This window comes from Lycium barbarum, chromosome 11 (genome assembly GCF_019175385.1).
Source record: "Lycium barbarum isolate Lr01 chromosome 11, ASM1917538v2, whole genome shotgun sequence".
Classification (NCBI taxonomy): Eukaryota; Viridiplantae; Streptophyta; class Magnoliopsida; order Solanales; family Solanaceae; genus Lycium; species Lycium barbarum.
The window spans coordinates 106,516,952-106,661,130 of NC_083347.1; the positions used below are offsets into that span (position 1 = coordinate 106,516,952).

The window sequence follows — 144,179 nt, forward strand, 5'->3', positions numbered from 1 at the left end:
AATCTAGTATATACTGTTGAATCATGAGATTTCCTACATGAGTTCTATTGGCACATAACTAGCTTAAAGATAAAAAGGGGGAAATCTGCCTACTGTCATTGCTTGAATCATTTGTGTTTGGGCTTAATCTCTAACACTCTATCTAGATATTCTAGTTACCATCATTTACTTGACTGCCTCATACTCATTTTCTATGACTTGGCCAGATGAAGTTGGTAATATGACATGACCTTGTTAAATGCCTAGACTGATCTAAGATGGTTCTGTGAAATAGGTTAAAAAACTTGTTGATGACACCTTGACTTATGCTGTGATTCTGTATGGATTTTGCTAGCTTCTAGTGGTGAAAATGATCCCAATCCTAGCCTAAATGACCCTGTCCATTTATATGTACATGCATTTAAACTGGTTAGGGCACTTAGTTGTAAGTGACTCCTGGTAGCAACGCTCTATATGATTAGAGAAAGATTGAAGGTAAGCTAAAAGCCACATGGCCAGGAAGAGTCTTTTCAAAAGGTGCCTTGAGAGGGGATCTAGGGGGATGATCATAGCACTGTTTGATTCACCACACTTCCCTTTATATAAAAGGCACCGTGTCACTTTCATAAGCCCATGGTGGTGCATGCTGACTGTATAAATCTTTCAAAAATCATGTGAATTTTGTTGCTAGAACCTAGAAGACTTGGCTAAAATCATACATGCATTGATAAGTGGCTTAGTAAAACTTAGTAGTGAACCCAGGAGCATCTGTACATGACTGAATTAGAATACAAAGGAAAGAGTTTAAAGGAAAATAGGAAATTTGAATAGGTGAGGCATTGAAACTTAAACTGAGTTATTAAAGACTGATAAGATCACGCAGGTCTTTCCTCTTTTCAAGAAATTCCACCAAAGAGACATAAATGATTTTATGCATCCTTTCTATGCTATGTGTGTAGCTTGCATACTTTTACTTGATGTCTTCATCTTGTTAAGTCTAACTAGGACCTAAAAATCCACCTACCTGCTATGTTTATGTATTTAGCTTGACTGAAATTAGTTTCCTTTCTCATGTTATATCTGTCTGCTCAGTCTACACTTGACCTTTGCAAATGTGACTTGGAATATACTTTTCTTTTACTAGGGCATGTTTGGTTATATGTGCAGTGTGTGACTGTGATTGAACTCTATATTGGAATCTACCTATGGTTGTACATCTTCATAAAGAGATTGATAAGCTTATTTTGCATAGATCACTCTGGTTTAAAATGATGCATAGCTTTAATGAATATATTCCTGTCCTTTATAGTAATTAAGTAGTAGTAATGATGTACAGTGAAATATTATCCTTTGTTGCTTGGTTGTTGTGTTTATGCCTATTCCTCTGTGTCTTTGTTTGAAGGACAGACCATCCAATGATATTGGACTCTAAGTGTACACTTGTGCTTGATTGTGGTAGTGTTGAGGATCATTTGGGGTTGGTCTAACCTTCCCCCAGTGCCAACCATGTCTGGGGTTCGATGAAACCCCTTGAATCTTGTACGACATTGGGAATAAGGATGGTGACAACCACCCCAATCTCATTCCAAAATACTCAGTCCACACATCACAAAAATACACTATGGAAAAACTATCATGTTAGGACAGTTTGGCTACCTTTATTATTCTTATTACTATACGTGTATATCTTCTATATATTATGTGAATTTTATAGGATCCTGTCTAACCAAATTACTTTTCTTTCCCCCCCCCCCCCCTCCCCCCCCCTCCCTTTCTTACTCTTCGCATGGCCACTTGGGTCGAGGACACAGTCTCCTTATTGGGCCAAAGGCCCAATAGGACAATTCTTCCAGATTTTTGTCGAGTACGAGAAAGGGAAGCTAAGGAGCTTGGTACACCCCAAGTTATTTCATTACTATTGTATGATACGTTTACATTCATACTTCTATCTGTAAACTCGTACTACTATTGGAAACCAAATGGTTGGAGCTAGATGTTTTAGGCAAACGGTACTTAAGCAGTTTAGTTGGACTTTAGGCTCCTTCGCGAATTTTCAAAACCCATCTTATCTTGCTTACTTTTAAAGAGGATTTCTAAAGAGGCAAATCATATGGTTTTCTCATAAAAAATAAATTATATTTAGAGAAATTCGGGTAGGTGTTAGCATATAAGCGTTTTACCAAAATTATTTGTCAAATAGTCCTCATTTCAGAATTGAAAGGAACACACTGCTTTTTTCATAATAAGACCAGTTGTAAAAGAAATGAGAGATTTTGTATCACGGTGAATTCAAAAAATCAAGAAAAAATATACTACACTTTGCTTTAAAAATCGGCATGGTTTTGGATAAAACCCAACAAACAAAAACCGAGTTTTGGGCCAAGGCCCACCAAATTGCCATAAACCCAGATTTAAATTCAAAACCAGTCTTGGACGTTTTTCAGAAATAAAACCAACAAAAATACGTTTTGGGCTAGAGCCCATTACACTTTCTTATCCAAAAGATCACAACTCTTTTCCCTTTAAACAAACATAAACTTATATGATTTTAGAAAACCCCCTTACTTCCAAAACATGTGGTCGCCTATTGTTCATTACAAATTGAACTTATTCTTTTGCGGCCCAATGCCGAACCAAGATGATTTTTTAAATGTGCTAAAAAACATTCTTTTGAATGGAATAACAAGTGAAGAGTTCTTAGCGTACATGTGCGATTAACCCGAACCAAGTGTGGATTAAGGCTTGAATTGGAAATACATGTATACTTTATCATAAAACAATCTCCCTCCTTACAAAAATTATTTATCCTCATATACAAGAGGAAATATATTTATTGGTATATGATAGATCCAACCTAAAAAAAATAAAGCCCATAATAAGGGAACTACACTCAATTCTTTAAAAAAAAAAATTGATATGCAATAAAATGACAGATTTTTACGGGAATTTTACACTAAATAAACAGTTCATGCAAATACCCACACATTGGAATTCGAAGGTCAACCGTATAGTAAGGATTCTTAATACTAGGGTGCCTAACACCTTCCCTAGGGGATCACCAGAACCCTTACCTAGAACTTTGGATTAAGAAGGATTTTTTCACCGTATATGAATAAACCCTTCAAAACTGGTTTTCCTAATTTCCTAAAAATTAGGTGGCGACTATTTTAAAACAAAGTCCGAAAGAGCACCAACGATTTTGAAGTAGCTTTTTCCAAGCGCTAACCCCGCCCGCGAAAATGCGAACAGTTACAATGCTTACCACAGAGTATGAACTTTTAAAGATGAAGGATGGTGAGTCCATTCATGATATGCATACCAGGTTCATCTCCATAATAAATGAACTCCACTCTCTTGGTGAAATCATTCCAACCAACAAACTGGTTCGTAAGTTACCTAGTGTTTTGCCTAGTTCTTGGGAAAGCAAAGTAATGCTATTTATGAAGCCAAGGACTTGAAAACACTCACTATTGATGAGCTCATTGGAAACCTCAAAACCTCTAAGTTGAAAAGAAAATAAGATCTGGAAAGAAGAGAGCCAAAGAAAGAGAAATAACCTGCTCCTCAAGGCTGCTGCTAAAAGTGACTCAAGTGATGATGAGTTAGATATGGTGTATCTCACTAGAAGATTTCAAACTATGATCTGCAAAAATGGTGGACTCAAAAAGAAAAGAAGCTCCAGCAAAAACCCCAAAGGATATGACTGCTGTCACAAGTGTGGGAAACCTGGGCATTTCATCAAGGAATTTCCTCTCCACAAGAAAGACTATTACAAAAACAACTTTGACAAAGCAGCAAAGAGGAACCAGGTTCCCAACAAAAAATTTAAAAGAAGAGAAGTAACTGACAACTTCGTGAAACGGGCTCTAGCTGCCTGGGGAGATTCCTCCAGTGAAACTGAAGATGAAGATGATCATGGAGATGCTTCTATGATGACTGTTGATGATGGAAGCTCTAAATATGATTCAATCTTTGCACTCATGGCGAAATCTGACGATGGTGGTGACAGTGAACATGAGGTAAATTTTCTTGAAGTTCAGAAAAACTTGAAAAATTATTCTCAGAAAAAATTGATATGATTAGCCAACGTACTAATTGATGCATATCACAATCTCATAAAAGAAAAAGATGTTCTAATTGAATAATTTGGTGAAATAGAGCAGGAAAGAGATGAAATGGTAGCCACTACTGTAGATTTATAGAACAGGTTGATGAAGTGTCTAGAGAAAACTCTTTGTTGAAAGTTCAATTTTAAAAATGGATGAACACTCCCTCTAGAGGAAAGGAAGAAACTAGCAAGATTCAGCTTGAGCTTGAAAAAGAACTTACCAAAACCAAGATGAATCTTACTGCTGCACTTGAAAGGAACATACAGCTTCAAGAAAATTTAAAGGGAGTAAAAAATGATCTGGATAAGTCACTTCGATGGACCTGGTCCTCCAATGTGATTACCTCTATGTACAAGAGCAACACAGGAGGAAGGGAAGGTATCGATTTTCAAAAGGCTAAATCAACCTATAATCCTCACAGCAAGTACGTCACCACCTCTGAAAACTAGTTGTGGACACACTGTAGTGAAACAGGCCATTATAAAAATGCTTGCAAAGATAAATGTCTAGCAACTCAGAAAAATAAGAATTTCATTGAGAAGAAATCTAGAACAGAGGGACCTGGTCCTCGACAAAGAAAATCCGGATTTCCTGCATGGACTAAAAGAAGTTTGATTCATCCTTTTATCATTTAGAGGGACCTAAGATGATCTGGGTCCCCAAATATGATCAATGACTTTATTTTCAAGCTGGAGTTAGAGGAAGCAGTCAAAAATGGTACATGGATAGTGGCTTCTCAAAACACATGACTGGAAATATGAAGGATTTTCTCTCACTCAAGGCCTTTCAAGGAGGGAGTGTGTCTTTTGGGAATGGCAAGAAGGATTATATTCTTGGCGTTGGCAAAATTGGCAAAACACTTTCTCATGCTATTGAAAATTTATACTATGTAGATGGATTGAAATACAACTTGCTAAGTGTTTCTCAAATATGTGATAGAGGAAATGAAGTTAAGTTCACATCTGATTCCCTCACTATCACCAACATCAAATATGTAGAAGTGGTTCTGATAGCTAGAAGACACAAGAACATCTATTTGACTGATTTTGATTCTCTAAATGGGAGTTATTTGACATGTCTCAGTGCTCTTCATGATGATATTGATCTATGTTATAGGCGGTTGGGACATGCAAGTTTCTCATTATTGGATAAGTTGGTTGCAAAGGACTTGGTTCGTGGACTGCCAAGAACTAAGTTCAATGATCACAAGGTGTGTGATGTCTGTATAAAAAGGAAGCAGGTCAGATCCTCCTTCACGCCAAATAAAGTGGTCAGTACTAGCAGACCACTTGAACTTCTTCATATGGATCTGTGTGGACCAATGAGAATTCCAAGTAGAGGAGGAAAGAGGTACATTTTTTTGTTATTGTTGATGACTACTCTAGATTCACTTGGACGTTGTTTCTAAGAACCAAATATGAAACTTTTGGTGGCTTTGTAAAACAAATTCAAGTGAAACTGGGGAATCAGATTGCTAGTATCAGATCTTATCATGGCACTGAGTTTGAAAATGCCAAGTTTGATAAATTCTATGCTAAAAACGGCATCTTAAGTCATAACTTCTCTGCACCAAGGACACCTCAGCAAAATGGTGTTGTTGAAAGGAAAAACAGAACTTTTGAGGACATGGCTCGAACAATGTTAATAGTCAGTAGTGTGCCTAAAAATTTTGGGGCTGAAACTGTTAACACTACTTGTCACTTGATAAACAGGTGCATGATTAGGTCCCTGCTTGAGAAAACTCCATATGAATTTCTAAATGGGAGAAAACCCAAGCTGACTTACCTAAGAGCTTTTGTTTGCAAATGCTTTGTCTTCAACAATGGTAAGGAAGCTTTGGGAAAGGTTGATGCTAAAAGTGATGAGGGAATTTTTCTTGGCTACTTTTCACACAGTAATGCTTACAAGGTGTACAACAAAAGAACTCAGTGTATTGAAGAAAGTATGCATGTGATCTTTGATGAATCAAACAATTTGGGTGATAAAGGCACACGTGATGATAGGGGTGGGCATAAATACCGAAAACTGAAAAACCAGACCGAAACGAATTTTAAGAAACCGAACCGAACCTAATTAGTTTTGTGCAGTGTTTGGTGTCTACTTTCAAAAAACCTAAATTTAAAAAATCGAACCGAAATTTGAGAAAACCGAAGAACCGAATGTCCACCCCTACTTAAAGGCTATTGCTGCCTGTTATATAAATATTTCATGTTTCATAAGTATTCATTATCATCAAACATTACTAACAGAATTGTAAGTGTGATGTTCCAGAAATTTCATTTTAATCTTAGTTGTCTGCAACTTCATTTTGTAAAATGATTTTCAAGAAGTTTATGAAACTGATGCATTAAATTTCCATGCCATGGCTGTATGGAATAGAAACTATTGTGCAATTCAGGGGCATCTTATTAAAGCAAAGTTACTATTTCTCATCTTTGAAACTCATAATTCAACACTGATATGTGACATGAACTTCATGCACGCTAAAATCTATGAACAGACGTATATGTTTTTATGCAGTGTCTTGTTGGTGCTTAAGCTAGAAAAACCGAAACCGAACCGAACTTTAAAAACCGAACCGAACCGAATTAGTTTAGTGCGGTGTTCGGTGTCCACTTTCAAAAAACCGAAATTAAAAAACTGAACCGAAGTTTGAGAAAACCGAAGTGAAGAACCGAACGCCCACCCCTACATGACGATGAAGCAGAAGATGGGGAATTTTCAAAAGTTTCTAATGAGGCCATTGAAATTCCAAATGGAAAGTGATATGTCATGACATGTTTTGATGATTTGACAAACCTTACTCAAAGAACCAGAATACTACTATGTATCTCGAGGTTTGAGTCTCAAGTGGAACAAATGAGGTATCTGGGTAAGGGATCTGGTCTTTATGGGGAATACAATGGGATGCAGCTTTGTCATCATCAAAAAGGAGGAAATTGATAAGAACTGATATGTTTTGATGACATCACAAACCCTAAGGAACCAGATACAATTAGGTTCACTTGTCTGAGCTTGGTTAATCTTATGATATCTCATATGCTGCTATTCTAACATGCTCCTTGAAAGATCAGATGCCTACAGGATTTGCTCATATATGAGAGACCAGATATGTTGATTTAGAAGGACCATATACGATTAAGTCTCTAGCCTACTCAACAAACAATGCAGTTGTTGAGTCACTGACAGTATATCCAGTACTTAGAATATGTTCGAAGAACAGATGAGGAACCAGATTCCTCCAGATAAAGGTTCTGGTCACTGAAACTGAAAGTCCAAATCCATAGCAGTAAAGTGTGCTGCTGAAAAGTATAATGCAGCTGTACAGCAGTATCTTAGCAAGGCTGATTAATGAACGGTCCAGATTTCAGGAGTGGTCATCTCTACACACTCTCTCTGTGTGCATATAAAAACATCATCTTCCAAGAGAAGACTCATTCTTACACGATTCAAAAATTGGTCCATCCAAAGTGCAAGTCTCCACCTTTCAAGGCGTTCCTCAAGAACAGAGCCACAGTAACCCGAAGGACTAGATCTAGAACTGAAGATGTCTTAGGTCCTTAGGTTGTTGAGTCTTTGTTATTTTGTGCTTAAACTGTAAACCTACTCTTCCACAAAAAGAAGTTGTTTGTAGGTGTTCTAAATTCTCAAGGTTGCTTTCAGAAGCTTTTGAGTGGTACACTAGGCTAGAGTTAGCTTAGTTGTATTAGTGTGTGGCAAGAGTTAGTCACTGTGGTGCCTTTGAGTGGTACACTAGGCTGGAGTGAGTCTAGGCGTATTAGTGTGCTTGGCTAGGGGTAGTCAAGTGCAAGGGTTGCATAAGCGCTATTGTAGAGTTGTTATCTTAGTTTCTTGGTTAGTGGAGTTGAAATTCTACTGCGGTAGGTCGAGATTTTTAATCCCTTGAGCAAGGAGTTTTTCACGTAAAAATGTTATGTTGATTCTTATACTGCACTGCATAAGGGAACTGGTACACAACCAGGTCCCTCATATACTATTTGGTAGACGCATAGACTGCATCAATTGGTATCAGAGCAGGCTCTTTCTAAACGGTTAACACCTAGATAGGATCTCCATCATGGCTAGTTCATCAAACAGAGAATCTATCACAAGACCACCAAGATCTAACAAAGAATATCATGGATAGTGGATGGGGAAAGCGCATAACTTTTCATGGCTGAGGATCTAAGCAGTGGGACATCATTTGTGATGGCCCTTGTGTTCATATAAAGAGTGGTGAGAATGGTTTTGTGGCAGGTCCAAAGGTTAAGAAGAAACCCCGAGTTGAGCGACGTGGTCCCCGAAAAAGGAAGAAGGCTGGAGTGAGAGGAGGCTATCAAAAATTATTTTAATAATGTTTACTTGGATAGTGACTGCTCAAGGCATATAACTAAAAAAGTGGATGATTTTCTCTCACTCAAGGCCTACCAAGGAGGGAGTGTGTCTTTTGAAAATGGCAAGAAAGGTCACATTCTTGGCCATGGAAAAAAATTGGTAAGACATGCTCCCATGAACTGAAAATGTGGCACAGAGGAACCTGCTCCCTGTAATAACAGAAGAAGCAGTCGAATCTCCAGAAAGCATAGAGGAACTGGTCCCTCTATCACTCTACTCGCTGAAAGCTGATTCTGCAAGACAGAGGACCAGGTAGCAGACATCTTCACCAAGGCACTAAACAGGGAGAAATCTATAGGAGATGGGTTTGATCGAGCTCAAATTGTTACCTTTGCTCAAACTTCTTCAGGCTTGGCTATGTTAATAAGAAAGGTAAAATGTTAAAAGGTGTTTTTTCGGTGGCATCTAACTCACTCTTGTACCGTTACAGGAACACACATGTAGCAGGTATAGGACAGCACAAGCATAAATGACATTACACATCTCAGAGCTTTTGCCTCGTCTTCAAAATTGTCAAGGGACATGGTGTCTATGACTCAGGTTAGTAGTCTTTTCAGTGCTTAATATATCTCAAACTGTCTAGAATTCCATATCATTAAGACTCTTCTGCGTCTTATTCCAATTTAAGCACTTTAAATGCCTGTCTATCCTGAACCTCTTCGTACTTCAAAAGAAAATTGTTCCTTCTTCAGATCTTGCCAATTTTTTTATCCATATCTTAAATCTCAATTGTCCTTCCTCACTCGCTATAATCTAAACCCCACCATATCACTACCATATCCCAAAGATAGCCTGACTCTGGTAAGCCCAACTTCCATCGATCATTCTAGAATAGATAAAGGACTCTATGAGCCCTGTGTAGACCTTCTCCTCGATGACTCTAAATGAGAGGGAGAGACATAGATCTATTGTCATGAAAAGTGGAACTAAAATTGTCAAGGTGTTTGAAGAGGCCTTGAAGGCAAAATAAAGCGGTGAAGGAACTCAGACGGATCTGATGACTAAACTGATGAAGGTGACGGAAACTATTAGGGAAGAAATGGATACAATCCGCAAGGCATGCAATCCATTGGAAGAAAGGTATTTGTGACAAGTAATCCTTGTGGTAGTGCAGAAGAGACATCATACACATCTGCTCCCTGCAAATCACAATGATTCTAACATGACCGACAAGGATGGAAACTCCTTGCCATGTACTTTGATAGATACCAAGATGTGCCACATTATGGAGCCTGATATTTACTAGCATAGCCACACTAAAATTCGAGGTACTAGTTGTCCAGCTCATTACCATGCACTGGTTGATGAGAACGGATCCAGCGCAGCTACACATTGGCTATGCTACATATGCAAGGTGCACACGTTTAGTCTCCATGGTTCCACCAGCCTATTACGCACATTTGGTTGCCCGCTGTGCATGATATTACATTGAGGATGATATGGTAATCATGGAGATATGAAAATGCTCAAGAAGGAAAGAGAAACTAGGTCTTAGTGGTGCTAAAAGGAAGCCAACACTTAGCTAAGAGATAGCAAAATTCCTTGTCTAGCCCCACTCTTCTTTAGTTCTTGAGCCCCTCCTAGTCCCCTTGAATATATGTCCTTTTATATTCCATTGCTTAATGAGTATGGCACTCCTGGCAGTTTAAGCATCATATTTTGTACTGACTAAGACTACTATGTTTTTGTTATACTTAATCTAATCTGGGCAATTACTCTGATTTGTGCAATGATGTTAAAACTTGATGTTACTATTGTTGCTTATGTTGTGTTGCCCAAGTGGCCATGAGTTAATGCTACTGAACTTCTTTTGGCTTGTGCTACTTTTATTACTCTTTTCGATGATGCTAAAAGGGGGAAGAAAATAAAAGGGTGGAAAAGGGAGAGTATAAAAAGGGAGGAAGGATGAGGGAGAGAGCAGTATATCAATAGAATCTCTAAGTTTGTCATCATCAAAAAGGGGGAAAATGACTATATGTTATATGTTTTGATGATTGTCAAACCTGATGAAACTAGAAAGCGGGACCCAATCCTCAATATGGCCTCTCTATACATCTCACAGACTCAAGAATATAATCAATATATGTGGGAGAGACATGTGTGGAAGATAGGGGATACAGTAATAAAGGGAAAGAAGACTGCAAACTGGGCAAGTGAAGGTCTGATCCGCAGGGGGAACAGGTGGGAATCTGGTTCTCAAGGGGAACTTTGTCTATGAGTTTATCATCATCAAAAAGGGGAAAATTGATATGTCATGACATATTTTGATAAGTTGAAAAACCTTACTCAAAGAACCAGAATACTATTATGTATCTCGAGGTTTGAGTCTCAAGGGGAACAAATGAGTTATCTGGGTAAGGGATTTGGTCCTTAGGGGGAATACAAAGGATATAGCTTTGTCATCATCAAAAAAGGGGAAAATTGATAAAAAAACCTATATGTTTTGATGACATGACAAACTCTAAGGAACCAGATACAATTAGGTTCATTTGTCTGAGCTTGGTTAACCTTATGATATCTCATATGCTGCAATTCTAACATGCTCCTTGAAAGATTAGATAGCTGCAGCATTTGCTTATATATGAGAGACCAAATATGTTGATTCAGAAGGACCATATAGGATCAGGCCTCCAGCCTACTCAGCCAACAATGCAGCAGTAGAGCCACTGACGGTGTATTCAGTACTTCCAACATGTTCGAAGAATAGATGAGGAACCAGGTTCCTCCAGATAAAGGTTTTGTTAACTGAAGATGAAAGTCCAAATCCATAGTTGTAAAGTATGCTACTGAAAAATACAATGCAGTTGTACAGCAGTACCTCAGCAAGGCCAATTGATGAACGGTCCAGATTTTAGGAGTGGTCATTGTTGACACCCAATTTTGTCCCTCTATTGTTTCAATTTATTTCCCGAAGCTTCTAATTTTTTGACGAGCTAAACATTTTTTACTATTAATATCGTTATTTGAAATTTTTACTATTACTAGCATCACTTTATCACAAATTTCAAAGGGGTTCGTCATCACTTTATTTTCGGATTTTGTACTCGTTAAATTAATTTTACTTTAATAAATCCTTTACTTTCTACATACTAATTATTATTTGTCTTCACATAATATATATTGTACTAGTTGTTAAATTAGAAGCCCAAAAAATAATTTAAATAAAGGAAGAAGAACCCATATTTTCGGACCAACATTTGATCCCAATAACCAGCCCATATATTAAATCCAACAACCCATTACCCCCTACCCGTCCAGCCCATTATCTATTGAAACAAATCAGCCCACCAGCCCATTTCCCGAACTAACCAGCCCAAAGCCTACCCGACCCGATCCGGCCCAACCTTTCATTTTTATCTTCTAAACCAAGACAAAACCTAGCCGCACAGCTCCTATCTCTCTCTTCGCTCCTCTCTCTCTCTCTCTCGCCTATTTCCTCTTCCAAACAAGAACATTTTAGCTTTCAGCCATGGCAGATTTGGTCTTGCCATTTCTATACAAGTTCTCTCTCTCTCTTGTCTTCAACGATCGAGTCAACACGAGATGACAAAAAATACTTTTGCTTTATCTGAAAATCTATGGATACAAACAGAGGGGTTCAAATTCAAATGGATATCGCTCCCAAATCCCGCCCAAATCGAACCTCAATAAACCCTAAAACTTTCCTATAAAAACTCGTTTCTTGATTCATTAGGGGGGTCTTTTTTCTGAGCCGTCGGGATCCCTGAAAATATCTACCTTCTTCAATCTAATATCTTTTGGTATTTACTCTAAATACTAAATTCCTGTTCTCTTGTTTGTCTCTGTCGATACTTCGGGTTTGAACACATTCAAGTTCGAAACTGTTAGCGTTCGAGTGTAGATCCGCGACCCCAGCACCCGGATTCACTACGCTCGATAAAGGTAAACAACTTTTCTTAATTAGCTTAATTTCAGTTAGCAGTTTAATAAGTATTTATGTGTTCGTGTATGTCGTTGTTTTAGGTGGTTTAATTCTAGTTTAGCATCTTAGTAGTATTATGCATGTTCATGTTTTATTTAATCTAGTTTCGATTTAGTAATTAATAATGTTTATATGTCCGTGTCTTAGTTCGTTTTAGCTTCAGTTTAGTAGTTAACAGCATCGGTATGTTTATGTCTTATTTTAGTTTAGTGTAGTTTTCAGTTTTACTTAGCTATATGGTACTTTGGTTTAGAATACATGTCGGTTAATAGTTACGCCTCTTCGACCCGATCTCATGTTAGCCTTAGTGTAGTTTCTTAATATAAGCTGGCCTAGTTAATCTGTGTGTATGTAAGTGTTGATTGGTTATGATAAATGTATACAAGTCTTGTTCATGTGAAAAGAGTATTGACTGATTTTAAGTATGTTTTGGACTGTTGTGTGCTATGATTGATATACCTAGATGTTTTAAAAGCCTAATCATACTTGTTTAGACTACATCTGCGCGTATAAACACATGTGACAGATCTGTTAATCCATGCTTATGTGTGTATGGAACCTAGTTGAACTTTTCCTTGTGTGCTAAAGTGTCCTACAATGTGATCTTGATTGCCACCCAAAGCGCTATTTGATTTCTTTCTTTCCCTATCACCTTGGTTGAAATCTGAAAGGAAAACATTAATACTAAAAAAAAACAGGATCTGCCATCTTTGGGGATATTAAAGAAGAACTTAAGATTCTGGAAATAGAGTATGCTTTGTCGAAGCGCAATATGTCCTCATCTATCTTTAATGATGTTAGAAAACCTGTACTGTTAATCAAAATATGACTCTGCCCTTTTGTCCCAAACAAAGGTCTTACTTATTAAAGTTTCATCGTTGCTGTAATTCAGTTCTATTAAAAGCTCAGTTTTAGCAACTTTAAGCTTATACAAGTGACTTACTGAGTCTGGTGATGATGCTTAAATTTTCTCCATTGATGAAACGTGCTAGTTGTGTGCTATTTGATCATTTCTTAATAAGTTGGATCTGTTTGTACTCACCTGAGGACATTGTATAAATTGGACGAATATACGCTTTTTATGAAATACTTGTTGGATCTGTACGAAGGGAGGGATTACTGCAGTTTCCTAATATGCCTAAAAGAGACGTCATAGTCCTGTTTTGTTCGATCGAATGCTGACTGTTTTCCGCCTAAATTTGTTCGTGGCTATTGGTTAAAATACTGTCTATTTGCACCCTCATTCTGCCTAACTGTTACAAGGGATCCGAAATGAATGAGAAGTATATAGAAAGATTATCATCTCCCTTATTTCTGATTTGTCTCATAAAATGTGGTAGTGAAATAAAGGGGTCAGATCTGAAGGCATCTCATGTTTCTGCCTGACCATTTTTTTTACGTCCTTACATTGTAAGTGTATCGTTGTTTGATTATGTGCACGTACGTATATGACCAGTCACTTGTTGTTTGGAATATTAGAATTGATGTTATATTGGTTGACAATTATAAAATCTCGAATCACGCCATCGCTCTAATCCTACTTTTCTTTTCCTTTTTATTTGCATGAACACTGGAGCCGAAGAGTCTCACTTTGAGACTCAACGACACCGCTACCACATGGAATCCACAACAATATATTAAATTCGCTGGGCCGAAGCCTATCAGCCCATCCGCAGCAATCTGCTAAACAATTTTGTTGGGCCGAAGCCCAACAGCAAACAGTCGCAGTAGTCCCATAAAATGGGCTGAGCCCATTTAATTTATTTGTTTCTTTGTTTTATTTTGTGCATCTTAATTTGTATTGTGCAACTAGTACTTTATTTGGTTTGTTTGCCTCTATTTGCTTGTGTGATATTTGTTGAACAAAAAGACTTGTGATTGGTTTTATTTTAGTCATACTAATTTCATCTATAACTAGTAATATTAGGGAGCCCAAGTTTAATGGGATATGAGCAAAGAGGATGCAGAAGTGTTAAAAATAGACGCTGCCAGTTTTAAAACAAAAGAAGAAGAGATTGTTAAAAGATAAAAGAAACTGGAAGTTAAGTCCAACCTCGGTAGGATGTATTAAAGGGATTTAACGTTTGGTTATTTAATTGAGAGAAATTAGAAGGATTTTCATACCTAATGAAATTTTGTCAACAAAGAGCTAAAACACCATAAGACATTTTAGTCCCTGCTTTTCACTTTTAAACACTAATTCCCACTCCTCTTAGTTTAACTACCTTATAGGTTAATACATAATTTTTATACTTACACTTAGCCTAGTAAATTGTAAGTCCGGTCGGTTAACCATTATTAATGAAATTTAGAGGATGCCTAATACCTTCCCTCTAGATTAGTTGAATCCTTACCTAGATTTTGGTTTCGTAGACTTTAAAATAAAATCGACTTTAGATAATTACTTTAATTAACTTTAGGTGTCCTAATTCACCATAAATAATTAGGTGGTGACTCCTTAACTTTAATTAACCCCGAAATTACCGGAATGTTATAAACTATTTTGACTCCGGTTAAAATAGGGTATAACAGTCATCTCTACACACTCTCTCTCTCCGTGCATATAAAGACATCATCTTCCAAGAGAAGACTCATTCTTGCACAATCTGAAAATTGCTCCATCCAAAGTGCAAGTCTCCACCTTTCAAGGTGTTCCTCAAGAACAAAGCCACAGTAACCTGAAGGACCAGATCTAGAACTGAAGATGTCTTAGGTCCTTAGGTTGTTGAGTCTTTGTTATTTTGTGCTTAAACTGTAAACCTACTCTTCCACAAAAAGAAGTTGTTTGTAGGTGTTCTAAATTCTCAAGGTTGCTTTCACAAGCTTTTGAGTGGTACACTAGGCTAGAGTTAGCTTAGTTGTATTAGTGTGTGGAAAGAGTTAGTCACTGTGGTGAATTCTCAAAAGGTACCTTTGAGTGGTACACTAGGCTGGAGTGAGTCTAGGTGTATTAGTGTGCTTGGCTAGGGGTAGTCAAGTGTGAGGGTTGCATAAGCATTATTGTAAGGGTGAAGGGTTGTGGGAGTTAACTTCTAGCTTGCAATAGAGTTGTAACATGAGTTGCACGGTTAGTGGAGTTGAAATCCTTCTGCGGTAGGTCGTGGTTTTTAATACCTTGAGCAAGGAGTTTTCAACGTAAAATTCTTGTGTTGATTCTTATACTGCACTGCATAAGGGAACTGGTACACAACCAGGTTCCTCATATACTGTTTGGTGGACGCATAGCCTGCATCAGAAAGGCTGATCTAATGAGTTAAGTTAAGCAAGATGAAGATGGTGCAGAATCCACAAGAAGCAGACATGAACTTGGTCCCTCCATTACTCCACACTAAGCTGAGCATCAGGTAGCTGATGTTGTATCAGGTACCCCGGAGGCTGGACAAACCAATCATGAAAGTCAAGCCTCTAATAAAGATAATGACGGATCCAACACGGAGGAACCTGGTCCCTCAAATCCTGAGGTACAAGTATCTAACTGGAAACGTGGGGGTTCTCATCCACTTCATAACGTGATTACCCCATTGGATTCTGGTATTCAAACTAGATCTAGGGTGAGAAACATGTTTGCCTTTTCAGCTTCCCTATCAAAATTGAGCCCAATAACATTAAGGAAGCATTGAAAGATGTTGACAGGATAACCACTATGCATGAAGAGTTTCACCAATTTGAGAGCAACAAACTGTGGCACTTGGTCCCCAGACCTTCAAACAGAACAGTGATAGGAACCAGGTGGGTGTTTCGCAACAAGCTTGATGAATTTGGAAATACAACAAAGAACAAGGCTAGGTTGGTAGTTTAAGGTTAAAATCAAGAAGAAGGGATAGATTATGAGGAAACTTTTGCTCCTGTTGCAAGAATGGAAGAAATCAAAATTCTTATTGCTTTTGCATCATATATGGAATTCAAATTGTTCCAAATTGATGTTAAAAGTGCCTTCTTAAATGGTTATTTGAAAGAAAAAATTTTTGTCAAGCAACCCCCTAGTTTTGAAAGTCATGAGCATTCAGAGCATGTCTACAAGCTTGACAAGGCCTTGTATGGTTTAAAGCAAGCCTCTCGGGCTTGGTATGAGAGATTGTCAAAATTCCTTCTTGAAAATGGTTTCACAAGGGGGGAAATTGACAACACCTTATTCCTGAAGAAAAGGGGCAGAAATATGTTGAGTGCTCAAGTGTATGTCGATAAGATCATTTTTTGGGCCACCAATGATTCTCTATGTGAAGAGTTTGAAAAGGTCATGGGAAGTGAGTTTGAAATGAGCATGATGGCTGAGCAAAACTTCTTTCTTGGGCTACAAATCAAGCAAACTTCAAAAGGCACCATGTTTAGTCAACAAAAGTACATCAAAGAACTTTTGAAAAGGTTTGAAATAGAAAATGCTAAGACCATTGATACTCCTATATCCACTGCTACCAGGCTGGATATGGATGAACCTGGTTCTCCTATGAATGAAACTATGTATAGAGGCATTATTGGGTCTTTAATCTATCTGACTGCAAGCAAACCTGACATTGTTTTTAGTGTTGGTCTGAGTGCAAGATTTCAATGAAATCCAAAAGAATCTCATTTGAAGGCTTCAAAAAGAATTCTGAGGTATCTTAAGCAGACTCCAGAGCTGGTCCTCTTCTATCCTTCGGGATATAATTTCGACTTGGTTGGATATGCTGATTATGCTGGATATTTAGTGGATAGAAAGAGCACTTTTGGAATGGCTCATTTTCTTGGATCATGCTTGATCTCATGGGGTACGAAGAAACAAAATTTGTGGTTCTTTCTACTGCTGAGGCTGAATATATAGCTGATGCCTCTTGCAGTGCTCAATTCCTTTGAATCAAACAACAACCAGAGGATTTTGGTGTGTTCACTGACTGTGTGCCCTTGTTATGTGACAATACAAGTGCATTCAATATGGCAAAAAATCCAGTGCACTGCAAGAGAACCAAGCACATTGATGTTCACTTCTTGAGAGACAATGTTGAAAAAGGGTTGATTTGTATGAAGTTTTGTAAAACGGAGGACCAGGTAGCAGACATTTTCACCAAAGCACTGGCACCACTTCCTGAGGTACATGTTGAAAAGGGGTTGATTTTTATGAAGTTTTGTAAAACGGAAGGCCAGGTAGCAGACATTTTCACCAAAGCGCTGACCAGGGAACACTTTGAAAGAAATCGCTTGGAGCTAGGGTTGATCAAGATCAACTAACTGTTCCCCTATAAGCTCCCTCAATGAATGGCTATGTTAAGAGGATAGGTACATGCTGAAAGTGTTTTTTTGGTGACATCTAACTCAGTTCTATACTGTTACAAGTATGCACATATGGCAATTTCAAGACAATACAAGGATAAGTGACATTGCATTCTTCAGAGACTTGCCCTTCATTTTCAAAAATTTGTCAAGGAACCTGGTTCCTGTGACTCAGGTTAGTAGTCTCATCAGTACTTATGTATTTTTTTGAACTGCCTAGAGTGCCACGTCATTAAAATATTTTCCCGCTTAAACTCTTCTCAATTGTTACAATGCTTCTGAGCCAGTCCGATAAACAAGTACCAGGTGTAACGTTCAACTTTTTCATTACCAACCAATCAGAATCGGTTCCTTCTCCTCTCCTTATATCCAACTCTTTACACACCCTCTCTCTTCACTCTAAAATACAAAATCATCTCTCCCCCTAAAAAACCTCAAACACTGTTCTATTCCCTCTGCTCTGCTTTACTTGCTAAGATCATCATCCTCATTCACATTTCCATCTGAAATTACAACATGTCTCACATGGAATCAACATCTACTAACTCACCCAAATCAAACCCCACTATCTTTTCTCCAAAATCCCCAACCTCTCCTACAACAAATCCGTCTATCTTATCCCCAAAATCCCTAAAGTTTTTCGACCAAACTTCTAAAATGTCACCCCCAAAGTCTTAATTTCCTTCTGACCCCACACCACCACCCTCACCCACAAAACCTACTTCGTCTGTTCCTTCACGTAACCAAAAAAAACCCAACCCCCAAGAAGTTTGTGTCTGAACCCGTATTCACCACTCCTGAGGAACACACATTGTCGCATGACAGTAACAAGTTGGTTTCAACATCAAAACCTCCGAGTAATACCGACGAACTTGAGGAAAATGATGAAGACACTAAAGTATCTAGTCACAGTAAAATCCGATCGATACAGGGGTACAAATATCAAATATGGGTGAAGAATGTGTACAACTTAGTCTCTCTGACACTGTTGTAAAGGAACAAGATAAAAGTGAGGAAACTGCTCAGGAACCAGGTAATACTACTATTGACACCTAATTTTGGCCCTCCAATAATTTTATTTAATTATCCGGAGTTCTTGAATCATAGACTGAGTGAATTATGTATTTTATAAAACCAAAATGACTTTTACAAAATTATTTCGATAATATTTTGTCATTTCATTTGGATAAATAATTTTAAATATGTATTGTAGGTCATTTAAAATATTTTGCATATTTTCCCTTAAGTATTTTTCAAAATAGTTTAAAACAATTATTCAACTAATTGTTAAATATATTAAATATAAAATTTACAAGTATTTCACTCCATTAATTTAATAAAATTGGTTAATAAAAATGAGATAATCAATTGCATCTCAATTTTATAATTTATTTGGCCGCAATCACATTTATTCTCAAAATTTATTACAATTGCTTGTTATGTGTTAATTGTAGCTATAATTGAAATAGCAAAAAACTTGATTAAGGGTCAACTAAGGTTATAATAGAAATAATTGGTCCTTTTATGCATATGGCCTTTTTAAAAAAGGATTAATTGATTAATTAGTCTTAATACGGCCATGATTTGAATATTCATTAACTATCATTCTTTTAATTTTGGCCATTTGTTAGACTGCGTACTTTTCCCCTCCACATATACATATGTATACACAAATATACATGAATAAACATGTATACCATGTATACATGTGAAAATCCGAGCCTCCTTCCCCTTTCTTTTAAAATTAGGACCGAGTCCAACCTAATAAGGCCAGACCCGGCCCAACCCCTAGTTCAATACAAGCATATACACACACTCAAATGCACAAATAGATCCTTAGAGGTCTTGTGCGTATGAACGAGGGTTTGTTGGGTTGAAACCCTGCCGCTAAGAGGCAGTCTTCTCTCTCCTCGTGTAACCAAGCCGAAAACGGTATGGTTTCAGAAGTACGAATGCCTTATGGCATAGCTGCTCCACCGATTGGGGTAAAGCATTAATTGCTTGCCTTCTTTCCAACGTAGCTCAACCCAAACGAGGTATAACCCTTCTTTTTTTTTTCTTTGCTTTTTTGCATTCTAAGGTCAAACGAGCACGCATTCTTAATGGGTTTTGTCCATATCCGATTTTGAATACTTGAATCTTATTTGTTGGTTGTTAGTTTGAGAGGGAATATAAGAGAATTCCCCCCAAATCCCATTGTCCCATATCAAAATTCAGGATGAGGATTTTCAGATTTGGGGTTCTATATAAAGAACCCCATATTTCACTTCAACACACGAATTCATCAATACACACACAAAAGCTTATTTTTCACAAGCAAAAAGCTCGAAACTTAGGGTTTTACAAGGTGACCGAATTGAATTGGACACCTTGAATATTTTTCCTAAACTTTGAGCATTAGTTTTAATATTTTTTTCATTTTGTTGCTAAGCGAGAATTGGCAAGGAGTAAGAAGTCTCCAATTTCAATCTCGATTAGGCTGCACTTGAAAAAGTTTCTTGCCTCCATTTAAACAGTCTATGCCATGTTGAAGTATAGTTTCTGCCTTGCATCTTTCATTTAGCCCATAATCCTGTTTCATTTAGTGGAAGTATAGGGAGTAAATGGTGTCTGAAACTGTACAAGTAAGGGTGAAGGGGTTCAGTAGATGATTTAAAATTTAGCCTTCACCCTTGTTGTTTTGTCTTGTGAAACTGCATAAAAAGGAATATATACAGAGGTATACCGCTATATACAGTCTTTATACACCCTTGTGGCCTGGTGTATATTGTTCTGTATACCAAGTATATTCCTTGTATATCACACGCGGGATCTTTGAAATATAGACATTACTGTTCAATTGGCTTTAATTCCTGAATATTACTTTTGGTGACCTTATTGGGCCTCTCTTTATGATTAATGCTTATTTGGCCTGGGCCTGACTTTACTGTCTTTTCTTTAGTTTGGGCCTGCTAGTTTTCTTTTGTCTTTCATTTCTCTAATCTGGGTTTGCTTTCCCTGTACACTTAACTGTTCACTTATGAATGAACTGAAATAGTGATATATATACATGTACGTATATGCGACTGTTGTATATATTTCTTTTTAGTTTATATTAGATAAACTAATAAGTCTAGGTGCTCTCTAACCGGTTTTCTTCCTTTTCCCCTCTTTGTTTTTGTATGAAATCACTTGGGCCATGCGGGCAATTGCTGCATGAAATCACTGTTGGGCCAAAGGCCTAAAAATATTCTCTTCCATCGAGTCCACATAATAAAAATGATTGAAGGCCCGATCATGGGTGAAAATGACAACTGGTGAGCTTCGGTAGGCCCACTAGCCTAAACCCTCCTCTTTTCATTTTTTTTTTCTAGTTGTATTTTGTATATGTATCGTATATATAAGCAAATGTATATATGATTATTGAAACTCTAACAGTTAGAATTTAGGAAATTCGCATAAGAAATTTAGAATTTTCCTCAAATTACACACGGTGCTTGAAGCAAATGCATAAAATTGGAAATAGACTTTGTAAAATCCTTTTGAAACACTGAAAATGGCATGTGTGATATACGTGACATACGGAATATATGTAGGGAAATTTACATGCCATAACTACTGCGAAGAGCTATTTATGGATTATAAATACCTTTTGCAATAATTACATTTCGTAGCTACTATACATGAGGCCCGCTGTAGATGGAGTGTTCATTGGGCATGTGCTTTGCCCTAGCGTGCTCAGGTTCGAATCCCACTAGCCACATTCTTTTTATGAGAAATTGCAATTTCGGCTGTATTTCCATGTATTTCTTTGTATTTATATACTGATAATCCTTTTGTTTTGGTTGTGTTTAAATGTACAAGTTTATAATGTATATAAATACAATCAACTACACATGTATCTGACTGTATTAACAAAATTGGTTGCATCACATTCAAGTCATATGTATTTGATGTATTGAGGTGTATTTCGAATAGCAACCTAACATTTTGCTGTATTGGAATGTATTTCAGGGTATTTGGTCAGATATATGTCACATGTATTTGGTGTATTCAGCTGTCTTTCGGATAGCAATCTTAGAGTTGTATTTAAAAACACATAACTACACGGAAATACAACCGAAATTGCAAAGGTAGCTACGGTTTGTAAATTGCAAAGTTGTAGCTATATATTGTTAGGAGCTTATAAAAAGTAGTTGTTTATGTAAGTTACCCATATATGTATATACCAGTTTTAAAAAGTAAAAACTGTTTTGGGTCCTTAGGCCCTAAAGTTAAAAATAGGATTGTTTTTAGCCTTCAATGCTTTGGGCCAAATCGAAAAATCTAGGGCAATTTGTAGGATTGCCCTTCGTTGGGAGTGGTCTTTAATTTTTGCCCCTCAAATTGGTGGTCTTTAATTTTTTTCTCTTCGCTAAAAATCCCTTGGTTTCGGGTTCGAACCCCCGCTCAGTCAAAAATTTTAAAAAAAATCGCAAGGTAGAGTTTGGATTCGCAAAGCAGAGTAAAACTCTGCCTTGCGAATTCAAACATCCATCTTGCGGATTTTTATTTTTTTTACAGAGCTGGGGTTTGAACCCAGAATCTCGGGGTATTAGGCGATGGGAAAAAAATAAAGACCACTAATTTAAAGGGAAAAAATCAAAGACCACCCCAAATGAAGGGCAATCCGCACAAAAAAAAAATCTGAATTTTGGATAATGAATAAGAGACTGATTTTCCTGAAAATGCATAGTGTTGCAAAAAACTAATTTCCTAAACTTTCCAAAAACTTAAGGTCATTCAAATCTTTTTGGGCTCAAGCCCAAACCTTAAGTTTAAAAACAACAGGAAATATACTTGGACCTTATTTTGGGAGGTTTTGAAGTTAAGATATGGTTGACCTAAAACTTGGAAAAAAGATAAATAAAAATGCAAAAACCTTTTCATACTTGTATAAACCCATGGCATATTTACAAAGGAAATACACTCAACTTTTTTTCCTTAATAAAGATTAAATTGGACATAACACTTGGGACTAAATTAAGTTGAACTCTACCCAAGAAAAACCTTGAGTGTGTTTTTAGTTCGGAAAGTAACATGACTATTTAAAACTTTATGTATATTTTTCCAAAAAGAGATAAACCTCTTCAAACAAATGAAATTTTTCCAAAAACGAGTTGTGATATGCCATGACAAGTTATACAAGGAAATAAACCATTTTTAGCAAATAATTACAATATCACACATTGAAGCTCGTAGGTCAACTGTATTCTAAGGATCCTTAATACTAGGGTGCTTAAAGGGATTACCAGAACCCTTACCTCGAACTCTGATTTGAAAAGATTTTTCTCTTGTTTGATAAATCCTTTTAACTTGGTTTCCTAATTTTCCTTATAAATTAGGTGGCAACTCTAAAAAACATAAAATCCAATAGAGCCCACAACCTCGAAGTAGCTTTTATGCCTCGCGTAAAAGTGAACCATAACAGATGGCGACCCCTGTTAATAAATCGCTTGAAGTGTCAGACAAAGGATATTTTGAGTCCTCTGTCGACTATCTGTTTGATGGAAGCCTCAATGAGGGTGCAAAAGGGGTCTACCATTCTAGATAGTGAAGCTGCTGAGGTTGTGTCTGGGTTTTTGTAAACAATTGGTAAATTGAGAAAGGGGAAATTGCTGTGGGACCATGTCCCTCTGCTCAGGGGTATCTGTTGATGAACTGAGTAAAGGGGAAACTAGTGAGGGAACGGGTACCTCCACTCAGGGGGAACCTGATTTCCCTATGTTTAAGGCAACCCCTATATGGGATGGAACACCAGGTTCCTCACAACCTAACTTGGACACAAATCCCCAATATCTAACAAACATAACTGTACCCTTAGTGTGTTTTCCTACAAGAAAGAAACCTGGTGCTGATGGTTTCTAAGACAGCTGATGATGATGATGGAGTGACTTTAGACCTTGTGTTCAAAAGGAAGCCTGAGCCCTCTAAAAAGGTTAGCACGAGGGAAAGGAAGCATACTGCTCAGAAAAAACCAACCACCAGACAAACACGAAAAGCCCTGTTGGACTCTGCACTACAAGCCAACAAGGAGAAAAGATCCTCAAGGAAGAAAAGGTTTCTAGTTCAAAGGTCTTTAATAGATGAAGAGGAAGTAGCACCATCTGATATGGTGGCCGTTGATGATGAAGGAAATGAAGTGGATGAAGCTCCACTAGAGAGAAAGAACTCAAAGAAAGGTCCAGCTGAGAAAGATAAGTCAGAAACAGTTGCTACACATGAACCTAGTGCAGAAAATAAAAGGACAGAGGAGAAGAAAGATAAGACCCATTCTCAAAAGAGGAAGATCAATATGGATGAGGAACCAGGTTCCTCCTGAAAGAAACAAAAAACAAAGATCACTGAATGGGAAAGGAAAGAAAACCTGAAAAATCAAAAGGTATTGAATGATAGAGTGTTCGATCCCGAGATAGCAAAAAAAGATGGGATAAGGGATCTCTTGGACATGGTAGAGGTTAAAAAATGGAGCCATATCTTCGAACCTCTATTCCCTCGTGTTTTAAAAATGAAGTGGTAGAATTCTATACCAACTTGTCTGTCATGGATGACTCTCTATCAGTGAATGTGCATGGTACAAATTTTGTTTTGAATGAAGAGAATCTTGATGAAATCCTTGAGGTCCCCTCTGACGGTATCTCAACTGTTCTAGGACAATCAGCCACAGTATAGTTTTTGAACCTAATTGTGAAATATGAAGGGACCGTGTCGGGGGAACAGGTGTATAAGAAGCAACTCAAGCCTGTCTATCAGCTTCTCTTTAAACTGGTCAACAAAGTGTTATTGCCTCGGGCTGAAAGAAGGTCACTGGCAGCTATCCAGATCTGTTTCTCATTGAAGCCTTAGCCACTTATACTCCCATCAACCTACCTGCTCTCATAATCCAGCATGTGAAGAAAGTGGTAATGGTCAAGGATGGCAGGCATGGGCTTGCTTACGGCTTTTTCTTAACCAAGGTATTTGAGTTTTTCGGGGTCAAAATTGAAAAAGCGACTGTAAGGACTAGGTAGAAAATGTTCAATTTGGAAACACTTGAGGAGTGTGAATGTGTGCCCAAGAATGGAAGATTTGGCAGCAGTTCAATCATTTCTAGCTTGATTGATGCACAGGAGGCGGCAAATGAAGAAATTGGCCGGTTGAAAGTTGAGAATACAATTCTGAAGACTAAAATTCATAAATGTGCCATGGGAGATTGGGAACTTGTTGCAATTGAGTCGCTGAAAGCGGAAATGCAAAGCTAAAGGCACAAGGGGAAGAACTGAACAGGCAACTGGTCCATAACTAGCGTGCTGTGAATGAGAGGATTGATAAGCTCCTCAAACTGATCCATTGACCCAGTTCATCCTCTTCAGTAGCCCATTTCCTTCCTTCATATGTCCTCTCCCCTACAACCCCATGCTTCTTAATCTAATGTTCCCTACCCTTGAATCCTTTTGTTTACTAATTGTGGCACTAGTTATTTGATTATCACTTTTTGTACTTTTGGAACTGCTAAGTTATTTTGTTGATATCATACTGGGCTTTTCCTCTGTTTTATGCAATGATATTTCCCTTGTTTTGTTATTTATTGGTGCTTATGTCGTGTGGCCCAGTGGCCATGAGTTAATGTTGCTGAACTTCTTTTTGCGTATGCCACTTTTTTTACTATTTTCAATGATGACAAAAGGGGAAAGTAATTCAGGGAGGTTCATTAAAGCTAATGCTAGGCTGTTGATATTTGTGCTGAATGCGATGCTATTGCTGTCTTGTGCTGATAATGTGATATTATGATTGAAAGATAGGTCTGATTCTCAGGGGGAACAAGTGGGGATCTGGTTCTTAGGGGGACTATCAAGTTATGGGTTTGTCATCATCAAAAAGGGAGAAATTGATAAGTTATGCTATTTCATGTTTTGATGAATTGACAAACATATTTTAGGAACCAGATAGGGACCAGATGAGATCAGGTTCTAGCTGTTGCTCGGTCAACTCTACAGTTGTAAAGTTGCTGACATTATGCCAACTGGCGATAACACAGCTACAGGTTGCGAGAGGACAATACAAATGAATTGTCTCTTTCATATCAACATTTGCTCCACCTATATAAACACATGTTACATAGGAAAACCTAACATTTGAAAATTTGAAAATTACTCTCATCTCAAGTATAGCCACCCCCTCAAAGTACTCTCAAGAACAAAGTTGCAACAAACAGAAAGACCAGATCCCAACCACTGAAGATGTCTTAAGTCCTTAGGTTTGTTGAGTCTTTGTCTTTTGTTCTTAACTTGTATTCCTACTCTACTTTCAAGAAGTGTCCAGTAGGTCTATGTCTCAAAGATTCCGAGTTGTTCACTTGGCTAGAGTTAGTCAAGGTGTGTCTTTGCAATAGAGTTATTGTAAAGGTCTTGCAATAGAGTTATTGTAAGGAGGAGAGATTAAGAGTTTAATTTCTAGGTTACAATAGGTTGTATCTAAAGTTGTTCAGTTTAGTGAAGTTTGAGGAAATCCTACTCTGGTAGGTCATGGTTTTTAATCTTTTGAGCAAAGAGTTTTCCACATAAATATCTGGTGTTATTTATTTTCTGTCTTACTTAAGGGAACAGATAGAGAACCTGATTCTCTATACTGTTTGGTGGACTCGTATGTTCTATCAAACACTATGAATCCTATTTAACCATCAACTCTTATCATCTACATGTTCTTGAACCAAATATATCTTGCATACGTACAGGCCAAGAATATTATGAGCAACTCTAGCGGATATGGAAACCACCAAATTTAGGTTTGCTTTTGAATCCTTTTCATTCTTAATTACATCTAAACCACATACATAGACCCTCAAAACAAACAATAAGCATGTCATTCGTAACCACCTTAATCAATAAACATTCTACAGATGTATTCATTAGTGGTCCAGAAAATAACTATTTGTGCATTTCTCCACAAAGTTTTGAATGGGACGCCATGTTTGTTAAATCTATTCAGAAAATTTCACCGAGTGTCTCTTTTGTAAACTAATGGTTAAATTTTGTTCTCGTTTGTAATAAGCCACACATATAGTCCATTAAATCAATCTGTTCTTACTCTTCTAGCCTTAACTTCATCTTGATGCAACCTAAGGTAGTGTAGGATAACTTTATGCACATCACCTCATATTCGTTTATGTAGTCAAGTGAAGTTGTATTGAGAATGCACGACAACACTACTATTATGCCTCAGTCCCAGGCAAATTTAGATCAACTATTCGCATCTTTACTATCCATGTCGTTCCAACTAAGCCCTTCTCAATCTAATATTATAAAATTTTAGTTTTCTAATACTAGAAAATCTCTTAATTTTCAACTCACATATAAGTCTCTAAATTAACCATTTACAGAAAATACATTGGGAAAAGTGATAACGTGGTGGACCGGTGGCAGTGGAACAACACCACCAAATCGCAAACAAAGGCCAAAGCTAAGCTAGCGTTTGGCCATAGATTTAGGATCAAATTTTAAAGATAAATAAGTATCGGTTTGATCATGAAATTTGATCAGATTTTGAAAATTTATCTTTAAAATATTTTCAAATTTTTGGAAGAAATTTCACTTCCACTCACAAAAGTTCAAAATATTTTCAAATAAAATGCATGTAAACACAATTTCAAGTTCTAAATCACAACTTCAAAAACTCAAATTTTCATGTTTCAAGTTTCAACTTTGAAATCTATGGCCAAATGGGATTAAAGTTCCACTCGAAAAAGAAAAAAAAAAGTGATTCTTCTAGCTCAAGAAATTACAATGTATATATTACAAAGAATGAATATTGGGTCCAGCAGCTCAAACTCTAAAAATTTACACCAATGATGATCTTTTTCACAAATCAACATTAATAACTACAACACATGCTGTGAAAGAATACTCGAAAAAACAACAAAGAGAACATATTTTACAAAAATATCAGAGTTTAAACACCTATTTACATTTTCACTGCTACCTATAAGGAAGTCTCCATTTCTTATGCCAATATATAGACACTCTAGACCACAAAGGGAACCCGAAATTGTACTCTGGCGGACGGTCTAAAGGCCTGCCAACTATTAACGGTAGCCACACATACCTAGAATCCTTCAAGTCAGCAGGATTCCACCTATCTGCCATAAAAATAAAGAGACCAGGTAGCCCGGACAAAGGAATCACAAATGTACTCTGAGCAAAGAAAGTAGTTAGTCGAAAAACTTTGTTCCCGCCTATGCATGGGTTTCCAATAGTCTCCCATGGCCCCATAATTGATTCGGATGCATGAGCAAGGGCTTCATTTGGAGACCAACTAGTGCAGCCAGATGTGATCATGTAATATGTCCCCTGGTGTTTAAATAGAGCAGGTGCTTCCCTGTGTTGTGCGATAAGAATCTTTTTCACGCTCTGCATCACATCTATATATTCTTCGTTAAGTGGACCAATATGAAGGTCTTTGTTGTGTTCCGATGAGTAAATCAAATATGCTACACCATCATCATCTTTGAATAGTGTCATGTCTCTGCTATCATATCCATGAGGCCGTTTGCTATACAAATAATGAAAGGGGCCAGTGGGCAAGTCACTAATGGCAACACCCACAGAAGCTTTGGTATAGTTCGCATCGTCTATGTGCATCCACATTACGTATTTACCTGTCTTCTCATTGTGAATTACTTTTGGCCGCTCTAGCACATTCGATTTGTATAAATCATGCGTCTCATTTTTTCCTTCGGCTGCTAAAACAATGCCTTCATTTTTCCAAGTCCATAAATCTTTTGATGAATAGCAACCGACACCAATGACATCAACCTGCAAGGACAAAAGCATGGAGATAACATTTTAGCATGAAAAATGACCCAGCAACCAGACACTAAGAACGAAGCTTATACGCGTTTCTTCTTTCTGACTATAAAGTGCTGTATCCCTATCAAGTTACACCTCAAGAATTCATGGGATAAATAAATCAATGAGGAAAAGAGGCAATAAAATTCATCTTCCAAATTCAAATGTTAATCTCCACATCTCTTAAATTTCAGCAGTTAAAAGGGAATGGAACAATGTTAAATTTAATATTTTAGAGACCAAGACAGCAAATAATCTCCATTTGTCTGATGATTTATTTGATCAAGAAACTGAAACTGTACACAATCGGATCCTACTCACTCCATCCGTCATTTTTTCCATGGTCTCTTCATCTCTTCAAGCTCGTACCATCTATCATTCTATCTGATCGGAATACTAAAATCGTAGACCACAGATCCTAGATGCATTAATGTCTCTTCATACTCGCAATGTTTACCATTTTTTTTTCCCATCCTTTTTCCTTCCTATTTAGTTTATCCTGTCAATTTTGGTGTGACAAATGGTTTTTTTTTTTTCACAGAGCACTATCATTGCTTTATAGCACCCCCACATTGAGCATAAGGCCATCATGCTGCTGATATTTAAAAGATAAAAAACACGCTCGACAACCTAAAAAGTAACTTGGCGTGTAAAATGAGCAGCTTTCATGAGCGTAAGTTCATCAACGGATGGAATCAACTGAAGCAGTGTTGTGCTGGCAAATAGAATTGCAGAATTGAGGGAACGGTGATGATTTCATCCAAAAAAAAATATAATATTCACTTCTGCATAATTGTCTTAATTTCACAAAGTACGCAAATGGATGTCAACTTATAGACCGGAGAAAGATAGTCACAAAGAATTCAGAAGCATAACCAATGGAATGGAGAAAAGGAGAGCTCTAGCACAGACAAGGCTTCACGGGTGACTAAATACTGTTCTTTTACTGTCTGAAGTAGAACACGAGCAAGACAAGGCCATGCAAAAAAAAATTTAAAGAATGTTCTTGGAGGGGCTGAAAGTCTCTTTTCATTTTCCCATTTTCAGCATCGTTTACTCAAGCCCATAGCACTCCGTATATAACAGAAGAGAGGGAAGAGAATTGCCTAGGCAACAAGATGTAGAGTAGCAGTTCTAGAAAATACAGCAATGACATTAAATAATACTCCCTCTGTCCCAAATCATGTGAAACTCTTCCCTTTTTATTCTGTCCTTAAAAAGATGACACGTTTCTATATTTAGTAACAATTTAACTTCAAAATTTCCACTTTACCCTTACTGAAATGATTTATAACCACACAAATATCTCTGTCTTGTTTTAGACCACAAGTTTCAAAAGGTTTCCTCTCATTTTTTAACTATGTGCACAGTCAAACACCTTCACATAAATTGAGACGGAGGGAGTAGAAGTTATTAACTTATAACCAAATGCACCAAGTCTGAAACTTACTCTTGCTGCTCCTTTTTTGTGAGTATGGTAAGTGGGGCCATCTTTATACTCTCCATACCAATAATACATTTTTTTCCTCGCATCATAAAGAACGCCTCCCCCATGAGCTTGTATAGGGTTTCCCTCTGTATCCAACCACATTCTTCCTGGCTGGTAATAATTGATATCGTTCCCGTAATCCTTCCTAGGATCCACAGTGGTCCTCTGATCAGGGAAAAACATATGCCTTAGCTGCGAAGACTCGTCAAGGAATTCATCGATCAAGGTGGCTGCTCGTTTAGGTTTTGTCCGTTTGGAAGCACGTGGGGACCGCTTCCTGGGTTGTGGAAGCTGTATATTCTCCTCCTCAACCTTTCCAAGTACATGAAACTGTGTGCGCTGGCTTGTACTTAAGTGTGTCTCCCAACTTCGCGCATTTCTTTGATGAGTAAAGGAGAAAAAAAGAAGGCACCCTACAACAAGTGGAAACAATCTCCCCCCTGCATTACAATGTAAAATGATTGATTTCCCGAATTTGTTCTTGACCCTCATTTTGTACCCTTTTTATCTTCAAGAGCATTTAAGCTAAAATCACAAATACAAAAGATATATGTGGAGCATAATTGAGATAAGAGGCATATGCATGGGCACATTTGTATACAAACATATACAGTCAGAAGACCTCGCCATAATACCCGTCCTTTATAACAACATTTCACTATAACAACCATATTTTCTGTAGAACGGATCTTCCATGCTATGTTATATTATATGTTCGCTATAGAAGATAAAAATAAATAAATTGACAAACGATGCTGTTATAGGGAGGTTTTTCTGTATCTCGTGACTAGTTTATCAATATATGAAAGTGCATAACTTATATGAACAAGAAAGATAACAGGAAAAACAAAAGAGAAAAGTGAATCGAGTATCCTAAAGTCTAAGAAGTCATATTATGGGACATTTATAACACTATTTACAAATGTAATCAACGAGGACCCGAATGGTCCCTTTAAGTTTAGGATAGTAGGTCTATCTGACACTGAGCAAGTGAGTATAAATAGCCTCCAAGTTTATATATTTTGATCAGTTTTGGCCCAAGCAAACGACAACTAGATGAGAATATTACCAAAATCAACCCCAAATTCTACGGATTGGACTAAGTTCATCTCTCAAACATTACACTAACCAATTCTTCTCTTTTCTGGCTAAATATTACACTAACGAAGAATATCATCTAAAATATGCAATTTTGATCCCTATAGGAGTAGCCTATGTTGCGTGAACTCTCCAAAAATGTTGTCACACCCGTGTCGGATCCTCCAAAAATGCACTACTTTTGGGGATCCAACACACACCCAATGACATTTTCGGAGAGTCCCGAGCAACACAGGGAATAACTATAACAACTATCCTTAATGTGAAAACAATTCTTCAGCAAAAAACATCCAAAAACCAAACGGGTCAGCTCAAGATCCACAATAAACATCATTGGTAAACCAAACTCTACAAAAAATAAGGCAAACAAACACCAATAAAATGATTAAGACATATAAAACAAATTATTTGGTCACTTAAAAAAATAAAAAAAAAAAGCTTACCAGAACACAGCCTTGAAGTGGATTGAACAAAATCTCTCGACATATGTTTCTGTCAGTAATTGTTTTCGTGTCAGCTCAAAAAGCAAAGCCAACCAATAGCTAAACTATTCATCAAATTCTATGTATACAAATTTTCACACAATCAGCTAAGATTTCAAGAACCAAATTATGGGGTCTTCAGAAAAACAACTGTTGAACTAGTTTTCAAGAACCTGTTTTGGATATTTCATTTCTGTATATAAATTGTCATTAAATCAGCTCAAAAGAAGTCATTTTTTTGGGTGCTTAATTCAAGTGAATTCTTTCAACAACATACAGAGAAAGAGAAGTAAAATGACGACGTTAATAGCGAGGAAAAGAGAAAGAGAGAGAGAGAGATAGAGTAGAAGTTGTTTGTTAGATCTTGGATTAAACGGTACTTGAACGATGAAACTTCAGACCAAAGTTCCTTTGTCGGCCACTCGGCCCCACTTATGGTCTGTAGTCACTCTCTACAATACTCCCGTTCACTTCTATTTATCCATTATTTTAAAAATAAATTTTTATTTTTACTTATTTACTTACGTATACGAAAAGAAAAGAAATTTATTTTTTCTATTTTATTTTTAGTATTAATTATTTATTTCAAATCTATTGAGGAGATATATATCAATTAATAAAGATATCATCATAAAATATATATTTTATTTATTAAAATTTAAAAATTGTGTAAAATTCATAATGAATAAGTAAAAATACATAGAGGAGTACTACTTTCTCGAAAGTCTCGAAACTTTACAGAGACAAAAAGTTCCCCAATAGTACAGCATCCGTTGTGCCTTGTTAGTGTATTGACCTTGCTGCAACCGGGAACTAGTGCAAATCGGCTTGGGTAGCCTAGTCTAAACGAGCCTAGTTCGTTATTGAACTTGTTACCCTTCATAGTTCATACCACTAACACTAATTATGTAAGATATTTTTTATTTTACTAAAATTTTAATTTGATACTTTTGAGTCTACACAATTTTTTAATCCGTTCTTTTGTGAGATAAATGGCTAGTGGCAACAGAGGCAAACCTACATTGAAGGGTGGGAGTGCACGAAAAAAATTATATATATACTTTGAGAAATTAGTATATATTTAATTGTGCACTCTAACAAATAAAAGTGACTTTGGAACACGTTGGTTGCAACTGGTGCTTCCCTTACATGTCACCCCAGATCAAACCCGAATGTCATTTTTAATTATTTTTTTGAGCTTATTTTTAGGAAAACAATAAGTGTTAAATGAGCTCGCTCAGATTCGAACCTGCACTATCACCACATGTTGCACAGCCTTAGCCACTGAGCTATCTCTTTCATTTGCTTCACTATGTTAAACTTTATTTATTAAACATATTTGACCTATATACTTATATTTTCGCCACTGCTACGCTATTAGTGACCGGTCCGACACATTATTATCCTTCAGTCGTCATTAAAAAAAATTATTGGCGTTTATGTTAAGATAATAGTGTCTCCATCATCTTAAAATCCTGAATCCGCCTCTAAATGGCAATATGTCTTTTGGCGATACAGAGAAACATGCAAAGAATCAGAATACTAAGGCTCATTTCTTGTTCAATCAAATTAGTGTAAAATAAATTAGAATAGTTTGTTATCTTTAATAGCGAAGGGTTCCCATGGGCGAGTAGTTTTCAAGAATGGATAGAGGCGGAGCCAGGATTCGAAGCTCGTGGGTTCGGGGTTCTGATTCTTTAAAATTACTGGATTTTTAATTAATAATCTAAACATATTTGACAAAAAATTTAATACAAATATGTGGCTTGGACAAAACTACTGGTTCGGCCGAACCCACACTTGAAGGGCTAGCTCCGCCCCTGAGTATGGATGGTACATGAGGCAGCTAGCTTCCTTGTAATATTGATTATCCTCTCAGATCAGCTACTGATCATCGTCTTGGTAAGCTATTGCCTCACTAACTAACTAATTAGTAACTAAAATATACTCCCTCTGTTTCAATTTATGTGAACTCATTTCCTTATTAGTCCATACAAAAAAGAATTATCTCTTTCTATATTTGGAAACAATTTACCTTTATACAATGATTTATAACCACACAAAATATATGTGACTCATTTTACACCATAAATTTAAAAGTCTTCTCTATTTTTTTTAAATTCTGTGTCCGATCAAATGGGTTCACATAAATTAAAACGGATGGAGTAATAACTATACCACATTTCACATCAAAAAATAATATTTGGAATCCAATCAAAATAATAGTGGGACAGCCCAATAATTGGGGGTGAGTATATCGATTTAAAACTTCAATTCACGTGAACTACACGCACACTTCCTCGCGGGTGTGGTTATGTTATCTCGTCTAATTAGCCAATGGGCAGTTGGATTGTCGGACATCATTATTGCCTAATTGGCATACAGCGAAATGCACTTGACAATCCCAATGGCTATTCAGTAAATCCATGTTATTCTAAGGGTAAATTAAATCCTTCGCTCTCGCTTTATCTCCCACCACAATCAATTAATACTCCCCTCCGTCTCAATTTATATAATATAATTTGACTGGACATAAAATTTTAAAAAGAAAGAAAACTTATGAAACTTATGATCTGAACTAGCTATAGATATTTATATTTATTAAATATAAAAATGTGTCATTCTTATTATGAACAGATCAAAAAGAAAAATATATCATATAAATTGAGACAGAGTAAGCAACACTTTTGGTTTTTCAATTATCGATAAATTCTATTTTGGTCTTCATGTCATCTGGCTAGGCATATTTAACCTTCAATTAATTGAAGAGTACATTTTTTATCTCTTTGCTTGTAAATATTCATAAATTTTTCATAATTATTAGTTATTTCATCACTTAATTATCTATTTATTATGTTAAATTTGTATTACTACTCTATATTTGACGGTAATATAGTTCTAAAAGCAATTTAAATACAACATACTTCATACATAAAGGACTAAAATCGCATATTTTAATTAATTGAAGATAAAATGTGGTTCATTAAATATTCGTACAAGATTCACAATCATAATTTATTAATTACTGTGGGACCAAAATTGCTATTATCTCATCAATTAATCATCTGGTTCCATGTGGCTATATACGATTCTCCTACTTTTGGCAAATACGATAAATGAAATTTCCCTAAAGTTCAAAATTAGAAGGAAAACAAATTAAATTAAGAGAGACATTATTTGAGAGATAAGAGAGATCGATATTTGGTATACTGACATTTTTTGCAGATCTCTCTCTCGCTATGGGTCTTTGGGAAGCTTTGCTTAATTGGTTACGAAGGTATATATTTCCCGATCTAATTCTGTTTTTTTTTTTCCGTTATATTTTAATATGTATCTCTTAATACGTGCTTACAATATAAAAAAATTGCGAGCTTTCTATTGTTATTAATTTTTTTCCTTTGGAGGAATTGTAATTATTTGGAATTTTATCAATTGAATGTTGATTTATGATTGCTGCTACTTGTATTTGTCCATTTGTTACGGGAACTTAAATGAGTTGATATGTGTAACTCTATGCTGTTACCAGTAATAGTTATTGACTCTACTAAGACATAATAATATTCCCTCCGTCCCAATTTAAGTGTACCTAGTTTGACGGAGAACAAAATATAAGAAATAAAAGAATGCTTCTGAATCTTGTGGTCCTAAATTAAATATGTGTGTAATGTATGAAAATGTCTTTTGAATCTTGTTGTTTTAAACTTATTATGTAGGATGTTTGAATTGTCAACTTACTAATTATAGAAAGAGACACTCTTTTTGGGACAAACCAAAAAGAAAAGTAATACACTTAAATTGACGGAGAGAGACGTTTGAATCTGAAGGATTAAGATGTTGTTTCTAAATCTGAATACTGAATGATTAAGATTGTTTGTTTTTATACATTTGAATGTGCATAATGTATTCATTTAAACATAATAACTATACAATTCATATAAAAAATTAACTAAATATTAGAAAATAAATATAAATTTAATAAAATAAAAGTATTATTTGTTAAAAAAAAACATTTATGTTCGCTAGTGATGGTGGAGATGCTTCGTAGTGGTAGTGGTGGTGATGGTTGGTGCTAGTCGCTAGTAATGGTGGTGGTGATAGTTGTGATTGTGGAGGTGGTTAGTGTTGTAGTCACTGGCGCGATGATGGCGGTTGGTATTGGTTGTGATGGTGGAGTTGGTTGATGCTATTAATTGGTGGTGTTGATAGTGGTGGCTGAAGAATGTGTGGTAGCTGACGATGTGTTGGTTGTAGTTGGCGGTGGGTGGGTGGTTAAAAAATATGAAGAAGTAAATACACAAGAAGCCTAGAGGCTTTAACATCTACTATATATACCTAAAAAATAATTTTAATCTTGTATATACAGTGTAATTTTCTGTCGAAGGGGGTCCCTGGCCCTTACCTAGCTCCGCCCTTGGGTGGTGGTTGTGGGGTGGGGTTGGGAGGGTGGGGGTGGAGCTGGTAGTTGTGGTAAAATTATTCATATAAAAATATATTTTAATGATATTAAGACTTTGTTCAAGATAAGACCTACTCAGACCTAAGAAGTGCTTAGATCTTAATGTAAACAAATGCACATAATGTCTTAAGGTCTGAACCATTTAGATTCAAACCTTCATTAAGTGCAAACAAATGAGGTCTAGGTAATTAAAAGTTTGTTCTTTATGTGGCTTAAGTTTTTAGCTGAGATTGTCATACACTTAAAGAGATTTAATTTTTAGGTGGTAAGAGTCATTGATTTACTGAGGCTCTATTATGACTTTTATCACGAGACTTGGATTGCAGTGTTGATCAAATGGCCTTGCATTTAGAAATTTATATTGCTTAGCTTAATGGCATGCAATACACGGAGATGGAGCTGAGCCTGTGGAAAAGGAGATCAAGAGAAAATTTTAGTCAACTTCCCCAATGTACTTCACTCGTTATCCAGACTCCTCCCCTCCACACAGAGAATACAGAAGAAATGTCATTTTGTTCTATAAAAAAAGGGCAGCCAAGTGCACGAAGCATCCTGTGTTTACACAGAGTCCGGAAAAGGTCCCCAAGGGAGGGTCAATTATTTCTATGACAAGAATTTTTTATTTGTGGTTCAACCTAGTACTATTTAACCTTTCAGACCTAAGCAGACGCTAACAGTAGTTGCAGTATTCATTCAGATTTCTCGTAGTGGACTATTGAAAATTTGTTAATTTGTTTGTTCTAATCAATCTTGGGGGCACTTCCATGTCTTTCACACACCAAAGATTTTGGATAAGTTGCCAGTAGCATTTTCTTCTGCCTAAGTTCTCGTGTTCTTGTAACTTTAGGCTTTCTTTGCTAAATTCATGGGTCTTCTTGGAGGTTTATTGCTGCAGACAGATTGGTTGTCTGGTTCTGAGGCCTCCTCTCTCACAAGAAGCATAATTTATCTGTGTGGGTGATGGAAGCATAATTTATCTGTCTGTGTCACCTGATCCCCTATGGTTAGACACCGTTCCTCTTATTTCAAAGGACTAGATGATGAAAGGTGAAAATGTGAAATCAAATCTCCCTCCTTTTATACATTTTTGGCAGTTGAAGGTGCAGTATGTGCCTCCATGTTATGCTAAACTTTTACCAGCCGTCAAAAAAGTTGTTTTGGGAGATGAACTGAATGTCTGAATCAACAGACTAGTGTGTTTTACATATCTCATCAGCAACCTGCTCAGTCAGAGCTCGTCGCATCAGGCTTACCTAGTGCGGTTTACATCTGCTGTGTGGTTTGCGAGCTATTGCACAGTGAGCAGGTTACCCAGTGCGCACCCAAACGGTAGCGGTTGCAGGCTTCCCTGAGAGTTCCAAAAAAAAGACTAATTATTGGTAGATCTGTGATTATTTTCTGCCCATCCTGTGTTAGTAGTTTCACGATGTGTTGTGCAACTTGGACCTCTTACTTGCTATTTGTTTTCGGTCCCTCAACTTAGCCTTTGTGTGTAATTATTACTTCTGCTTTGTTTCTTTAAGTTTGGGAACCAGAAGTTATTTGTATCTTTATCTTTAGAGGGCTTATAACACACATGGATGTTTCCAATGATTGCTTTGGTTCTCCTTCTCATCTGAAAGGACTCCTCATATCAGCTCATTAAACATGTTTTTCCTTCAGCCTCTTCTTTCAGCAGGAAATGGAGCTTTCTTTGATAGGGCTGCAGAATGCAGGAAAAACATCACTTGTAAATGTCATTGCTGTGCGTAGATAACTCTTCTATGTTTATTTTTTTCGTATCCTTTTACTTCCATGTACTCTGATGGAATCTGATGCCTTAATAATATTTGTTCAATCTGTCTTTCTTAGACTGGTGGATACAGCGAAGACATGATACCAACAGTAAGTTTCCATCTTCCTAGCTCTTAATCATAAGCTAATTCAATTTTCACTACATCATTTTGATATGTGATAATAATACAAAATCTATTGTATGTTTAGGTGGGATTTAACATGCGGAAAGTTACAAAAGGAAATGTGACTATAAAATTGTGGGACCTCGGAGGTCAACCCAGATTCCGCAGTATGTGGGAAAGATACTGTCGTGCAGTTTCTGCTATAGTGTATGCATCATCTTCAGCTTATTTGATTACATTTTGTGGATGTATTCCTTCCTTACTGGTCTTTTGTAGATCGAAGTAAATGAATCGAGTTAGATGCTCACTTATACAAGCAATTTACTGCTTAATGCCTATTTTTAAGTGTTTCACGGCTATGCATAATCATATTACTTCTGGAAGTAATGGAAGACTGCACATAGTAGATCAGTGGTCTTCTTGTTGTTTGGTTGCATTTTGTTTTCTCCAACCATGGTTTGTTAAAGAACAGCCGCTAGTTCAAATTACCTGATCAGGTTTTCGATAGTTCAATTCTAATACCCCTTAGGGGTGGTAGTGGTAGAATTCCTTACTTTTAGCTGGGTTTTTTTGTTTGTTGAAATTCTGAAGGAATTCTACTAATGATCCTGGTAGCCACTGTAATATCTTGTTTTTGAGCTGTTTTAATGTCCTTCCCTGCAGTTATGTTGTTGATGCTGCTGATCATGATAATGTTAGTATTTCAAGAAGTGAAATCCATGACCTGCTGAGCAAGCCATCATTGAGTGGTATCCCATTGCTGGTATTGGGTAACAAGATTGACAAGCCTGGAGCCCTTTCCAAGCAGGCTTTGACTGATCAGATGTAAGCATATAAAATTGCACACACATTGGTGTCACTCCTCTTCGTTTACTAGCTTGTTTTTGCTAAGCTTCCAAAATCTGCTTATTTTCAAAAGTACCTTTTTTCAGAAGTGCTTTTCGAAAAAATACTTTTGGAGAGTAGTAGTTTGTGTCGCTAATCAATTTGAAAAACACTTGTGCTAATATTATAGAAGCAATTTGTGCTTGGCTAAGGTTCCAAAAGTATTCAAGGGGAAAAATAACTTTTTTCTTCAGCTGTTGCTACTACTCAAAAACACGTATTTTTCGATTAAGTTTGCCAAACGCCTCAACTCTCTGTAATAGACACTTCCCTTAAAAATATAAGCACTTTTGCCTTCCTAGAAGCTCAGCCAAACAGGCTAGTTTGCACTTTGCACTACGGTTGACTAGGGAAACGGCATGTTATTTACTTCCCTTTTTTTAGCCTTATCCTTGCCTTAGGTTGGTAAAATTGAGAAGTTAAAAAAGATTTACTTCTTTCATTTTGGCTAGTGGGTCAAAAAGCCTTGTGATAGGAAGCAAATTCCCTTGCATTTCCTTCTGTTCCTGTTCAAAACTGTTCTTGTTTTGAACAGGATGAGTCTCTTATACTTCATGCTACCCCTCTGTTTGTTACTTCCTTTTTTTTTTTAACCCTCAATTGAACATTGCATTACATGTTTTCTTTATTTGGATTCTTTTTTGAAAGATCTGCTAATTTGCAGGGACTTGAAATCTATAACAGATAGGGAGGTATGTTGCTATATGATATCATGCAAAAATTCCACCAATATCGACTCAGTCATTGAGTGGCTTGTTAAGCACTCAAAATCAAAGAGTTAAGAGGATGACACCCTTTCTTGTACTACTGATCTATTAAAGTTGTCAGGCTATTTATTCCTTCTGCTGGTTTCCTTAGAGTTTTCCTGTATGTAAAGTAAATTCATTTGCCAATTGAAAGAGTTGGTACATGTATTCATATGTGATTATCCCAGCCTGCGAATTGTGTACACCTCTTTCCTTCTATGGAGATATGTTCACGAATGTGTTTTTTTATTTTTTTATGAAAAGACAACTTCTTTGATTTATTTGAAGAAACTAATTGATCTATTTATACAGCAGTCTCAGTTGTTGAGGCCAAATTATGACTTATGAGTGTGTCTGGTATAATCAAATGATTTTTTCCAGGAGTTTGAACACCATATTATAAATGTAGCTAGGTCAGTCTCTGTTGTTGATGCCAAATTATGAGTGTTTTGGTACGGTAAAATGAATTTTTCTTAGAGTTTTAACTGCACATTTCAAACTCCGAATTTTTTTTGAAGCTCAGCACACCCTTCCAGAATTTTACATGTAAAAGTTTCGAGCTAACATAATTCTTTTGTGCATTTTAGTTAGAAGTGTTTTGTCTAAATTTTATTTATATATTTAATAAGTTGCTAAATTTTGAATAGCGTTCAAACGCTAGCTGAAGCTTATTAGCGGTCCAAAAGACGGCTAGTTTCCAATTTTGTTGGAGTTTGAACTGTCTCCAAGAATTCCAGGATAGTGCCGTGGAATTATACCAGTATCAATTTGAACTTCTTTTTTGTTTCTCATCCGGTGTCTGATACCCGCATTGGAGTCCGACTAATTCTATTCGCGCCGCCTAGGACCCATTCGGGGAAAGCGCTTCCAACCAAGGATATTTCCATACCCATGTCTCGAACCTGAGACCTCTGGCTATGGGAGGAGCAGCCTCATCCGTTGCACCACTTTTGGGTTTCAGACATTATGCTGAAGTTACGACTTGCACACTAAAATTCCGACACAGTGTGTAGAGTCTCGCTTGGCGAGAAAAAGCCCTGAAACTTTAAATCAGTCTTGCTTGGTGCGCCAAAGGCGAGAAGTTGAATTCAGTTGCATAATTGAACTTGTCATAAGTCAAAAGCGTTTATTCTAGGGGTATTGCTTACTTAGCCTCTCTATCTCTATGAGGTAGAGTTAAGGTTTGCATATACTCTACCCTCCCCAGACTCCATCTGTGAGATTATATTGGGTATGTTATTATTATATTGCTTTGCTTACTTGTAATGAAAAGAAAACACTGATAGCAAGTAGTAGCCAAATATAAAAGAGCAAGAGGTTTTTGAGTAATGGGAGTTGATATTTCTGTTTCCAAGCTGATTTTTGGAACTTCTACAAGTGACTCGATAGTTGCAAAAACCGAACTCCAAAACAGTATCATGGAAATTTCATTTGTATAAGTTGAGACTCTAGGACAACATCATAAAAGTGAAAGATGAAGAAGTCTGCTTTCAAATGAAGAAGAGCAACGAAAGTCTTAGTAACTGAACATTGACTATTATTCAATTTCATTTCAAACGGCAACTATCTTTCAACAACCGGTCCTAAGACTTGGCTATTTGGATAATTTTTCCAACTTTCTTACATTGAAGTGGAACTTAAAATTTCACTCTGAACTTTTGATTCTTTTCCACTTTTAAATGAGTTGAGAACAAATTGAAGATACTGAAAGAAACACTTAAGAAAGATGTCAAGGCTGTCTCTGTATATCTCGTTAGCAGAAACTAATTGAATTCCGTTTGATCTCCCAAAAGCGAAAGCTGAATCAGTTGCAGATTATAACATAGATTATGCGGGGATGCGATCCTTGAAAGTTCACTGTTGGCAGAAGCCAATGTCCTGGGGTTTCCGTACTGAAATAAGGTACGGGTCTTTACCAACTTCCAAATATTCTATTTTAAGGAAGCCATCTTTTACGTTTATATAGAACACACAAAATGATAAAGTCATAGTCTTCCTTGTTTCCTAACAATAGTCCCATTTTGGAGACATCCAGAGTTGAAGTCACTGAATCTGCAAATTGTCAATCCTAGACCATATGATATACTTTATCCGGTGAGTTACAAGCATGTAAAAGGATTACCATACACATAAATATTATATGTAGATAAAAAAAATAACAAATGTGTAAATGAAGAATGTCAATTCCTGTGATGTACAGTAGCTTATACTTGGGATGATTAATGTACCAGTAGATCAACTTAGCTAGAGGCTCAATTCAAATACACTCAAAATGTACAAGAAATCAAACGATCATCTATGGATCACAGAACCTTCTTCAACTTTCGTTACCTCAACATAAACTCCATTACTTCAACACCCCCCCCCCCCCCCCCCCCCAAACAAACAAACAAAAAAAGACTACACTACTTCAAGTATTGTGTACTGTAGCAATAACACTATTCCAAGTATTGAGGCATTATATGTAGCCTGAAAGTTGATATGTAAAGATATCCCAAAAATAGTAAAAGAAAAGAAATAAGACTACTGCTCGCTTCTCTCACTCTTCGTGCCTTTATTGCTTCTTAATTCTAGCACTCATTTTATTTTATGACAGATGAATATTAGCAACCAAATCAAGTATAGGCCACCTTATGAAGCAGACAATATTACAAACCTGAAATTTTATATTTGTACTTACTATACAGGCACATCTTTTTATACTTCTTTGCTATGATTACACTTATCCGATACAGGATAACAAGGATTGTCCATTTAATCCAAGCTTATTGCAGAGCCGCTATAGAGATAAGAAACTCCTTTTTGTTCTTATGAAAAGGGGCTGTCAAAGCGTATACCACTTCTATCAGGTAGCAGCTTCTTCATGTAATACTTCGACCTACGAGAGAGATTAATCCTTTTCCTTCTTTGAGCTGGTATGCGTTCTATGGAACATTCAGAAAAACCGCGCCTCACAAACCTGAAACATCATATCAACATTTAACCAAAAAACACATATATTAATGATATTTTTCTTGTTCAAGGACCAAATTCAGTCTCAAAATTGAACACTTTATGAATCAAACTTCAATAAAAAAGCTTAATGGTGAGTTTCTCGAAAAAAGAAAAAAGAAAAAAAAAAGAGCTTTATGGTGAGAATTCTTTTATATATAAAGGAGTGGGACTGTCAAAAATTCAAAAGGAGGTCTATTAAGGATTTGGAATTGTAGAATAGTTTAAAGATTTAGAGGAGTGTTTCTGCACTTATATAAGCTGGCTGCATATAAGGTCAACAAAACCCAGCCAATGCACAGGTCTTAAATAAAGATGGACAAACAGATGGAGATTTGATCAATGACATAGACGGCAAAAGAGAAGAAAAAGAAAAGAAAAATGGATTGAGGGGATTAGCACGGCTTTATTATGAAACAACTTGATTCTAACAAGGTAAAGCTGATACACTCTTAACATAAGTAATGGCATTAGGAACCCCAGATCACCCAAAAACTATGGGAAGTATTTCACCCCTTGATGAATAAAGAATGAAGTTCCCCCATGAGATTGATTGGGTTTATCCAAAGCCTCTGTCATAATGAAAACAATCACTTCATGGAGCCACGCTAACTCTAAGATAAACCTTTGTTGTAAGAAAGAATCATTTGAAAGAGAATAAACTGTCCGATAGAGTAGATATGTAGTTTCTCTTTTTGGATCGGAAAGGATAGATGAATCGTTTTTCATTATTATTAATTGACAGGTCAAATTCTATCACTCTACTCAAAACAATACAAACTACACGTTCTTTTATCTTCTCTGAAATTCCAATTTTGGATTCTCTTTATAAAATGCATAATCAATAAATGTGACTTTGAACCATAATTTAACAGGTGGTCAACAAGTTCCATAAAGGAGCCGCTATATTCTATTTTAGCATCTATTTCTGGGCAAGTGTTGCAGGTAATTCAGATGTGCGTAAGATTTGTTTTTTCCTTTATTCACCCTTTTCCCCAATTCTCATGTCATGGTAATTAAATTCTAGGCAACTACTCAGAAAGCTCATGAGTTGCTGCCACTATATTACCTTCTGTTTCTTGATATTTTCCTTTTATGAGACAGTTTTTTCTTTAATTGATTTAACTAAATAGGATCAACATCTATCATTTCAAAGAGCTTATACTTTTTAAATTCTATTTTATAACTCAAACACATTGTTTAATACATATTTATGTGATTTTTAAAATTTTATACTCATTGATATGGACTACACGCACAAGTGCGCATACCCATAAAACAAGTAACAATAATATATTAGTCAACCAATAGAAACTCTTCTTTTTCCATTATAACCTTGATAGCATCTTAGGTTTATCTCCTTGTTGAAGTGACTAAGGACCTACATTCTCAAATTCAGTTTAAATATTGCAACAAGTTTGATGACACACTATTAGCTGCCATTGTCCGTTGCATTTTAGTTCAGCAATCATTGGCCAGGGTACAGGAAAGTGGAAACGAACGTACCAATCAGCTGTGCGAGTTGTAAGCAGGAACAGCATTTGCAATCCAAGGGAGGATGCCTTCTTCTCAATGTAATCTGCAATTTTATTTTTGGAATAGAAAGTTATTGGCCATTGCAATAATAAACTCAAAATTATAATTCAGACCAAAAAGTTCAAGGATACCAACTGCATTAAGGTAGATAGAAGAGAAGTAAACACATAACAGTTTGTCTCAACTTTTAAGAGCACAACATTCTTCATTAAAGTGAAGACCAACAAAGCACGACTATGAGAAATTAGTCGATAAGATTCTGGATAGCCAGATAGTATGGAGCCTATTCCGAACAATTTCCAGATGTTTATTGGACCGTGACTCGTGCCAAGACTAGGAGAGTTCAAGCAATACCTTGTTTGGAGCTTGGGAATTGCTACAGACAAGTTGAGAAGAACATTATACGAGTTGATCACGATAAATACGATATGTATAATTGGATCATTTTAATGCTTAAGCTTCCTAGAAAAGTTAAGAGGATGTGTTTGGTATGGAGAAAAATGTTTTTCTAGACAATTTGTTCTTAGCAAATAAGTGATCTTTTATTGGTTAGTGGAAACCTTAAGGTATTATTGCACGTAATAAACTTGGAAACCTTAAGGTATTATTGCCGGTAATAAACTAACTCCTAAAACTTATGTTGGTGACATTGTTATTTTGTATAATGATGTTTTGATATATAACAAGTCATTGTTGGTAATGTCTAGATTCATCATGTCTTTATTTAATGCTTTGCGCTGTTTGATTTATCATCTAACCGAGACTGGCCCTTTTTGCCCAAAAGGGATGCTCTGACCACTGCGCTATACCTCGTCTCACCACCTCGATGAATATAGATTCACCAGATCGATGAACACTCAAATCGGAGATATCAAGAAGAAATTATCTTATTATTTTGAACTATGAAGTAGTTTAGGCTGAAAGATAAATCCCAAAGTGAAAGTCATCAAAGGTTCAAAAGAACTCTCAAAGTAATATCATTCATCTATTCAAAGGTGTTGTACAATGAAAGAAAGAACTCCTATTTGTAGGAATAAAAGGTGGCTGCCACCCCTAATAAAAAACCTAAAATATTAATCTAAAACTAAAAATAACAAAAAGTGGGCGGCTTCAAATTTCTAGGTAGGGTGGCTCCAAGTTCCTAGGTAGGGCTGGTTTTGAGCCCAAATTGAGCTGCTGGTATTGTGATAGCATCCATGGAAGCTCAACTCCATTAATGGATAAGAATGAAGCTCCAAGAAGGCCAATGACAAAATCCCAAAATAAGAAACTTCAAGCCCAACTCATTGGGCTGCAAACAAAAATTAAAAGGTGTCTTATTTGGGAAGAAGAGTTCAAGTCCAAAGGTGGTGAATTAACCACGCCTTACACTTATTTTGTGGTCCAAGTTGAAGTCCAAGAGGAAGATAAATCAGCCTTTGAAGAGGACCAAAGGGCCGCCGAAAGGAGTTGAAAATTAGCTCAAAAGGGGCCAAAAGGAGCACCTAAGAGGAGCCCATAACCAACAGCCCAATCTGGCCCAAAATGAGCTCAAACCAGCCCTACCGAAGAACTTGGAGCCCGCCCAATCTAGGAACTTGGAGCCACCCTTTTAGGGTTTCTTATTCGGGTTAACAACCACTTTTTACAAGAACAGCAACATACCCGGTGCAATCCCACAAGTGGGGTCTGGAAAAGGTAGAGTGTACGCAGACCTTACCCTAACTCGAGAGGTAGAAAGGTTATTTCCGATAGACCCTCAGCTCAAGTAAAAGCACATCAAAGAAGTACGAAAAAAACAATGGGAAAGCAGAAGCTTAGAAGCCACCTTTTATTCCTATAAATAGGAGTACTCTCTTTCAGTGTAGAACAACTTTGAATAGATTAATGCTATTACTTTGAGAATTCTTTTGGACCTTTGATGACTTTTACTTTGGATTTTATTTTTCAACCTAAACTAGTTTCATAGCTCAAGGTAAGTAAGATAATTTCTTCTTAGATATCTCTGATTATTTCTTGGTATTCTTAAAAGGCGATTAGTATCCGTTGCAAATTGTTGTCTCATGTTACTTACGAAGAGGTTAAGATCCGAATCTAAGTTTTGATTCGCTTCTCAAGTAAAGGCATTTGATTGCTTTAATAATCAATATGTTGTTACTTGAATCTGGCCAAATCTAGATTAACTATTATCTTGGTATTCTTGGATCTTTTTCCTTGAATGTACTCATGTCCTTTTCATTTCTCATTTTCTTGTTATCTTAAATCTAGTATTTCATTGCTTCCGCATTTCTTTTGAATATTTCCTCAAGTTCTTGGATCTTCCCATCCTTTGTATTATAATTTTGGACTCCTTTTGGCCCCTTTTCAAGCCAAGTTTCAGCTCCTTTAGGCGCCCCTTTGGTCCTCTTCAAGGACTGATTTTGGGGGCCCAATCAGGAGGAGGGAGACTCCCTCCTCCTGGACTTCAACTTGGGCCACATATTAATTGTAAGACAGTTAATTCATCTCCTTTGGACTTGAACTTTTCTTCCAGAAAAAGACACCTTTTAATTTGTGTTTGCAGGCCAATGAGTTGGTCTTGAAGTTTCTTGGTCTGGGATCTTGTCATTGGCCACTTGGAGCTGCCAAAGCTTCATTCTTATCCTAATGGGATTGAGCTTCCATGGATGCTATCAACAGCCCACCATCCTTTTGGGCACAAGGATGCGAGAACCAATCCAAATCATCCTTTTTTAGAGTAAGAGGACGGACTATGGGGATTATTTCAACCAAGGAAATCTTGCGCGACTTCGGTTGTAATTTGCTTTATATTTGTGTCTATGGCAGATCGAGGACAAATCTCATCAAGAGGGAGAATTTGACAGAATCTTGGATAGTCCAGATAGAGCTCATTTCGGACGTTAGGACCGTGATCTCGCAGCAAGACCAAGATTACTCAAGGAATACCACATCTGGAGGCTTAGGAATTGCTACAAACAACTGAGATAAAACTGTTGCAGAATACGAGTCAGCAGGGCACACTGGCTACCCCGGGAGCATCTAAATGTCAAATTTTGGGTTAAAGGTACTCCAGATCAATAATCTGATTCCAATTAAAGTCAGTGATTTAGGAGTGGCAGAGAAAAGAATCCCGATCAGTTATATGGTTCCAAGCCATTCACCTGGGAGTGCCAGAAAAGCAACCAGATCATCTGAAGTACTTTAACCCAAAACTTGACATTTATATACTCCTTGGGTAGCCAATACGGCGCACTGACCGGTATTGTGCAATGATATTCTCCTCAACTATTTTGTAGAATCCCAAATCTCCAAACATGGTATTCCTTGAACACTCTTGGTCTTGGCACGAGTCAATCGTCCACTTGATATATCAGATATATCAGAACCATCCGCTGTAGACTCCGTACTATCTAGGATCATATTATTAGTTAACATCTTACTGTGTAAACCAATTAATAGGCACAAGCAGACTGTCACGGGCCGCCTCCTTCATAGTGTCAGCGGTACTAATGGCCCGTGCGGCACCCGTAGTCCAGGCGGACTACGAGCCAGCCTAATGATAGTCCCAGGACTCATGGCATGATCTTATGTCCATGGCTTTGGAGGCTTAGCTTCAACGATGCTGCTGGGTCGATGTCAAGGCCTGGGCCTTGCCTTGCTAGAATGCCCCTGTGGCAGGTTTCATATGTTGGGTCTTTGCCTGCACTCCCACTTGGGGCTGGCTATGGACATGACAGTCTCTCGCCTGGTGCTGAGCGACGCTGGCGCGCGCACAGTCTAGTCCTCGGGCTTGACACCGGTCTGGTGCCTATCCACCTGAGCGGTGCGACGCCTGAGTAGGGAAACTCTTGAATCCTTGGCTTGTGTCATGTGTGTCCTTTGCGGCGCACCTACGATGAGGCTTTGCTAAATGTAGCCCTTGCGACACACTTCCGTCTTGCATGGTGCAGCGTCGCCCCACGACTGCACCTCTAGGCCAACGGACCCTTGCTTGCTAGGCTGAACCTGAGCCAAGCTCACAAGTCAACACACCAGGGTCTTAGGAGAGGTACCTCGAGTGTTCAATCGGCACGGAGGGCTTTCTTAATCTCAAGGATAGCCCGCAGGGCATAGTCGGTCCATATGTCAAGCCTCCGGCCCTCGTTGGGCGCCCAACGCTGGCCTGGGGCCGAGCGCCGCCCATAGAGTTGCGTAACTCGTATGGGTACCTAGGATCCATTGGGGATGCCTAGGCAGGCCCTTGAGGTTGTCCCCCAAGGTTGCTCACTTAGTACGGCTTGATGGTGGCACGCACGGGGGAGGCTGGCTGAGCTGAGACACCTCTGCCCCCCTTATATATGCTTTAAAAATAAAAGCCCAAGTTTTAGCACTGGACATGATTCTGCCCGAGAATCATACTTGGCCTTTCTCAATGATCCGAACTCCAAATGAGGCGCCGTCTGTTCCTAACTCTTTCTCTTGACTTCCTTCACTCCTCCATGAAGTTTCATCTCATCCCCATGCTCGTGGAACGAGATATGGCCTTAGGGAGCTTTGACACTGACACTGCTCCTTGGCTAAGTCAAGCCCTTAGGTAAATGATGTTCAAATGACGCCAAACTTGGTAAGCACATTCAATAACATCCTAGGAAGGGTGTGTTCACCCGAAATCCCAAGATTCCATCCATGGTTCGGAAATGCTCGGGACTGACACTCAGGCTCGCACGGGGTCGCTCGCACGGGGTCGCTCGTGCGTCGACGACCCGTGGGCTCATCTCAGATCCTTGCTACACTTCCTTGCTGCTCCTAGGATATGCAATGGAGCATATCTATGATGATTGTGGACTCTCGTCCTTCGGCACCCATGTTGGTGCACGTCGCCCGCACGGCTGACACTGCCTGCGGGGCTGACACTGCCTGTGGGCTGGCAGTGCCTGTGCGACTGACACTGCCTGTGGGCTGGCACTGCCTGTGCGACTGACACTGCCTGTGCGGCTGACACTCGTTTGGTCCGCTCGGGCGCGCAAGGTTGCGGGCGCCGAGGCACAATGAAGGCAGCCCGTGACATTCTCCCCCACTCAAGCTAGGCATCGTCCCCGATGCCTCATAACGCCAACGACAACCCGGAGTTTGACCCCTCGGGGTTTTACATCGTGGCCCCAAATCTCGCGGGTTCGCAACCCTTGTGTGTTCTTCTTAAAAATAGAGTCGTGCCCGTGCACTGCTCCCCCAAGTTTCTCCCAAGCGTGCCTCTGCACTTCACCTCCCGGTGTTCACTTGGAAAGCGCCTCCGCGCTTGCACCCTCTGGTGGCTAACTTCGTGGTGACCTTGCTGTCAACCACGCCATGATCCTCACGGCAACTGATGCATCCTCTGGTGGCTTAACTTGAGTGGTGGCACTCTTGCTAGCCACATGATGATTGTAGCAAAATGGCAAATCCGTTTTGAAGTCTGCTTCCGACTGGTAGTTTACATCTGAGACCTTTTCCTGACTGAGGCACTTAGTTTACAGCTAGTGGATTTACTGCTCCCTTTGTATCTTTAGCCCGGTTTAGGATTGGCACACCTTGATGTGGCACATGCAACCCCCACTATGTTTGGTGCGGTCTCTTTGCTTGGCTTGTGGAAGATTTTTCTCCAATTGGAAATGCATGGACCCAATGTTGTTGCAATGGACAAATACTCCCCCCATATGGATGGTGGTAGTACTGAAATACTGATGCCGATGTTCCAAGATGTCCTCATCTCTTGGTGATACATTGGCGATAGAGCCCTTGGCGAGCAATGGCGCTCCAGGAGAGCAATGTCTGAGCCCTTGGCGGGCGATAGTTGAGCCCTTGGTGGGCGATGCAGCCCTCGGCATATGCTGGATGAGCCCTTGGCGAGCAATGGCGCTTAATGCGAGCAATGTCCGAGCCCTTGGCGGGCGATAGCTGACCCCTTGGCGGGCGATGCAGCCCTCAGCGTATGCTAGATGAGCCCTTGGCGGGCGATGACGCTCTAGGAGAGCGATGACCGAGTCCTTGGCGGCAATGGTTGATCCCTCGGTGGGCGATGCAGCTCTCGGAGGATGATGGCTGAGCCTTTTGGTGAGCACTGGCACTCTAGGCTAGCAATGGCAATGCCCTTGGCGGGCGATAGCTGAGACCTTGTTGGCCACTGCAGCTCTCAGCGGATGGTGGCTACACCCTTGGCGGGCGGTAGCTGAGCCCTTGGCGGGCGATGTTTGCGGCCAACCTGTTGGCCGATGATGTGATGACAGTCTGGCTGTCGATGATCTAATGACCCTATGTCTGCTGACGGTCTGATAGACATTGTGGGCATTCTTTGTCGTGGTACCCTCGCAAACCATGCTGTTAGGGACCCCTTTTCTCTTGTGGGCAACTCACCTTGTCGGGTGTATAAGCAAAGTCAAGTGCCGATCTCATGACTCGGTGTGACTTGCAATTTGAGCCAATGTTCTGTGGACAAATTGTGACTGACGCAACAACTTGCTCATTCCCTGGCCTTGGTGGTTGCTTGAAGCTCAACTCTAACCAAACTGCATATAAGATGACCTGTGTAAGGACCATGCTGCACCATGGCATCTTCGGCGACTCATATGTTTGGTACCCTGTGGTACTGGGAAGAACTCCTGGACCGTACTCTTGGCGAGTACTTGATTTTACACTGTTCGAGGGGAAGTAGCTTCACGCCTACGTGACCAGAGGTCTTTATTCTCACATTGATCCTCCTAGGCTTGATGCCCGATTCTCCAGTGAGGTACCTGTGTAGCCGTCCTAGTTGTTCGGTATCCCTTGGTTATCCTTTGGATAAATCCCATTCTCACTTAAAGCATAGCTATTCCCCACTTTTATGTTGTTCCATGATCTTTGCCTCCTCATCTTGGTGATTCAGCATGATGAAATGACTAACCCGCACGACGTGGATCGGTGACTTTCCGCAATGTCTCCCACCATGCGGTCAGCCTGATTCTGACGTGGTTTCGTGTGCTTGGTTTAACAGCACAATGTGCGGCATGCGCCTCCCCACGCTCAGTGCACAACTCTTTAATGACACTGCCTCCCTACATGGTAGTTTGGCTTTTTCCCTGGCTATGCCTCCCCATTCAACTGGTTTGGCACTCCATTACCGATGTGGTGGGTCGTTCCACCTGTTGATTGTGACGTATGAACCCCCCGCAAAGAAGCCTGCTCGCAGGTCCTTCCCTACGTTGTCGCAGCTCGCTGGCGCGCCCCGCCCTAGCTCGGTATCACCCGATGTCTAGAGCTCAAAATTGGAGATTGTTCTCCCTCCATGATGATAGGTATGGTGATAGGTTATTGGCGATAGCACACGCCTCCCGTAACACGCAACCCTGATGATCACAAGTTGAGGCTTGCCCCTTGCTTTGGGCGTATGAGCCCACTGGGTATTGACATGGTTGTTGATGGACTCGCCTCCCATTACTTGCAACCTTTATAATGGCTAGGCGTTTAATGCTGTGATTCCCACAACTGTGCTCCTTGTGTGGAAGCCATCCTTCACGGTACGCCGATGAGATTCGGATGCCTCGACATGATTCTGCAAAATGTGGTTCATGGTTGATGAAAATTTTTTATTTTTTTTTCAACGTAAACTGAATACAACCAATCTCCTCTAGTCAGTGGCATCTGGTTCGCTAACTTGTTTGGCACTAAGAACATCGCTTCCTGCCTTGATAGGGACTACGCACTGACATTCAATAATGCGCTAATGATGTGAGCTCTGTGCTCTGATACCAACTGTCACGGGCCGCCTCCTTCATAGTGTCAGCGGTACACTAATGGCCCGTGCGGCACCCGTAGTCCAGGCGGACTACGAGCCAGCCTAATGATAGTCCCAGGACTCATGGCATGATCTTATGTCCATGGCTTTGGAGGCTAAGCTTCAACGATGCTGCTGGGTCGATGTCAAGGCCTGGGCCTTGCCTTGCTAGAATGCCCCTGTGGCAGGTTTCATATGTTGGGTCTTTGCCTGCACTCCCACTTGGGGCTGGCTATGGACATGACAGTCCCTCGCCTGGTGCTGAGCGACGCTGGCGCGCGCACAGTCTATTCCTCGGGCTTGACACCGGTCTGGTGCCTATCCACCTGAGCGGTGCGACGCCTGAGTAGGGCAACTCTTGAATCCTTGGCCTGTGTCATGTGTGTCCTTTGCGGCGCACCTACGATGAGGTTTTGCTAAATGTAGCCCTTGCGACACACTTCCGTCTTGCATGGTGCAGCGTCGCCCCACGACTGCACCTCTAGGCCAACGGACCCTTGCTTGCTAGGATGAACCTGAGCCAAGCTCACAAGTCAACACACGAGGCTCTTAGGAGAGGTACCTCGAGTGTTCAATCGGCACGGAGGGCTTTCTTAATCTCAAGGATAGCCCGCAGGGCATAGTCGGTCCATATGTCAAGCCTCCGGCCCTCGTTGGGCGCCCAACGCTGGCCTGGGGCCGAGCGCCGCCCATAGAGTTGCGTAACTCGTATGGGTACCTAGGATCCATTGGGGATGCCTAGGCAGGCCCTTGAGGTTGTCCCCCAAGGTTGCTCACTTAGTACGGCTTGATGGTGGTACGCACGGGGGAGGCTGGCTGAGCTGAGACACCTCTGCCCCCTTTATATATGCTTTAAAAATAAAAGCCCAAGTTTTAGCACTGGACATGATTCTGCCCGAGAATCATACTTGGCCTTTCTCAATGATCCGAACTCCAAATGAGGCGCCGTCTGTTCCTAACTCTTTCTCTTGACTTCCTTCACTCCTCCATGAAGTTTCATCTCATCCCCATGCTCGTGGAACGAGATATGGCCTTAGGGAGCTTTGATACTGACACTGCTCCTTGGCTAAGTCAAGCCCTTAGGTAAATGATGTTCAAATGACGCCAAACTTGGTAAGCACATTCAATAACATCCTAGGAAGGGTGTGTTCACCCGAAATCCCAAGATTCCATCCATGGTTCGGAAATGCTCGGGACTGACACTTAGGCTCGCACGGGGTCGCTCGTGCGTCGACAACCCGTGGGCTCATCTCAGATCCTTGCTACACTTCCTTGCTGCTCCTAGGATATGCAATGGAGCATATCTATGATGATTGTGGACTCTCATTCTTCGGCACCCATGTTGGTGCACGTCGCCCGCACGGCTGACACTGCCTGCGGGGCTGACACTGCCTGTGGGCTGGCAGTGCCTGTGCGACTGACACTGCCTGTGGGCTGGCACTGCCTGTGCGACTGACACTGCCTGTGCAGCTGACACTCGTTTGGCCCGCTCGGGCGCTCAAGGTTGCGGGCGCTGAGGCACAATGAAGGCAGCCCGTGACAAGACACATGCAACATATAGATATTGGTAGTATGACTACCAGCATAACCATATGTAAATTTGTCCTCCGCACAAGATTCTTAAGCTCCCTCATTTTCTTCTTACAATTCGGACCAATTTTATAGAAGTAACAAAACTTTTACTTTAAACTTGGACCGAAATAAGGATAATGGATCGGAAGGGCAAGCGGTGTCTATCTTTGGACAGATTGCTATGTTTCTCCATAACTGAAAAACGAAAATGCTTAGACCAGCCAGGCAGTTACTTCTGCTAGTGCTTATTCCAAGCGTATAGCTGCTCCTCAATAGAGAAAAAACCAAAAAGTACACAAAATTAAAGTGACTTGTTTCTATTATGTGCTTATCCAAGTGATTAAAGGCTTAAGGAAATATCTTAAATTTTAGATTGTCCTCTTGTTAATGTGTTTGCAACTTCATAAAACAAATGCAAATAATCACAACATCCTGAAATTGCTTACATGCATTATATGCCACGAAGAATAAATGGTTTTACTATGAGGAAAAAGTCACTATACCAAGTAATTTGTCTCCTTGTCCTTGGCCACGACAATCAGGAGAAACAGCAATAGCAGCAACCTCTCCACATTTTTCTTCAAAGTAAGGAAAGAGAGCAGCACAAGCTATAACGTGCCCTTCTCTCTCCACAACAATGAATGAATGCAGCGCCTCCACAAGCTAGAACATGTTAAAATCACATAATTATGAAAAAGAAAAATGATATACAAACATTAACCAAGTAAAAGCCGATTTAAAAACTATTCGAGCATAATAAAAAGCATCAAGAGTAACCTCTTCCTCACTCCTTCTGATCAATGTTCCAGACTCTTCTAGAGGTTGTAATAATTGTTTGATCCCAGAAATATCTGACAGCCTAGCCACTCGTGTTCCTTCGTAAAGATCACTGAGGAAGAGAGATTCATGCACATCTTAGTTGAAGTATAGTCATAAAAAGGATTAGCAAAAATCAACTAGCTATGTCCTAACATAATTATCCGATTGAGAGTACCACTGTTGATACAGAGCAATCATGAACTACTATCGTGAGAAATATAATGTCAAATTGGGAGGGATCAGACAACCAGAGACAGCAGGTTCTCAGTGCCTGTGAAGTTCTATATATCAATGTAAAAGAAGGCTAAGTTTATTTTGGCAACATACGTAGTTGGTTAAACATCTCAAGAAATTCTGGATATTACTTCTAATAATCATATACCAAATGTGTCCTAGAGGATTGAATCTTTTAAGTTGCACCATGGATTTCTCCAGTAAGAAAAGGAAATGTCTAATTTGGATAGAAATAATAGGACAGTAATTTCCTGCTATTCTTCTCCACCTTTGGTGGTGTTTTAATCATGATGGTGAAAGGAGGCTCGCTTTAGCCCAATTTGTTACTCTTAACCTACTGAGCTCGTTAATTGTAGATTATATTCATGACTTGCTTTGACTGTGAGCTACTTTTACCATGGATCTGTTGAAAAACACAGAGAAAAGTGAATATCATTGATCAAGTTACAGAGGAAAAGATGAAAATGTGGAAAACTGAATATCAACATGCATTGACTGAATTACAATCAATATTTCATCAAGATTTGCATACCTAGCTACCATTGTCCCAACTCCATCTCTTTGGAACAATTCCTTTAGTAAAACTCCACCAATAGTACCATCCAGCAGGTGAACTCTTTGAACACCTCCCTGATGGCAAATGGAGTACATAATTGGCAAAATTTTTAACCAATAAGCCAAAGAGACATCATATTGATAAATGAGGTGTCAATTTATTAGAGATATGAGAATTTCCTCAAGTGAAGCAGTGAGATGATAGATCACTGTGAAAGCTGATATTTACTAGACACGGCAAACCATATAGCCATAGTATTCTGTAAATATACATATCTCTACTGCACAAGCTATAATAAAAGAAGTTTAACAACAAAGAGAAGATGTGTTCCAAAATCTACCCCTTTTGCCATCAAAAGTCAAGTTTAGGTAATATGCAATTTTCTGTTGTATATTTAGGGTTTGGGTAAATAAGATGACAATTATTGTCTAGTTTAGACAATTTTATGAATCTGCAGATATAAGGAGTAGACAGCAAGGATCTTACTCTGCACACAAAAGCAGCTGCAGCTAACTCTGAAAGATAACCATTTAGTCGACTTAGCCTCTCTTGTCCTCCAATGGCAAAACCCTGCTCACTGGACCAAAGCCCATTCCCATTGTCAAAACCAACACCATTCTGAAATGTGACACTGTATCGTTGGCTAAAACCATTCATATTGTAGGAAGAGACTGATCCATTGGAACCATTTTGACCTAAACAATGGAAGTCCTCTTGACTAACAGCTTTCACATAATTAGCTGCTGTCTCACTTTGTTCTGCTCGTTTGCGAACCAGCATGTCAGCATCTTGAAGAGTTAAGAAACGAATAAGGCGCCCGGACTCGTCAAGAATTGGACCATCTATAATACAAATCAGTTTCTCTGCTCCTAGAGCCAAGGCACAAGCTGTGGCAACTTCATATGTGCTTCAATAAAATAGAACACTATCAATCAAAATCTCAAGGCAAAATAAAGAAGGAAAGAGGAAAGAGAAAACATATCCACAAAAGACTGAGTCATGATTGAAGAGTCGGGAATGCTGTGTGCTGAGCATCTAGCTTAATTAATTAGAAATTGTTTTGTAGGAAAATGGTAAACCAGTACACATTAGGAAATGAAGTAATCTCCGCAAACACATGAACACTGTGTAAAACAAGCTAAGTTCCCGAGAAAAGCAGATTGATCTAAAGAAAATAGCATTCCCACAGAGGGCTCAGACACCCATAAAATCATGAAATTACTGGCTTCTACCCATAGCGAGGGATAATGATGTGTTCAAAGTCCAATGTTAAGCTAATTTTAACTCAACAAAGTCCATCTATATCACCCCTCCAATAGATGGGGGTCATTTTTGTCCCATACATGTGTGTGTTTGTGTGCACACGCGCACAATATGTTTTATAAGAAAAGAGTACTATCTTGTAAGAAAAAGAAGTAAGAGCAGAGAAAGTTATTGGTGTACTTCCTTATCACCCTGTTGAGAGTCTTTGAATTGTGTCCTAAGTTACATGTATCGTGAAGAAATTGATTGATGCGTAAAATAAACATTATGATAAGAAACCACCCAAGTTGAGTGTAACCTATTCAATCAAGTATACATAAATCCAAAAGTGTGAACCCAAATGAGATCAACCTGAAGTGACATTTCTTTTACAGTAGTTAATTTTACACTTCGTCTGATAATAGTTGACGTGCACCCTAGGCATAAATCACATTATTGCTAGTTATTTCCCCCTTTCGAAAAAAAAAATGGTAACAAGTTATTTCCCATTTTTTATGTGTTAAGATTTCACCAGAAGACTTCCCTTTGATTGACTTCTGGATTTTGATCCTATCACTGAGACTTAAGTATTGCAATCTTCCAAGTTCACGAGTTTCACGAAAACAAAAAAAAAGGAAAAGGAACATTTGTTCCTGTCAAACAGTCGAAGAGTAAAACTAGGAGAATGTCCCATAAGTTAAGAGTAAAATGAAATTGGCAATTTACCAATTTGATTAAAAGAGAGGGTAGAACAGAATTGACCACTATTAAGCTTAAGTCTTATGTATCACTACGCTTTAGTGTATAGCTTCCTGAAAATTCTGTTTATTCACTGATTTTAAAAACTTAAGTAGAACAAGATGCAGGACTAATGATGCATAACATCAACAAAGGTACCTATCAAAAGAGATAAAGCATACTTGCAGTTCAAAACTTCTCCAGAGCTGGAATAACCAAGATTGCTTAATAATACGATGCTATCCTGATCAAGCCTCTCACGAATTCGAGAAACATCTATCTTCTTTACTTCACCAGTCGCTGCATAATCGATTCCTTCTACAACACCTCTTCTCTACAGGAAAATAATAATGAAAATTCCAAGTCAACCTCATTGTCATTGAAATGGCATTTACTGCAGAAAATTTAAAGAGATAATTACAGTCCAATGCCTTTCTGTGATCTAATTTACAAAATAGCCAGCAAATGTATAGGTTTTGTATATTTAAATATAGAAATACATATAATATACATATTGTATACATAAATATAAATATAATATACATATAATATACACAATCAGTGTCTATCGGAAACAGCCTCTCTACCCCACAAAGAGGCTCTACCCCACAAAGGTAGAGATAAGGTTTACGTACATCCTAGCCTCCCCAGACCCCACTTGTGGGATGGGATTACACTGGGTATGTTGTTGTTGTTGTTGTTGGGCCAAAAACAAAAAAAAAGGCCAAACTTAAAATCCCAAAAAGAATGAAAAATACATTTCATAATTATGTTACATTAAGCAATGAGGTCATATTCTCACCTTCATTGCTAGAAAATTACCACTAGCAACACTAACACCATCATGCCAGCGACTATTTTCTCCATGCCGGCGGACACCAGTCAATGATGGCCCAGGAGACAACTTTGCTTCTATCATAAGACGAGTCCTCCCAGCTGCATCCATTGCAGCCATCAGTGAATCGGTGTCTGTAACTCTGTAGCGGCCTACATATTTGGGCTCACTTCCTGTAAGAAAGAGTCACCAAATCACTTGGTTCTGAGAAATTTTTTCTTAGAATATACTGTTCAAAAAAAATATTTTTCTTAGAATATAGAAAACAATTGTAGTTTAGGGAAAAGAAAAATAATATAATGGTGATAATCAAAAAGAAAAGATAAGAAGATTTTGAATAGAAAAGACTGTTAAACTCCTCTGCGTGCAATTAGTCAAGGCTATTGATGTTATTGATTTCTCTTTCTATGAATGAAAACGGATACCAGAGCTTTGAGTTTCTCCATGTTAATAGTAGTACTTTTTGGAAATGTAATAGGAAATAGGATCTTGCATCTAAACTATTTACTAGGTTATGAGCTCCAGCTCATCATTAGCATGTTGATCAAGCTTTAACCTGAATTCTTCATTGTTTAGAGCAGACCCAGGCAGCTTCCCCCAAGAAATTGCCAAACCAAACTAGATAAAGAATAGCATTTAAGACTTTCCTGAGTTTTAATAGCTTAATGTCTTCAGAGTTTGTTAGTAAAACATGGCTAGAGTAACATCATGACAAGGAAAATCAAAATTCTTAAGCAAAATAAACATTTTAGTTAAGACAAAGTCATCAATATTCCATCTGAGATAACTAATCAATTAATTTACTCTGCATCAACCACAAACTAGTCAAAGGCAGCTATATGAATCAACAGAATCACATTCAGGTCCATTTTACTCCAATACAAGTACTCCAAAGTTTTTTAAAAATTACATTAGGAGTTCCAAAACAAGAGGTTCTCTAAATCTCACACTTACCTATATGAAGACTCCACGTAAATACTGACCTGATTTTGTAAGTGGAGACTAAGTTGAAAATGTTGTCTATCATTAAGAATAATAAACAATAACAAAAAGAGGAAATAACAAATAATCTTTAGTTAGTTATTAGTATAAGAAATAGTGAAGAAAACATAGGTAGCGGCGACAAACTAAGCAATATCAAAATGAACAAGAAAAGAAAATAACAGCAGTTCTCACCTCTTTCAGCCAGAAACCTGTCAATTTGGACATGAGTTCCGGGTACAAGAACAAATTTGATTCCCAGGCCATGAAGGAGAGAGATATCCTGCAAAAGTTTGCGAGTAAATTAAGCGTCATACATTACTGAAAGTAGGATAAATCAACAAACTATGAACTTACTATTACCAAAAACCAATCAATGACTACTCAATCACAAACTAGTCCAACTCAGACTACATGAATCTTCTATACAGTCAGATCTCTCGGTAACAGTCATTCTCTATAGCATCATTTCACTATAACATCCAAGTTTTCTTTGAAACCAATTTCAATGTTATGTTATATCATAAGTTCCCTATGACAACATTTCGCTGTAGCGTTAAAAAAAAAAAAAAAAAAAAAAAAAAAAAAAAAAAAAAAACTGGACATATGGCACTATTATAGAGAGGTTTGACTGTATCCCTTTCGCTTTATACAAACCCATTAAAAATCTTAAATTTTTGGTCAGTTAGAGTTCTTTAAGAAGTTAAACTTCTCTAAATCACACACTAATCCATGTAGTTATAAAAATCTCTAACCAAATTTTAAGAAAATTCCAAAATTTTACTTGCCACTACTAGAAAAGGAAAAACGAACAAGAAATAGAATATCGCTGAGTAGATAACTAGCCCTCTATTCCAAATTAGTTCTCGTGTTTCACTTTTGAGAGTCAATTTCACTAATCTTCGACGCTAAATTGGATTAAATCAACTCAATATTTTACAATTAAAATTCAGATATTCAGAAACTATACAAAAAGTACTATAAGTATGCAAATAAAATTAGCAACTTTTCCCGCATCAATTTGATATGAAAAAATGTACTCCATCCGTCCTAATTTAAGTGTCTTACTTTTCTTTTCTGGTATATCCAAAAAGAGTGTCTCTTTCTATATTTAGTAAATAGACAATTCTAACATCATACATGGCAAGTTTAAAATTACAGGATTCAAAAGATATTTTTAGTACATTACACACATCTTTAATTCATAACCACAAGATTCAGAATTTTTTTTTTTTATTCCTTAAACTTTATGCTCCGCCAAACTAAGACACTTAAATTGGAATAGAGGGAGCACATTTTAAAATATTGAAAAAGCAAAAAAACATAACAACTAATTTGGGAGAGAGAGAGAGAAAAACACAAAGTTAAAAGTAGGAACGTGCCATTAGAAGATGATCCAAATGATTGCTATCAACAATTTCAGCTGAGATTAAAACAACAAAAGTACTTCCTCTATGCGCTAGAAAATAAGGCCAAGCTTCTCGAAAAAACCCTACAAATAAATCATCCTTTATAGCATTGCTCACATCAAACCCAGCTGCACTACCACTACTATCCGTTTCCTCATAAACACCACACTTAATTGATAATCTCTTCGCTAAATTAACTCCAAAAGATAACAATTTTCGTCTCCCTTTGAGATTATTTCTAATTGGAGGTGTCCAAACAGAAAAAATTGGGAGTTCACATTGTTTTACAATTGGAGTACAAGGGCTTGGTGCTGAAGCTGACATTGCGAATTTGGTTAATGCCACTTCAATTGGAAAAAAAAAATAAACTGATTTGAACGGTAACTGAATCGGGTTCATTGACATGAACCGGTAAGAACCGGTATGGCTATTGGTTAACTGTCCACTCCGGTTCGACCGGTATTATATTAGTACTCCCTCCGTCCCATAATTAGTCAAAAACGCGCATATTAAAAAATTAATAATGCAATGTAAAGTTTATCAAATTACCTCTATATAATAAAATAAATTACTTTTACCTTTTGATTAGAGCATGCACAACAAGTAAACCTTTTGACATTAAAAATTTAACAATACTAAGCTATTATGTGGCTTTTTCAATCATCATTCAGATATTACTTTATTATCCAAAGGTAGAATTGGATAAAATTAACCAATTTATGTCTTGATTTTCTAAGATGATATTTATTATGAGATAAAAAAATTTAGCTAAAATGACACTTATTATGGGACGGAGGGAGTATTATTTTAGGTAGGCAAGATATTGTTCAGTGGTGCGCGGCGAGAAGACACTCTCAGCCATGAATATCCTACTGCAATATTAGGATTTTTTTTAGTTTGTTTCAAAAAAAAAAAAAATATATATATATATATATATATAATTAATTTTAAAACTTTAAATTTAATTTAATAAAATTAATTTATTTAAAGATATTGGTGAAATAATTTGATGATAAATTTTATAATTTTTTAATCTTATTTGAAAAGATGTCTTTCTATGTTTAAAGATCCTTCGTAATATATATTCTTACAGTTTATAAAACGTGATCCCGTATGTATCTTTTATTCACAGTTTTTAAAATTTTGTGCTTAATTAAGATACCATCATATAAATAAACGTTATGAGGATATAACTAGATGTGTTTTGATTTGGCACGAAAACTAAGAAAGAAGCGAAGATTTTTTAAACGTGTGATTTAAAATAAGCAGTAAAGAAATATGTGGGTGAAAATGAGAAGTTTATATTAGCTAGCTGACATTCTTTTGTGAACGGACAAAAGAAGAAAAAATGTTACATAGATTGGGAAGTATTATTTTTTTATTTAAAAAAAGTGTCACTAGTTGAGGAGGAATGAGCATGAAATTTAAATTGCTATTGTTTATTTATTTGCTCCATTAAATAAAAGATGTGTCACCAATCGAGCAACCTACCTCATGCAAAGGCCACGTTTAATTCATGAGCACCAACGACACGCCAAATGTCAATTGCCATTGTCTAAGGAAAAAGGTCTTAGGAGAATCTTTATTTCGTGTTCAGTCAAAAATGGTATGACACGTGAATCACATCCACGCACCTATAGGTGTTAGGTAGAATTATAAAATTGTCCTCCTTGCGAATTGTTTTTATCGTACGGAAACGAAAAAATATGAGTTACTACTATTTTTATTGAAATTTTTCAAAGACGAGTCGTTTCATTTGAAAGAAACCTATGGTCCGGTCCTTCTGGTGTGCCTTAGAGATATCAGTTAGAATTAAGAAGCAAATTTGAGATTTGAAGTTTATGGTTATAACAATCTCAAGTTAAGATTATAATAAGAGGGTATTTGGATTGATTTTTTAAAAATAGTTTATACGTTAAAAGTCATAAGTTGGAATAATTAACTTTTGGCTTTTAATTTATTTTTGCACTTTTTTAATTAAAAGTAACTTTTATCTTTCTCATACATCACAAAAAAATAAAAAAAAGCTTAAAAGTCAAAAAACACTTAAAATAAGTCAATCCGAACGGCCTCTAATACAAAAATTACGATCACATATTTATAAATATTTTTTTAAATTTCAATATATATACAAATCATAACAAAAATTATTGAGTTCACGTGAATTCATAATCGAACCTTTAAATTCCCTTTGGCTAAAATGAGTAAGACACGTTAAAGAGATTAGCGCTTCTGCAATAAAAGTTTTTCATAATTAATTTTCTAACTTGAGACCTTCACTAAGATTTGGGGGGGGGGGGGGGGGGGGGTCTTACTCATCTTATCATAACCTTTAGTGATAGCACTCATTATTTATATTTATATTGGATTCAAACTCAAAAAACGTGAATACGCGGTAGAATTGACTATGTTTCTTTTAAAGATTTGATGTTGAAAATCTACCCAATTAATTATTTTTCTTCCTTTTTTTAAAGATTTGATATCCAAAATGTACCAACTCGATTAAATCGAATTCGCAAATAACCTCAAAATAAAAGGGTAAAATGCTACTTATCCACCAAAAATATAAAACAAACAATAAAGATGGTGAGAAGAGCAGCTTACTTTGAGTATGGAAGATAAGTAAGGGCTGTCAATAATCTCAGCAGATAAAACGACGACGAATGTGCGGCCTCTGTGCGCAAGAAAATACGGCTGAGCTTCCCTCATCATCTGCACAAATTCCTCCCCCTCAGCATTGTCGTCCGCCGCAGAATCGGCTACTGATGCTACTGACGAATTATAATATTCCTTCTGTTCAATTTATGCGTCAGAATTTGATTAGCCAAGTAGTTTAACAAAATAAGGAAACTTTTGAATATCTTAAGTTATAATCTTAAACTAAAGATATGTATAATATACAAATTGTTCTTTAATTTTGTAATCTTACTCTAAATAAAAGAGTTGTTAAATAAAAAAGAGATGTTCTTTTTTTAATAAACTAACGACCCATTTGGCAATAAAAATGGAGTATTCACTTTTCCTGAATAATTTTCTCTTTATTTGAAAATTAATATTTGGACATAAAAAATTTCAAATTCAACTTGAAATTGAATTTTAAATTTGAAAAATAGCTTATAATCAACTAATCAATTTTCATGTTTGAAGTAGAATTTAAAGTTCATTCAAGTTTACCAACATTATTTCAAATTCTTTCAAAACGTATAACCAAACACAACTTTAACTTTGACTCCATTAATTCCAAATAAAGAGAAAAGTATTTGAAATCTACGGTTAAATCAGTGGCGAAGCCAAAATTTTGCGATAAGAGAATTCAAAATATGAAGAAGTAAAAACACGAAGAAATCCAAGGGTTCAACTTCTACTATCTATACATAAAAAATAATTTAAATCATGTATAAACAATGTAATTTTCTACTGAAAGGGGATCGGATGAACACCCTTAGCCTTAGCCGTTTGTGGCTCCGCCCCTGAGCTAAACGCCTACTAAAAATGAAAAATAAGACAAATAATTTGAAAAGAAATACTCAGTATAACTCACAGTAATCACTCTGCCTTTTTCAATGCCGCTGCAGCAGCCCAAACGAGTCCACTGTTTCTCATCTCTTCTCATTTCTTCAAATCTCAAAAATTTGTCTCTGATAGATAAATCAAACTTCTTGCTCATTCCCAAATTCAATCCACAATTTAATTTCAACATTGCCATGACTTCGAAAAAATCGAGGAACAATTGAGAAAATTGACTAGCTAATAACAAGAAAAATAAGCAATTGGATTTTATTTTTTCTCGCTAAGAGCTACTTATATTTCTTGTAGTGTATAAACTGATGTGTCACCAAAAAACGCGGCGACAAGGGTGGGAGAATACAGTTGAGTCATAATCAGTTATATGTAGATAAAAGAAAAACAAACATTTGAGTATATCAAACGGTAGAAGTAAAGAGAAGGCAACTTAGTTGACAAATCTTGACAACGTGTTTATGTTTACGAATGGCAGCTAACTCCATATCTTCACCACTTATAAATCAGTAGCTTCTTTCTTTTTCTGGAAAAAATAATTACGTATAGAATTGAAGTTGGGGTGATGCTAAAGAGACATATTCTTGATTATTATATCTAATCACGTGAGAACATATATGGATATGGAGATCAAATCAATGGCTTAGAACAAGAGAAATGAGATTTGCATTGGTCTTTGAGGTTGGGGAAATGACTGGTAAAAGCAGAAGGGAAGAAAATGTGGCGTTTGGTGGAAGTTTATTGATCGTCAAAGCATCATGTCAGACAAACTAGATTCTTTTAGGGTAGGTATATTAATAGTTTTTCGGGTCATGTGGTTGTTGGGAATTAATTACAATAAAACTTATTGTAGTGTAGTGGTTTGGCTAAATTTCTCATTTTTTACTCTCAATGAAATTATTTTTAGCCATAAAAATTTCTTTGACATAGTTTAGATCACAAGATTCAAAAGTCTTCATTTCTTTCTTAAATTTCGTATTCAGTCAAAAACCCTCATATAAATTGAGACAAAGAAATTATTAAAATTAGCATATAATAATAGTATATTTGGTATTTTTTAAGTTACTATATACTATAAAATTCAACATGCCAAATATAGTGTTTGATTATTCATTTACCTTAGATTTGAATGGTCAAGGCGAAATCTATATGAAGATTTACTGCGTTTGCGTGTCATTCTATACTAAGGTATTTGGATAATGCAGAATCTAAAATATTGATTTGATTTATATATGCTAATTAATGATTGAAAGTTTAATTTCGCAAAGAGAAAAAATCACATTGAACTTGAAATTTGATATGTTGCCACATATACATTTTTTTTGTTTGTTTGTTTGAAAGAGGCTTTTTTATCATGTATTATTCAAATCAAACGCGAGTACATCGGTAATGAGAGACGAGGGATAATATCCCATTTCATCGAACCAGACATATAAGCAGATGCTCTAGCAAGACAATGAGCAACCTGATTCGCTGAGTTTTTAACAGACGACAAAGAGAAAAACGGTAACTCTTTGAGAAGAGTTTTACAATCAAAGACTAAAGCATCAAAATAAGAGTAATTCACCAAATTCTCTTTCAGAGCTTGCTTAACGAGTAGATTATCAGTTTCCACAACAAGTCTCGTTGTAGTGAATCGCTCCTTTAGCCAAGTAAGATCCTCACGCATCCTTATGATCTCGGCCAACAAGGGGCTAGCAACACGGCCGAGGAATATAATTTTCCAGCAATAAATTGACCCAAGCTAAGTGATCACGTAACACCACGCCTACCCCTGCTAAACTTGTACGAATATCGTGAGAGGCATCGGTGTTACATTTGATTGTGTCAAGCGGAGGCAGTTCTCATTTAGTATTCATTGAATTCACTGCACCAATAGCCATCTCGTCCACCAAATTAGCATTCCTCCATCTCCAGCTCCTTCTTCGCATGGTACAAAGTGGTAGCGGGCGGACTTTGCTTATTATTCCAACATAGATTAGTTCTGGCTTCCCAGAAGCTCCACAAAATCATGACTGCTTCCTCCATTCTTGTTTTCACGTTCCTCTTTCTCTGCTCTTCAAACCACTCCATAAAATTTCCTGTTAAACCATGCCAACCAAAATTTGTTTGAATCAAACACTGCTTTGCAAAATGACATTTTACCAAGCAATGTTTCTCAGTCTCTGGCAGGGGTGTACATGGACCGGATTTATTCGTGTTTTATAAATACCAAACCAAACCAATTGCATCGGGTTTTTAAATCTATAAATCAAACCAAACCAACAAAAGTCAGGTTTTTCAACCTCGGGTTTTCTCGGTTTTTTCTGGTTTTTCAAGTTTTTTTTTTTTTTGGTAAAGTCTTCATACAAAACATATAACTTGTACTTCAAATATTTCTTTGGTCTCCTAGTAAGATACGGCTATATAATTATGATACTTTTTAAGAAAATAACACAAAATGTGAGATGCGAGACATTGTACTAAAATATTCAACCAAAAAAAAAAAAAGTAATTATATCGCATAAAATAAAATGATCATAACCTAAAAGTACAGTTCATGTTATAATAAGTCCGGCTAATTTATAAGGCATATAGAAAAAAATCATAATCTAAAAGTACTAAGTCATGCTAAAATAAGTACAGCTAATACGTATTAATTACATGACTACATATTAAAGAAAAAAATATTATTAAGTTATATATTTTCACAGTCTAAAGCAATATAAAACTAAAGAATAGATATCCAACATTATTGTCATTCTCAGTGTTATAGAATTGAATTTCTTTTGTTAGCATTAGTATTGATTTGATTTTTATTGAATTTTTATTTGAGCTCCTAACATTTATGGGCTATAAATCTTATTGGACCATTCAAAATTCTAAATCCAAGCTTCAAATAATATGTTGATATAAAACTATGAAAAAATTTATGAAATATTTATAAATTACATTATAAATAAATATTTTTATGTATAAACTATTTTGAAACTTTATACATGTAATGTCGGGTTGGTTTGGTTCGGTTTGACTTTTTTTAGTTAAAACCAAACCAAATCAATGGTGATCGGGTTTTTCTTTTTTAAAACCAAACCAAGTCAAACCAAACCATTAGTCGAGTTTTTTTTCCGGTTTGATTCGGATGGTCGGTTTGGTGCGATTTGTCAATTTACTTTGTACACCCCTAATCTCCGGCACTTACAAGCATCAAGGGCAAACTGAACTAGCTATACATTTCTTCTTCGAAAGGCTCTCATAAATAGGTAAAACATTTCTCAAGGCTCTCCAAATAAAGTCAAGCACCCAGGGACAACTTTTGAGAAAGAAGTTGGGAAATTTTGTTGTGCACAAGTTTAAGGTGTTAGGATTGTAAGCAGTACAGTACAAATTTTTCTTAGAAGATCAGGAAGTGTATTATGCTTGGAAGATATAGCTTCTTCTCGAAGAACACCTTTGAATTACTTCTTCGTCAGATGTCTAACTTTCATTGCATGTTTTTTCCAAAAACTTTTCCAAGATATATCTAAAATCACAAACAAACCCAATAATAAATTCTTGAAAGTTGCATAATAAGTTCGATAAACGTAAAGTGTTATCTATTTGATGTTTGGAAACCATAAAAATAGTGCTATAAATTGAGTTGAGCATAATATATTCTATATGTACTAGATTATTAAATTATATATTTTGTCAACAAAAAGAAATGGTAGAGTGACGTGAAAGGATGGTCGTTGCTATATAAGTTCTCTATGTGACTATGTTTATAATTTATTCTTTAGCATGTTATAATTTGAACGAGATAATATCTCAGATGGTCACTCAACTATGGGTGTTTCACTCAGAAAGTCACTCAATTTTGTTTTCTAACCAGAAAGTCACTCAACTATTGGTGTTTTACTTAGAAAGTCACTCAACTTTATTTTCTAACAAGAAAATCACTCTAACTATTGATGTTTCACTCAAAAAGTCACTCAACTATTGGTGTTTCACCTACAAAGTCACTCGATCTATTTAAGTGATTTTTAATTACATTTGCTTATTTTATTTAAAGTCAAAATTGTAAGAAATAAACAAGTACCCATTTTAATCCTTTTATTGACCCGACCCACTAAAAATTAAATAGCCAAGACTTTTTATTTTACCCTCATTCCCACTAAATATAGTATTAGGTAGTAGTATTAATATTTTATTTACTAGTTATGTCGTTAGTTTTAAATTATTTTGTCATTTATCTTTGTTATTTCTTATTAACAAAAGAATTTATCTAGAAAGATGAGTCTACCGAGATTTGATTTTATAAATTAATTTACATTTATGATCCAATCTAGTAGTTTATTTACCAATTGTGTTGTTACTTTTAAATAATTGAAAGCCATTGAGCTTTGTTATTTCTTATAAATACATGTATTTGATAATCAGAATTTTATAAATTGATCTAAGATTATAATCGAGGTCGGTATTTTATTTACCATATAAATTATTTAAAACTAACGACATACCTAGTAAATAAAATACTACTAGTACTACCTAATACTATATTTAGTGAGAATTACGGTAAAATAAAAGGTCTTAGGCAATATATTTTTAGTGGATCGGGTCAATATATAAAATGATTAAAATGGGTACTTGTTTATTTCTTACAATTTTGGCGTTAAATAAAAATCAACAAAATGTAATTAAAAAATCACTTAAATAGGTTGAGTGACTTTGTAGGCAAAACACCAATAGTTGAGTGACTTTATAGGTGAAACACCAATAGTTGTGACTTTCTGGTTAGAAAACAAAATTGAGTGACTTTTTGAGTGCAACATCAATAGTTGAGTGACTTTCTGAGTGAAACATCAATGTTTGAGTGACTTTTTAGTTATAAAACAAAGTTGAGTGACTTTCTGAGTGAAACACCCATAGTTGAGTGACCATCTGAGATATTATCTCTAATTTAAACGGTCCGGGAAGTTATGCTATTCTGAATGGGAGGGGATCGTAAGGGAAGGGGGGGGGGGGGGGGGGGGGAATACACCATAAAATATAAGTTTTATATATATATACTACTTTAATGATCATCAATTTATGATTATTATAAAAGTTCACTTTTAACTATCTTGGAGGTGTCTTAATTGCATAAATATTTGTACACTGTGGATCAATAAATACAGAATTCAAAACTGATACACCATTATTAGGGACTCAATCATTTGGTTGTCACGATATTCCAAAAATTCTGCTCAATAAACTAAAACTGCACAGTGATTACTATCATGCACCGTTATACGAAAAACATCGGATCTGCTGGTGTTGCTGGCTATCCCTTTTTTTGTAAAAAAAAATTTCTCACTCAATATTTACTATCCGCATGAAGCTCCAATTAATCTGAATTCACGTCGCATAAAGTTCATTTAAGAAAAAAATGCTCCCTAAAAAAAATCATGTTCAGAGGACTCAAAACTAAACATCTGATTCAGAATTAAGAAATAATATCCATCCCACAACCTTTAGTGGTCCCTTGTTCCCTTTATTACTCATTCTTTACAATTAACGACCTGCGCATTTGCTTTGTTTCTTTCCCTCATCACCTATAAAATAAACTATTTCATCACTCGGCAATTATTGTTCAGACCTTTATTGCTTATAAAATATCATATTAAAAAAAAAATGATCTGCAATAGTTCCAAACCAATCTATGGCCCCATTTGAACATGGTTTGAAACCATATTTGGACATGCAATTTGGATATTTTAAGGAGTATTTTCTCTTATAGACATAAAAATCCCACAAGTTGTGAAAACTATCAAAACATTCTCAATTCTTATACAATCTTACCAAATAAGCAAGTCATAGTTCAATAAAAAAGAAAATTTAACATGAATAGTAATGTAACTACTCTTTAATATAATCCTCCCACATGGTACGAACAATTTCTTCACGCCGAGCATGCATTTCTAGATCAGATGATCGAGAAGACGAACCAACATTGTTACTTTGAGATTGGTAAATGATTGATGGGGGCAATTGTGAAAAATATCTACCAATTTATGAGTTTTTTTTTTACAAAATATAAATTTATAGGTTAAATTTTATATTTAAAAAAGTTGAAACTATGATTTCAAACCCCAAATCATGCCTTTTTGGATGATTTGAGGTTTGAACCATGATTTTAAATCATGAGTAAAAATGCATGTCCAAACACTGATTTGAAATTATGGTTTGAAAACGTATGGCCAAACGCTTACTATATTTGGGGCTCAAGACAATAAAGAATAGAGGGGGAGAGAAACTGATCAAAATTCTGTAATAAAGCATTTGATGATGTGGCAAACTTAATTAATTTTAAAATGCAAAGGATTTTTTCAAGATTTTAAAATGCAAATGCAAACTTGACCATTATTATTTGTCCGCATCATATTATAGTATTTATTAGTGCTTCTTTGTGGGACTTTGCTAATCTGATGTGGATCCCGGATTTTCTCTATGTTAGCGGATTCAACAACGCACATGTTCATGATTTTATTATAGTATGTCCTTTTTGTCTTGTGTAATCAATGTAGAATATTTGAAACTGATTTTAAATATAAATTATTTCGTATTTGAATCAATTACAATTAAGAAAGTTTGGAATAATCAATTTATTTATCGTAATAACAGGTTTAAAGATATTTCAGTATTCTTTTAAAAAAAAAAAAGTATACTTATGAATAAAAAAGTTAATAATTTTTTTCAGTTTCAGCACTTCAATTCAAAAGTGTGATTGCGTATTTATAAATGCAATCAATCTAAACGGGCTCTAAACCAGTAGGTTGCAGGCTGCAGCATTTGACTGCATATGAAACACGAGCAAAGTTTGGTATACCAAACTCCAGTCAATTAAGACAAGTTTAACCAAAAAAAAAAAAAAAATAGAAGAGTAAAGAATACAAAAGGTTTGGTATATACAAAGGATTCAATCATGTGGCATTACACGTCGCACGAGGTTCGAGAAATATGCTGAACAACATAAGAAATTGCGTGGCTATCAACATCATACAAAAAATATCAAATTTAGATTTTACTTCCTCTGATTTTTTACACTCCCTCTAGTTTTTTTTACGTTTATTAAGAAAAAAGCAAAATATAAGATATAATTTATTAAATTACTCTTATATTATAAAATAGATTAATTTTTTCTCTTAAATATTGTGCAATTAAGAATATAGTTGAAAATAACTGTCAACTTTAAGCTTAAATTTCTAAAGTGACAATTATTTTGAAATAATTTTTTAAGCTAAAGTAATCTATTAATTTGGGACGGAGAGAGTACTATTAACTTGGATTTGTTTTCTCCAGCATATCTTTTCATTTACAAATTTAAAACTTATTGGTTTGTTTTTATCATCATTTATAAAGTATGATATGTTTATCTTCACCTAAATATTGTATATTGTAAATTAACCTCTGATAACTTTGTCCACACTTTGTCATTATTTAAAAATCATATCTAGGACATGATTTGCAATTGTCAGATGACTGTATCATGGAGCTAGCTAAGGGAATACAATTGTCATTCTCTAATCCTTACAGTGCTTTTTTTTGGAACTTAATTATTGGCATATCATCTGATGTGAAAATGATAAATAATGGCAGAATATATAAAAATCCTTGAATTTGTCAACAACTTTTATTTAGACCTCAACTAAGAGTATAATATGTTGAACACTTGACATATATGCAAAATGTGCCATTCTTTTTGTTGGGATTAACTATTTGGAATTTAAAATTCATTTGCCCCATTAACCTAAATTTACATTGCATAAATTTATTAAGGGGTATACCACTCTCTACTAATATGTTTTCCATTTTAAGACTCAAATCCTAAAACTCCAGTTAAAGATAAAAGAATTTCTATGATTCCATCACACGTCATTGATCATTCCCCATTTTGAACGGGAGTTCTCATGAATGTTGAACTAACTACTAGTCGTTAGTACTTGTTAAGAGTGAATAATTGTTACCCGCAAGACAGACAAAAACAAAATTTAAATATAACGGCCTTAATATTTTTGTTCTATCAATGAATTTATTGTTTTAAAATTATTGGTCCAAAATGTAATATTAACTGAATTTTGGATAATTTGTTTCATATATATCTAAATATCGTGTCCAAAATAATGGTTTAGACTGAATTAGAATCCGTACGTTACTATCTCTTATCACCCACTGCTGCGAGGTATATTCAAGGTCAAATTTCAAGTATGCGAGTTTTTCTTTATAATCTGATTAATTAAAGTGGAGGTGTATTTATTCCTAGCGAAGATGTTTAAATTTCTTTCTCCAAATTAGTGAAGGGAAATCTGTATATCCATCTATATCACTGATTTTTACCCATTCGATTTGCATGATTAAATGCTTAAACCATGGGGGGCTTTGATTTTCTGGGGTCAAGTCAATTAGACAACTAAAATACATCAACCAGTTGCCATTTGGCTTAGAAGTCGGAAAGTATTACTCTATGATGTACATTTTGAACGCTAAAGATGAATAAGATATAGCGCCTGTTTGGATGGAATTATGCCTATAAGCTGTTTCCAGCTTATAAGCTAAAAAAAATAAGTTGGTAGTCTAACTTATTTTTTTTGGCTTATAAGTTGTTTTCAGCTTATAAGCTGCTTTAGATAAGCTAAGTCAAATGGGTCCAATTATTTTTTTGAGCTTATTTTAAGCACAAAATGACTTTAAGCTGACCAGCCAAACACTCAAAAAAACTGAAAACAGCTTATAAGTAACTTATAAGTCAATCCAAACGGGCTCATAGTACTAGTTATTTGGAGATAAAACAATATAAAAGTAAAAATTAAGATAGGTATCACGAAAATAACTTCAATTCATAAATGAGAAAAGTCATAAAAAAATTTGGTAACAAACACCAAAAAATAACTTTCTTACAAGAAATAAATTTTTAAAAATGATTTGATTATACTTAACACATCCATCAACTAGTATCTATCCAAATTTTCAAAAGCCATGGTACGTCTGCTTTAATTGTTCAAAGGCCTTCAAAGATTTGTCCCCTAGTAATTGAAGGGGGAGGCAAACTAGCATGCCTCTAATTTGGTACCAGTCACATTGTTAAGGACTCACGTCAGTATGCTTGGGAACACTCATTATTAAGGACTGACATGTATATTCCACTATCAACGGTTATTGGGGTGGGCACGGTACGATATATATCGATTATCATTCTGAAATTAAAAATTTTGATACCGCAGTTTTAATATTATGATATTTAGTACGGTATTTGATATACATTTTTGAAAAGCTTGGTATTTGGTACGGTATTCGATATTGATAAAGAAATACCGAAATACCGAATATCATACCAAAGTATTCCATATAGTTATATATACAATTCATATATATATATATATATATATATATATATATATATATATATATAATACTAACAAATATATAATTAGTATTAGTACAAACTAATTGTTTAGACGTTGGAATTGTTTGTAGTTTCTTTTAAATATTTTCACATGTATAAGATGTTAGTATGATATAATTGATTGAAATCTTTTTTTTGTACCGAAGTATATACATCTTGGTTGAAATGCCCTTTTTGTGCAATTGATTAACGAAGGGCATTGCTTGTACTTTCTTTTGAATATTTTTATACGTGTAAGGTGTTAGTATAATATAATTGAGACGTTTCTTGAATAGCCGAAGTCTTAATTCTTTATTATAAATTCTTTATTATATGTATATATGTAAGTCGTAGTCGAACAAACTATGGTTATCTAATTACCGTACCGCAAAATACCGAAACCGAACTTAAAAATACTGAACTTTACCGAATTAATTTGGTATGGTAAAAGTATAGTATTTTTAAATACCGAAATTACCGAACCAAAATTTCAAATACCGTACCATACCGTACCATGCCCACCCCTAATTCAACACTTTCTACATTCAGAGTGTTAAGAATAGAAAATATACTATTAAGGAACATTTTTCATTTTAATGGACCTTACAGCGCATATTAAATTAGTTGAAACTCCAGTAAATCCATAATACCAAATGAGAAAGAAAAAAAAAAAAAAAAAGGACTTGGATATTCCACAAAATGTGCTTAAAACAAAAACGCTTTCTCCTCAAAATTCCAGTACCGCTATAGTTAACAATAAAATATTGATTCTTGTTCAGTTTTTTGCCTTAGACGTATACATGTTGAACATGTGTGATGTTATGTTGATATTTCGTGCGAACTAAATATTAATTTTTTTAAAAATGCACATAGATGTAATTTGGATACTAACACGCATCATGAATTCATGATTGAGTTCATATAACATAGTGGAATTTGAATTGACGCCATAGAATATATGAGAAAATTATGCACAAAACTAAGAAGTTGAAGCAACCATTGCCAGAACGAACTGGATATATGGAAGTGAAGTAGAGGGCATTTAGTTGTTTTTCTGACGATTCATTATCCAAGCGGAGACAAAATGGCATGTTTTTGGAGCTAATATCCCAAAATAGGATGTCTTTTTTTTTTATACCAAAATGGGTATTTCGTTGGTTATCCAACGAAATACCCACGAGCAACACTGTTCCGGTCCGGATTATTTGTTGCATTTCGCTACAAGTGTAGCGAAATGTAACAATTTTTTTTTTTTTTTGCATTTCGTTGGTATATGAACGAAATAAGATTTTTTTTTTGTATTTCGTTTATTAAAAAACGAAATATGATTTTTTTTTTTTTGTATTTCGTTTATTAAAAAACGAAATAGGAATTTTTTTTTTGTATTTCGTTTATTAATGAACAAAATAGGATAAAATTTTTTTTCGTATTTCATTTATAAAAAAACGAAATATGATTTTTTTTTATTTCGTTTATATAAAAACGAAATAGGAATATATATATATATATATATATATATATTTGTATTTCGTTTATATGAAAACGAAATAAGAAAATAATTTTTTTTTCGTTTATATAAAAACGAAATAGGAATATATATATATATATATTTGTATTTCATTCATATACCAGTGAAATAGGATAATTTTTTTTTTTTGTATTTCATTTATATAAAAACGAAAAAGGAAAATAATTTATTTTTTTTGTTTATATACCAACGAAATGTTTTGTTCCATTTCGCAGGTATATAACGAAAAACCCCCCTTTTTTTACCATTTTTCTGCTCTCTATATCACTATGGTTTTAATTTTAATTTTTTGTTCATTTCTGTTGGTTCAATCAGTTTCAGACGAGCATTGAATAGTTGTCAAAATAAAATCTTTTACATTTCGTGACTTAATTTGCGAAATTTTTTACTTTTCTCCGTTTATAAATATTATCCTATCTTTACCTATGTTATATCCTTCGTCTTTCAATTTTCTTTTATCCATCTCATATCTTTGAGAAAAGGCCATAAATAGTCCCTTATCTATGGGAGTAGGTCTAAAATGGTCCCTTAACTATATACTTACCAGTTTTAGTCCTTTAACTATCCAAAAACTTATCAAATTTGGTCTCCATCTATTGTTTTATACAAACAGCGTACAAACTCATAAACCTTTGTGAGATTAATCGTTAAACTATTCCTCAGACCTATATTTCTCTCTCCCTGCTTTTTTTCCCTCAAGTTCATTCTTTAACCTCAACTTTTTTCCTTAAGTTCTCTCTCGTGTTTCGTAACTGACGGACTGCGTCGGTTAAAACTGACCCAGTCCGTCAGTTTTGTTAAAAAAAATATATAAAAAAAAACTGATGGTCTCACGTTTTTTTTTTTTTTGGAAAATTAAAGAATGAAATGTAGGAACTTGGAGTCAAACCAGGGTATGTTCCTTGGCATTAAAGGGCTTTACTAATAGACCACTGATATTTTTTGTTCATATACTTACATTAATTTAATTTATACTGTTTTTTCGCTCTAAAAACCGACGGACTCCGTCTCCGTCGATATTTTAATAAAAAATAAAAATAAAAAACCGACGGACTCCATCGGTTTATTTTAGAAAATAATATAACAAATAATTATATTTTTTCGTGCATTTTTGTGCAAAAAATAATCGACGCAGTCCGTCGGTTTTCTTAAACAAAAAAGATTTTAAAAAATTATTGAAAAAATCGACAGAATCTGTTGGTCTTTCCGTCGGTTGTTTCCATCGGTTTTTACCATTTTTTTAGTAGTGTTTGAGAAGAATGGTTACAAAAATTTTGTGCCTGAGTTTGTCTTTTTGAATTTTAGAGACTCGATAGCGACAGCAGTGCCAGAATGCTTTTTTTTTTTTTTTTTAACAAGATGAACTTGAGGAAAAAGAAGCAGGGAGAGAGAAATATAGGTCTGAGGAATGGTTTAATGATTAATCTCACAAAGGTTTATGAGTTTGTACGCTGTTTGTATAAAAATATAGACGGAGACCAAATTTGATAAGTTTTTGGATAGTTAAAGGACTAAAACCGATAAGTGTATAGTTAAGGGATCATTTTAGACCTATTCTCATAGATAAGAGACTATTTATGGCCTTTTCTCTCATATCTTTCATCTATTGTTTTTCTCTTATCCGTTTCATATCCTTCAACTTTTATTTTTTTTCTCATATATTTCATAAAAGATGACGGAAACTCATGTTAAAGTGTATTTATTTTGGGGTGGTGAAGTTGTGTATGAAGCAGGTTCGGTTAGATACAGCCGTGGTCCTGAAATAGGGCAAAGGTTTCCAATTTCCCTAAAATATGATCGTCTGCAACGCGTCTTAAGGAGTAAAATGTTCGTAAATGATCCTGAACTATCGGTGGTTATAATCAGACGATGTCCAAGTTCATTTACAGCCGATGGTTCAACAAAAAAAAATTATAATTTCCTATTTCGTTGGAATATAAACGAAATGCAAAAAAAAAAAAAATCCTATTTAGTTTTTATATAAACGAAATAAAAAAAAATTTATAATTTTCTATTTCGTTGGAATATAAATGAAATGCAAAAATAAAAATAAAAAATTATCCTATTTCGTTCATATACCAACGAAATACCAAAAAAAAAAAAATTATATTTTCCTATTTCGTTTTTATATAAACGAAATAAAAAAAATATTTTCTTATTTCGTTTTTTTATAAACGAAATACAAAAAAAAATAAAAAATTTATCCTATTTCGTTCGTTAATAAACTTAATACAAAAAAAAAATCCTATTTCGTTTTTTAATAAACGAAATACAAAAAACAAAATCCTATTTCGTTCATATACCAACGAAATGCAATATATATATTTGTTACATTTCGCTACACTTGTAGCGAAATGCAACAAATAATCCGGACCGGAACAGTGTTGCTCGTGGGTATTTCATTGGATAACCAACGAAATACCCATTTTGGTATATATATAAAAAAAGACATCCTATTTTGGGGTATTAGCTCCAAAAGCATGCCATTTTGGCTCCGGACTCTATTTGGATTGCGCTTGCAAGTTTCCATTTGGAAAATTGACGTTTTGCTACAAGTACTACATAATATTGGCATATTTTAACCCAAAACGTGGTAGCATATTTTAGGCCTAAAAAAAATTAACACTAAGTAGCCAATTAAGTAAAGAGGCATCTTAATAATTGGGATGCAATTGTTGTTTTCCTTATCTAACGTGTACTTATATATCTAAAGAATAGTATCTAATTTTAAATCAGTAAATTCGGAGAGTTGCGTTTGTGGCACAATATCAAATCCTTCATATTCTCTAAACTCTATGCAACGAAATTTGTGGGTCCGTAGAAAAGTGAAGCGCAAAGTTCTTCATCTCATTCAATGCTCATCAGTCAATGTGCAAAACACTGAAGATCAAAAGAAAAATATGGCATCATTATCTATTTTGATTCAGCATAGCAGAGAATGGGATAGTAACAACGGGTTTGTGGATTATACCATGGAAGTCGTTGCTATTATTACAGATATTGATTTTAATGGTTTGTTCATATAATTTCTACTCATCAAGATGTGAATACCGCCGTCAATTCCCTAATAATCCGGTATAAAATTGATGAGAGTTTAATGCCTCTGTTGATACGCAATAATATGGGATTGCACTATACATCAAGTTGAAGAAAGAAATGACAATTTCAAATATTATCCTTTGTGTATAACTTGGCGGGCTAGTGATGTATATTGTATTCTTCCGATTAATCATGTGGGGACTGGGGCTGATAGTATCCGAATTGATGGTAGTCATGGAATAAGTAGTGTCACTCTCCCTTCGCTTGAACTATGTTAGCAACACATATTGCAACATCTGGATTGACATTGGAACAACACTTGTATATCCAGATCTTTAGAGCCAGGAGTAACCCACCAAATCTATGAAAAGTTTTGACATGAAACATTTTTTCCCTAATAGATTTCATCAACTCTCTGAAAACAAATTCTCCCCTTGGAAAAGTCTTATATTCTCCGCTCTCAACTAAGTAAAATTATCTATCGCTTATGAAAATTCTTTTGCTGACTGCAGATAATAGGAAGGTGTAAGTAAAGTAGAGAAGGACAATCTTTACAGCATCTTCATATGAATCTTACCTTTTCTTGGAAAAACATATTACAGGGTCTTTCTTATCTACTTTGATTTTGCCGGGAAAATATGTGTGCTTTAGCCTATTTGAATCCTTTGAAAAATCTTCACCATCAACCTCTCCAGTACATTGCAAGCCAGTTATTAGGCAATTTTTTTTTTTATCCAAAACACAATTCGTTTCCATGTATTTCGCCATACAAAATGTCATTCCAGTCGTGAAGCAGTTTCCTTCTCATTAGGTAAGTTATCAATTGGTTCTGGACTTGGACTTATGGCATATGAAGAAACTACCCAAAAAATATTTGACCAACATGTTAAGATGAACGTCATTAAGTGTTGATTTTGATGAATTCACAACCCTACATTTACGTTGGAGCTAGAGCGAGAACTTGAGAATTTTTCATTCTTTGGGACATAATAACCCCACTCCTGCATAATGAAATCCAAATTCAGCTTCAATAGAGATTTTTATGTAAACAATCAATTCTATCTAAATCATAAGATGTATACAATATGTCTATGCAAACCCAATTAAAATCAAACAAAAAAAACAACTGAATTCAACAAACGAACATGTGTATACAAAACACAGATGCTATAAAATCCAACATGTGTATACAATACGTCTATACAACTAGATGATTTGTATACAATATATGTATACAAAACACAGATGCAATAAAAATTAACAAACCAAACATATGTATACATTAGGTGACTATAATAAACTGAATAAACCAAAAGGTGTAATACAACTGCAATAAAAACAACAAACCAAACATGTGTATACATTAGGTGTATGCAACTCAAATTACATACATGATCCAACACACAAAGTTGACAAATAAAAGGTATACTAAATAAATAAATACCTCCAATTGGCGATTTGCTAGTTCATCTCCCCTTTTCTGTTTAGCCTTTCCCTTCACAGGTTTTAAACCCTCATTTTCGTCCTTGTCACTTCCTCGACACTTCCTCTTTTTTCGAATTAACAGTGTATACGGCAATTTGTTTACCCTTTTCTTGTACTTTGGAAATGTCAATCCTATTTTTACGTTCATGTTCATACCTTGATGAACTTGCATGTGTATAATTCGAAACCTGTTGACACCTAACTTTTGACCTCCCATAATTTATTTTAATCACTCAGAGTCCTTGAAATAAAATGAGATATGCACTTTGAAGGGTTTAAATGATTTTTATACAAATTGTTCAAGTCCATATTTTACCCCTTTAAATTGGTAAAAAGATTTTTATGACATAATAAAATTATTTAGAAATTAATTGGGTATTTGTTGGATTTAATCAAAAGAAAAAAAGGGCATTTTGTTGAAAAAATAATAATCACTTATTTGATTGTATAAATTGTCAAAAATCAAAATTAGCAAATACTTTATTCCCTTTAATCCAAGGAGTTTGAGTAATTTAAACAATTAACCATTTCACTCCTCAATCTTTAATTTTTTATAATTGTGTAATTTGTCAAAACTATTTATAAATGTTTTAATTAGTCAATTAAGTGGTCCTTATTGCAAATTGATGTTTAATTATTTTAATTATTTTGGTTATGGCCACAATTAATTCAACCAATTCATGGTTTAGGGAAATTGGGGTCATTTTTGCAAAATTAGCCTCTTAATGGCCTTAATTGAAATAACCGGATTCATTGGTCCAAATTAATTAAGGTCATTAATGCAATTTAATTTTAAAATTTGCTAATTAGGCCAAATATGGCCATAATTGAAATAATCAGTGGGATTAGAATCAGTTAGGACCATATTCACAAAAATTAAGCCCATTAACACAGTTGGCCACTTTTAAATTATTTAAATAGAATAACTACGTCCTAATTTGCTTATAATTAAAATATTATGACCAATAATCAATATTTTAATTTTTGTTCGTTTATTAAATTACCTACTTTACTCTATACGCGTAAATACAACTGGTATACATAAATATACACACATGATATACATAGGGGAAAAGGGCCATATTCATTTTATTTAAAATCGGACTAGGCCCAGTCCACCTAATGGACCAGACCCGGCCCAAAACGCGCAGATAAGGAAGGGAGTAATACTCCCTCATCCCATTTTCATTTTTTTTATTAGCCACGGGTGTCCGAGTCTCTTTGAGCCCCAACTAATCCCGTGGGTGCACAGGCCCTCGGCAAGGAGTTTCCCGCAAGTGCACCACGGTTAATTCAGGGTTTCCCCAGTCCGATGGCCCTCAGAAATTGTTTGCACCCAGTGGGTTTCGAACTTGAGACCTTGAAAGGGAGCACCCCAAGGCTCAAGTCAATTGCCACCAGGCCAACCCCTGAGGGTTCCCTCATCCCATTTTCATTTTTTCTCACACAAACGCAGCCTTATACTCCCTCTCTCTCATCCTTTTCCCTTTTTCTCTAAAACCCTAAGGCGCCGCCCCTTGTCTTTCTCTCTCTCATGTCAGATATGACAAAAATGCAGACCCCTCAGACTTTTGACAGTCTTTACATGATCAAAAGAGTGAAACAATTAATGTTTCAACATGATTTCACTCAAAAATCGTCCCAAACACGATAATAGATCCCTCATTTTACTCTTTTCTTTAGATTTTGAGTCAACCCTGCGATTTTCTGTTGCTTTAAGGTTGTATTGTTTTATTGTTTTCGCGATTTCTTATTGGCCCTTAGATGTTGGCTCAGATCGACCCAAGATGGATCAGATCTGACCGCATACATTGGTTGTCTTTAGATCAGGATCGTTAATTTCATGTATTGAATGTTTAGTTCAGAAAATAAGGTTTGTACCACATCGGTAATTTTAGTCTTTGGATGAATTTTGGGGTTCTATAAAATAGAACCCCACCCTCACCATGAAAGGGGAAAAAAAGTTGAGTCAAGAAGCTAGAAAATTCAATTTTTAAAGCTTCTCAGTAAAATTTTAAGACTTTGACCTTAAGAGTTGGAGTTTTTCTCAGTTCAAAAATTATTTTCTTTGCTTGTATTATATTTTGTGTGGCTGAGTTTCGAGATTTGAAGCATAAGGGTCCAAGGTCCATTATTTTCTTGGCTGCACGTATAAAAGGTAATTCCTAATTCATTTTGTTTCCTTTACTTAGATTTTGCCTAGTCTAATGGTGTTGTATTAGTTAATCTGCTTGGGTCTTAATGTTTGCTAATGCTGGTTCATGTTATTAAGAGCTGTCCCATCTAGTTGTGTGTTTAGTTTATGATTCACATTAAGAAAAATGGTGTAGCTAGCTTGAATACCAGGTTGAAACCTACTTAACATAGGCTGATTAGTCTTCATAGTGGTTTGTTTACTTATGTGATTTCAATGCTTCTATTTTAGCTGAGAAATAGTGTGGTTAATATATCTTGAACATGTTTTTCCATCTTAATGACCTCACTCTCACAGAATAAGATAAAAATCAGGACTAGTTAATAGTTTTTTTCTCAACTAATATACAATTGGAAATGGGATCTGGTTCAGTTTGGCTTTTGGGTTGGTAAACTAATAATTGAAACATCTGTGATCATGGTTTCACCTAGTCCAAGCCAGAATGTGTGCCAAACTGCTTATGTCTTTAGCAAATCTTAAAACTAATTTGATTAAAGACCTGAATATGAACCTGTTTTGATTTGATTAAGTGCTTCAATCTCTTGTCTGAACTTGTGTGACTTAAACATGTGGTGTTTACAAACTTGTCTTGGTGTAACTCACATTACAAGTCTTATATATTGAAACTAGTCTATCTCTAAGTCCTAAAGGGTTTGGTGGAACTGGAAAAGAAAAAGGGTAAACCTTTAAGACCAAGTCATATTTGAAGTTGATTAAGATAAATCTAATTAGTTTTGCCAGCTAGCAAGGTGGTTGTTAGTTCTTAACCTGATTAGTGGCTGCTTTGGGGAGTGAAAGATGTAAAAAAAATGGGAGAAAAAGTAGTTGTCAAGAATCTGAAAATTTGTTCTGTTGCCTTTAATCTCTTTGTTTTTTCCCCCAGCCCCATTATGTGTCCTATCTAATTGGTGAAGCAATTTGTGTTATGAAAGTAAGCTGGTGTGCTATAAGTTCTTGCATCTGCATTCATATTTCTTCATGGATTGACCCTGGTTTAATAGGTGACCTTAAGTGTCCAATTTAACAAATTTAAAGTAGTATGAGAATGGTGAAATGAAGTAGGTTTGGTCATGTTTTGTTAAGTCCTGAATAGCTTAGGGATTGAGGTTTGCATTTAAAACATGAGACCTGTTTTTTTCTTTGTACATGGATGAGGAACATGATCTGATAATAACTGTTGATCACACTGTCTGCTTAGGCCTAAAAATGAGGATAAACATCTAGGATCCTGTAAGTAGTGTTAGAGTAAAAAGAAGAAGGTAAAACAGGATTGTAGTTGAAACCTTGAGGAAATTGGCTTTATAATCTAAGCTATCCAGCCCCTTTAGCATTGCTTAAGGATGAGAGAAGAGGACCATGAGTGTAGATATGTAAGTTAAAACCACTTGACAAATGGGGAAGTCTTTTTAAAGACACCTTAGGAGAAGATTGAGAAAGGGTTAGGTCTCACTTGATCCACAGTATCTTTCTTCCCAAATAAAAGATTGTCATGGCATATCTCACAAGTCTATGGGCTGTAACTTGCTATGTTTGCACACTTGGTGGACTTTTTCCATTTTGTTGAGTTAAATGGGTCCTAAAAAATGAACTTCCTTTGCACTAATGGTTGTTTACTTAGATCACTAAACCTGGTCATAATGTTTGATGTTTGGATTCAAATGAACTTGCTGACCTACTCAAGGATGCTTTAGGGATTAGTTGACTAGACTAGATAATACACAATAGTTTGAAGATTGCAGGTATTGCTTAAAATTGAAAAGAGAAAAAGACTTCAAGTAGGTATATGTTTATTGATTGCTGAAAAATAAGTCAAAAATGTTTTATTTGGACAATATAATAAGGCGTGAGGACCCTGTAATATCTAGTTGGACTTGGTTTAGAGTTAAAATCTACATGGGATTCTGTGCATTGGGTTGGTTTCATCTGTGTTTGAAAAATGGTTTTTCTTAAAACACTAGAATATTAAAAAGGGAAAAGAGGAGTAGCTTATATTAATTTAGGTTGGCAGCATGATGACATGGGAATACACTTGACTCTTTCTTTATGGTACTCCAGATAATGTATCATGTCTTAAACTTCTGAGATGTATTCTTGAGCTTGCTAGTCCAAACCCAGTTAGAGGATAATAAATGAACTTGGCCCTGTTTGAATAAGTGTACTGTCCCTTAGTGCAACATTAAACACCAGCCAAGGGTATAATAACAACAAGTGAACTTTGAAATGATCCCCGATGAATTATGAATACTGTTCAGCTAAAAAATGAGAAAGTTAAGAGTAGACCACTAATTGTGAATATGTTTAAATCATGTGCATCTTCTTATGGGATTAACCTGTTTCTTTCTACAATGGAATAGGATTAGGGGAGAAGGTCTAAAAGGGATTTCCAAAATTCTGAACTTTAAAAATATTGAATCTTCTGTGTATCCTTGGGGCTGTTGGTCTTTCTATTTGCTTAAAGTGTGTGTGAAAATGCAGTTGCTATACTTAAAACTGCATACCTTACATAGAATCACTAGGACTCAAAATCTCTTGGTATTGCGTACAACTGACCTTGCATGTATTGTAGTTGTTTTGTCTTGACCTTTAACTAAATGATCTTGAGGGCAATGCAGCATCCCACTTGTGCTCATTAAGCTAGCAAAGCCATGACCCTTCCTATATTTCCTTGGCATAATCAGATCTGCCTGTGCTCCGTGTCTGTTGATGTCATAGTAATTAGAGATCAGTTGCTTACTTTGTGTGCTGCTTATTGGCAAATGATTGTTTCAATTAGAGGACTTTGATTCACCTGCTTAAGTTTGTCCATATCATGTCTACTAGAGTTACAGACCTTGTTCTCTTGTACATTTCCTGCATCATGTGTGAGAATCATCCAGGCTTAAAATAGGACATATAAAGGTTGTGTGAAAACTTGCTTTGGCTGTGCCTAGGACACTTTTCCTTGTTGGGGGCTTCATATGAATAACTCTATATGCCTTCTGTGAATGTCAAATCTGTTGCTCATCTCTGTTATATTGTACCAGCGCTAAGGCTTGCTTACCCTGTGCGAGTATGAGTGTGGGGACCACTATAATCTTGTCCATGACATCATCATTTTAGGGGTATGAAAAATGCCCTTAAAGTACTTAAATTTACAAAAATGTGTGAACATTTACAAGTTATAAAACTTAAATTAGGGGTAAAAAGAGACATAATAAAATCATGTGAGGACTACAAAAATGGGATTCTCCCTTATATATAGTAGTAAATTGATGTTGAGCCACTTGAATCTCCCAGAGGGCCAAGCAACTAAAGCGGGGGCTTTAGGCCCCAGAATTTTGGGGGGACCATTTTTTTTCATCCGGTGTTTGATACATGTATTGAATTTTCCAATTAATTCGATTTCGAGACACACAAGGCTGGTTAAAGAGGGAAGCACTCCCGAGCAAGATTTTTTTTGTTACGTGGCTCGAACCCAAAGCCTCTAGTTAAGGGAGGATGAGGCCTAATTTTTACCTACAATAGACTTATAGGTTTGAAAAATATTGAGCAGAGAAATAAGGCCTTCCGTTAAAGCTGGCTTTAGGCTCCCGATCTTATTGAGCCGCTCCTGAGATTCTCCCATCACCTTTGAGTATGGTGAACATATAGAATTCAGTTTACAATAAACAAAATGTTACATTAGCCAAAACAATAAACAAACGCTACTTAATTTATAAATATGGAGAGATAAAAGATACATGAGAACTAAATTACCAAATGAAACCAGCAAAATGATGCATAAGAAAGCCAAATTGATTGATATCTTGGCCATTCGTGATTGCTTTGAACTTCAGCTTTGCAACTTAATTAGGAGCTTGTGTTTGCTAGAGATAAATCATTTGAGTATATATAATGTGAGGACTTGATATTCTCAATTTAAATACAAGGTATATAATCACATTAATTGTTTCATTAGTGTTGGCAAGTTCTTAACTATGGTAGATTTGCATTTTTTGGTAACGAACTAAATAAACACAATACATTAAAAAATACGGTCCTAATAATAAAGGTTATATATCTTGAAAAAATATTCATGGATGTGTCATATTACATTTATAATGATCCATAATTAGATTATTAATCGGGAGGAAATGCGATGTTCGTCATCAATACGCTCTGATTGATGTATTTTAACTAACAGATACTAACAACTTAAATGACATTATTATGAAATCAATAGGAGTATCAAATGACTTTATACTAATATAATATAATGATAATAATAACACTGATTTTACTCTTGATCAGCAACTTGGCATATATTTTTTTTTTTAATTAAAGTCCACTAGGCTTTTGGCCTAGGGCTAATTTTATAAATTTTATCAAAAAATACAGAAGTCTGTACAACTGTAGCTCAAAAAGCTAATGCAAAAATACAAAATTTAAACTAATGATCAAATTAAGACTTATAACTTGTCTTAATTTGATATTACAAATTGTTAAAAAATTACTAATATAATGAAATTTGAAATAATTGCTCCATAAAGAACTTCTGTTTCTATATCTCACATGCTCTATATTTGGCCCTCTATATGCACCAAGGCAGTACATTTTCTAACTAGCGATCAGTTCTCAGTAGGATGAGCATCCCGGGGTGCTAATACCACCAACTAAGAAACAACCACTAAATAGAAACTGTATGCCCATGTATACTCAAGAGGTCTGTTGTGTTCCATGTGCTCAATCATTAAGACCAGTAATTCCACTTCATGTCATTTGTCAAAAGTGCCTCCAACCAGTTGCAATTTATGCTGGTAAAACTTCTCAACATCCTGATTACACTGTGTTTCGCTGCTTGTTGGTATTCCTTCGATGTGGTTGTTCTGTGGTACCTGTTGAATTAAAAATTCTCCATTTATGTTAGTTTGTGTACTTGCAACCATTAGCAAACAGTTAGTGTAAAACAAATCCTTCACATTCTCCTCCCAAAGGATTTGAGTGTGAGGACCTCTTTTTCTCCCACCTTCCCCCTATCTTCAGTCTCCTTAACATGATCTAATTCTTAGATAGGGCAGCTGTAATTTGTCACTGTTCACAATTCTTTTACAGTGGCTCTCCATGTCATGAAAGGAATTGAATTGTATGTCCCCTGTGTCCAAAGCTAAATTAGCCAAGTGATCTGCTAATTTGTTTCCTTCCCTATAAATATGCTCTATCACCACCATTTTTTCCTCACTTATTCTCCAAATTTCTTCCACCATAGTAATGATTTGCCAGGGAATTTCCCATGTCCTTTGAATAGAGTTCTTCAACAAAAGTGAATATGTCTCTATCCTTATTTGATCCCATTGACTGTCTTTTAAATACCTGAGAGCCTGTAAAATGGCTAGGGCCTCTGCCTCAGTGTTAGTGCTTTGAAGATCCTCTATTTCTCTGGCCTGTGCTTGTATCACATCTCCCCTTTCATCCCTTACACAAAAGGCCCATGAACTCCTACCCGGGTTTCCTCTTGAGGCTCCATCAGTATTGACTTTTATCCATCCAATATCTAGAGTTCTCCAAGTCACTGGTGTTACTCTAATCTTTGGAGAATATCTCTGTAATGCCTCAACAATCACACTCCAATTATATGGTGCATACCTAAAATTTCTCCTTCTCACCTTCATGAATTGAATCAAAGTATGCATCACCTGGTAAATGAGTTTTGTGATTGACACCTTCCCTTCATGTCTCATAGTGTTTCTCCTCTTCCAGAGTTCCCAAATAATAATAGCAGGGACAGCTTGGTTGATGCATTTGACATGTAGTCTACTAGGCATATCCCACCATCTGTTAATTATTTGGGTAACTTGCAGATTCTCAATATTTATTCCCACTGGTCCACAAAAATACTTCCAGATGGCTTGAGCTGTTGGTGAGTGTAAAACGACATGGGAGGTATCTTCCACTTCTGGATGTTGACAACAGTAGCATCTGGAAGGGAATTGGTGTCCCCATTTCTTCAACTTATCATCCAGTGGTAGCTTGAACTTCCAAAATCTCCAAATAAAAAAAGATATCTTTATTGGTAGTCCTTTAATCCACATCTGCTTATACAAATTACTGGGGTCTTTTCTTTGTCTGAGCAATTGAAATGCAGACCCAACTGTGAATTTCCCCCTCGAATCTAATTTCCAGAAAGCCTTATCTGTTTGGCCATTTTCATTTGGTGGATTAATGTGCTGCACAATATGGTCTGCTAGATCCTCAGGAAGGATTCTTCTTAGAAATTGTTCATCCCATTGCCCCACTTCTGCAGTTTCTTTTACAAGGATGATTGTGGGATCACACTCAAAATCTGGTGGAGTAATATAGTATAGGGCTCCCAGTCCTGTCCAATTATCAAACCAAAAATAAGAATTACCTTGTTGAAGCTTCCACCATATCTCATGTTCCATCTCATCTCGGTATTTAATCATCTTCTTCCACACATAAGTACTTGATCCGCTAGGGGCTATCACAGCATGAAACTTCTTTAAGTACTTATTACTAATGAAAGTTCTCCATAAGGATTGTTTGGTTCTCATGTTCCACCACAGTTTAGCAAAGAGGGCTTTAGATATATCTTGTAGGCTTCTGAATCCCATGCCACCTTCTTCTTGTGGGTGACATAAGGTTGTCCAAGTTGCCCAGTGATTACTTGAATTTCCCACAGAGTTGCTCCAAAAGAACTTACCAAACAATCTATGAATCTGAGCGAGTATAGCACTAGGAGGGTCACAAGCGGATAGTAGGTGTATAGGCATGCTCTGTAAAACATGTTTAATCAGTTTTGTCCTTCCTTCAATAGATAGCAGCTTACCAGTCCATGAGCTCAGTCTATTCTGAATCTTTTCTATTATCTCCTTGTAGTGAATGTTCCTTCTTCTCCCATAGTAAATTGGTACACCCAAATATGTGAATGGAAAATCTTTTTTAGGAATCTGAGTGACAGAAAATACCAGCTCCTTAATGTTATGAGATGTCAAATGATGCATATAAACAACACTTTTCTGCTTGTTGATCTTCTGACCACTCGCCTTCTCATAATTACTCAAAGTCTTCATCACTAATCTCATAGACTGTTCATTAGCAGAGGTGAAAATGATAGTATCATCTGCATATGCCAAATGATTGACATATGGACTCCATTTTGGCATCCCATATTCCTTGTACTCATCCTCAGTATGCAGTGCATTGAGAGCCCTAGACAAACATTCTGCAGCCAAAATGAATAAAGTAGGGGACAGTGGATCTCCTTGCTTTACTCCTCTAGATGATTTGAAAAATCCATGAGGTTGCCCATTAATCAAAATGGAATACCAATTATTTGAGATAACTCTAAACATCAGATCAATAGTAAATTCACCGAACCCCATTCTCCTCAGGACTTTAGTTAGAAATAACCATGATACCCTGTCATAAGCCTTTTCCATGTCAAGCTTAATGACAATATTTGCAGGCTTTTTTCTAATCCTAATATCATGTACAATTTCCTGAGCCAACAGAATGTTTTCTACAATACTCCTGCCTTTAACAAATCCTGATTGCTGAGGTGAAATGATTTCAGGCAGTAGATATATCAGTCTTTCATGAATGATTGTTGAGATAACTTTGCTAGTGATGTTACTCAAGCTGATTGACCTCATATTAGAAAATGTATTAATTTCTTTCTTCTTTGGTATCAAAACCAAATTGGTACAAGTTACATACCTTGGGAGTTCATGCCCACAGAAGAATGATCTCACCATGGTCACCAAGTCCTTTGCAATAATTTCCCAACAAGCTTGGAAAAATCTCCCTGTGAAACCATCAGGACCCCCTGCACTGTCTCCATTTAAACCAAAAACTGCTCTTTTCACCTCTGCTTCATCTGGCATTTCATAGAGTTGTTGATTTTGTTCTTCTGTAACCATTTTAGGAATCTTATCAAGCATAGAGAATCTGTAGGGATATTTTCCTCTTTGAATTGGTCTGAGAAAAATCTGATTGCTTCCTCCGCAATCTCCTCTTCAGTGTCATGCCATGTACCTGTATGATCTTGAATTCTCTGTAACTGTAGCTTTCTTCTCTTTCCATTGACATGAGCATGAAAGAATTTTTTGTTCCTATCTCCATCTTGAAACCACTGCATCCCTGCTTTTTGTCTCCAAAATTTTTCTTCAATAGCATAAAACCTGATCAGATTAGCTTGTACCCTTTGTAGCCTTTCCCTGTTAAGCCTTGTAGGATTCTGTTCAAATTCCTGCTCATGCACCTGCATCACTTCCTCCAGAGTTGCAATTTGCTTGAAGATATCACCATAAGTGTCCCTACTCCACTTAGAGAGAGCCCTTCCCACCTTTTTTAACTTATTATGAAAGTTAAAGAAGGGGTCTGAGCCATAAGATTCCACCTAATTTTCTTTGATTACATCTAGAAAAGATTCATGCTCCACCCAAAAATTAAGAAACCTGAAAGATTTCCTAATTGGTCTACTATCTGCTCTCATATTTACCAGCAAAGGGGAGTGGTCAGAACCTTGTTTAATGAGATGCTCTACCTCCAAATTAGGAAAACAATTCTGCAGAGCCTGATTTCCCAAACATCTGTCCAGTCTTTTAAATATACAAGCCTCATCAGATCTCCCATTCCACCATGTGAACATACTTCCAGTAAAACCAAGATCCATCAGTTGGCAAATGTCTATACATTGTCTAAAATCCTCTGTTTCTGCAAACTGTACAGGAAGACCCCCAAATTTTTCAATGTCATCTGTAATGACATTAAAATCCCCACCCACAAGCCATGGGATGGTGATGTGTGAAGACATGTCATATAGATCCTCCCATAGAGTTATTCTCCCACTTCAATCAGTACTTGCATAAACAACTGTAAGCACCAACTCTTGCCCATCACCCAAATGAGTGAATCTACAGGATAACAGTTGTTCTGTATCTCTTATTATTTCTACTTGAATTTCTGCATCCACAAAAATCCAAATCTTCCCATTCACATTATGCCATGATGTCCCCATATTTAACCACAATTTGTACATGTCAATATGTCTAACATGCTGGAAAGGCTCTAGTAAGGCAACATAATTAAAATGTTTCTGTCTATGCAATAGTACTACCCTCTCAAAGGCCTGTTGAGTGTTTACAGACCTTATATTCCATATTAATGAGCTATTCATTGAGAAATTCCTTTAGAACATGCCATCCTTGTTTGTACTCCTCCCATTGTCTTGGGAGGAACACTTTTATCTCTTGCCTTGTGACCCTTTTTAGTTTTTGTCAAGTGTTTAGGGGAAATATCTCCTTTATTGTTGCCCTCCATTAAATCAGAACTAATGGTTTCACCTGCTTCCTCCTCTCCAATATCTATTTTATTCTGATTCACTTCTTCTTGTGCTGTGTTTTCATGATCTTTGGCTACCAGTTGATACTTATGATTTCCTGAAATTGCCTGCTTTTCTATGTCTGTATCTTTGTTGTTTTGATCTCTCTGATCCCTTGCTTGTGTTTCCCTTTCATTATTTTGTGTCCTGACTTCATTATTTTGTTTCTTATTTGCAGATGATGTTGTATCTCCTTCACCCATATTGTTTGTATCAGGAGGCTCTTCCGGTAAGTCCTTCATTTGATCCACTTGTTGTCTAGCTGATTCCACTTGCTGATATGAGCTTGAATTAACACTGTCATGTACTTCTATGGGTTGAAGTACGTTTTGGCCTTCAGTAATCTGTTTGTTATCATCTTATTTTTTGTTATCATTTTCCATGATATCTGTAATTGTTCTTTCTGAATCTTGTATGGCTATTTCCTTTGACTGATTATCCCCTACCCCTTTCTCCTTCTTATTATCTTGCTCTTGTCTGCTATCTATCTTTTCGTGCTCCTTCATATCTTTGTTATTTTCTGTTTGTTTCCCAAAGGCAGCATCCACCCATGGCCTAGCCGTCTCTTTAAGAGGATTGCTACTATGTGTGCTTCCTTCTTATGTTTCATTTTGATTTTCTTGTTCCTCCTCCAAGTCCACCAAAGTGTTAAATTTGTTGCATGTAGCAGTGACTGTTGTCTCTTTCTGTTTGCTATGATTTGCACTTCCCTTCTCAGCATTGAAGTTTCTGTTGTCTTTGATGGGATTCCAATTTCCCGAATTTCCTAGCACTCTTCCACCTGCCAACACTCTAGCAGAATAATTGTACAAATTATTGTATCCTCTATAATTGTATTTTCCATAATTCTTTTTCTCTTCATATCCTTGTTGGTTTCTATCCTCTTGCTTTTGTTTGCCTTTGTCATTAGCCTGTTTTTTATTATGTTGTTCCTCTGCTTGTAATCTCTTGGCCTTTTTTGCTTCAGTTTCTTTATCCTCTTGGAGATCTTTATTGCTTTCCTTACTATTGTGCACTTCATCAGAGCTTTTATGAGGTTTTGTCTTGCCATTCTCCTTTGGCATTTCCTCCCTTTCATTGTCATACTGAACAAGCTCTGGATTTATAATTCTACAATCATATTCATCATGTCCCTGTAATTTACATTCCTTGCAATACTTAGGAAGGTAATCATAATGAATCTGAACATTAACAGTCCTTATTGCTCCTGTTTTTTTCATTTTCAATATCCATCCTCACTGTTTTGGGTAAATCCGCTAACAAATCTACTAAAACCTTGACCCTAGCACAACTAGGTCTAGTCTTGTTGATCGTAGCCATATCCAATTGTATAGGAATACCCACTGCAGATGCAATTGAAAAAAGAGTTTCCTTCACAAAGTATGTAGGTAATAGCTTTGGGAAGGAAATCCATGCCATTGTCTTTGATGTTTCTTCATCAACCTTGAAATTCGAATCATAAATTAGTGTTCTCATTTGGTACGAGTATCCCTCTCTATCTTGAATGTAGTATACAGGCTTTGATGTGAAATTCACAAAGTCTTCAAAAAGACTTAATCTGATAAGCACATGGCGGTTTCTTAGAAAACCTGTTCTACACTCACCTTTTATTCCACATTGTGTAGGGATTATGAAACGAAGTTGTTCAATATCTAGCTGGCCATATGAGAACTTTCCTGTTACAGCATACTGAAGATTTTCAATGATATTCATCTGATCAACTTCTACTTCAGTGTATTTAATGTATGGCACCCCATGTAGAAAAGTTACTGGTTTCATTGGAATTTGGGGCAGTGATTGGATCTGACTATGTACTGCATCATTCAAGGTTTTTGGTTTGAACAGATCTGAATATTGTAATGGATTAGGATTGGTTTTTGGAATAGTCGTAGTTAGTGAGGGTTGGCCAGCCTCCATTGTGGACTGGCCACCGGCCATCACTTATTCCACAATTGAAGATGGAAAGTGATGCAAAGTACCAATCTTTAAGGGTAAAATTGATTAAGATCTTGAGCAAATCTAAAAATAAAAAATGATTGCACAAGAGAAGTAGCTAAAGAATTGCACAACTAAACAGAAAAAGAGTCAGATCTGACAAATTTGAAAATAATCTAAAAGAAAGAAGGCAGGTGTACCTTCAGATCTTCAGTCTGCTTTTCCGGACAGTTTGAATTTTTAGTAATTCATTTTGCTTTGAATTTTCAACTTCAAGAACAGACTTCTTTTTCAAGACCTTAATGTGAGAGTCTCGCTTGATTTTTGTCGGGCCTGAGCTCCCCCACCCACAGCTCCTCAAACCGCAACCGAAAACTTGTCGGAGAACCTCGGTTTACGAACACGAAACTGAAAACCCAACTCAATGGTGATGGGTTGTGAGACAGTGGTGTTTGGTTGCCGTTTTTTATGGGGGTTTTCCGGTGGTTGCCGATGGTGGAGATGGAGGTGGTGACCGAAGTTGTTTGGTGGTGTACAGAGTCTTGAATTCAAGATGAACAAGTCAGAGTAGATGCAGAATTTCTAAGATTTTCTATTAACCGAAATCAAAAAAATACGTTCATGAGCCCGTCAAAATCATCATACAGTTTTAACCTTTTTGATGGCTACTCATTTGTACCTTCAACAAAATCAACTCTATACAATTCATCCATTATCAACAAAATGATATTTCAATATACTGTATTCTTTTCGCTTTTTACAAATGGTCCAACTTCACACTATTTTTAGGATTTTAACTAGTAGAATTTTTAAGAAGCACTACAGTTTCGAGATTACTTATCATACGTGACTTTCGCGTGCCTAGTTGCCATTTGTAGCTACTGTTCAATTGTTATTAGCTTGTATCACTTGTATTTGTTTAGCCTTAAAATGGAAAATAATTGAATTTGTATGCGGTGCTAAGGATATATGGTTTAATTCAATACGAGATTAGACTACACGATAAGCGAATAAGTAAAATGAAATATATAGATCTGATCAAAATGTATACGACTAGCCTCGGGTACTAGGAACCGAGGTCGAATTCCTATGATCGGATATCTGAACAATGAGTACCAAAGAGAATTTTATAAAGGATGAATAAACTCAGGTAATTGTATTGCCTTGCTTAGTACATGATTTTTCCTGTATATGTTGAGTGAGAAAATAAAAGAACCGCCCAAAATGAATGGGGGCCTCCTCTTTATATAGTAGAGGAGTCCTAACCCTAGTACAATTCTAAGTAAGGAAAGGAATCTGTTGACAGCTGTTGCCGGGATTAGTGCCGAAATATTCGGCTGAAGGAGGATATTCCAATCTTCTCCTCATGGTGGTTAACCGCCTCCTCATCCTGCCTTAATGTCTCATTCCGGATCGTGCTTGATGCCTGATCGAGATATATCGATCTTATCCTGGCCGAGCATGATGAACATAACATTCACGTCGGGAAACTGAGTATACCCGTATCCTCGATTTTACCCGTATACAGGTAGTCCCCCTATTTCTCGAGGTAAAATTTTGACTGCGGGAAATAGACCCAAATAAAGCTGAGTAGCTGCACCCATCTACCTAGGACAAGACCTTCTAGTCAACACTTCATTCTGCTCGATGCTAGGTCATCATTATTTAGCCACCAAATCTTTCTTGGGAAGCTGTCCTTTGTCAGAGTCCTCAATCTACTACAAAACCCATTGGACTCTCCTCTATATAAGCACATGTTCTTTTCCTCTGCCATGCATTTTTACTCTCCAACCCTAAACCTTGTTTCTCCAAATCTTATTGTGATTGCATATGAAACTCACGTCCTTACCACAATTATGGCTTCTCTTCCATTACTAACCCAGGGTGAAGATCAATCTTCGTCTCCTCCTCAATCTCCGCCTCTACTGCCAACAGGGGTCATTGGTCCTGACGAGGAAGTAGAGTTTCTTGCTGCTGATATCCTTTCATCGGGATTTAAATATGCAGGTGACTGCAAAGACTCTCACCATCTTGATTCGGTGGAGAATTTCGAATTGATGCCACCATTACCGTAGTCAGGGAATATTGCAATTTAGGCGCAGATGTCGACGTTCGCCCTGTTGGGAATAGGGTAAAAGTAAATCACTATGTCGTTGGTTATTCGTTGTCGTACACCTATTCTTTCGCCATCGGGTTTACTCTCTCTGTTCCTCGAGTCATCGAGGACTTTTGTCGCCGGTATTGAGTGTGTATCGGTCAGATCGCTCCATGGATTTGGAGACTTATGTACTGCATCGAGATGCTGGCTAACATAGCCGGGATTCCCTTCACCCTTGATCATTTACTTCACATATACATACCTCGAGTGATCCGAGGGGGAATTATTCACCTACTTCCTCGGGGTAATCAAAGCCTGATTGACCCTGAGGATGATTATCATCGGGTGGCTTCATTGGTTTGTGATGATACATACAGCTCAACTTCATCGTCCATCGTCTACCGATTTTCCGGAGATGTAGAACCCATCACCAAATCCGATTGAACCTGAGCTCGTTATAACTATCTTTGAATGGGTGGTTGCCCTTCTAGGAGCTTCCCATAACTCAGGTCATTCCTGGAGGAAAATGGTACCCGAAGGGTGGAAAGGCAAAAACCACAGTAAATTCTTAATCCGATCGTTCGATTTTTATTTCTTTGCATCGTATTTCAACCCAGTGTATTTGATTTTCGGGACTTCCGACGAGAAGATGTTCGAAGGGAAAAGTCATAGCTGAGGATGTAGCTCGGGGAAGGAAAACATCGACGCCGCCGAGGATACCTAGGCGCAGAGAGACTGGAAGTATCCCGGTTAGACATTCGAGGGTTGGCTCTCGGGTCTGAACTTGTCATATCATGGAGAACCGTCAGGAGATACCTCTTGGTGAACCCCTGTTGACAATAGTACTTGATGCAGAGGATTTGTCGGAACCGAGTATCCCCGGTTCATCTGCTCCCGGTGAAGGTTCCGGGGATATCTAGACGGTGTCATGTACCGTCGCAGCATCCCGCAGAATAAGCCGGAGTTCTCAGCCTTTGGCTTACTATGCCAGTTAGGGGTGTTACTATTTTTTGTTACAATTTTTCTTTTTTTTTTTTTTTTTTAGTTTATGGCCGTAGAGTAAGGCCTTTTTCGCTTTTCTGACGGACCAATGTATTCGATAAAGTCGGGGTTTTGCGAAATGGAACAATTTTAATAGAATTTTGCGGATTGATTTTTATCGGACTTCACCGATTATTCTATTTGCGTTGTTTGAACTTTCTCTTTTGTATGTGCCTTTGCAATATTTGATCAATTGTTATTTCGATCTGTTGTATACCCAAAATTCAAACTACTCGTTATCGGCCGCTATGTTTGCATACTTTACTCCTTGTATTCGACCGTACTCGGTTCGGAACCGCATCCTTTATGGTCGAACGACAGCCTTACCTGATCATATTATTGGTGCCAAGGCCCGACCTGAGCCTCACAGGGCCTTCGCTACAGGGTTTTGATGTAGAAAAAAGGGGGGCCTGAGGAACTTGTTCAAAAAACAGAATTGGAAATAACCGGGTCCGTATGCCTTAACAACCTAGAAGGGTGATTCGGTTCCTTCTCCTGTACGCTTCCCATGGATAGATAGGATCAAGGTCAAATCTGTCACATCGCTCTGCCATTGGCACGTGTCGAGACCCGGTTGGGCGCGAAGACGGTTACGGAATGCGAACCGTCTCGGCCCCACTCTATAAAAGCAAGCCTTCCCCTTTCACTTTTTCACTTTTCTAATTTTTACCAAGAAAAGTTTTACCTTCGTGTACTTGGATACACAAACCTTCCTATTTTCATATCTTCATACCTTCTTGTCAGTTCTTTATCTCATCTTCAAACCTTCATACAAGTCTTCATACCTTTCTATTTCCGTAACAATGAGCAAATCTTCAAAAGCGAAAAATGGCGAGACCTCCTCGGCCCCAAAACCGGAGCCGGTATTGACAGATTTTATCCCACAAGATCACACGACCATCAGGGATTTCAAGGTTGAGAAGCCTTCTCAACAAGGGGATCGAGGTGCCGATATATCGGATTATTTGTGCACGATGCCCCCGAGTAAGCTTGAACAGGTCAAAGAAGACTGCGGGTGGAAGAGTATGGAGGTCGTTATTCCCGATCAGGCTGAATCTGTAACGAACCATGTGAAAGGTTATTTAAGCGTTTATACCTACCCTTTTACGTTTAGTACGCTTGATTCTGTGATAGTGTATTTTTGCAAACGGTATGATATTTGCCTCGGCTAGATTCATTTGTTATTTTGGAGAATCGCTGTACTCCTCCGTTACTTTACTACGAACGTGAATATTCCCTTCACGATGAGCCATCTCTTCCAACTGTACAGTCCCAGAGTTTTTCGAGGGGGTATGATTAAACTCAAAACGAGCCAAAAAAGCTCCCTTTTTCGGTCTTGATGAAGATAGAGACCGAGGCTGGCAGGGCAGATTTGTCCGAGTCAGAACAGGGGATATGATTCCTGCTGAGAAGTTGTCGTTTCCCGAGAAATGGAACCCAACCCCTAAGTAGCTTTACTTTGGTACGGTATGGTTATATGTCTGAATCTACACTGACTCTTTGATTTTACTCGTATGTTCATAACACTTGTTCGAACCCTCAGTGCGGTTCCAAACATTGATGAATGGATTGGGAAGATTTGTTCCCAACTTACCTATGCCGACCGCAACTGGTGGCATTTGTCTCGGTCCCGGTGGGAGGCCGGAAATCACGGTAAGTCCTTTCACCAGAATGCTGCTCCATCCTGTTTATGTGTTATACTGCGCTTGACAAGTTTAACCTGTTCTTCTTTTCTATATAGGTCTTTCAAAGGCCACCAAAATTCGGGGGCAAGAGGTTGTAGAGGCTTCAGCCGATGAACAAGACATCGAAGCTCCTGACTAAGGAGATAAGACCGAGAGGAGAAAAAGACGATCCTCTGAGTCTTCTCGAGCTCCTTCCGGAACCAGGAAAAAATCGAGGCGCACAACAGAGAGCCCTCTTCGGAAGATATCTCGGCCCGCGCCCTGGACACCGATGTTGCTGATCAACTATCCGATCATTCAGATGATGAATACCAGGTGTTGTTCAGGCGCCAACTTACCAACGAGGGCATCAATCAAGAGTTGACCGGCTCTATAGAGATTACTCCACCCTTGGTGGAAAGCTCAAGTCCAATGTCGGTGAGCTCGAGGGATTTCCCAAGACTGACTGATGTGGGGAGCGTTAGGTCGAAAATCGGGATGTCCAAAGATGCCAATGTCGATCCCGCGCCCACTCGAAGCTCGGGGCGATTCCTGGCCGTAGCCACTGGATCGAAGGCACCTCCTTCTGTGTCGGGTTCAAAGGTACTTTACATTCCGCCTTTATATGGTATTGGTTTTGTCCTCCCAATACAAGTTGTGGCTTCGGCTGAGACCATTATTTGCATACAGGACTCGCCCCCTCGATTAGTGGATATTCCCACCGATGATGCTAAGGCCAAATGCAAAATGACTGAGAGGCCAACAGGGCCAGAAGAGAGAACCGGTTATGGGAATTACGAAATACCTGCATCTAGTATGTCAGGCTTTGAACACTTCTCCATCCCCGTGGCCAACCATTTCGGGGTTAACTCCTGTCCTAGATTGGAGAAAAATTTTCCTGCCCCCCAGTGCCGACCCGAATCGAAAGAGGTTGATTTCTTTTAAGGTGCCGACCGATATGAACATGTTGTCGGGGCCGGTCGGGGTGGACAACTATCTGTGCCCTCTGGTGTCCCAAGAGGATATGAAGAAGATGGCTGAAGTCAGCGAATCGTGCCTTTTCAACGAGGCTCAGCAGGTGTTGAATCGAGTATATCCAGTTCCTTCGTTTTTACACTTAGATTTATTTTCTTGCCTCATCTTAACAACTGCTTCTCTTTTTCTTATAGGCCTTCGTGCTTCATCATGCAAGCTTTCATCGACTTAGGTCGGAAGTTGATCGTTTCAAGAAGGATCTTAGGAAGAAAACTGAGGAGGCGGATGAGCTCAGAGATCTTTACGGGCAGAAATTGGAATATATCTTAACTCTCCTGGATCTCTCCACCCTTAAATCAGATTTGGCAGCAGCTCGGAACGAGGCTACCGAGGCAAGTGGGAACATGACTAGTTGGCAGAGAAGGTAAGGGCTTTCGAAGTTTATAATAAGCCTTTAATAGTCAATGATAATGCCACTCCCTCTCAGGCCCGGGCTTATATTGACCCTCCAAAAAATGAGAATTGGTGCTGTTGCTGAGCGGGATGCTCTTAAAGAGTAGCTTGGGGTAGCGGCGGAGCAAGTTAATAAACTCAGGTCAGCACTTGCTACGGCCGAGGCGGAAGGGGATAACCTTCGTCGGGACGTTACTGATCTGCGGGCTGAACATGAAAAATCCCTTGGTGAAATCTCGAGCTACAAAGATATTTTGGACCAGTATAAAGTCGACGTGACCGCTGCCGAGAAAGCTAGTGATCTTCAGGCCGAGTACGTGCGATGTTTATCCCGAAGAGAGGCCTTCGAAGAAATTCAAGCCACCGGTGTGGATTTAACATACCTAATCGAAAAGGCTAAGAGGCTCGAGGCGGAGGCGAAGGATGTGTTGCCTAATCGAGGAGGCTAAGAGGCTCGAGGCGAAGGCGAAGGTGAAGGCTGTGTTCGATCCTGAGGATTCGAATAACGACCTCGAGTTAGCCGGGAAAGAGACTGAAGGTTCGGGTGGAGATTAGGCTTAGTAGCCTTATGTTTTTTTTTTGTTTTAAGGCCGTTTGTTTGAGACTTTGTAAATCCTCTATCTATAAAAAAAAGATTTTGATTCGGCCTGTTCATCGCTTTTTGTTGCCTTTTGTAAAGTGTCAGTTTGATGTTTGTTCAATTCATGCCATTGCCTTGGCTTGCATTATTGCTTCAGCAAGAATAAAATTTGAAGTGGTAATGATTAGTGATCGAGAGCATGCTGCATGCGAATGACCTTATTTGCAAACTTAGACGTCTCCAAGTCGCGTGATATGATCGGGTTTTTAGTCCCTGTCGACTTTGATCATTGTTTTGTTTATAAATGGCAAGATGAAGCGTATCACAATATTTTTGTGTTTTTAGACCGTAGTCTTTAACCGTTTAGACCATAGTCTTTAATATTTACGTATTTCGCATATTTAGGAGTCTAGTCCAGCGAAATGCAATATTGGCAATACTATATTATCTTGATCGAGACAAGATTTTTATTGATGGACTGGAGATGTAATTACGATCATTGCCGTGGCAAGAACAAACTAATTGGACACGATTTAATTGATCGTTTGGTCCTTACATCTAGTCCTATCGTTCATGCCTTGGCTTTACATACTTAGCACAGAGTATAGTAGTCCCTTAGTATTCGAGTCCGAAATGTGAGGGCTCGTGTACTATTGGTCCAATATGTGCAATCTCCAATTGATCGAGTTTCTCTATTTGCGTAGCACGCTGTTCAGCGTTGCCTCATTAAAAATCTTGCCGGAAAACCCACTTCGGGACAAAAACGGCCGAAGAAAAAAAGAGTGCAGCACGTGCTTTCAGTCTTAAGTCTATGACTCTCCGATTTCCATTGTGTTGCTCCCGATGCCCATTAAGTTGTATGCCTGCATCGTTAGATTTCGAGAAAAAAGAAGAAAGTTATTCATACCTTTAACAATAATACCTCTTTAGGTGTGCCACGTTCCAGTTATTTTTCAACAGTTTCCCGTCTTCGTTCTCAAGCTGATAGGAACCTTTCCCGGTTATTCCGGTGACTCGGTATGGCCCTTCCCAATTCGGGGCCAATTTTCCTTCATGGGGGTTCTTGGTGTGGAGTGTGACTTTTCTCAGCACCAAGTCCCCAATCTGAAAATGTCTAAAGTTAGCCCTTCGGTTATAATATCTTTGCATCCTTTGTTTTTGTGCGGCTATTCGGATATAAGCAGTTTCTCTCTTTTCGCCACGAGATTCAGACTAGCAGACATTGCTTCACGATTCGAGTCTTCAGTGGCATATTGGAATCTTAAGCTTGGTTCACCAACTTCGACGGGTATTAGAGCCTCGGCTCCGTATACTAGGGAGAATAGAGTTTCGCCAGGGCTTGATCTTACCGTTGTGCGGTAGGCCCATAAGACCTCGGGTAGAACCTCTTTCCACCAGTGCTTAGAGCCGATTAGTCTTTTCATTAGATTCTGCAGTATAATCTTATTGATATATTCAGCCTGGTCGTTCACGCTTGGGTGATAGTAGGTTTCTCCCGGCCCTAGACATCTCGCCAAGGGGCCGTGGAACGACCTTCGGTATAACTGACCATCGACCAAACAAAATCTAGCTGCTTTCATTCGGAGGGCCCTTGATTTCTTGGCATCGGACGGTATCTTTCCTGTTTGAAGATAGTCTATGTATTTGTTCCTCCAATCCCAAGTAAGGCTGGTCGAGTTTATCTCGGCGTGACCGGTCTCGATGACCGATCTTATCAATTGCACCACAGCTCCAGAATTGAACCCATCCGTTTCTACCGATGATCCCAAATTTTCAAGGGCATCTGCCTCATTATTTTGGTGTCGATACACGTGTTCCAATGTCCATTCCTTGAACCAGCGAAGGACGACTTGCAGTTTTTCTAGGTATCTTCGCATTCGGTCGTCCTTGACTTCGAATGTTCCATTAACTTGGTTGACCACCAGGAAAGAATCACATTTGGCCTCTATGATTTCGGCTCCCAAGCCCTTAGCCAGTTCTAAACCTGCAATCATAGCCTCATACTCGGCTTCGTTGTTAGTCAAATCAGTAGATCTAATAGATTGTCTCATTATATCACCCGAGGAAGGTTTGAGAACGATCCCCAACCCAGACCCTTTTACATTAGAAGCACCGTCTGTGTAAAGGGTCTAGATTCCCGAACTAGTCCCCGAGGTAAGAAGCATCTCTTTATCAACCTCGGGGATCATGGATGGTGCAAAATCGGCCACGAAGTCCGCCAGTATTTGGGATTTGATAGCAGTTCGTGGTTTATATTCAATATCATATCCGCTAATCTCCACAACCCATTTTGTTAATCGGCCTGAGAGTTCGGGTTTATGCATGACATTCCTTAAGGGGTATGACGTTATGACGCATATGGGATGACATTGAAAGTAAGGTTTTAATTTTCTAGATGCGCTCAATAAAGTCAAAGCAAGTTTTTCCAAATGCGGGTACCGAGTTTCAGCGTCACCTAGGGTTCTGCTTACATAATAGACTGGGAATTGCGTACCTTCTTCTTCTCGAACGAGGACACCACTTATCGCTATCTCGGACATCGCCAAGTACAGATACAACTGCTCGTTCGCTTTTAGCGTGTGGAGTAAACGCGGACTTGATAAGTACTTCTTGAGCTCTGCTAAGGCCATCTGACGTTTGGGGGTCCAAGCAAAGTCGGTCTTTTTCTTTAGCAATGAGAAAAACCGATGACTTTTATCCGAGGATCTGGAGATGAATCAACTTAGGGCAGCTATTCGCCCGGTCAACCTTTGTACCCCTTTGATGGCGTTTATCACGGTGATGTCTTCAATTGCTTTTATCTTATCTGGGTTGATTTTGATTCCTCGATTCGATACTATGAATTCGAGAAACTTACCCGACCCAACACCGAAGGCACATTTTTTCGAATTCAGCTTCATGTTGTACTTTCTTAATCTACTGAAAGTTTCCTTCAAATACTTTAAATGGTCCTATGCTCGCAGGGACTTAACAACCATGGCATCGATATAAACTTCCATTGATTTCCTTATTTGGTGCTCAAACATGCGGTTGACCAGTCGCTGATAGGTGGCACCGACATTTTTTAGGCCGTAGGGCATTACATTATAACAATACCTGCCAGACCTAGTTATGAAAAAGGTTTTTTCTCGATCCTCCAGGTCTATTTGTATTTGATTATACCCGGAGTACGCATCCAGGAAACTCAGTGTATCATGACCCGAAGTAGCGTCGATCATGCGATCGATGCTGGGCAAAGAAAATGAATCTTTTGAGCAAGCCTTATTTAAATCCTTATAGTCTACGCACATTCTAAATTTATTTCCCTTTTTAGGTACTACTACAACATTAGCTAACCAGTCCGGGTATTTAACCTCTCGAATGGATCCTATGTTAAGGAGCTTAATTACCTTATCTTTGACGAACGCGTGCTTTACCTCGAGTTGCGGCCTCCGCTTTTGTTTGACGGGAGGGAAACTCGAATCCAGACTCAACTTGTGCATTGTCACCTCCGGTGGGATACCTGTCATGTCTAAATAGGACCAGTCAAAGCAATCTGAGTTATTTTTAAGAAATTCAATAAAAAAAATCCTGAGCTCAGGGGTTAACCCCGTGCCCAGGTATATCTTCCTGTCAGGTAGATGAATGAATAGTATGACTTTCTTGAGCTCTTCGACTGTGGATTTAGTGGCATCTGAATCATCGGGTACCAAAGGTCCTCGGAACTCCGAACTCTAACTCTTTATCTGGTGTATTTCTATTCTGATCCTCCGACGACTCCGGGATCAGAATCAGTGATTGCTATTTGACACTTTCCCCTTTGGTCCATTTCGGTATTATTGCCATGGTAACAGATTCTTCGACCTCGAACATTTCCTTTGCGGCCTGTTGCTCACCATGAACGGTTTTGATCCCTTCTGAGGTTGGGAATTTCAACACCTGATGTATAGTTGAAGGGGCCGCTTTCATGAGGTGAATCCATGGTCTTCCCAATAATGTGTTATATCCCATGTCTCCCTCTATCACATAAAATTTGGTCTGATGCGTAGTTCCGGCCATGTCGATCGATAAGGTGATTTCGCCCTTCGTCGTTTCGCAGGCCATATTGGATCCGTTGAGGACTCGTATTGCTGGCACGATTTGATTTAGTAGTCCCAGCTGCTCGATGACTCTCCATCAGATGATATTAGCCGAGCTACCTGGATCAATCAGCACATGTTTAATTCTAAATTTATTGACAAGGACAGATATTACCAATGCATCGTTATGAGGTTGAACGATGCCTTCCATGTCCTCGTCACTGAACGAGATGGGACCATCGGGATCATAATTCCGAATACGTTTTTCCTTTGTTATGGAAACTTTGGTGTGCTTTACTACCGGCCCCAGGGGGACATCAGTTCCTCCTATAATCTTGTGGATCACTTGCTGAGGTTCTTCAGTCTATCTTGCTTGTTGGCGTCCACATTCTTGAAGTGAGTTTTTGCTCGTTCACTTAGAAATTCTCGAAGGTGTCCCAAATTAAACAGACGGGCAAGCTCCTCTCTCAACTGCCGACAATCTTCAATTCGATGGCCATGAGTGTGATGATATTTTCAAATAAGGCTTTTATCCCACTTCTCTGGATCAAATTGGATCGGCCTTGGGTGCCTCGTTTCCCTGTTACGGATAACGGCCGCTGCTATGGTCACTACATCGACGCAAAAATTATACTCGGACAACCTTGGAATTTCTCTATTTCCCGAGGTTCTATCGACAACCTTTCTCTTCATCAATCCACGATTACTGGGGCCTCGATCGTTCCTTCGATGATTCCTCCTATCGTTTTTGATCGATTCACTGTTGCGCTCGTTGCCCCTTTGATCAGGTGTGTAAGGTTGATACCTGTCATATGATGGTCTTGAATCTCAATCTGTCGTTCTCCTCGATCGATCATTCGCTTTACCGGAATGCCATGATACCGAGGAGGCTCTCAGAATCTTATCATCTTCGACCCTGATCTTCGATTGATACCTGTTGTGTACATCAGCCCAAGCGATTGTCGGGTACTCTATCAGATTTTGCTTTAGCTCCATAAATGTGATCGAGCTTCTTGAGTTGAGCCCTTGTGTAAAAGCCTGAACGGCCCAATCGTCAGTGACCAGAGGTAAGTCCATGCGTTCCATTTGAAATTGGGCCACAAACTCGCGGAAGGTTTCGTCATCTCGCTGCTTAATGTTGAACAAGTCCGATTTTCGGGTTTCGGCCTTGATGGCTCCGGCGTGAGCTTTGACAAAAGCATCCGAGAGCATGGAAAATGAATCAATCGAATGCTCGGTCAAGTTGTGATACCATATCATTGCTCTCTTGGACAGGGTTTCCCCGAATTTCTTAAGCAGCACCGACTCCCTTTCATCGTCGGCGAGATCGTTGCCTTTAATAGCACATGTGTATGCAGTCACATGTTCGTTTGGCTCCATTGTCCCGTTATACTTCGGGATATCGGGCATGCAAAATCTCTTCAAGATATCGGGCATGCGAAATCTCTTCGGGATTTTCATTGGCGCAGCACTAGGAGGAAAAGGCATTTGGACGAATTTTTTCGAATCTGGTCCCTTCAACACCGGAGGTGCCCCAGGAATCTGGTCGACCCTTGAGTTGTGGTTTTCCACCCTCTTATCGTTCGCCCCTATCTTTATTTCGCCGGATTCGGCTTGTTTAGTCAATTCTTCGAGCATCCTTACCAGCTCGACACTCTGCCCGAGATGATTCCGTTTTCTCGGTCTGCTCCGATGGAGCAACATCGGGTGCTTGATTTCGGTTTTGCAATTGTGCTGTGATCTCTTGCTGGGCATGTAGTTGGGCCATAGCCATGTCCAACTGGCTTTGAAGCTGTTGTAGCAGGACTCCATTATCCTCGCCAGCCGGCACGTTGCCCACCGATGACCCGACTTGGTCAGGATTAACTGGGGGTACGTTATTGTTTGGTACTCCCTCATCGTTGTGCTCGTGATGGCTTGACTCAACTTTAAAATTGACAGAATGGGAGTCTGACATGTCTGCCAAACCTGAAATCAAACCTTAAAGAATAAGTGTAAAATATCGAGTGTAATCAGAACTTTGTATTAAACCACCACTATTATCCCTGGCCCCACGGTGGGCGCCAAACTGTTTAGCCTTAAAATGGAAAACAATTGAATTTTTATGCGATGCTAAGGATATATGGTTTAATTCAATACGAGTAGACTACACGATAAGCGAATAAGTAAAATGAAATATATAAATCTAACCAAAATGTATACTGACTGGCCTCGGGTACTGGGAACCGAGGTCGAATCCCTATGATCGGATATCTGAATAATGAGTAACAAAGAGAATTTTAGAAAGGATGAATGAACTCAGGTAATTGTATTGCCTTGCTTAGTACATGATTTTTCCTTTATCTGTTGAGTGAGAAAATAAAAGAACCGCCCAAAATGAATGGGGGCCTCCTCTTTATATAGTAGAGGAGTCCTAACCCTAGTACAATTCTAAGTAAGGAAAGGAATCTGTTGACAGCTGTTGCCGGGATTGGTGCCGAAATATCCGGCTGAAGGCGGATATTCCGGTCTTCTCCTCATGGTGGTTAACCGCCTCCTCATCTTGCCTTAATGTCTCATTCCGGATCGGGCTTGATGCCCGATCGAGATATACGATCTTATCCTGGCCGAGCATGACGAACATAACATTCACGTCGGGAAACCGAGTATACCCGTATCCTCGGTTTTACCCGTAATACAGTATTCATTCGCTCTTAATGGTTCGATCAACAAGCAACAATACACTGAAATACTCTAATACGAACAATTACTATATCACCGTATGTGACTCCATAACAGAGAAGAAAATTCGTCAGAGATAGCGTTTTCCGGCTAACAAAGAAGGCCGCCTAAACAACGAAAATCTTGCCAAATTTTAGAGTTTTCCGAGAGGGCGTTTTCCCGACAAAACATTTGGACCAAAAGCTATTATGAACTCTTCGTCGGGGTCACAACGCTTTGGAGTGAATACATTAAGGTTGTTGGGTTCAAAGAACTCAACATCGTTACTTTCTTCTTTTTGCTTTACAATTTTCACTATTTCTATTTCTTTGAACTAACATTGTGGTTTGTGTATTCGTGCATGCAGTTGTAGCTCAATGCTAGTATTACGTAGTAATTTTTCTCTTACCCTTTAGAATTAATCTTTAGTTCGTCATTAGATTATGGGGTTAGTTAAAATTCTTTCCTTAGAAGACGTCCTATGCATATATATACACATTTTTTTCTCTCAAAACATTTTCAGGAATCAGAAGTTTTAAAAAGCAAAAACTGACACAGAGAGATTTTCATGATAAAAAATCCAACAACTATTATCCAGAAAATAGACTTAAATTGAGTTCAGATTTTACCAATTGTTTTGGACCCGAACAAATGCTTTATGGTCTTCTGTAATTTTAATAGATCCCAATGAAACTGGGCCAGTCTGGCCCAACTATACTGTTTAAGGAAATTGACGTTTTGGAACAAGTATTACATAGTATTTGCATATTTTTAAGGAATAATTACATGACATAACTAACTCTACTACATATTTATATTTAGTAGCTATAGTTTAAAATAATTACATCCCATAGCGAATAATAATATGTTAAATACAACTTATAGCAATATATATATACACACAAAGTAGAATACCCTATCAATCACATTATTCACTTCCAACCAAATCCTCCGATCTCTCTCTTCCATCTTCTCCCATTACTCCGCCGCCGGCCACCACGAAATCGCCCGAGCTCCGGCGAAATAGATTTGAACTAGATTTCAACATCTTCACCGCACAGTCACGCCGGAAGCTGCTTCTTCTCCTTTTCACTTCTCCGACGTCTTCTTCTCCGGCACGGCGGAGCAACCTTCTCATTTTCCCTTCTCCGGCGTCTTCTTCACCTTTGATCGGAAAATACATTATTTCTTCGAATTTTTCAGATTTGATAGGCATTTTCAAATCTGAAGGTGACGGTGATGATGACGGAGAAAAGAAGGTGAAGGAGAAGAAGGTGTACACAGATCTGATCGGAATTTTTGACCGGAAGTTTTTTCCAGATCTATGTATACATATTTTTCGGAAGTTTTTTTTCCAGATCTGTGTATACATACACTGTATACAATATTTTTTGCGTTTTTCGAAAAAATCTTTTATATACAAATGAATAAAGTGAATTTACGCCTGTATACAAATAAATACAATCAATTTTATTTTTTGTATTCAATATTTGAGTGTATTCGTTATTTTTTTGGTGTACATATTTTGTATACACTGTTTTTCGCTTGTTTTTGTTAATTTTTTTGGTGTATCTATGTTGCATACGCCTGTATTTGTTGTATACATACCGAAAAATATGGTTTTTGTTAATTTTTGGTGTATATATGTTTTTATGTATTCATTTCTTACTCGCTGTATTTATGAATACAGCAAGCCAATTTATAAATACAGATAGTAATTTTCATGAATACAGTGAAAAAACAGGATTTTATTTTATTTTATTCATGAATACAGTGAAAATAAAAAACGAATACAGTGAAAAAAAACGTATACAACCGTTGGCAGCTGGGTTGTTGCTACAAAATGTAAATATTGAAACATTTGCTATGTGACTTGATTAAAGCCCAAATATTTGTCATTTATGTAGTTTGCCCTTTTTTTAACCCAGAATGTGATAGCATATTTTAGGCCTAAAAAATTGGCACTATATAGCCAATTAAGTAAAGTGGCCCCTTAATAATAGGGATGCAACTGTTGTTTTCCCTTATTTAACATGTACGTGTATATTTAAAGAATAGTAGCCGATTTTAAATCTAGTAAATGTGGAGAGTTGCGTTTGTGGCACAATATCAAACCCCCCATATTCTTTAAGCTCAAGGCAATGAAATTTGTGGGTTGGTAGAAAAGTGAAGTGCAAAGCTCTTCATCCCATTCAAGGCTCATCAGTCGATACTCAAAGTACTGGAGATCAAGAGAAAAAGATGACATCATTACCTGTTTTGATTCAGCATAGGGAGAATGCGATAGTAACAACAGGTTTGTGGATTATACCATGGAAGTCGTTGCTATCAATACAAAAATTTATTTTAATGGTTTTATTCATATAATTTCTACTCATCTAAACATGGTACAACCGTCAATTTCTTAGAAATCCTCTATAAAATTGGTGATGGTTTAATGCTTCTGCTGATACGCAATAATATGAGATTGCGAATATACATCGACATGAAGAAAGAAAATTGCAATTTTAAATATTATCCTTTGTGTATAACTTGGTGGCCTAGTGATATACGTTGTATGCTTCCGATTAATCATGTTGGGACTGGGGCTGATAGTATCTGAATTGATTGTTGACACCCAATTTTGTCCCACTTTTCCTCTAAATAATTTCTTTACGCTTCCTAGTCATTAATAATCAATTTTTACTTATTAGTGTAATTATTTCCATTTCTAATACAACTACTATATTGGTAATACTATTATTATCACTCTTATTATTAACATTAGTACTATTATAATCATATGTTGCTATTATTCTTACGTATTATTAGTAATAATAATAATAGTCACTACGCTAATTATTAAATTATAATTCGTATCATTAGTATTATTATTTAGGTAGTATGTTTATATGTATATTTTCTAGTTATAATGTTCATATTTTATTTAGCTATATATATATATATATATATATATATATAGTAAATAGTCTGTGTTATAATTATAACATATTTAAAATTATTAAGATAAGGAAGTTAAAGAAATGTTGTTGTAGGAAAAAGGCCACGTTTCAGCCAATTCTATCTAACACCATTTTCAACCAACAACTAGCCTCTAGCCCAATTCCCTTAACTAAGCCCACTGTTTTCGTGGCCCAATTTATTGTTTTCAGCAGCCCATTTTTTTTTCTCTCACCACTGACCCAAACGAATCCCAACCCAGCCCAAATGAAAACCCTCTTAAACTCTTCAGCCAAGAAAAAACCTAAAAACAAAATTAATGTTCCAACTTTTCATCTTTTACCAGTAACCATCACGTCTCTTTCCCCCTTTTATGAACAAAATTAGTCTTCTCTTTCAAAAATCCAAAACTTGTAGCTCCATTTTGGTGAAAGTTTTCAAAATCTTCCTCTCTCATCTCTATCACACGATTTGGTCAAGCAAAAAGCCAACAAAAGCTTTTGAAGAATTCTGTATTTTTCAGAGATTTGTCTCTTTTCAAACGGCTCTTTTGGAGCCAAAATCTCAGTCCGTGACCCTCTTTGTGTGTTAAATTTCAAATCTAAAACCCCTAATGTTGACCTATAAATATTTCTCTATCCCTTCAGTCGAAAGAAAAGAAAAAAGTTTGAGAAACAAAAAAAAATCTCTCAACTCTTGTCTATCTACTTTAGTTATTTATAAGTTTTAATTCTCATTTTATTGGGGGAGGAGTAGTGGATCTAAGAGCTCAAAGCCTCGTTCACTGCTCTTGTGGAAGTACACATTGGAGCATATGGAGTCTTAGACGAGACTCCCATTTCAGCCCATAATTGAATTGGGACGTTACTGTATCCCTCCCACACTTCGACGTTCAGCATATCGGATCAAAATTTCAATCTTTAGAAATATTTGGTTACTTGTGATTCACCTTTTTAGGTGAATTATTAATTCTGCTTCAATTTCCTCACATCTTGTATTAGCTACTTTTGTTTTGCTTATGCATGTTTGGTTACTTAAGAGAATTAGCCGTAGAACTTTCGAACCATTTAGAGGCGTAATTGGGACATTATATTAGTAAGTCTTAAAAAATAAATGTTTTTTTAGAAATCACAATCTAGTTTGCTTTACGTGGTGTTTCAAATTCTTCATGAGCCAAAAGACGTATGTATTCTTTTCAAAATTCTTAATTCTAAAAAATATATTTTCCAAAAGGATATTAAAATTAACTCTTTTTGCAAGAAAATTGATTTGTTATAAAAAAAAATGATTTTCCTTAACAGTGATATACTTGATTGCATGGTTCATTTTTATGTCAATTTTTTATTAGTCACTTAGCCTTATTTTTACTATTTTTAAATAATCCTAAGTTTGGCCGGATAACCGTAGTTAACGGATCCTAGAGGATGCCTAACCCCTTCCCTTTAGGATAATCTAGAACCCTTACCTAGAATCACGCTAATTAAGCAGATCATTAACAAAGGTTTAGTTAGGCTTTACCTTAGTTAATAAATTAGGTGTCCTAATTCACCTTAAAATCAATTAGGTGGCGACTCCTTAAAATAAGCAATTTAGGAATCTCCAATATATTGTACTCTAATTTAACCCGTTTAAATGGGGTATAACAGCTTGGCGACTCCGCTGGGACTTTAGGTTCTTAACCATAACAACTTAGGTTAATTAATATTTTGTTGGATGTTTTGCTTGTTTTCTTTATTTTGCCTTATATGCTTTTAAATGTTTTATTCCTTATTTGCCTTTGCTATGTAACATGTATTTGCTTTAAATTGGCATTCCGCTCATACTTCCTCCACTCCTGGAAAATTCACACAAATTCACACACTTAAAGCGGTTTCGCGGTTGGATCGATCTTGTGGATTTAGTCGATCGGCGTTGCAGTCGACAGCCACGGACTTTCCACTCCCAAGTTGTCCACTTGGGGGAGCCTTTTGTCGTAGAAAACCAACTCTTAGTCTACCTAGGGTAGAGCAACAACCAAAACCTTGTAAGGACATGCATCATTTTAAACCTAGGAGGCTTAATACCCTTGGTGTATTGAGTTCATTAGTCAACCTTACCAAATGTCCAAATGAGTCTATGACTCGAAGTGACAGTATTCACTATTTATGTGCATTATTTGAAGGACAAATGTGAGAATATGTGGACCTAGTACTCTATAGATAAATATTTTGGGAAAACTGATATTTTGTTGCAGGTTGTCGTGGAGCATCCAATTAATGCCGGAGGTTTGAAGACAACCAAAGGAAATTAGTGGAGATCTTAGATTAACTTTGAATTGTATTATTAACTGGCATGTAATAAATTTTATTATTCTTGTAAATTAGTTTTAGGAAGAGTTATGAAATGATACATAAAAGACATGTTTGTCCTTCAAATGTTCGTTAGGCCTACCTCTGGCATAAAGAGGTCCCTTGCATTATAGAACCCGATGTATTATGTGCAATAATATGTCCTTACCGTATACTGACTCGTTTTCTTTTTCTTTTCTTATTTTATCTTCTTTCTTTTAAACTTATTTTCAAAACAAAAGGTTGACTTGTGCTAAAGGGGAACTGGAGGAGCATCCATATTTCACACGGTCTAAAGCTAAGAAATCAGACTCTGGCTCATCACTAATCACCTGGTTAACTAAAAAGACTCGTTCTAAAATGGAGTAAAGTTTGATCAATGCAACCACTTCATCTGAGTCATCTCTTAGTTTACCGATCACGAGTGATCCCACATCCTCTAATGAACCAGAAACACATTTGGAGATCATTGCTCGTCTGGAGCGACGAGTTGCTGAACTAAGTCACATGGTACTTCAAAATCGGTCATTTTCTCAAACTCCGCCACATATGACTCCATCTCATGGGTTTCGTCAGACTTTGCCTATGCCACCTCCATTCCCAAATTTGGATGAACTTAACCAAGCAAACTATTTTACCACTTCTCATCCAGCTCATTCCGAACCCCTCGCCCACCTAGTTACTCAAAATGCTCCTCTTTTGTTTACAGCCGCTTCTTCAAAAGCTCAGTACATACCGCCGGCACATGATGTTACCAATACGCATCAAGTTCAGCCGGTGTATACTTATGCCACAGCTCCACCCATGACACAAACCCAAGGACTATGTCACACAGATGTTGATCATTATGTCGAAGTAGAAAAGGAGGCAAAGGCAGTTAATGATGAAATGATAAATAGAAAGCTCAAAAGTTTGGAAGATGCTATGAGAAGTTTGTGTGGACTCGGTAGTAACCAAAGCGTGAGATATGAAGAGTTATGTGCATTTCCTGAGGTAGAATTGCCACCAGGTTACAAGATTTCAAAATTTGAGAAGTTTGATGGGTCGGGAAATCCTTTCTTCCATTTGAAGGTCTATTGTGAAAAGTTGATTGGTGTGGGGAAGAATGAAGGGATAAGAGTTAAACTATTTAATCATAGTTTGAGTGGAAAAGCCTTGGAATGGTATTCCAAGCAAGATACAACCAAATGGCGTACTTGGGATGACTTGGCAAATGCTTTTGTGGATCATTACAAGTTTCATGTTGAGATCTCTCCTGAAAGAATCTCAATTACAAAATTAAAGAAGAAGTCAACCGAATCATTCCGAGAATATGCTATACGGTGGAGCGAAGAAGCATCTAGGGTACACCCGCCCATGGAGGAAACAGAAATGGTTACTTTCTTCATTCAGGCGCTAGAACCGGAGTACTATGAACGTTTGGTGACAATGGGCGGAAAAACTTTTGCAGAAGTGATCAAAGCTGGGGACATGATCGAAGATGGCATTAAGACAGGGAGAATGACAAGTCTAGCGGCATTGCAGTCTACTAGTAAGGCCATACAAACTGGTGCTCTCGGAAATGGAAAGAAAAAAAAAAAGGACGCGGCAGCGGTAATGGCTCTGGGAAGCACCTCATACCACCATCAACAACCTCCGCGGTACAAGTCTACCTCTCTCCACTCACAATATTTCCAATATTCGTTACATCCTTACATCCAAGCTTTGTCATCTTACCAGCCTCAATCACCACAAATTTCCTACCCCGTCTACAACACACAGCCAACATACTGAACTCCACGACCACCAACATACCCATCTCCACCATCACAATCTCATCATCCAAACAATGCATCCGCACCTCGCCCAAATAGACCTTTCCGCAATTTTACACCGTTAGGTGAGCCATTGAGTGTTGTTTTTGAAAGACTGCAAGCTTCAGGCTTATTATATCATGTGGAAGGTATAATTCCAGATCCACTACCTAGAAGTTTTGATCCCACTAAAACGTGTGCATATCATTCGGGGGTAGAAGGCCATTCCACTTATCGTTGTTACGCATTGAAACACAAGGTTGAAGATCTTATTGAAGCAAAACAGATCATGGTCAAACAACCGGCACCAAACGTGGATAACAATCCACTCCCGACCCATGATGGGGCCTCGATAAATATGATTGGCATAGATGAAAATGATGACGATCTGGACAAATTTATAGTGCCTGTGAATAGCATGAAAGATCATGGTCTTATAGCCGTTGCTTCTCTGGCTATAGTGGTAAGCGGTTTTGTGCCTGTCAAGATATTAGGAGCTTCATCAACACCTGTGGAGGTAGTTCAAGCGCCAAATCAGTTGCCAGTACTCGATACCAAAGCCGTGCCATAGAATTATCAACAAGCTGTGATGGAATGTTGAGGAAAGGAAACGATCACGGACAAGACTAAGATGTCAGGAATGACAAGGTCCGGAAGGTGCTATACCCCAGAAGAGCTAGCTAGATTGAGGCAAACTAAAGAAAGCAATGTGCCTCCAAAAAGGGTTGTGACAAAAGCCGAGGCAGAAGAATTTTTGAGAAAAATTAAGGCCAGCGAATACTCAGTGGTAGAGCAGTTGAAAAAGACCAATGCCTAGATTCCTATCCTCTCTTTGCTTTTGAGTTCGGATATACACAGAAATGCACTCTTGAAGATTTTGAGTGAAGCATATATACCAATTGAAATAACTGGTGAGACGTTAGCTGGAATAGTTGGGCGCGTGCTTGACAGTCATCGAATCAGCTTCGATAATGAAGAACTAACTGCCACCAGAGGGATGTAGTCACAACAAAGCACTCCATATAACTGTCAAGTGTCGTAACATGTTTGTGTCTAAAGTGTTGATTGATGGGGGCACTGGACTTAACATTTGTCCACTAACAAGTCTGAAGAAGATCGGATATAATATTAGCGAGCTCAAGACAAGTGATATGAATATTCGAGCATTTGATGGGGCTCAAAGGCGTCCTATTGGAGAAATAGAGTTAAACGTGCTGATTGGACTTGTTGAGTTCATCATGGATTTTCAAGTACTTGATATCTCCACGACATACAACATGTTGTTAGGAAGACCGTGGATCCATCTGGTTGGAGCTGTGCCATCTACTTTGCATCAGACTGTCAAATTTGAGTGGAATCAACAACAAATATGCGTACAAGGAAAATGTGACATGTCCATTTATTGGGAGAAATCTATCCCATTCATTGAGGCAACAAGAGGGTTTGATGGAACAACTTATCATGTTTGGGAGGTTGTGAATGTTACTAGAGTGGGTGAAGGGAGTCAAAATCAAGAATAAAAAATGGCATGCGCCGCAATCATGGTTGCAAAAGAAATGCTGAAAAATGGGTACCAACCTGGATTTGGGTTAGGGAAGACATTAAATGGGCGGGTTGAGCCTGTAGTCCTCCCTGCACAACAGTTGACATTTGGTTTGGGATATGAACCAACTGAGGAAGAAGTGAAGGAAGCACGAAAGAATAAAGGAAAGGAGATGTTCTTACCAAAACCCATTCCTGCCATTGATCAAACTTTCTCAAAACCTGCCATCTCCAAAACTTCAGATTTGACTGTGGAAGTTGCCTATGATGATATTGTGGAAGGGATCAAGAACTTGTTCGTGGAAGACGAAGATGATCACACTGTGGTAATTGAGGACATTACTGAAACACCGACTTTATGGGCTGCCGAACCAGGACTTGAGTTGAAGAATTGGATTTGCATCTCAGCCCCGGTTCGCCAGGAGTTTCAGTAATTTAAGTTTAAATTCCTTTTTGTAATAGGCCGGAGGCATAAGCTAGAACCTTTTTTTTGTCATGTCGCCTCTATGTTTTGTTACGGCCTTTCTAAATTAGGACTTTGTCATTTTTTGTAATGAACTACGTTTGGCCTGACTTCCTTTTGGATACGTAGGCAGCCCATATCGGGTTTGGCCACTCTTTTCAAAATATTTTAGTGTCTTTGTTTTGTAGGTTTGAACTACGTGTGGCATGATTCCTTTGGGATACGTAGGCAACCCAAGGAGGGTTCGGCCCTTCTATTTTAAAATTTCAAAGTCTTTGGTTTGTCCAACCATTTTAGTCCCTATAAGATACATAAGGATTTTGTATAAAGTTTTGGTCTTCCCATTGTTTAAATTCATGTGTCCTAGTATTTTGAAACTGGGACAAATTTTTGAAATCAGTCAAATCGCTTCCAAAAACTTTCATTATAACTTCTCACTTTTCAATTGTTTAGAACCAAGCGCCTCCAGGACTGAAAACTAGGGCAATATTTTTAGAAGTAGCACAAAAGTGGTCTTAAATGTTCAACGATTTTAAATAAAGTCCATTCATATCTTTCTAGAAATGTTGATAAGTTCGAATTCGAGTCTTCACAATCATTTTATCTATTAGAGCCACTAAGTATCCCCTTTCGAAGTAATCCAAATCTCGTTACTCTTAATTTCAGAAAACGTTCTTTATTACTTATTACTGAAACTCCTTGGAAAAGCAAAATATGTGGTGGGGCATCGAAGAATGTAAAGGCGACCGAGACAAGAATCAATTCAAGGACCAAGTTCCCCGATATGCACAAGTCAACCAATTTTCTTTTAAACTCATAATTTTTCTTTGATGAGACAGGTTTCAATTAACATAGATGTGGCGCATATTTGACTCTTCTTCAAATTTTAATTATGGACGTGATCAAAGAGTTAGCTTTCTTCAAAAGGCAAATATTTTTCAATGTGGATGTAAATTTAGCTTACGCTAAACGGTGGACGTTGTTCCACTCTTCATGAAATTTTGATCGCAACAGTGGACATGAATTTATCTTCTCAACCAAGGGTTGTGAGTGTAATTCTTTCAAACCCAGCTATTTACATATTCTTACTGTTGACACCCAATTTTGTCCCGCCTCTCTTCCAAAATACCTATTTACGCTTTTAATATTTTTAGAAAATTTAAAAAAAAAAATTTTTTTTTTACTATAATTATTAGCCTCTTATCAATACTGGCACTTCATTATTCTATTACAGTTACTATTATTATTATTATTATTATTATTATTATTATTATTATTTATTACTATTATTATAATTCACAATTTTTATCATTTCGGCATTTTACCAGCTTACGCACACGCATCGCATTTATCTTTGCATAATTAAATAATAACATTTATTTTACTGTGGATTTTCGAAATATTATTGCACGGCTATTACAACGCCATTTTTAAGCACTAATGATTGCATATCTTATATTAAGTAATATTTTAACACAAGTTATTTAAATAGGTCTTTTATTTAAACGCAGTAGCCCAAGCAATTCATACTATTTTCGGACCAATTCACGAAACCAGTCCACATTTTAATTTACCAGCCCAACTTAATTCACCCCAGCCCAAATAATTAACCAACATTTTGGACCAGCCCATTCTTTTAATTTGGCCCAGCCCATTACCCAAGTTACCCGACCCGGTCCATACCCATCCCCTTATATTTTTTTAAAAAAACAAACCCTAATCTCTTTTCTCCTTTTCCCCATCCCTTCCGCCGCGCCTCCCTTTCCCCCTTTCCTCTTTCTCTCCCTTCGCCCCCCATCGCCACCCCACTGCTTCTCTCTCCCACGCCTCCACCATGCCCTGTCCCCCATGTTTCTGCCACCCCCATGCTCACTGTCATTCCACTTCACTCTGTCCCACTACGCTCATCTCTCTCTTCTAGTAAAAACGAAAACCCTAACAATCGCCCTATAAATAATCGTTTTCGAAGTCATAAAAGGAGGGGTTTTTGGATTCAGGAAATTACCCCAAGAAAGAAGGGATCTTTTGATTCATAAAGCTCCCCAAGAACAACTTGTTTTAGCCGCAGAAATCCCCTAGAAATTAGGGTTCGAAGTCGGAGTCGCAAAGTTCCCCCTAAGTTTCCGATATCAAAAAAATAATCTATATCGTCGTTTTGTTTTACCCCTTTGGTCTCTGTTTGGATTCGAGTGTGTACGAATTCGGGACTCGCAGTGTTCGAAGTAGATCAAAGATTCGAGGTCTCATTTCGCTGCGCCCGAAGAAGGTAATTCTCTATTTTTTTTTTGTTGCGTCTTTGTTGTTCTGTGTTATTTTTTGGTTTATTGTTCCATAATTCAAGTATGTTAGTTTTAGTTAAGTTATTCTAGTTCGATAAATAAATCCGTTGCTGTGTTAGTCTGTTTTATGTGGTAAAACATGTTTATGTATGATAATTTAGTTTTGGTCTACTTAAAGGGTAAACAACTCTTCTTTGTTTAGTTAATTTCTGTTTAGCAGTCAAGATGTGTTCTTGTGTTTATATGCCAAGTTCGATTCAGGTTTAGTTAAATATGTTTCTGTGTTAGCCTGCTTATGTGGTCAAGCATGTTTAGGTATGATTGTTCAGTTTAGTTTGCTTAAGCATGAAAACAACTTTTCTTTAGTCAATTAATTTCAGTCTGGTAGCTCAGTAGGTGTTTATGTATTCATTCATGATTGCTATTTCAGTGGCTTATTTTCAGCTTAGCTTGGCTTGGTAGCATTACACATATTCCTGTTTTAGTTAGTTTGGTTTCGTTTTAAGTAGTTAAATTGTTTAGATATTCCTGTTTAATGTGGTTTAGTTTCCAGATTGGTAGTTGATTTGTTGGTATCATTTGTTGTTCAATAGATTTAAGGTATTTAGTTTGTTTATCATGACTAGGTCTTAGCCTGGTCTGTTTAATTTAAACATGCTTCAAGCATTGTCGGAGTACGAATTATACAGATTAGATATATATCCTGTATTAATATACTACCATAATGAGATCAGTTGGTGGGTTATCGTGTAGTAAGGTTCAAACATGATTTGATTCTGTTTGGTTAAGCATGACAGTGCAATCAGCCAGCCTTTATGTTGTTGCTTATCTGAGTAAAATAGACTAGAGGACATAAGAAATAAACCTGTTTTGAGCTTATGTGTGAATTTTGTTACCTTGAGGATTCGGAGTATATGTATGAATTATAGAATAGGGTATAATGAACTAGTCTTCTGTATTTGAACCTGGCATTCCTATAAGCTCTGTTTAAAGTGAAAACTGTCTTAAGAGGTACTCCTTAGAAGCTGTTAGTCCACAGTCTGTTTGAACATGATCCATGCCCATCTTGGTCAGTCACATACCTTAATGAATATGTGCTTGATTCATGTTGTGTTTTAGCCTGTTGATTTAAAATAAGATGTTTATTTGGCTACTTTGACTATCTATAATATGCATCTAATTAAGAGAAGGTTCATGTGCTAGTATTTTGCATATGGTATTATTTAGCTTTAGCCTATGTTGAAATACTGTTTGGTTGATAATTATAGGTGTCACTCTTATCTAATATAGACAAGTGAGATTGGACATTAGCATGTTTGCCTCTATTACTTAATATAGTCCTATGATATGAATGGCAACCTTGATACACATACGCTATGTCCAGATTCGTCAAATAGGACTCTATAATTGACCTCTGCTTCACTGCTTAGGGTAGTGTTTGTTTTAAACTTTAGTATATCGATCTGGTTGTGTAATTGAGTTATAGTTAGCCATTATTTTGTGCTTGCTAGATGTTAAAGTTAAGTATTTGTTTCTCTGGTGGTCATCTGTTGTTATGGATAAGAGTAAAGAGTAAATGGTTTTGTCTATCTGAACATGTAGCATTATAAGATAAATACTTTTGGGTGTTCACCACTTATATGCTCCCCTCATCCTGAAATACCCAAAACTGACTGCTCTGTTCTTTTGGGGTACTGATTTGCTTAGGCTGCTCAAATGTTTGGTCCTGTTTATTGAGAAAGATGGAAAAACATGTTTGTTGGTCCTAATCAAAAGTTATGAGATAAACATACACGAAAATCAATATCTATTTGTTTGTTCAGACTCAGTTTAGGTGTGCCCCTCCCCTTTCAATCTTGTCTTACAGCTATCAGATTTGAAGTATGAGTGCTTTAGTTGTTCATTAAATGATTATGTGTATTTGAGAGTACCAATATTATAATTGCAAGTCACCAAGCAGCGCCTCTTTTAATTTCAGTAGTTGTCTCTGTTTTTAATCTTATAAATGGTCAGCTTCATGTCTTTGTAGCAGTAAACACATATGGAATATGTTGTTTGTCCATAGACTTTCGTTTTCATGTCCACCTTCGGTATCTTGTATATGTCCTGCAAAATACACTGATCTGTTCTAAATTCCCCGATAGTTCAACTAGTTAAGCCCACTGTTTTAACAAGAAATATACTTAAATATACACGGTGTATACATAATCCACTGGTCAATTTTAAAATTTACATTATATATATTGTTTAGCCTTAGTCATTGATTATGTACTAATCCTTTTTCTTCCGTTTTTTTTTTATGCATGACTATCGCATACGAGTCCGAGAGACTTGTCTTCCTCCGCATTCGGAGTTGGGCTAAAGGCCCAACGTGACCTCTCTCCTGTCCGGTTCTGTCCGCAACAAAGAAAGAAATGAAATCCTGGGTCAAAGCCCAATAGACAAGAACAACAGCAGCAGTCATAGAAAAATGGGTTGAGCCCATGTAACCTCATTTATGCCTCTGCTTTATTTTGTGCCTTTAGCTTGTGTTATTTGACTAATACTTTTCTTATTTTTTGTTAGTTTAGACGAATTATTGGAAATTGGTATGGACAGTTTTAGAAATAATGGGTAGTTAATTTAAGGAAAACCAACGATTAATTCCACAAAATTTCATTTTTTCTTCTTTTATATTAAAGTTATTTATAGTATCCATAATATTTACTTCTCATTAATATGCAAATATAAATTCAAACATATTTTAAACAACTCTTTGAATTTTGAGTCAATCACGCATTTCTTAATTAAGCATAGTGGATAAAGATAATAAAAAATGGATAGAGGAAATCTATTAGCTATTTTATATTTTACTCACACTTCTAAAACTCAAATTCAATTAATACCTCATTGCTTAGTTCGTTTAGATATTTATTAAAACAACGCATAAGTTCGCATCTTCTTCTATTTATATGTAAATTATCATATTTTGTAAACTTCATTTTTATTATGCTACTTCCTTTAAAACTATTAGCAACTATTATAAATTTTATTTCAAATAGCATTCTAAGATTCCCCTTTATACAAAATATTAGTCTTATTTTTAATAGCCTTCTTATTTAAAGCCTTAGTAATATGTATAAGTCTTATTTTTAAGCAGTTTATATTTTCCATCTTTAACTTCAATTAATTAATCTAAGTTTGGCCGGACAACCGTAGTTAGCGGATTCTAAAGGATGCCTAACCCCTTCCCTTTAGGATAATATAGAGCCCTTACCTAGAATCACATTGGTTAAGCAGACTATTAACAGAGGTTTAGTTTTAACTTTACCTTAGTTAACATCTGGGTGTCCTAATTCACCGTTAAATTAATTAGGTGGCGACTCCTTAAATAAAACAAATAGGAATCACCAATATGTTGTACTCCTAAATCAACCCGGTTTAAAATGGGGTATAACACTTACCACTAATAGTTGTTTTAGCTCGTGGCATTTCTCGATGGATCAAGGGCACATAATCGTGGATTTAACCTTCTTCGAAGTGGATATGAACATGGTCACCTGTTATTGGTTTAAATTCCTCAATTTTGTCATCACTTTGTACATATTTATTTATTTCAAGTCGCTAACAAGTTCTTTGTAGAATGTGGTATTTCATGAGATGACAGTATCAAAATCTTGCATCATATGTCAAAATCATGGGGACAATTGTAGATTTAACTTCCGTCACAACGGGACATGGATTAGGATGTGGAATTATATCTCTTTACGAATGGTTTTGTGGATGTGGACATAAACGTGGATATACATTTCTACATTACAAATTGTGAGAGCGGACGTGGATTTATATTTCAATATCGTGGATTGTGTGAATGTGGATTTGTTTTCTACATTGTGGATATTGTGGACGTAGTCGTAGATATATCTTTTTGCATTATGAGCATTGTGGACGTGGACATGTATTTATCTTTCTTACATTATAAATTTTGTGAAAGTAGACGTGGATTTACATTTTCGCTCTAATGACTTCATGGATGTGGATGTGAATGTGGATGTGGATTTATATTTCTACATTATAAAGTTCGTGGAAGTGGACATGGATTTATGTTTTGCATTGTGGATTTTGGGGCATAGACGTGGATTTAAATTTCAACACAGTGAATTTCGTGGACGTGGATTTATTTTTACATTATAGATCTTGTGGACGTGGAAGTAGATTTATCTCTTTGCACTTAAAGTTTGTGAAAGTGGATGTGGATTTATATTTTTGTACCGTGGAATGTGGATGTGGACGTGGATTTATATTTCTACATTATAAAGTTCATGGAAGTGGACGTGGATTTATGTTTTGCATTGTGGATTTTGGGGCATAGACGTGGATTTAAATTTCAGCACTGTGAATTTCGTGGACGTGGATTTATTTTTTACATTATAGATCTTGTGGACGTGGAAGTAGATTTATCTCTTTGCACTTAAAGATTGTGGAATTGGATGTGGATTTATATTTTTGTACCGTGGAATGTAGACGTGGACGTGGATTTATATTTGTGCATAGTGGATTTTTGGGTATGAGGACATGAATTCATTTTTCTACATCATGCGTTTTATGACGCGGACATGGATTTCGTGGATAAGGACGTGGATTTATATTTACGCACAGTGGATTTTGTACATAAGGGCTTGAATATGGTCATAAATTAGCTCCCCTTAAAATGTGGTGTCATCATGGTTTTAGCTTTTCTCAAAAAACAGACGTGGATGTGAATTTAGCTTTCGTTAATGTAAATGTGGATGTCGACTTAATTTCTTCTTCAAGTGAAAGCCATAAATTCCATACATCTCGAAAGTACGATTCAACTTCCGAAACATGGGTTATAAGTATAAACTTCCTCAACCCTGTCATATTTACATATATATTTCTTTATTGTTAACTATTGTTTTTAGCTTGTGGCTTTTTGAAAATGGCAAGATTAAAATGGCTTTGCACATCAACTCGTGGATCATAATCTTAAGCAGTGAACTGGGGCAATTGCTGAAAGTTGAGTTAAGCTCGTCAGCAAGAGGTCAAAGATATACTCCCTCACTACATTTCTACAAATCCGTGGATATGTAGGTATTTCATATGCTTTCAAGTTCGGTCATGTCTTTTTCTCTGAATTCTTAATCGCCTAACCCAATCTCTCCATAATTCGACACTGGGACAATTTTTGAAATCGACAACGCAATATCTACCTGATTCTTATAGAACTCGAAATAAAGTAGGCGACTTGAAACGAAGATTGACCATAACTTTTTCAACATCCTTTTTTTTTACCCCATAAACTTTCCAGAACCTTCTATCACATAACCTTTTCAATATCTGTGTCTCCAATTCTTTCAAGTCCGTACATGCTGATAGGGACAAAATTGGCTACTACGTCAACTTCTTTGTCCGAAAACTCTTACATCATTTCCGGTCAAAGAGGGATAAGTTGTTGACACCCAATTTTGTCCCACTTTTCCTCTAAATAATTTCTTTACGCTTCCTAGTCATTAATAATCAATTTTTACTTATTAGTGTAATTATTTCCATTTCTAATACAACTACTATATTGGTAATACTATTATTATCACTCTTATTATCAACATTAGTACTATTATAATCATATGTTGCTATTATTCTTACGTATTATTAGTAATAATAATAATAATAGTCACTACGCTAATTATTAAATTATAATTCGTATCATTAGTATTATTATTTAGGTAGTATGTTTATATGTATATTTTCTAGTTATAATGTTCATATTTTATTTAGCTATATATATATATATATACATATATATATATAGTAAATAGTCTATGTTATAATTATAACATATTTAAAATTATTAAGATAAGGAAGTTAAAGAAATGTTGTTGTAGGAAAAAGGCCACGTTTCAGCCAATTCTATCCAACACCATTTTCAACCAACAACTAGCCTCTAGCCCAATTCCCTTAACTAAGCCCACTGTTTTTGTGGCCCAATTTATTGTTTTCAGCAGCCCATTTTTTTTTCTCTCACCACTGACCCAAACGAATCCCAACCCAGCCCAAATGAAAACCCTCTTAAACTCTTCAGCCAAGAAAAAACCTAAAAACAAAATTAATGTTCCAACTTTTCATCTTTTTCCAGTAACCATCACGTCTCTTTCCCCCTTTATGAACAAAATTAGTCTTCTCTTTCAAAAATCCAAAACCTGTAGCTCCATTTTGGTGAAAGTTTTCAAAATCTTCCTCTCTCATCTCTATCACACGATTTGGTCAAGCAAAAAGCCAACAAAAACTTTTGAAGAAGTCTGTATTTTTCAGAGATTTGACTCTTTTCAAACGGATCTTTTGGAGCCAAAATCTCAGTCCGTGACCCTCTTTGTGTGTTAAATTTCAAATTTAAAACCCCTAATGTTGGCCTATAAATATTTCTCTATCCCTTCAGCCGAAAGAAAAGAAAAAAGTTTGAGAAACAAAAAAAAATCTCTCAACTCTTGTCTATCTACTTTAGTTATTTATAAGTTTTAATTCTCATTTTATTGGGGGAGGAGTAGTGGATCTAAGACCTCAAAGCCTCGTTCACTGCTCCCATGGAAGTACACATTGGAGCATATGGAGTCTTAGACGAGACTCCCACTTCAGCCCATAATTGAATTGGGACGTTACTGTATCCCTCCCACACTTCGACGTTCAGCATATCGGATCAAAGTTTCAATCTTTAGAAATATTTGGTTACTTGTGATTCACCTTTTTGGGTGAATTATTAATTCTGCTTCAATTTCCTCACATCTTGTATTAGCTACTTTTTTTTTTGCTTATGCATGTTTGGTTACTTAAGAGAATTAGCCGTAGAATTTTCGAACCATTTAGAGGCGTAATTGGGATATTATATTAGTAAGTCTTAAAAAATAAATGTTTTTTTTAGAAATCAAAATCTAGTTTGCTTTACGTGGTGTTTCAAATTCTTCATGAGCCAAAAGACGTATGTATTCTTTTCAAAATTCTAAATTCTAAAAAATATATTTTCCAAAAGGATATTAAAATTAACTCTTTTTGCAAGCAAATTGATTTGTTATAAAAAAAAAATGATTTTCCTTAACAGTGATATACTTGATTGCATGGTTCATTTTTATGTCAATTTTTTATTAGTCACTTAGCCTTATTTTAACTATTTTTAAATAATCCTAAGTTTGGCCGGATAACCGTAGTTAACGGATCCTAAAGGATGCCTAACCCCTTCCCTTTAGGATAATCTAGAACCCTTACCTAGAATCAGGCTAATTAAGCAGACCATTAACAGAGGTTTAGTTAGGCTTTACCTTAGTTAATAAATTAGGTGTCCTAATTCACCTTAAAATCAATTAGGTGGCGACTCCTTAAAATAAGCAATTTAGGAATCTCCAATATGTTGTACTCTAATTTAACCCGTTTAAATGGAGTATAACATTAATGATAGTCATGGAATAAGTAGAGTTGACACTATCCATTCGCTTGAATACGTTAATGTGAAAATGCCAATCCAATTTTTACTTTCATGTTCATACCTTGATGAACTTGCATGTGTAGAATTTGAAATCTTGGGTGCAGAATATTTGAAATCTGAATCAGTTGCCTGGTTCTTGACAAATTTCTTCATAGAACTGCTATTGTCGTCTATTTTGCATACAAATCAACAAAATCGCTCAAAAATTAATCATAAGGTGTATCCCTATTTTGATTAGAAAACTTTAAAAAAAAATCAAGAAGAGTTTCGATATCAAATGTTTCTCCTTTGACGTGAATCGAGTGAATTTATTGTGAGAGTTTGACATTTCTACTAGAGTTCTAATGGAAAGATTTTAGGAGACAAAATTGGAGAGAGTGAAACTTTTAGGAGAGAGAATGAGAAAGTACCGTATAAAGAACTATTTTTACTCAAGGCTTTATGGGTCATTTGTGCTAACTTTTTAAACCCAAAACGTGTATATTGGCCATTTTGTGCCAGATTCTTAAAACTTGGCTAATATATGTCAATTATGTGTATAATTTAATTCACATTTTGGTACAAATACTACATAGTATTGACATATTTTTAACCCAAAACGTGGTGACATATTTTAGGCCTAAAAAAATTGGCAGTAAGTAGCCAATTAAGAAAAGAGGCCCCTTAATGTATATCTAAAGAATAGTAGCCGATTTCAAATTCAGTAAATACAGAGAGTTGCTTTTGTGGCACAATATCAATTTCTCCATAATTTTTAAACTCTACGCAATTGAATTTGTGGGTTTGTAGAAAAGTGAAGCGCAAAGTTTTTCATCCCATTCAAGGCTCGTTAGTCGATATTCGAAACACCGAAGATCAAGAGAAAAAGATGGCATCATTACCTATTTTGAATCAGCATAACGGAGAATGAGATAGTAACAACAGGTTTGTGGATTATACCATGGAAGTCGTTGCTATCAATAAACATATTGATTTTAATGGTCTAATTCATATAATTTCTACTCATCTGAACGTGGATACTGCCGCCAATTCCTTAAAAATTCGGTATAAAATTGATGAGGGTTTGATGCCTCTATTGATACACAATAATATGGAATTGCGCTTTTACATCAAGTTGAAGAAAGAAAATGGAAATTTTACAGATTACCCTTTGTGTATAACTTGGGAGGTTGTGATATACATTGTATGCACTCCGATTAATCATGTTCGGATTGGGGCTGATAGTATCCAAATTGATGATAGTCATGGAATAAGTAATGTTGACATTGTCCCTTCGCTAGAATGCATTAATGTGGAAATGTCAATCCTATTTTTACTTTCATGTTCATACCTTGATGAACTTGCATGTGTAGAATTTGAAACCTTGGGTGGAGAATCTTCAAAATCGGAATCAGTAGCCCGATTCATGAAAAATATTGTCGTACAACTGGTCCTCCCCATCTATTTTGTAGCACAAATCAACAAAAACCGCTCAAAAATTAATCTTGAGGTGTATCCCTATTTTGAGTAGAAAACTTAAAAAAAAATCAAGAAAAGTTCCGATATCAGATGTTTCTCCTTTGACATGAATCGAGCGAATTTATTGTGGGAGACTGACGTTTCTACTAGAGTTCTAATGGACAGATTTTAGGAGACGAAATTGGAGAGAGTGAAACTTTTAGGAGAGAGTGAAACTTTTAGGAGAGAGAATGAGAAAGTACCGTATGAAGAGCTATTTTTACTCAAGGCTTTATGGGTCATGTGTGCTAACTTTTTTTAACCCAAAACATGTATATTGACCATTTTGTGCCATATTCTTAAAACTTGGCAAATATATGTGGGCAATTCGCAGGAATGCTCCTCATTTGGGGTGGTCTTTAATTTTTTCCCCTCAAATTGCTGGTCTTTAATTCTTGCCCGTTGCGTAGAAAACCTGAGGTTCAGGGTTCGAACTCCGACTCTGGCATAAAAATAAAAAATAATCCAAGGCAAGGCTTGAGGAAAGTTATGCCGGATCCGGCATAAGCGCCTTAAGGCATAACTAAAGTTATGCTGGATCCGGCATAACTTTAGTTATGCCTTAACACAACCTATGTCTTAAGGAAACCTCTGCCGGAGACAACATAGGTTGTCTTAAGGCATAACTAAAGTTATGCCGGATCCAGCATAAGCTGCATTATAAGGCAAACTTTTAGTTATGCCTTAAGGCAACCTATGCTTAGTTATGCCTTAAGGCGCTTATGTCGGATCCGACATAACTTTCCCCAAGCCTTGCCTTGAGAAATTATTTTTATTTTTATGCCTAAGCGGGGGTTCGAACCCAGAACCTCAGTATTTTCGGCCACCTTTTCAAGCGAAGGGCAAAACCTAAAGACCACCAATTTGAGGGGCAAAATTTAAAGACCACCCCAAAAGAAGGGCCATTCGCGGAAACAAATGAATATATGTCAATAATGTGTATAAATTACCACACAATGCCAAATTCCCTTATTTAACAAAGATGAATCTATGGGCCATCACTCCGGATCAACGGGTTGTGAGCAAAACATATGTATGACTGGGAAAATGAAGATTGGAAAAGGGCGGCCACGTCTGAAGTCATGTCAGCAACTGTTGATCCAGTCAGCAAAAACAATTGGACAAGCATTAAGGTGGAGATTCACATTAAATAGGAGAGGCCACGTCCGAAGCCATGTGATTTGTGATTTCCCTTTGATTACTGTTGTTCAATTTCTCGTTGTTTCTACATTATCATTTGTAATCCTAATGTTATTATATGTACTTGTTTAATAATCTTTTTAATATATACATAAGATCTGAGATAAAATAATTATATTAGGATAAATTCACAATTTATTATCCGTCTTTGAATATGTGAAAACCAAAGTATAAAGAAAGGCATGACTAGATGTATATCATTATCTAACACCCTCCCTATTTTCCTTATTCTTCTACCATGTGTATACATCCTTGTGTAGTGGTAAGTTCAAACTGAACACTTAATTTTTATTTTTATGACGGTTGTATTCGAATCAATTCGCACACTTCAATTATTCTACTAAATATCCACTATCCCTCATCAACAAAAGCATTGATGATAGAGGTTTGGGTATCCTTAGGGCCGGACAAATCATTTATTATCACATATAATAAGTACTCTTCAAAATTCAAATCAGCCACACATAGCCAAAACATAGTACGTACAATTTTTGGAAGGAGGATTCAACATACATGATTATGTTCAATGTACTGTACCAAAGTGAAAATGACATGCCGTCGTCTATTTCTCCCGCAGGCCGCATAAGCATCAACAAGTGTGTGGTGAAAAAGAAAATCAAGTGTGTGGAAATATGCTAATTAAGACCCAACCTTCGAAGATATTTAAATTTTACCTTTAAATTTACAACTACTACTGTATTTATCGCGAGGAAAAGGGAACTTTTAACAACAGAAATATACACTCATATTTGATCATTACACTAAGGGTCCTTTGCACTTATGTCCCTATTTTGTGTTGGTCTTTAATTTTTATCTATGCCTAGAGGGTATAAGTTACGCATAATATTCACAAGTTATGCCAACTCTCTTAAAAAACTTATGTCCCGATAGGCATAAATTTGATTTTATAGGGCAAAAATTAAGACCAACTCATTTGAGGGGAAAACCGTGCAATTATTTGTTACTACGTTTAGTTAATTTAATCAGAAAAAAGAGTATATTAGTTATAATTAAAAGATGTTCAAGCTTTTTCTAATTTTATAATTATTATTATGAAGTTTAAAATGATTCTACAAATTAAAAGTTGTACTAGTAAATAACCCTTCTCGTTTTATTTGATGTGCCATTATTGTTATTATCTTTTATTCAATATTTTAATATAGCTTTTAGATATATATATATATAATATATTTTATTTTTTTTGAAGAATTTAAGTTCAAATTCATGTCGAAATCAAGTAAGTTGAGGTCGGTACTCTATTACACCACGTAAAACGAAACCGAAAGTAATACTCCGTTTCAATTTAAGTCTCTTATTTCTTTTGGTGTGTCTCAAAAAGACTTATTCTTTCTATATTTAGTAAATTGATAATTCAAACATTCTACGTGTCAAGTTTATAATCACAAGATTCAAAGATCATTTTAATACATTATGCATATCTTTAATTTAGAACCACAAAATTCAAATCTCTTTCTTTATTTTTTAAATTTCTTGCCTAGTCAAACTAAACATATAAATTGAGACCCATTTTTTTTTTTTTTTTTTTTTTTTTTTTTTTTTTTACAGTAATTGAAAGTTAAACTTGTTTTGTCAATTAATGTAGGCAATTAGGAAATGAAAGCACGCACATAAATTTCCCATTTTCGACCTTAGCGAAGTTTTTCTCACAACTTATATAACTCCGGTTTTATTGCAATCACCCTCTTTCTGAGGCCTTCTCCCCATTCTTCCAGGTAAATTTCATTCTTGATTTGTATGTTTCAATTCATGTTACTGCATATTGCTTTTATATGTGCAAAATTTCGATTCATATATGTGTACAATTCTACCCTTTTGTCTCAATTTGTTTGGTATTCTTTTTGGTTTTACGTTATGTCAATTTTTTTTTTATGACATGGAATCGCAACCGCTATCTTTCGGGTGCGCAGGGTTAAACCTAGCTCCTGTGCAATAGCTGGCAAACCACATAGGAGAGTAACCTGCACTAGGCAAGTCCGGTGCGACGAGCTCAACCCAGAAGGCAAATCCTCTGCTGTTGTAGGCTCTATCATGTTTTTTATGGTGAGGGTTTATCGGAAATAACATCTCTACCTCCCAAGAGACCCTCTGAAACAGCCTCTCTACCTCCCAAGGTAGGGGTAAGGTCTGCGTATACTCTACCCTCCCCAGACTCCACTTTGTGGGATTTCATTGGTTATCTTCTTGTTGTTGTTATGGTTAACCGGACTTGATTAATTTATTCTTTTCAATTAAACACAAACTATACGAAAATATTATAAATTGGAATTCTCCTCGTAACACCAAACGGAAGGGTGTGGTGAAATGGTAACAAAAGAAATCTTTGTTTAACTAGAGATCTCGAGTTTGATCCTGCTAATAGAATTCTTTGGCTGGGAGGGTTAAAACCCCATAATGGGCTTTTTACTGCACAAATTGGGAGTACTTGGTCCGGGGTTCCGGACATGGATGCTTGAAGAATTAAAAGAAGTGAAACTTACGTAAATGTACCCTTCGGCCAACTAGTTTACTAGCATGGCCGAAGTATACACTACCTATACACTTCGGCTGTATATGTTGTGTATAGGTATGTATAGTATATGTATATTTAATATAAAGTATTCACCATCTATACACTGTGCACATACTTTGTAAATTAGATGGCCGGATGGTATTTGACTGTAATTTTCCCTAGAAAGAATTCACCTTGTAACAAAATGGTGATAAGGTGCATTTCAAAAATATTGACCAAAATTCCTTTAGAAGAATCCCAAACATTTTGTTGGAGTATTTGCTTTCTATTAGAAGTTCTATCTTTTATGCATATGTGTTTGATAATATATCAGTTTCTTCATCTAAGTGTTTGATATTTGGCAGTTAATGGTTAATCTGAAGATGGGTAACGATGTCGAAAGTCTTGGACTTGGAGAGGCCTTGAATGCTAGTCGGTCATATGAAAATGAACCGTTGTGTGATTCTAATTCAAAGGAAGGGAAGCGAAAGAGATTGTGGAAGAAGGTGAAGTACCAGCTGGTGGAGTATCATTCTTTGCCTGGCTATTTGAAAGACAATGAATTCATTCTTGGTCATTACCGGTGCGAATGGCCAGTGAAGCAGGCTTTACTCAGCATTTTCACAATTCATAATGAGACCCTCAATGTTTGGACGTAAGAATTCCCACTCTTCGCTTTGAACAACACACCTCTTTGCCTCATATTATATAGCTTGTGCTAAACAAGTTAGGGATCGTTTGGTTGCTGGTTAGAGTTATGCTGGGATTAGTTATGTAGGGTTTAGTTATTCAATACATAGATTCGCTCATTAGCTTATACATGTAACTGACTTTCCACTAGCTAACTGAAAGTACACTGCTTAACTAACTCCTGGAGCTATGCGAAATTCAACTCAGCTGCACATATAGTCTTCCAGCTCAATATTAATCTTCCAGCTGAAATTCAACTTAGTATCTCTCTTTCAGATCGATTCCAGCTAAACTCTAGCTCGATTAATACAAACATGCATCAGAATGAACTATGATGCTTTTCTTCGTGAGATGTTCTTGGGATTATTAACATGGACAATTCTCTGAACTTGGAGCTTTTCTTTTATGTCAATCACACTTATTTATGGTAATTGAACTGAGACCTCATGGTTCATTGACCACAAGGTCAGACCCTTGGGTGCTTTACCAAGTATTGGTAGAATTCAAGTTAATTGCTGTAAATGACAATAGTATTAATCAGAAACGATTGTGCTGTGAATTTTCTGTTTCTCTAAAGACGAAGATTTCATGGCTTGGAAGGTAGTCAACTTCTTTTCGGACAGGGCTTTCCTAGAGATAGTTATAGCAACGTTTGTTTGATGCCCCTTCACTTAGTCAATGATTGGCTACTATTATCCCAAGGATAAGATTCCTATTTAAGTGATCTACTCAATAGGTCAAATACTTTTCATTGGTTCTTAAAGGATTATGCAGTGGGTTCGTGGAGAATACAGTTAGAAACTTCTTCAAACAAAGTTCACTGTGATAACAGAAAGAGTTCTGGAAGGCCTCTCACATCCTTCGTGAACAAATTGTATAATCTATGATGGTAGCTTATATAAGTTTGCGTATGAGGTTTTGACAATGTGATTGCATAACTGGAGTTATTACTACTGTTAGGGCTTGTTTTTTCTTCCATCTTATCCTTCTCTCATAATATCCTGGTTTAACTTGAGGAGAAAAAACAAAAAACAAAGACGAATTCCTTACTGAATCTTGATTTCCTCTGTTTGTTGCAGGCATTTGATAGGATTCATTCTCTTCCTTGTGCTGACCATTTATACTGCAGTGAAGGTCCCACATATTGTGGATCTTCAGACTTTACAAAATCTCCCTGAAAAGCTTAGGAAGGTTGATCTACACAAATTACCAGCAGAACTTTTACCCTGTATTCCTTCTTTGCCAAATATGCCTGATTTGCACAAACTTCGAGAGGATTTGCTGCAACTCCTGTCTAACTGTCTACCTGAGCAATTTTCCCACAGCAATTATAGTGATGTTGGTGTTCTGGTATGGTTCCCTCTTCTTTGTTAGAAAATTTACTGCTTAGGATCTCTTTTCTTTGAACTATAGTTTGGTTTCATATTTTTTATCCCAGATGGTTCCTTGCAGTTTGCAATTTATGTTATTAATGGTGAATATACTTGTGCTTACTGAGAATTTCTTATTTCTAAGTAAGCTAATTCATAAATTACTGATCTCTGCTGAATCATTCCTTTCCTTTACAGCTAAATGATTTGCTTAGCTCCACTTCTTTCGATTTTCTTATATTTTAAGCCTTTGTATCAAAGATCAAAATGAGAAAGTCTTACTTTACTTTTGGGAAAAGGGGGAACTTAAGTGCTGCTTCATGCCCCGTAAGCATGTGCTGCAGTTTCAAACCTGTACAATTACCTTTATTTCCGTTGCATGATCAAAAACCATATAGGGTTTCGATATTTTCATTGAATTGTGCATGTCTCATCTTCTCTTAAAGCTTTAGTTTGAGGTCTTTGTTCTTGTTTAGCCTTCCTACAGATTAAGAAATCTGTTGATATATAGTGAAAAGACCTAGTTTTTCTCTAATTAGAATGCCAATGGATTGTTTGTGACTTGGTTTACGTTCTGGGACATGAAAAGGGGAAAAAACTTTTATATTGGGACATCTGTAGGTTTCCCAAGGAGATGTCTCTATATAACTTGTATTTCTACTTATTTTCTTCGTACCTAAATCTTTGAAGAAGGCTTGATATCAAGTTTCCCCTGCTACAGATGTCCCAATTATTGCCCACAGAAAATATTCACAGTAGTAAAGGTGGAATAATAACGTAGCACCGAGATACGATAGTCAAAAAAAGAGCAATAATGACACCAAGATTTTACATGGAAACCCTTCTGGATAGGGAAAAACCGCGGGCTGAGAGGAGCAATTGATCTCTATAGCAAGGAATTTTACACTTTGTAGGCCTGAGTATAATACTTCAAAGACGGCCTCAGTACAAAAGAAATAACCCTCTGTTTATTTTCCCACCTCAGTACAATTTCACTCGCTCTATTATTCCTCACAGACTATTTTCTTACACAGTCTGTGATAACTCACACTGCTCTCTTCACTCTCAGATATGTTTCTCTTTGAGTTTTGCTGTATTAGATGAGGAGCTGAAGAGCTCCTTTTATAGGAGTGAAAGTTGCAACTTCGACCAATCAAAATTGGTTAGTTGCAATTTGCAATTGCAAATTGCATTACCATAACATGAGCTGCAAATGGTCAAGTTGTATTGTCCAAAACAAACTTTGCCATCACAGACTGTGGATGAAAGCAAGAATAGAGTCATCCAACTATCCTTCCTCAGAGTATGCCCTTATTAGTGATAAGAGGAAATCAGAAAGTCATAAGGAGGTGTTGTCCCATCCAGAAAAGAATCAGTGGATGAAAGCCATGCAAGAAGAGATGTAATCTCTGCAGAAAAATGCCACGTACAAGGTGGTTGAACTTCCAAATGGTAAAAGACCACTTATATGCAAATGGGTCTTTAAACTCAAGAAAGATGGAAATGGCAAGCTGGTCAGATACAAAGCTCGATTGGTGGTAAAAGACTTCAAACGGAAGAAAGGTATTGATTTTGACTAAATTTTCTCACTTGTTGTCAAAATGACTTTTATTCGAACCATTTTGAATTTAACAGCTAGCCTAGATCTTGAATTGGAGTAGTTGGACGTGAAAACCGCGTTTCTTCACAGAGACTTCGAATTTATATGGAGCAACCAAAAGGATTGAAGTAGATGGAATGAAACACATGGTGTGAATGAGAGTCTTCACGGGTTGAAGCAGGCACCAAGGCAGTGGTACAAGAAGTTTAACTCATTCACGAAAAGTCAAACATACGCAAAGATCTTTCAGATCTATGTGTATACTTCATAAGATTTCCTGATAAAAACTTTATTGTCCTGTTGTTGTATGTGGATGACAGTGATTATAGGACAATACAAAGTGAGAATTTTTAAGTTGAAGGGAGATTAGTCCAAGTCATTTGACATGAAGGACTTGGGCCCAGCACTACAAATTTTGGGGATGAATATTGTTTGAGAATGAACAAGTAGAAAGCTGTGTCTATTTCAGGAGAAGTACATTGAATGTGTACTAGAATGCTTCAACATGAGAAGTGCTAAACCCGTTAGCACGCCTTTTGCTGGTCATTTGAAGTTGAGCAAGCATATTGTCCTACAACAAAGGAGGAGAAAGAGAGCATGGCTAAAGTTCATTATTCTTCAGTAGTTGGGAGTTGCAATGGTATGCACCAGACCTGATATTGCTCATACAGTTGGTGGTGTTAGCTGGTTTCTTGAAAATCTTGGAAAAGAACATTGGGAAGTGGATACCTTGAGATGTACGGCAAGAGATTGCTTGTGTTTTTGGGCATCTGATCCAGTCTTGATGGGCTACACAGATGCTAATATGGCAGGTGATCTTGATAATAGAAAGTCTACCACTGGATATTTGTTTACTTTTTTAGAGAGAGCTATATCATGGCAATCGAGGTTGCAAAAGTGTGTCGTACTTTCTACAACTGAAGCTGAGTACATTGCCACTATTGAAGCTGGCAAGGAGATGATATGGCTGAAATGATTCTTTCAAAATCTTGGCTTGCATCAAAAGGCGTATGTCGTCTACTGTGCCCGTTTAAGTGCAATAGACTTGAACAAGAACTCCATGTACCATGCAAGGACCAAACGTATTGATGTGAGATATCATGAGATTTGAGAAAAAGTAGAGTGGATCTCTACAAGTTTGGAAGATTTCAATAAGTGAGAATTCTGCAGACATGCTGACCAAGGTGGTACAACAAATGTATTCGAATTGTGCAAAAAGCTTGTCGGCATGCATTCAAGCTAGAAGTCTGGTATTACCTACTTCAGGAGAATGGGTCTAGGGCGAGATTTGTGGAATCCAGACCCAATAAAAGGAAAAAATATATAAGGGAATCTAATGATGGCAAAGTTTGTTTCGGGCAATAACAACTTGCCCATTTGCAGTCACGGAAATGCAATTTGCAAATGCAAATTGCAAATAACCAATTTTAATTGGTTGAAGTTGCGGCTGTCTCTCCTATAAAAGGAGCTCTTCAGCTCCTCATTTAGTACACCAATCTCAGAGAAACATATTTTGAGTGTTAGAGAGCAGCATGAAGTACTCAGACAGTGTAGTTTGTGAGCAAAAAATAGGAATTGTAAGCTAGTGGTGAAAAAATCAAAAGAGGGTTTTTTCTTTTAAGTGCTAGTGGTCTTTTGAGTACTGTACTCGGGACTACTAACATAAAATTCCTTACTATAGTGGATTACTTTGCTCCTCTTGGCTTGTGGTTTTTCCCCTATTCAAAAGGGTATTTTCACGTAAAAATCTTGGTATTATTTTTGCTCTTTTGTTGATTACCCTATCTCTGTGCTACATTATTATTCCGCCTTTACTACCGCAAATATTATTTCTGTTGGCTATTTTTATTCCCAACACTAAATACCTAGATAGCTCCTTAAACTTGGTACTTTTTGTAAGATAACCACTCAAACTTAGCTAGTGACCGGATAGACACTAGGACTCGCCCCAAGTGTGTCTCTTAAAAACCTGTGTACATTAAGGCAAGCATGTGAAACACACTTGCTTCTGATGTGCTATATCGACCAATTATTGAATGACAAAAAAATTGACCATATATATATATACAATAAGAAAAAAAAATAACCTCCCCCACCACTACCCACTCCCCCGCAGTTGCCTTCCCCTCCCTTTCCCCACCCCTGCCCTCTTTTGATTTTCTTCAAAATAAGCCTGACCCTCAATTTTTGTATCATTAAGGTTAACCTTCTCCACACAGAGGTAACTCCTCCCAATTTACCTTCTAACACTGACCCTCTTTGCCCTAGACCCACCATATACCAGTTGCCATTTTTTCTACTGATAGCCTAGTTCTCCTAATAGTTTGTAATTTTGTATTAGTCTTGAATGATTATAAAGTTTAGGGAAAGGTTCAAATTTACACCTGAACTATACAATTTAGAGCAAGTTTACCCTCCGTTAAAAAAGTGCCTCGTCCTTACCAAAATGGCTTAATTTTGCCTTTTTGGGCTAAAGACATCAGCGTAAATGGTAAAACTAGACCATTTGTAAGTTCAAGGGTGAACATGGCTCAAAGTTTAAAGGAAAATCCATTTAAACCCTAAACCCTTGATAGTTTATTTAAATCCAACTGAAGGTAATCACTACAAAAAAAATAGGAATTAGCAACAGACAAATTTCTGTAGCTAAACAGCAAAATCCGTCGCTAATCCTATTTAGCAACGGATTATCAAAAAAATTTGTTAGCCACAATCAATTTAGGGACGGATTAGCGATGAAGCTGACAGCTAATTTCAATCTTTTGTAGTGAATTAAGTGTATAAACTATTATTAACCTTTAAAAAAAGGATAAAGGCATTTCATAGTATATCAATATAATTAATTAAATGTGTGAGATCTTTTTTCTTCGCTAATGCTAACTTATCATGAATTTTTATTGTCATTCAACATTCGTTACTTGATTCATCCAAACTAAATTTGAAATAGTTGCTATGTAAAATTGTAGGAAATTTTTTATCTAAAACAACCAAACATTATTTGGTTCTAGGTAGGATAGAAGTAAATAGTTTATCTTTGAACTCTGCGAATGATCCATATTTGCCCTTGAACTTACAAATGGTCTAAATTTACCCTTCATCCTGTTGCTGTTAACCCAGAAGGGCACAATTGAGCCATTTTGGTAACGGCAAGGGAGAAAATGAGACATTTTATTTTAACAAAGAGTAAATTTGCTCTAAATTGTAGTCCAGGGGTATATTTGGACCTTTGCCCTCAAGTTTAACAACAGAATTGGTTCAAGACAAATTCAAACATTACTCATTCGTGGACACTTCATAACTAGAAATTACATTAAATAAATGACACTACTACAAAGAATATCAAGTCATCTTACAGTTTGCATACTGAAAATATTGGAAGATTTATTTGCATAATCATGTTTTATTAGGTTTTCTCCACAAAATTTGATAGCCTACTTGATTTTTATGTTTTCTTTGTGATATACTAATAACCTAATTATGAGAAAGAAAGTTGGTCTCTGTCAAAATGGAGATCATAAAGTTGTGCGTCGAAGGGGATAAATCTGAAAGAATTAGTGAAGAAGAAGATGGAACTGCGGGATCCACATGGAGTAAATTGTTGAAGTGTAAAATCCCAACTAAATACACATAAGATCTTGGGGGAAAAAAAGGAAAAAAAAATTGTACTATTAAGTTATTCAATCACCCTAGGTGCGTGCAAAACAAACGATTTGCCTCCTCAGTTTGAAATGTTCACGAGATACACTTCTATCAAGTTCAAGTGTCTATTTGGTCGCTAGCTAAGCTTTAGTGGCTATCTTACAACATATGCCGAGTTTAAGGGGCTATCTAGGTATTTAGCCTTATTCCCCCGATTGGATTACTTAAATATCCTTGGGTTCGGTGCACCTTATATGTCTAGTCCCTTTGTGTTAAATGTGTATATCTCCATTGCATGAAGTGGCATAACAAAATTGTCATATCTCCACTCTCAGCCTCTGTTTCCAAGTATGTTGCTTTACACAAATTTCTTCTCCTTTCTTAACAGATTGATGCTGGCAATCTTAAAGTCTCTACATCTGAGCAAAATGTGAAGAAGCTAAAGATTTTGTGATATTAATATGATACAAGGAAGCTGACCTCAAAATAGACAAATTAATCAGTTCCATTAGGAAGTTTCCTCTAGTCAAACCTGCCCATTTGTAAATGACTGTCCTCCCAACAATAAAAATACAAGGTTTAGATTTCAATCATGGATATTACGGCAGTATGTCTATTGGTGTAACCCTATTACTTGCACGACAAATGATAATCAGAGCAGAAATAATTTGATTAAGGGTGTGTTTGGTATGGAGGAAAACATTTTCTACTTCCAGTTTTTCCATGTTTGGTTGGTCAAAATGTTTTGGAAAACATTTTCTCTAGGAAAACAAGTTTCTTAAAAATAAGGCAAATGACTTCCCTAATGGAAGTAGGGAAAATAAGTTCCATAAGTATTATTCCTTCTTCATTGTCTCCTCCCCACCCACCAACGCCCCCAACCCCCACCCCGTGACCATCCTATCCCTGAGCCCTCACTCCCCACCCCATCCCACACCCATAGTGTTTTGGTAAATTACATATAAATGCTTTTGAGATAATATTTTTTAGCTTACTTAACACTAGAAAATAAGTAAGACAACCACTTTTTTTCCAAGAAAACATTTTCCTTCGTACTAAACACACCCTAGGTCAGTATAGTTTTTTCTCCTATTCCTCGTGATGGTAAATGCACTGGATGGCCCGGTGGAGTGTTACCATTGTGTGTGTCTTTCATTTGTTCTGACTGCCATCTACGGTAGATGAAAGTGGCGAAAATGAGGATGTTGCGGTGGATGTGTGGGCATACGAGGAGAGATAGGATTATAATATGAAAATATTCGGGACAAGGTGGGGATGGCTTCGGTGGAGGACAAGATAAGGGAAGCTAGGTTGAGATGGTTTGGGCATATGCAGAGAAGATGCACGGATGCCCCACTGCAGAGGTGTGAGAGATTGACTATGAATGGTTTCAAGAGGGGTAGAGGTAGGCCAAAGAAGTATTGAGGAGATGTGATTAGACAGGACGTGACCTAGTTTCAGCTCACCAAGGATATGACCTTAGGTAGGAGGTTATGGAGGACACATATCATGGTAGAAGGCTAGTAGGTAGTTGTGCGTGTCATGCTTCGTATTACTCTTGTAGTTTCTTTTCCTTTGATTCCCGTTATTATCTGTCATATCTTGTACTTCAATTGCCACAGGATTTTGTGGTAGTTACATTATTGTTTCGTTTTTCAAACTGCTTTGTCATGTTCTCGGATAGGGGTGAGGGTTAGAGGGGGTAGGTGGGTTAAGGGAGTCTCTAGTCTACGAGTAGGGTCTTGGAATATTGGGACTCTAACGGGGAAGTTCATCGAACTAGTTAAGATTCTTAAGAAGAAGAGGATCAATATAGCTTGTGTCCAGGAGACTAAATGGGTAGGATCCAGGGCTACAGATGTGGATGAGTATAAGTTATGGTTCTCAGGTAGGTCGAGGGAAAGGAATGGGGTAGACATTTTAGTAGATAATGACTTACGAGAACAGGGGGTAGGGGTTAAGAGAGTCAGCGATAGGTTGGTGACGATTAAGCTGGTTGTTGGAGGGTTTATTTTGCACATTATTAGTGCTTACGTGCCGCAAGCGGGCTTGGGCGAGGAGGAGAAAAGACGTTTTTGGGAGGATTTGAACGAGATGATGGGAAGTATACCGTCCACTGAGAAGCTATTCATCGGAGGAGATTTCAATGGGCACATTGGGTCAATTTCAGGGGGATATGATGATGTGCATGGAGGTTGTGGTTTCGGGGACAGGAACGGAGGAGGAGTTGCACTGTTGGATTTTGCAAAAGCCTTTGGGCTGATGATGGCCAATTCGAGTTTTCCGAAGAAGGAGGAGCACTTGGTAACCTTTCGTAGTTCGGTGGCTAAGACGCAGATAGACTTTTTACTCCTTAGGAAGGAAGATAAAGGTCTTTGTAAAGACTGCAAGGTGATCCCGAGTGAGAATCTATCGATCCAGCATAAGCTCTTGGTGATGGATTTAGAAATCAAGATGAGGAAGAGAAAGAAGGTCGTGGATGATAGGCCTAGGATCAAATGGGAGAGTTTGACCATGACGGGTGCCCTGGAGATGGGGGAGAAGCTGAGATCTATGGGAGCCTGGGAGAGTAGTGGGGAGGCGACCAATATGTGGGATAGGACGGCCAGTTGCATTAGGGAAGTAGCTAGAGAGGTGATGGGGTCTCGAAGGGTAGTCGTGGTCAGCACCGAGGGGACTGGTGGTGGAATGGAGGAGTTCAAGAGAAGGTGGAAGCAAAAAAGGTGGCGTATGCGAAGTTGGTAGACAACAAGGATGATGAAGAGAGGCGAACGAATAGGGAATTGTACAAGATGGCGAGGAAGGAGGCAAAGTTAGCGGTTACGGCGGCAAAGACAACAACTTTTGAACGCCTGTATGCCGAACTAGAGGACAAAGGCGGGGATAAGAAGTTGTACAGACTAGCCAAGGCGAGGGAGAGGAAGGCGCGCGACTTGGATCCGGTGAAGTGCATCAAGGACGAGGATGGTAGGGTACTAGTGGAGGCACTCTCATTAGACGGAGATGGCAGTCATATTTCCACAAACTCTTGAACGATGGAGGGGACAAAGATATTGTGTTGGGAGATTTGGAGTACTCCGAGAGGTGTCGTGATTTTGGATATTGTAGGAATATAAAGGTTGAAGAAGTTAAGGGTGCTGTTCGTAGGATGAGTAGGGGAAGAGCGACCTGGCCCGATGAGATTCCGGGGGAATTTTGGAAGATTGCAGGCAGGGCAGGTTTAGAATGGTTGACTCGACTCTTTAATGTCATCTTTAAGACGACTAAGATGCCCGAAGAATGGCGATGCAGTACAATGATTCCATTGTACAAGAATAAGGGCGACATTCAAAGTTGCAACAACTACAGAGGGATCAAGCTGCTAAGCCACACTATGAAAGTGTGGGAAAGGGTGGTGGAGATGAGGGTGAGGAGAGGCGTGTCTATCTCAGAGAACCAGTTTGGATTCATACCGGGGCGCTCAACTATAGAAGCTATTCATCTTGTACGGAGACTGGTGGAGCAATACAGGGAGAGGAAGAAGGACTTGCACATGGTATTCATCGACCTAGAAAAGGCATACGACAAAGTGCCGAGAGAGGTTCTATGGAGATGCTTGGAGGCTAGAGGTGTACCTGTGGCGTACATTAGGGCGATCAAGGACATGTATGATGGGGCCAAGACCAGGGTAAGGACTTTGGGAGGAGACTCAGAGCACTTCCCAGTGGTGATGGGGCTGCATCAGGGATCAGCTCTTAGCCCATTTTTATTCTCCTTGGTGATCGATGGATTGACGCGGCAAATTCAAGGTGAGGTGCCATGGTGTATGTTATTTGCGGATGACATAGTCCTGTTTGACGAGTCTCGCAGCGGGGTTAACGCTAAGCTGGAGGTTTGGAGACAAACTCTGGAGTCTAAAGGGTTCAAGTTGAGTAGGACCAAGACAGAGTACTTGGAGTGCAAGTTCAGTGATATAGTACAGGAGGCTGACGTGGAAGTGAAGCTTGGCACCCAGGTCATACAGAAGAAAGATAGTTTCAAGTATCTTGGGTCTATTATACAAGGAAATGGGGAGATTGATGATGACGTCACACATCGTATTGGTGCAGGATGGATGAAATGGAGGCTTGCTTCCGGAGTGTTGTGTGACAAGAAGGTGCCACCGAAACTTAAAGGCAAGTTCTACAAAGTGGTGGTTAGACCAACTAGGTTGTATGGGGCGGAGTGTTGGCCAGTCAAGAAATCTCATGTTCAGAAGATGAAAGTGGCGGAAATGAGAATGCTGCGATGGATGTGTGGGCACACTAGTAGTGATAGGATTAGGAATGAAGTCATTCGAGACAAGGTTGGAATAGCCTCAGTGGAAGACAAGATGCGGGAAGCGAGGTTGAGATGGTTTGGGCATGTGATGCAGAGAGATGAAAATGCCCCAGTGCGGAGGTGCGAGAGGTTGGCCAGCGACGGTTTCAGAAGAGGTAGAGGTAGGCCGAAGAAGTATTGGGGGGAAGTGATTAGACAGAACATGACACATTTCCTGCTTACGGAGGACATGACCTTAGATAGGAGGGTATGGAGGACTCATATTAGGGTAGAAGGATAGTAGGTAGTCGCGTTTATCCTCCCTTAAGAGTAATTATGTTGTTCTATAGTTTCTTGTCTCTTGATTTCTGCGAGTTTCTGCAAGTATCTGTTGGCTTATAATGACTTATTTACTTTCATTGTTTTCATTTTCATAGTTATTTATAGCAGTTAATTCTCCTTTTACCATGACTTTCTTGTTTTGTTATTCCTTGCTTTCATATTGTTTTTGATACGCTTGATCATATTTAACCTTTTGTCTTGTCCCTTTTTTTTTCTCTCCTCTCTTGAGCTGAGGGTCTTTCGGAAACAGCCGTCCTACCTTTCAAGGTGGGGGTTAGGTCTGCGTACACTCTACCCTCCCCAGACCCCACATAGTGGGATTATACTGGGCTTGTTGTTGTTGTTATTGTTGTTGTTTCCAAACTGCTTTGTTATGCTTTAGTTAGTATTTTGCCATGGCTTCATTACTTCTGTTGTTTCTTTTTCCGGACTATTGTGGTTTGCTTTTCTTTGAGCCGAGGGTTTATTGGAAACAACCTCAATACATCCATGGTAGGTGTAAGGTCTGCGTACACTCTACCTTCCCTAGACCCCACTTTGTGGGATTACACTGGATATGTTGTTGTTGTCATCCGCTGGAAGATTTTCTTGGATTCAAGTTCTTTCACCCCAGATAGTTCTTCTCTATAACTACCATTCCTATTGAATGACTATTTCCTAAATAACATGCTGGTTCACAACAAATGAACAATTTCAGAATTCATTAGTAGCGGATTTCTATTGATGAATACTAGCACTAGAACACATACGGAAAACCATTTGTTTTCTGACCATTATTGGTGATTGATATTTCTCACTTTTCAAATTTGTGCAGCGTAGTGTGAAGGATGTGGCAAATGTGATAGCACCATTGATGGTAACGCCTATAACACGGTGGCCATTCTATGTCTTTCTTGGTGGGGCAATGTTTTGCTTGTTAGCAAGCAGCACATGCCATTTACTTTCTTGCCATTCAGAGAAATTATCGTACATAATGCTGAGGCTCGACTATGCCGGTATAGCTGCCTTGATTTCAACTTCATTTTACCCGCCTGTCTATTATTCCTTCATGTGCTACCCCTTTTTCTTAAACGTCTATCTGGGATTTATCACTGTCCTGGGAGTTGGCACAATGTTGGTTTCTCTCCTTCCTGTGTTTCAAAAGCCTCAATATCGAAGCCTTCGAGCAGGTTTATTTTTTGGGATGGGCATGTCAGGTGTGGCACCTATTATGCACAAGTTGGTTCTATATTGGAACCAACCCGAGGCACTTTATACTACTGGTTATGAAGTTCTGATGGGCGTTTTCTATGGCGTTGGAGCGTTAATCTATGCTCTTAGAGTTCCAGAAAGATGGATGCCCGGGAAATTTGACATTGCCGGCCATAGCCACAACCTATTTCATGTTCTTGTGGTGGCAGGGGCTTATACACATTATCGTGCGGGGTTAATTTATCTGAAATGGCGTGACCAGCAAGGGTGCTAAGAATCACCCAAGAAGGGCCTATTAGGTTCATTAAATGTATATAAATATAGTGAGTGAGAGGTCCAGAACCTTTGTTGTTGAACCATGTTCAAGAATGACTAATTTTGTAACTATCTCAAAGTAAATTAGCTTATATTGATTCAACAGGCGCAGTTTGTACTCACCTTATATTTGGAACTAAAAATGTAAAGATTGAAACCCATTTTTAAGGTTTGGAAAAACGTCAAAAATATCCTTCGACTATATGAATTATTTCAATTTTCCCTATATTATAATTTGGGACACTTCCTGCATTTGTCATTAGCAAATCATTTTGCATTTTTCTGTAATCCTAATTCCTAAGTGAGCTCCAATTGGAACTAACAAAGGGTAATATTAAATCTTTGTCAAAAGTAAGGAGGGTAAATTTTGTTTTTTCCAAAATATCTTGACATGTAAAATTCACTTATTTTGCGTTGAAGCTCTGTTAAAGTCAAATGTAATTAAAGAGGTGATCTACTAACAAAAAGAGTATGAATGGCTCCAAATTATAATTAAAAAAAAAAT

The 144,179-nt window shown here is 37.1% G+C and overlaps 5 protein-coding genes and 1 long non-coding RNA gene across 10 annotated transcripts in view; 3 read left to right on the forward strand and 3 right to left on the reverse strand.

Moving 5' to 3' along the window:
• Positions 1-2,014, forward strand: part of LOC132617045 (uncharacterized) — a 5,576-nt gene extending 3,562 nt beyond the window's left edge. Inside the window, exon 2 of the long non-coding RNA XR_009573571.1 lies at positions 1-2,014. This exon is cut by the window's left edge and continues 2,903 nt beyond it. This is a non-coding gene — a long non-coding RNA (uncharacterized LOC132617045).
• Positions 2,015-27,436: 25,422 nt separating this feature from the next.
• On the reverse strand, positions 27,437-31,984 carry LOC132617180 (uncharacterized). Of its 2 annotated transcripts, XM_060332125.1 has the most exons (3): positions 31,542-31,984; positions 29,962-30,440; positions 27,437-28,478 (listed from the first exon to the last, which is right to left on the reverse strand). In XM_060332125.1, exons 1-3 carry the CDS (start codon positions 31,582-31,584, stop codon positions 27,642-27,644), a joined length of 1,359 nt encoding a protein of 452 aa, XP_060188108.1. In that variant the 5' UTR covers positions 31,585-31,984; the 3' UTR covers positions 27,437-27,641. The 2 variants fall into 2 exon arrangements, with proteins under 2 accessions (XP_060188108.1, XP_060188107.1); XM_060332124.1 differs by lacking the exon at positions 31,542-31,984 and having other exon boundaries at positions 29,962-30,507.
• Positions 31,985-34,643: 2,659 nt separating this feature from the next.
• On the forward strand, positions 34,644-39,908 carry LOC132617973 (ADP-ribosylation factor-like protein 8b). Its single transcript, XM_060333047.1, has 6 exons — positions 34,644-34,857; positions 37,699-37,780; positions 37,888-37,920; positions 38,020-38,141; positions 38,598-38,759; positions 39,484-39,908. The coding sequence occupies exons 1-6, from the start codon at positions 34,820-34,822 to the stop codon at positions 39,599-39,601; spliced, it is 555 nt and encodes a 184-aa protein (XP_060189030.1). The 5' UTR covers positions 34,644-34,819; the 3' UTR covers positions 39,602-39,908.
• A 2,063-nt stretch (positions 39,909-41,971) lies between these two features.
• On the reverse strand, positions 41,972-64,503 carry LOC132620413 (probable amino-acid acetyltransferase NAGS1, chloroplastic). Of its 3 annotated transcripts, XM_060335075.1 has the most exons (11): positions 63,764-64,503; positions 62,827-63,015; positions 59,009-59,096; positions 57,800-58,005; positions 57,180-57,331; positions 55,504-55,924; positions 54,994-55,091; positions 54,186-54,297; positions 53,912-54,071; positions 44,063-44,135; positions 41,972-42,524 (listed from the first exon to the last, which is right to left on the reverse strand). In XM_060335075.1, exons 1-11 carry the CDS (start codon positions 63,926-63,928, stop codon positions 42,374-42,376), a joined length of 1,815 nt encoding a protein of 604 aa, XP_060191058.1. In that variant the 5' UTR covers positions 63,929-64,503; the 3' UTR covers positions 41,972-42,373. The 3 variants fall into 3 exon arrangements, with proteins under 3 accessions (XP_060191058.1, XP_060191057.1, XP_060191059.1); XM_060335074.1 differs by lacking the exons at positions 62,827-63,015; positions 63,764-64,503 and adding an exon at positions 60,196-60,639; XM_060335076.1 differs by lacking the exons at positions 62,827-63,015; positions 63,764-64,503 and adding an exon at positions 60,310-60,636.
• A 19,518-nt stretch (positions 64,504-84,021) lies between these two features.
• On the reverse strand, positions 84,022-90,361 carry LOC132620077 (uncharacterized). Its single transcript, XM_060334794.1, has 12 exons — positions 90,205-90,361; positions 89,843-90,099; positions 89,377-89,686; positions 89,094-89,251; positions 88,761-88,895; positions 87,731-88,289; positions 87,177-87,664; positions 86,695-86,924; positions 85,086-85,092; positions 84,862-84,973; positions 84,155-84,216; positions 84,022-84,063 (listed from the first exon to the last, which is right to left on the reverse strand). Exons 1-12 carry the CDS (start codon positions 90,359-90,361, stop codon positions 84,022-84,024), a joined length of 2,517 nt encoding a protein of 838 aa, XP_060190777.1.
• Positions 90,362-129,316: 38,955 nt separating this feature from the next.
• Positions 129,317-143,876, forward strand: LOC132620423 (heptahelical transmembrane protein 4-like). 2 transcript variants are annotated; one of them, XM_060335096.1, is made up of 5 exons: positions 129,336-129,473; positions 129,669-129,801; positions 130,615-130,904; positions 132,019-132,289; positions 142,983-143,876. In XM_060335096.1, exons 2-5 carry the CDS (start codon positions 129,790-129,792, stop codon positions 143,631-143,633), a joined length of 1,224 nt encoding a protein of 407 aa, XP_060191079.1. In that variant the 5' UTR covers positions 129,336-129,473; positions 129,669-129,789; the 3' UTR covers positions 143,634-143,876. The 2 variants fall into 2 exon arrangements, with proteins under 2 accessions (XP_060191080.1, XP_060191079.1); XM_060335097.1 differs by lacking the exon at positions 129,669-129,801 and having other exon boundaries at positions 129,317-129,473.
• Positions 143,877-144,179: the final 303 nt, after the last annotated feature.

What these genes read in the sequence shown, in the direction of transcription:
- LOC132617973 (XM_060333047.1), top strand. Translation starts at nt 34,820, where the DNA reads ATGGGTCTTTGGGAAGCTTTGCTTAATTGGTTACGAAG. An exon ending in TTGCTTAATTGGTTACGAAG is followed by an intron (nt 34,858 to 37,698) that starts GTATATATTTCC and finishes TTTTTCCTTCAG; the next exon opens with CCTCTTCTTTCAGCAGGAAA. An exon ending in CGTGCAGTTTCTGCTATAGT is followed by an intron (nt 38,142 to 38,597) that starts GTATGCATCATC and finishes CCTTCCCTGCAG; the next exon opens with TTATGTTGTTGATGCTGCTG.
- LOC132620077 (XM_060334794.1), bottom strand. Translation starts at nt 90,361, where the DNA reads ATGGGGACATCATGGCATAATGTGAATGGGAAGATTTGGATTTTTGTG. An exon ending in CTGACCACTCCCCTTTGCTG is followed by an intron (nt 89,687 to 89,842) that starts GTAAATATGAGA and finishes AAGTTAAAAAAG; the next exon opens with GTGGGAAGGGCTCTCTCTAA. An exon ending in GAGAATTCAAGATCATACAG is followed by an intron (nt 89,252 to 89,376) that starts GTACATGGCATG and finishes AAATGGTTACAG; the next exon opens with AAGAACAAAATCAACAACTC.
- LOC132620423 (XM_060335096.1), top strand. An exon ending in GAGACCCTCAATGTTTGGAC is followed by an intron (nt 130,905 to 132,018) that starts GTAAGAATTCCC and finishes TGTTTGTTGCAG; the next exon opens with GCATTTGATAGGATTCATTC. An exon ending in ATAGTGATGTTGGTGTTCTG is followed by an intron (nt 132,290 to 142,982) that starts GTATGGTTCCCT and finishes AAATTTGTGCAG; the next exon opens with CGTAGTGTGAAGGATGTGGC.
- LOC132620413 (XM_060335074.1), bottom strand. Translation starts at nt 60,627, where the DNA reads ATGTCAATGAACCCGATTCAGTTACCGTTCAAATCAGTTTATTTTTTT. An exon ending in CAGCTGCTTTTGTGTGCAGA is followed by an intron (nt 55,092 to 55,503) that starts GTAAGATCCTTG and finishes ATTTGCCATCAG; the next exon opens with GGAGGTGTTCAAAGAGTTCA. An exon ending in GTTGGGACAATGGTAGCTAG is followed by an intron (nt 54,298 to 54,993) that starts GTATGCAAATCT and finishes TCTCTTCCTCAG; the next exon opens with TGATCTTTACGAAGGAACAC.
- LOC132617180 (XM_060332124.1), bottom strand. Translation starts at nt 30,492, where the DNA reads ATGAGGGTCAAGAACAAATTCGGGAAATCAATCATTTTACATTGTAAT. An exon ending in ACAAAAAAGGAGCAGCAAGA is followed by an intron (nt 28,479 to 29,961) that starts GTAAGTTTCAGA and finishes TTGTCCTTGCAG; the next exon opens with GTTGATGTCATTGGTGTCGG.